This window comes from Camelus bactrianus, chromosome 28 (genome assembly GCF_048773025.1).
Source record: "Camelus bactrianus isolate YW-2024 breed Bactrian camel chromosome 28, ASM4877302v1, whole genome shotgun sequence".
Lineage (NCBI taxonomy): Eukaryota > Metazoa > Chordata > Mammalia > Artiodactyla > Camelidae > Camelus > Camelus bactrianus.
The window spans coordinates 13,024,637-13,160,995 of NC_133566.1; the positions used below are offsets into that span (position 1 = coordinate 13,024,637).

The 136,359-nt window shown below is 46.0% G+C and overlaps 3 protein-coding genes, 3 non-coding genes and 1 pseudogene across 13 annotated transcripts; 5 read left to right on the forward strand and 2 right to left on the reverse strand.

The window, feature by feature from the left end:
- Nucleotides 1-4,112: 4,112 nt before the first annotated feature.
- Nucleotides 4,113-4,185, forward strand: TRNAG-ACC (transfer RNA glycine (anticodon ACC)). The gene has a single exon. It is a non-coding gene; the product is annotated as a tRNA-Gly (tRNA).
- Nucleotides 4,186-21,762: 17,577 nt separating this feature from the next.
- RFX8 (regulatory factor X8) lies at nt 21,763-76,657 on the forward strand. Of its 8 annotated transcripts, XR_012503091.1 has the most exons (16): nt 21,763-22,070; nt 26,529-26,652; nt 35,742-35,803; nt 37,138-37,224; nt 45,188-45,251; nt 50,787-50,897; nt 51,462-51,539; nt 53,344-53,457; nt 54,465-54,615; nt 56,703-56,761; nt 58,684-58,840; nt 61,311-61,405; nt 64,347-64,461; nt 67,171-67,487; nt 69,714-76,237; nt 76,466-76,603. XR_012503091.1 is itself a non-coding variant. In XM_045519656.2 (15 exons), the coding sequence occupies exons 1-15, from the start codon at nt 21,997-21,999 to the stop codon at nt 76,625-76,627; spliced, it is 1,770 nt and encodes a 589-aa protein (XP_045375612.2). In that variant the 5' UTR covers nt 21,763-21,996; the 3' UTR covers nt 76,628-76,657. The 8 variants fall into 8 exon arrangements, 6 of the variants coding, with proteins under 6 accessions (XP_045375612.2, XP_010957379.2, XP_045375613.2 ...); XM_045519656.2 differs by lacking the exon at nt 69,714-76,237 and having other exon boundaries at nt 76,466-76,657; XM_010959077.3 differs by lacking the exon at nt 76,466-76,603 and having other exon boundaries at nt 69,714-76,458.
- On the reverse strand, nt 35,844-35,915 carry TRNAA-GGC (transfer RNA alanine (anticodon GGC)). Its single transcript has one exon. It is a non-coding gene; the product is annotated as a tRNA-Ala (tRNA).
- On the reverse strand, nt 36,523-36,594 carry TRNAT-GGU (transfer RNA threonine (anticodon GGU)). Its single transcript has one exon. It is a non-coding gene; the product is annotated as a tRNA-Thr (tRNA).
- A 179-nt stretch (nt 76,658-76,836) lies between the features above and the next one.
- On the forward strand, nt 76,837-103,720 carry CREG2 (cellular repressor of E1A stimulated genes 2). Its single transcript, XM_010959075.3, has 4 exons — nt 76,837-77,244; nt 79,494-79,663; nt 96,454-96,567; nt 99,258-103,720. Exons 1-4 carry the CDS (start codon nt 76,837-76,839, stop codon nt 99,403-99,405), a joined length of 840 nt encoding a protein of 279 aa, XP_010957377.1. The 3' UTR covers nt 99,406-103,720.
- A 7,075-nt stretch (nt 103,721-110,795) lies between these two features.
- On the forward strand, nt 110,796-112,672 carry LOC105072287 (ankyrin repeat domain-containing protein 53 pseudogene; annotated as a pseudogene).
- A 12,973-nt stretch (nt 112,673-125,645) lies between these two features.
- Nucleotides 125,646-126,260, forward strand: LOC105072213 (protein mago nashi homolog). Its single transcript, XM_045519711.2, has one exon. The coding sequence runs from the start codon at nt 125,680-125,682 to the stop codon at nt 126,118-126,120; it is 441 nt and encodes a 146-aa protein (XP_045375667.1). The 5' UTR covers nt 125,646-125,679; the 3' UTR covers nt 126,121-126,260.
- Nucleotides 126,261-136,359: the final 10,099 nt, after the last annotated feature.

Below are 136,359 nucleotides of genomic sequence, written 5' to 3' on the forward strand. Positions count from 1 at the left end.
AAATCGTGTGTTGTGGGTAGCAGATAGGATTATGGTCCAGTTGCTGTTTCTCTTTTATTTCAGATTTCTGTGACTCTTTTTATAAAGTTTCTTTATAAAGACTTTAGAAAGAGAAATCACTTCTCTGGACTCAAAGGGCATTTCATCAATCACTATGTTGGGGAGATGAGGACATGTTTCTATATTTATCTCATTTTGGCTTTGGTGGCTCGGGGCCATGGGTGGTTCTCAAGGCCTTGGGTCTGTCCAGTTCCAGAACTGAGCTGACCGAGTTTCCTGTCTGTGTGTTTTTGTTTTGCTTAGTTTGGTTTGATGCAGCCAAGTGGGCAGGTCTGAGGTGTCGGTATCCACACAGCAGCAGAGGAACAAGAGCTTCTGGGGCCTTCTCCTTTCTTACAAAAGCATAAGTATTCCTTGACAGCTCTGGGGTGCTGACTTCCGGGGAAAGATGGTGGCATGAACACCTGCCCCCCATCCTGGTCTCTCCTGAAACCCCCCAAACTTTACTAGAGAGAACAGGGGCAGAGACAACTGGGTTTTGGAAGCTGGAAGGCAGAGCAAAGCCAAATCTGGCAGTGCATAAGCCTGAAAGTCCACACAATTCACACTGCAACACCCTCACGAAGCCCAGGAGAAGGCTGTCCAGATGCACCTGGGACTGGGGGAAAGAGAGGAAGGCTGAAAAATACTGGAGAAGTTATATCTGCAGGTGCCCCCACCTCCCACAACTGCCTCTCCCCAGCCTCGTTAGGAGACTGGAGATTCAGTCTGTGGAGAAAGCCGAGCGGACCATCATACACAACCGAGGATGGGGTCCTGCTCCACAGGGCAGGAAAAGCTGGCACCCTGATTGTGGGCTTCCAGCCTCCTTCACTGTGAGGAATACGTTTCTGTTAAGCCGTCCAGTCGATGGTGTTTTGTTATAGCAGCTCTAGCTGACAGATACACTCAGCTAACCTCTATCCTCAGATCTCTGTTTAAACCATATCTACTTAAAAAAACTGTCTCTGATTCCCCTCTCCTGTGCCACACTCCCATTTGGATGGGACCCCTGGTACTGAACGTCATGGCAGTCGTGGTCCCTTTTTCACGACAGCATTAATTAATTGTGTAGCTATGGGTGTTTCTCCGCCAGCCTGTGCTCAGTAGAGGCGGGGACGGCACCTGTGCTGTTCAGTGACGTAACCTGGTATTCAGCACAGGGCCGGAACATGGTGGGTGCTCTGTCAAGATTTTTAATATGTGATCATGAAAGCTGGCCCTGAATGTGAGGAAATCTTTTGGAGCAGTTTCAAAAATTTGGTTTTCAACTCTGCAATCTTACCGGAGAAAGGCTGCCAACCTTGTAGTTTGTGTCACCCTTCTTAACGTGCAGTGCTTGACATCATCAGTGCTCACACATGCCTTCTACCTTGTGGGAGTCTCTGCTGCTTTATAGTCTGCCACTTTCACTGCATGGAAAGGATGCCAGACAAATCCCCCTTGTGGGACCTGAGCATCCAGTAGATGCTGCCTTATCTCTTGGTTTCTTCCCTGTGGTCACCAGACTGTCCCTTAAAGTAGTTCAAGCCTGTGGGCCCTGTGTAGTATCCAGAATGGTGCAGCATGTGACTGTGCGGTAGTGTGAATGAAGGACAAATGCGAGGTCTGAGTGACAAGCCTGTGACTGAGCGTCAGTGAAGCAATCCGAGCAGACGGTGGTTCACCTGTGCATGTGCGGGCTCACCGCTGAGCGCCTGGCCCCTCTCCACCGGAGCTGCGACGACACCCAGCTAATCCCGCAGCTCTTGGGTCTTCCCCTGGCCCGGGCTGTTTTTGTGCCCTGCCTAACACCTGTAGGTGGAACTGTCCTCTCTTGTGAGCTAAATGTTTGTGCCACCTCAAAATTCATATGCTGAAGCCCTCAGCACCAGTGCAGTGGTGTTGGGAGGTGGGGCCTCTGGATGGAGGGCATGAGGATGGGGCCCCCAATGGTGGGATTAGTGCCCTTATAAAAAGCACAGACCAGAGCCCCCTCTTTCTGTTCTCGGAGGACATAGCAAGAAAGTGGCTGTCTGCAGGCCAGGAAGAGGGCCCTGATGAGGAAGTGAACTTGCTGGCACCTTGGTCTTGGACATTCCATCTCTAGAACTGAGAGACATAAATTCCTGCTGTTGTAGCTGCTCAACCTGAGGATTTTGTTATCGCAGCTCAAATGGACTAAGACCTTCCCCAGCACCCTCTCCTCGTAGGTCTGCACGGTATCGTCTCCCACCTGGAGGTGGCCCACATGCTCCGGTGTCTCAGTGGAAGACAGCTTTTGAGTTTACTTTTTTCCTTTTCTTTTTATTATTGAAGTAGAGTCAATTTACAATATTGTGTTAGTCTCTGGTGTACAGCACAGTGATTCAGTTACACACATATATATATTCTTTTCATTATAGGTGACTGCAAGGTATTGAATATAGTTTCCTGTGCTCTACGGTAGGACTTTGTTGTTTATCTATTTTATACATAGTAGTTTGTATCTGCAAATCCCAAACTCTCAATTTATTGCTCCCCCCTTCCCCCACCTCCGCCTGTAACCATGTTTGCTTTCTATGTCTGTGAGTCTATTTCTGTTTTGTTAATAAGTTCGGCCAATTAGAATCAGAATATCGAGTTCACTTTTGTTGAACACCTACCTGGTGACACTTTGCTGTCTGTGTGAGGGCTCATTTTGAGGACAGTAACCTGCTCTTAATCTCACTCTCCAAACTAGAAAATTCGTCTTTATGGAGAGAATACTTCACTTAACAGACTTCCCAGGCACGGATACAGGCAGAGTTCACACCTTCCCACCATTTTTAATGTCCACGTGTTCTGTTGATTCCTCCTGGTTGACGGAGTCATTCCGTATAGTTGATCCAGGTTTTCTGATCTGAACATTTATATACTGGTCGCTTTTTTCTAACTTTGAGATTTTTCCTCAGAGGAAGGTTTCCTGGCGAAAGAGTCTGAGTTTTTTTACGGCACTGACATAAAGCCACATTGCTTCACAAAAGCCGCGACTGTACGCAGGGCTCCAGCCCTGCACGAGGGAGCCCACGCCATCCCCACCACCCCACCAGGTCTTACATCTCTGTTTTAACTAGTTTATTAGGTACCTAATGGGCCCTTCGCTTTATTTTACTGTTCATTCCTTCCTATGCAGAATTCTGCTGCAATGAACAAAATGCTAGCGCTCCTAAAGTCTGTTATCTTTCCGCCAACAAGCAGAACTCTCTGCTTGAGTGTCCATAGGTTTGACTCTGACACCGCACTGTCCGCATTCTGTAATCTACAATCTATTCATTTTTAATATTAGTGCTGCTCCTAGAGATGTACGGGGGGAAACGCGGTGAAAGAGAAAGCAAACAAATGCGCAGACGAGCAAGGACGTTTTTCCTTTGCCAACAAGGGCCTCCCCGCAGTCACAGCGTTCGTCGCAGGCCACCTAGTGGGCCCACGTGGGAAAAATGCTGGGGGAGGGGAGGGGGACCTTTCCCGGGAGCACAGAGAGGGGCGCAGGCCCTTCACGAGGGACGCTGGCTCTGAGTCCTGTTTCCTCCCCGGGAGGGGGGGGGGTGGGGAGAATTGTAGGCACCCCCCCCAACTCCCATCAGCTCCCCTGCACCACCACCATTTCACATTTCCCGGGGGAGGCGATGGGCCGGCCTCTTCCTGGTGTAGGTGTAGGGGAACCAGGAGGGAGCAAAACACAGCTGTTACATCAGCTAAACTGCACCAAGTCGGGGACTCCGTTAGAGGAATGAATTTCTAGCGCACGCACGCGCACACACACACGCACACAAGCCAACCACGATTCCCGGGAACAGAGATGCCAACATTAGGGGGTTTTATTCTCTTACCTAGTGTTACTTGAGTTCCCAGGGCGCGCAATGCCTCGCTCGCTTGCCTTACACCTGGCCCCCGCTGGGACCCGGTGTCTAAAGGAAGGGGACTCAGCGGTGGGCCGGTAGTAACGGAGATGCAGTGAGACTTGAGCCTGAGGTCTCTCTGCAGGAGGGCATCAGAAAAGAAGCTTCCCGGGGAGGTGGGATTTTTTTCCCTCGTGGCTTTAATTTTTGGTTATATTTAAACAAAATCCGTGGGGAGGGTATAGCTCAGGGGTAGAGTGTGTGCTTACCATGCATGAGGTCCTGGGTTCAATCCCCAGTACCTCCATTAAGGAAATAACAAAACAGAAAAAAAAAATTTTTAACGCCCATTTTAAACAAAATCATATACATTTATAAAAACTTGGGGGAAAAAAACAAAAGTGAACGTTCCTCTCCCTCCTCCTGCACGTCCGTTCTCAGCAGGGAGCCGCTATTGGGTTTGCTTTGTGTAATTCCTGGAGACTTTAAACCAGGACTCAAAAGATGAAAAGGTTTGGTCGGGGGAGGGGAGGGGAGAGTGACGAGATGGTGGGACTGTCGGGAACGGGAAGAGTTAACTCTAGGTGGGCACCCAGCCCTGTGACCCTGGTCCTATTTGAATTTTCTGATAGTCTCAGCTCCCTTGGGTTTCTGATAGTACTTATAATTAAAAAGAAAAAAAAAGAAAAGAAAGAAAAGAAAGAGAGGAAAAAAGAACTAGTTAATTCATTCCAGATATCTTGCTTTCTTCAAATTCCCCGGATTTTTTTTTTCCTTCTTTGGTCTGACCACGAAATGAACCCAAGAGTATGAATCATAAGCCTTCACCTCATGAATGTTTTATTCCAAGAACTTTGACTTTCCGAACTTTTTATACTGCATTCAAATCCTCCGGCAACTTGGCATTTTCCTGCTCTCGCTGGCCCTTGGAAGGAGGGCTGGGGGACGTCTGCTCGGCAGCGGCAGGTACCTAACTCCCAATGTAGTTAGTAGCAGCCTCAGTCTTCGCAGGCCTCCGGGCTAGCTAGTCTACGGGCCTTTCCTCTGGGCAACCTGTGCTTACCTCTGTCAGAGGACTTCACAGTCCACAGTAAGCTGCTGTTAATTATGGGGCTGTATGCAGCCGGTGACATCCGTGAAGCCTGTCTGCTCCCTGGGATAGGCGCAGCGCCCAGGACCTCCAATATCTGCAGCATGAATGTAAGAGTCATGACCAGTCATAACCACCATCGAAATTCTCTGTTCAAGAGGTGGTGGCCACAGAGCTCATTGCATCAGCCACAAGCCATGTGTGACAAAAATGCTAGCTCACCCGCAGCCAGGCACAGTCCCCACACCGGAAGTCTGACGGAGCCTCCTTTGTGGATTTCCCAGCACTCTCTCTCATCTTTGAGAGTTAGAACTTTCCAGGCTCCAGCTGCCCAGTGCGTGACACCCACGCTCCCTGACTCAATCCCAGCCACCACTTTTCCAGTCAGTGGTGACCCACGCTCAGCCTGTGCCACAAAATCCTTCTGAGTGGTGTCACCCTACACCCCATGCTCACCTTCCCCATCCAGGACCTTCAGCGGGAGCCAGCCAGCTGCACAGAGCATGTGCCACTCAGCTTCCGTGTCCTCCCAGGCCCCCTTGCCACTTGACCTCTTGGTCCACATTGCCTGTCTCTTTTCCTCAACTCTTCACCTGCCTCCTTTCTGCCTCAGGTTCTGTGTGTTACTCAGGAGAGGCAAGGTGCTGCTCCAGGAACAATCTCCCTAAAAATCTTACAGACCTAATACAATTAGAGCTGATTTCTTGCTCAGGGGCTCACTCTGGGTTGGGGGATGATTTCTGCTCACTACAGTCATTTAGGGACCCAGGTGGATGGAGGTTCCATCTGCAGGTCACGTGGCCACGCCTCATTTCATTGCATGCGGGGGATGGTCCTGCCAGGCACCAGAAGCGGAGATCTGTGCATGGCTTTGGAGACTGACTTCCAGACTCTCCTTTCACTGACAGTGCGGTTGGACTTGTTTGTCAGCCAGACTGACCTTGGCCATCCTGCCTGACTCCCAGCCTCGCTTGCTCCTGCCATTTTAATCCACCCACAGTTGTGAGGAATAAATCTCTCTGGCTGAGGAACCCGGACCACTACTTCCTGCCAGAGGAAGGAAATGATCATCATTCATGGGAGATCAGTCGTGTTATAAAGCAATAGTCCCAGAGAGTTTCCAAACACCTTCTCAGCCAGTAGTTTTCATTCAGTTAGCCAAGGAATTTCCACCAACTGGGTTTCTTAAGCCCTTATTCTGTGCCAGGGACCTGCCAACCACACACGGTCCCTGCTGTGAAAGAACTAACATGTAGGCGAGCAGATTCAAAACTCTCCGAAGCAACTCTTGCCTCGTCTACTGTCCCAGAAGCGCAGAGGCTAGTGATGGGCAGGAAAAGGCATCCGAGGGGAGCAAGTTGGGAAACCCAGCACCAGTGGGGTCAGCTGCGCTGGGGGACAAAGCTGCCAATAGTGGGGAGGGCTCCACCCACTCTGTTGTCTCATGGCATGGAGACAGGACAAACAGAACATCAAATTGTTGCCTCCAGCAAAACCAGGCTTTCCTACAAGCTGTCAGTGTTGTGTCTAACGGTCTTAGCATGGGTTTGAGTCTCAGCTTCTCCAATTCCAGGCGTGCCACCCTCTGGGCTGTTTCATCATCTGTAAAGTGGAGTTTTGGGGAAGATTAAATGAGATGCTATATACAAAGCGGTTAACAGTGCCAGAAAAATCTCAGCCTCTGCTGATGTTTTGGAAGCACATCCAAGCACCTGCAGTGGGCACACAGTGCATGGACTGGGTTTTATCTCCCACTTCCTTTACAACAAAATGTTTTTCAGTAATCATTGTGAAATGGAGTAAATAATAATAATGGCCAGAAACATGCAGTAAATTTTCCCTTTTATTGAACTTTCCATATAACGATGATAGCAAAACAGAAAATATAAACACCCTGTGCAACAAAGGAAACAAATTTCCAGTACAACAAGGAAGCAGTGGATTGGTTTTTTTAATTACATTAATGTATTTTTTTTAATAAAGGAGGAAAAGGTATACCTAAAAACTAGTCCGCCATGGTAATGAACAATACTACATACAATTTAATAGCAATTGACTAAAAAGTAAGATAAACAGAAAAAATAATTTTGAATTTTCAATACTAACATTTTCAAATATTACTCAAGTGTAATCACATCTTTCATGGATGGAAAATTTGCACATAGCAAAAATATCGTACCTTGAAGTTTATATGGCTTCACAGTTTTAAATTTTAAAAATAAAAACTCCAAGCAATCATCTAGAATATGCCAGAATAGAAGAAGCAACTCCGTTTCTTCATCTCTAAACTGTTCTGCTGTCATTGTTTATTTCAGATCTGTGGTCTAAATGCAGGAATATGCAAGTTCCGCAGAGGATTAGATGTGAACTCGAAGTGAACTCACTCAAAAGGAGCACAAGGCCAGTCAGCTCTCAGAGGGATGGGTGTAGCCAAGTCCAGGCTAATCCGGGGCCAACTGCATGACTGGAAGTTCTCTGATGAACTTTCCCGCAGCACACAAAGTTTATCCAGCACTGGGGGGAGAAGGGCAGAATTCTGACATGGCCCCGAGATTTCCAGCCCCTGGGAACAGGCACCATCTCCCATCATTCAGTCAAACACTCATCTAGGCACTGTGGTGAGGGACTTTGCAGATGGAATTCAGGGTTCAAATCAGTTGGCCTCTTGGGGAGATTAAGCAGGTAGGCATGACCTAATCACATGAGCCCTCTCAACCTAGGTGTAGAGTCGGAGACCCAGGAAATCAGAGATTCAAAGCAGGAGAAAGATTTGATGCACTGTTGCTGGCTTGAGGATGAAGGGGGCCTCACAGCAAGGAATGTGGTTAGTGGCCTTAGAAGCCAAGAGCAGCCCCTGGCGGACTGTCAGCAAGGACCCGGGAGCCTCAGTCCTGTCACAAAGAGGAACTGAATTCTGCCACAAGAGTGAGCTTGGAAATGGATTATTTACCACCCCCAACCCAGAGCCTCCAAGTGAGGACTGAGGCTGCCCAACACCTTGACTCCAGTCCTGTGGCCGGAGCAGAGGTCAGGCTGAGTATCCCTGTGCTTGACTCCTGACCTGCACAGCTGTGAGCTAACGAGTGGGTGGGCACTGGGGTTGGCTTGATTGCTTGGTTTTGAGCTTTACTGAGATGTAATTGATGATTGAAAATGGTCTATTGAAGATGTACAACTCGATATTTTGATACATGTGTACTTTTGATGTGACCACCACAATCAAGCTAACTAACCTGTCCATCACCTTGTTGAAGCAAAGCATGTTACAGCTCAGTGTTAGAGCTCAGTTGTGACAGCAACCTGGATCCAGGCAAGAGACCAAGCAGCACTCGGAGGGTTGGAGAACTCAGGTTTATTACGCCAGCAGGCCCAGAGGAGTTGACACTCCAAGCTCTGGACCCTGTCTGTAGGTTTACACAGGCTTTTATAGGCTACAAGTCTAGACTTGGCAACATTTTGCAACATCATATGCAAATAAGGTATAACAAAGGTGACTAATTAGGAACAAGCTTTGTAGAAATGGACCAAGCAGGAGTTAGCTCAGGGAACCAATAGAATCTTAGGGGTAAGTTCTGCTTTCCTAGAAGTAAGCCTTTTCAGAGTTTAAAAAGCGAGATAATGCTGCTGGGCCAGGGAACCAAATGGTGCTGGCAGAAGGGTGGTGACCCTGCCTGGGAGTCCTGCTGTCTTTTTTTTCATGGGGCTTCCCACCACAACCTCACAGATTTCCTTTCTGTGTGTGTTCATAGCAGCACTGTATGTAATAGGCAAGACATGGAAACAGCCTAAAAGTCCACGGACAGATGACTGGGTAAAGAAGCTGTGTATATTTATACAATGGAATACTACTCAGCCGTAAAAAAGAATAAGATAATGCCATTTGCAGCAACATGGATGGACCTAGAGATCATCATTCTAAGTGAAGTAAGCCAGAAAGAGAAAGAAAAACACCATATGATGTCACTTGTATGTGGAACCTTAAAAAAAGAGGACATTAATGAATTCATCTATAAAACAGAAACAGACTCACAAACATAGTAAACAATCTTATGGTTACTAGGGAAGGGGGGTAGGAAGGGATAAATTTGGAAGTTTGAGATTTGCAAATGTTAGCCATTGTATGTAAAAATAGGTTTAAAAAAATTCTTCTGTATAGCACAGGGAACTATATTCAACATCTTATAATAACCTTTGATGAAAAAGAATATGAAAACAAATACATGTATGTATATGCATGACTGGGGCAATTGTGCTATACCCCAGTTACACATTGTAACTGACTCTACTTCAATAAAAATGTACAAAATTTAAAAAAGAGATTTGCCCTGTTAGCAAATTTCAAGTGTGTAATACAGTACTGTTCAATTTAGATTGAGATTGAAAAGTCACAACTAAACTCATGCTCAGTTCATTAAGTGAATCGTGGGTTTAAATTAAACCATTGCACTGTGGAAAAAAATGGATTTGAGAAACTAATATTAATTTTTTCCATAGATTCTTAAATTTACTTTATAAGAGCTATTTTCACATGAATAATTAACGTATCTATTACAAACGATCCTATCGTAAATGACAGTATGTCCAACAGGACTTCCACTCCATAGCACTTTTCTTAGCTGTTAACACCATGCTGGTTTAAATTGACCTTTGCCTTATTTTAATGTTTGACAGACATTCCCAGCACCCCTCACCTCCAGGTTCCCCAAATTACGTCAAGTGAAGGAGGCCTGACTGCTTCTGTCTATGGAATGTGAATAAAGAATATTCTACTCATTTTTGCAAAACTTCAATCACATACTTTATTTCCCCTTCAATAATAACAGTTTTATTGTTGTGATTTAATAGGCAATATTTTTTGTCATTAAACAAACAGGAAATCTCATCCCTTCCCCTCATTTTAAACAGTTGAGCAAAGAATAAAATTCTACAGAGTTCTCTCTGCAAGTGGGTGACTCTTCTCTTAGTATATTTTCCTAGACATGGAATTGTTGGGTTAAGAAGCATGTTTAAATTTTTAACAGATGCCATCAAATTGCTCTTTGGAAAAGTTGTTTCTGCTTTTCCTGCCAAACACAGTGCTTGTGAAAGCTCACCCATTTCTCCACATCCTGGTCAAAGTCTGATGTTTGTGGTTTGTCTTTTAAGCCCATTTTAAAAAAAAATTAGTTCACCTAAGCAGCAATTTTTTTTTCATTTCCATTTTAATTTTTATTTCTTTGATTATTACTGAAGTTGTTTTCCTTTTTCACGGTTCATGCCTTTTGAATTTCTTTTGTGGAAAGAGTAACCATAATCTTTACCACTTTTCTACTAGGATATTTGTTTTTTTCTTATTGATTATTAAAAATCTCTTCCTATAGTAAGGATGTAATTTGGATGTTAATCATTTCAGGTGGATATTTTGCATTTCCTGTGCCTTTGTTTTGTTACATATAATTTATTTATTTATTGTTTGGGTGAATTTTTGCCAGTAACAAGTCATATTTAATACAGTTAATCTTTAAAAATATAACTTGTGATCCTAGATCAAGATAAAATAATATATATACACTTTTACAGCTTAGAAGCTGCAAAACACATTTGTTAGAAATATAATTTCTTAGACAGTTGGGTCTGATGTTACATCCTTATCTATGTTCTGGATATTGCAGAAGTCGGGTAATTACAAAGCATCGACAAATTGAGGTATGCAAGGAAAATTTAATTGCATAGTCATAAACAATGGCACTCTAAGAAGAAGATGGCCTGACTAGAAAAACAACAGACTGAACAATTTCCAAGAATGTATTTAAAGGAGAAGTTAAAAGTTCACATTGATGCAGTGAGTAATGGAGCAACAGTTAGTAATATTCTGGAATTTTTTTCAAATGTAATTGATTGTTAAAAAGTTGAAGCCTCTGAAAAACAGAAATGAAAGGCTCTGGGAAGCATGGCCATTTTGTTTAAAAATGCATGAAGCTCTTTGATAACACAGTGTGGCTGGGGAAATGCCAGGAACAGAGATGGTGCCACAAGAACAAAGCTCAAGTATTTTATGTCATGAAATGAAATAAAAATTTTAAAAGAATCATTTCAGCAATGTTACGGCTATTTTCCAGGAGATCACTTACAACTGCAGATCTGCAGCTGTGACCAGAAATTATCTGGGTTCCCCTGGCCTGGGATGAGAAAACAGAGGAGAGCTCCGAGTCCATGCAAATCTAAGTCTATTGCCAAGAATAATTTAAGAACCTCAGCTCAGCCTGCCTTTAGAAGAGTGTGAAATAGAGTGTATTTGTAGTCTTAAAAAAAGATCAAATAGATTGTCCCTGTTGTTGCCTTAATTCCCCAAGAGCCATGTGGAAATCGTTTGGGCACCTCCAGTGTCAGGTTTTCTGATGCCGTCCCCACTCCCTTCCAAGCCTACCCCCCAGGGCGTGGTTAGTTTGTATCCCCTTTCCCAATATCCAAGCTAAAAGCCTCAAGATATTTTGGGTTCCTCCTTTCTCCTTTCCCTGCCTTATATCCAAACAGTGGACAGAAGACATTTCTTCCCAGGAGTCTTCCCAAACCCCTGGTGAAAATTAGTCACTCCCTCCACTGTCCTTCTAGAAGGAAAGTATCTTTTTTTCAGGGATAGAATGTATCTATGTGCTGCTTTGTTTTTAAGGCCCCTGTACCTCCCTGGCACATCCTAAGTGCTCACGATGTTTCCTGAGTCAAAGTTAAATCCAGGATGGCCAGTCACCTCTATGATGTGTTTCCTGCAGCTGAAATCAGTGTTGCTGGTGTTCCATCATTGCTGCTCCTTAATCCTGGCAGGTTCCACTGCTACAATTTTTATGATGATTCTTCTCTGCCCCAGGATTCATGGGGTTTTTTGCAGCTGTTAGTAACTGCCTACAAAATTCTAGACTGTATCGCCAGGCTTGAATTAGTCTCTGTAAGTTAATAGGCTACGGTGATCACTTTTTATTACCAAATCAAAGACTCGCCTATGATGCAAAGCATTTTGTAATCTTTGGGGAAAATATTTCTGAGTCATTCTTGGGCATTCTGTGAGTGGCAAATGAGAATATATATTGCTTTCTAGAAAAAAAAAGAATTCTTTTGAGTCTATTTGCAGAAGTAGCTTTCACATAATTCTACAAAGGGCACTTTATAAACACTTCTGTGCTACACATATCAAAATCATGCTACTTGAGTAAGTTGAAAAGTTACTCGCTGGCGCTGGGAACCTGAGCTGTCTGCCACCTCTGAAGAAAGCCTGTCTGACTCAGTCATCAGAACTAAACAGTCAGGCAGGTGGGAAGCTGGCCTGACAGTCATAAAGATGGAAAAGCTGGGTAGACTGTGGTCATGAGAGACACGTGGCCCAGCTCCTGAGGGTCCTGAGCACAGGGACTTGAGCCTAGTCCCTATTTTATTCCAGAATATCACCCACAGAAGGCCCTTGAAGCAATTCACTGTTTCTGGGATATGCACAGACTTCAAACACAGACTGTTCTGTGTACGCTTCCTTGGGGATGTACTTGATCGGTCAGCAGGGGACAGAGGGGTTTCCCAGCTTAAAGCACAGATGAAATATTTAGGAGAAGTAGCAGGGATGAGGGCAGGTTCCACTGCCCGGCAGCTGGAGAAGGTGCTCCAGGTCTGAGAGGCACAGAGCTCGGCGGACGCAGCGGGGATGTGAGGTTGACTCCACCAGTCCCCTCCCAGCCCTCTGCAATCTGGTAAGTGTTAACCAGTTTAAAACTACAGTAAATGTATTTAATAACTAAAACATTGAAATCTTTCCCCTTGAGATGGGAATAAGACAAGGATACTTGCTAACACCTCTTTTATTCAACACTGCACAGCAGTTAACAGTGGTGTAAGGCAGGAAATAAATATACAAAGGCAGTAAAGAAAGAAACAAAAACTGTCATTAGCCTTCATATAGATTTTATCATAGAAAATACAAAATAATCTATAGAGGAAATCTTACAATTATAAATCAAGTTTAGCCATGTTGCTGAATAGAAAGTCAGCAGGCAGCATGACCTCTGGGTAAATACCCAAGAGAAATAAAAACATGTCCATACTTGCACATGAATACCCACAGCAGAATCATTCGTAACAGCCCAGAGGTAGAAACAACCCAAATGTCCGTCAAGTAGTGAATGAGTAGATAAGATGTGGTATAGCCATGCAATGGAATATTACTCAGCAACAAAAAGGGATGAGGTACTGATACACGTGACAATATGGATGATCCTTGAAAACACTGAGCTAAGTGAAAGAAGCCAGATGCAAAGAAGAATATACTGTATGATTCCATTCATATATGACATATAAAGTCTGGGTAAATTCGTAGAGACAGACAGTAGGTGAGTGGTTGCCTGGGGTCAGGGAGGATGGGGAAGATGCGAGGGGACTACTAAGGTGTGCAAGTTTTCTTTTGCGGGTGATAAAAACGTTCCAAAGTTAATTGTGGTGATGGGTACACAACTCTGTTTATGTTCTGAGAGCCATTGAGTTTTACACTTTACGCTCTCTGCTGGGTTGAATTTCCTGCCCAAGAGAGGGTAAGGGAAGTGTCTACTCAGCCTACAATCATTTCTTTAACAACATGGAGCAGCAGAAACTCTCCTACTGCTGATGGCAGTGACCATGGCCACAACCCCTTTGAAAATAACAGCATGGTGAATAAAAGTGAAGAAATGCATACCTTGTGACCTAGCTAGACATTCCACGTGGAACAGAAGTGCCTGCACATGTGTGCCTAAAGACACTTCATCATTCAAAATAGTCCCAGGCTGGAAACAACCCAAATATCCATGAATAGTAAAATTGATAGATAAACTGTAAAATTGTTGTACCACCATTTGGAATGCTATACAGCAAAGAAGATGAACTCACTACAGCTAAATGCTGCAACATGGATGAATCCTAAAATAAAGTTAAAAATGTCCTGATGCATGAAAAAGAATATGAAAATGAATATATATGTGTATTCATGTATGACTGAAAAATTGTGCTGTACACCAGAAATTGACACATTGTAAACTGACTATAACTCAATAAAATTAAAAAAATATATATTTGTGCATCAAAATCAAATGTGGCCATTATATGAATATGTTGGAAACACAATTCTTTCTTGTTTTAAATTTATCAGAGAGAAAGCACACTATATGATGACAATCATAAAATGACCAATTCCAATTCCTAAATAATAAGTCATCTGAATTTATAATTGAAAGAAGAAATAAACTAGAAATGTTTTTTAAAAACGTCCTGATGCAACAAAATTAAGTGATTTCGTAGATAATATTCAAAACAGGAGAAACTGTGTTGTTCAAGGATGCATACTTAGATGGTAAAACTCTAAAGAAAAGCAAAGATGAGGTGATCATGAAGGTCATATAGTGGTTTTGTTGGTGGGGAGGAATTAGGATTGAGAAAGGCCAAGAAGGCTGTATTCCATTTCTTCACTTGGTTGATGGTTACAGGAATGTTGACCTAGTAGTGTAAATTACTACAGAGTCAGCAAACCAGGACCTGAGGGCTAAACCCCGCCTGGCACCTGCTCTTGTAGATAAAGTGTTGTTGGAACACAGCCGCACTCGTTTGTTTACATCTTGTAAACAGACGGCTGCTTTTGAACTACAGTGGCCGAGTTGAGGAGTTCTGTCTTAGATCATTTAACCACAAAGCCTAAGATATTTACTATCTTACCTTTTACAGAAAACATTTGCCAACTCCTATTGTAGACTAATTTGTTAGCTGTATTTTACAAATAATGTATTTTTTGTAGGTGAGTTGTATCTCACAGTAAAAAAAAAAAAGAGGGGGGTAGTTAAAAAAGAATGCAGGGTGATCAGTACAATGATGGCTGTGTCCACACGTGGACAGGCTCTGGGCTCATGTGGGCAGGGCTTGGGGGTCTCATGAGAAGGGCTGGCAGCGTAAGGAAATATTTTCGGGAGTTGATGCCTAGATGTGTCTTAATGGATGAATAAGGATCAGTCTTATGAAAATGACATAGGAACTTCTAATTCCTGGGAATGTGGTGGGCTCGGTTACTCAGAACAATACTTCTGCTATTAATCAGTGAAAAATAATGTATGAAATATTTTAAAATTTATTAAAAGTACCCAAAAGCTGACCAGATAATAAGGAGTTACCAAGGCAAACATCTAAGTAGAATCCTAGACAGTCAAGAGAAGCTCCAATGCTCCTTCCATCCTGGGACCACCTGCCCATCTGGTCAAAACTGAGCTTCAGTTTTCTTGGCTTCATAGGACAATGCAGAAAAATCCACACCGAGGGCGTGATGAGGCTGGAGCTGGTCTTACGGGAGACCCTCCCTCCATAAAGGTGGGATCAACAAAAGGCTAAAGGATAATCTTTTAGTAGAAGTAAAGTGACCCTGGAGAGTAAGGTGATAAAAGAAGGATGAAAACAAGCAGCAACCGGAAATGGAGAATGTTTGGGTAAACCAGACAAGCATTGCTTGTGTAAAACAGAATGTTAGCACTGGGGAGTGGCAAAAAAGTAGAATTTAAGTAAATGACAACACTTATATATAAGTAGGTAGAAAGGTAAATGGAGTTAAGCCTTTTTAAAGTTTTTTTTTTAATTGTCCAGGATCAGGCTAAATGTACTGATTGGTTTAGACTGTGAGAAGTTAAATGTTCATGTTGTCATTTCCAGAGTAATTATTAAAAAAAAAATAGACAAAGGATATGACTTCCTAAGTACTAAAGAATAAAAAATGGAATGACAGAAATACTAAATTAATCCAAAAAGAAGGCAAGAAAGAAGAGAATTGATTTTTAAACTCATCACGATGTCAGATGGTGCTCAAGAAATAATGAAACTAGTAACAGACAGGATGGTAGGAGGTCACTAATAAGTGATGAAGGCAGGCAGTCTTTCTTGGCCAGTCATCAGAGGAGGGCACCAGTTGAGAACAGGAACAAAGTCTCTGTTTTGCTGTCTACACAACCACGTGGGAATCAATGGTTCCTAGCTTCCTCTAAGACATTTGATGATTTCATGGTGTGTTTTAAAATGTGTATCGTCCAAAGATGCTCTAGTCCATGGTTGCTGTCCATTCCCTCCTTAAAACTAAGTGAATCCACCCTCCAGGGGGACCCTGACAGCTCCTCTTCCCTTGACCGGTTGCAGTCATTTGACCAGCAACCTGTATTGTGCATGTTCCTCTCATTCCTGGCAAAGCTGCTTTATCCAGGAAGAAGAGTTGCCATTCTTGGATTTGAGGCACTCTCTTCCTTGCATAAGACAAATAGTTTTTTTCAGCTGCATGAGAGCTGAGTTTGGGGGCCATTGTTTCAGGTTTCCTGTGCTGGATTTTGTGATAAATTGAGACTTTTGTTTTGTTTTGTTTTGTTTTTCTTCCTTGCAGAGGAAATCAAATGCAGCAGCCTCTTTAGGGTGGGCTGTATCTGATGTGGTAAAGGCAACAAACTCAGGAAATTCAAGGGATGGGTCCAAACAAAACCACCACCCCCACCTAAAAACACAGAAAAGGTTATACTGGAGCAAAAGATGCAAGAAACGGTCCTTTTAAGAAACACAAAACTCAGGTTTGTATCACCTCTTCTTAGAGGTCATGTCTCATTGCATTAGTCATTCAACAAACATTTATTCAGCATTCAACAGTGTCTGTCCAGCACTGTGCTAGGTAGTTCTTATCTTATCTCCTTATAGAGGAAGGACAGCCAAGGATGCAGATTGTTAGCCCAGTGTGAGCAATGCTGGGCTGCAGTGGAGCCCAGGCGGGAATGGGAGGGCCCTGGGAACCCCCACTTAAACGAGCTGAAGAAGAGGGGTTCTGGGAAGGTTTCCAGGACAAGGGGAGATGAAGCAGAAATAGGCTGGACACCAGTTAGCCAGGAGAAGATGAGAAGTCGAGCGATTCCAGGCAGCCAGAGCAGATTGTGCAAAGGCCCTGAGCCATGCAAATCTGCAGCTCCTCGAGGAACTGCAAGTTCTGCTGCTCCAGGGAGGTGAGATGAGGCTAGAGAAGCCGTTCTTCAAATCTAAATAATTTCTGCATGAATATTTGAAACTACAGGCTTCTATCTGTGGAGAAGAAAAGAACTCGGGTGTGTGGTCATGGACTGTCGTTATTTGGGGTAAACCGAAGATCCAGGGAATGACAAAAATGTGGACAATAATAAGCAGGTAGGCAGGGCACAGGGCTCAGACCATCACAATGTGTCCTTACTGAGGTCTCACCACCCTGACCATGCATATGTCTCATGTAGATGCTTCATAAATATTTGCTGAGTGATGGCTCAGATCTAGCCCTCCATCCGCTCAGCCGCGATGCACCAAGTACACTTCAGAACGGTTGCCTCCATGTTGGTGTGGGAACCTCCTCCCACTTCTCCTCCCAGCATCCTCCCGGAGAAGATACTTGACAAGGATTAGAAAAGCATCCATTTGTTACATGGAAGTTCTGCTCAAATTAGCTCAAGTGAAAAGGTAGTTTGTTGGAGAACACTGTGGGATCCAGGGGAACTGAACTTCGGGACGGACATCAGAGCCACCTGGGGACCAGAAGGTTATCAGGCGTCTGCCCTCTCCAGCTCTCCCCACCTGGGTCCGTGGCCTCTTGCCCCGGCTTCTCTCAGCTCCTCCGCCTCCTGGGTAAGGTTCTAAGAAGTCCTGCTAAGCTAAGCGGTCTGGCCGGGGAACTATCAGAGGCAGGCGGGGGGTGGAGCTCCCTGGACCACTCAGCTGCACGTAGGTGTAGAGTGAGCAGCACTGGATGAGCTTCTAGGTGTCTGGAACAGCGATGGCACATGAAAATTATATTTGCGAATGATAATCTTGACAAACTGCATCTTGGGCGGCCTCTTTGGGGTCTTAATGTTAGCGTCTTTTTTTTTTTTTTTTAAATGGAGGTACTGAGGATTGAACCTAGGACCTTGTGCATGCTAAGCACGCGCTCTACCACTGAGCTATACCCTCCCCCCAATGTTAGCGGTTTTTAGTCCAGGTGAAGACATGCTTTTTTTTTCATAAAACAGACTTTAACCATCTTTAGGCATCTGTTGGGATGGGTTTGCTTTTGTTCAGCAGCAAAGCACACAGCAGATGTTCTCTGTAAAGCATCTTCTCGCCTCTCTCTGCTGGGGAATTCCAATTGTTAATTAGCAGAAGGGGGTCGTGCAGCAAATGGAAAGGCGTCGACTGTCCTTCAGCTGCCTTCAGCTGCCTTCAGAAAGATGTGTCAAACATCTACTTTGTTTGGGGATGCTTTAGTGAAATTCCTTTTATGGTGAGGAGATCAAGAGATAATTCCATGCCGAACAGCAGGGAGCAAGCAGCTGTTGGAGTATGTTTTCACCAAAGAATAATATGAACTGTGAGAAAAGATGCTTTGTCACGCCAGAGTCAGCTAACGCTGCCATTTGAAAACTGCTTTTAAAAAATAATTTCTCCACGCTCGTGAAAACCTATAAAATAGTATTTACTGAAGCCCAAAGTAATTGCTTAGTGTGCCTTTACCCATTCTCTTGGAATATTATTAAATGAATTCGGGGATAATTTATGATTTTGCACACAGACGTGATTTGGACAAATGCCTTTTGAGGTTATATGACAGCTCTAAAAAGATGACTTACTTAATTCCCACCATTCCTTTGCAAACAAGAAAGCCACTTTTCATTTTGTTTTTGCTTGGTTTTCTAGCAGACTTCCAGAAAAAAATCCCACTTTTTAATGTAACCAAAGAGTTCAAATGTGTTACTCTGCAAATTACAAATTATAAGTATTCAGTGATGAACGAAGGCTGCTTCTCATTCCATGCATTTTCTGAGTTCCCTGCCGGTAATTCTGTTGGTTACACCGCATGTGGCACGCCTTTCACGTGACCTCTTCGAAAGAGGAGAAAGGAAAACTGGGAGTCAGTGGAAAACAGTCTGTACAGAAAGGAGATCTCCCCACAATGCTTCAGATCATGGATTTCAGATCAAGAAATGGCAGAGATGTGCTTGATGTGAAGTTGGATTTCCCCCTCACCCACATGCCTGCGAATATGCCATTCCCACCAATTTCAACTAGAGCGTGACCCAGACACTCAGAAGGCAGATCTGGACCAAGGAAAATTGTAACATAGGATCATGATTTGGAGTCTCTCCAGTGAGACTGTTATGCTCCAGGACCGTCTGAAAGTCTCCATGGCTTGTTAGTTTAGAGCCCAGTGATCTTAAAGAGTCTCTCCCAGGCAAAAATGGGACACACAGTTGTCTGTTCTTGATCATGCTGTCCGTGCAGACACTAACTACATTCTGCATCCCCAGCTGAATGCATTATACTCATTAGCTTTATTTAAAAATACATCTGGTGCCTGGGGACACCTGGTACAGCCATAGAAAGTGAATAATTGGGAGAATTGAGTGAAATTAAGCACCCCGGATCAGAGATGGTTTTGTGCGAGGATAAGGCACAGTGGGTGCCCTTGCAGAAGGTGAAATGAGACTGACTGGATAATCTGGAAACCAGTTAGCCTGGAGTAGGCAAACGAAGTCACTGTTCAGCTAAAAAAGACACATTCTCTGGCAGAGGGAGAAAAAGCTTTGTGCGCACAAAATGTAACATAAGGAATTGGAATTCTTTTGAGACAAACTTCAGGATTTCTTTTCCCTTCTAACGATACAGGACATTGAAGGGAAGGTGCCGAGTTGGAGGCTGGGGCTTTCGGGTTCAACAGCGCGCGTGCACGAGTCTGGCTCTCCCATCAGTGAACACCACAGAGTGAAAATTTTTTTTCTGTCAGTTGCAATAAAACATTCTTTGACAAGAAAATAGATTTTATACCTAATTCTACTCAGCAATCTATGTGGCTACATTCCCAACCCAAATGAAAGCCCCAATCACAGTGCTAGTGAGAGAGTCATGGGCAGAGGTAAATGTCCTTTGCACACGTAGCACATTAGGAAGGCATAGCTGTGAATAAATCTGAGTGCTGCTGTGAATGAATCTGAGTGCTACTGTGTTAGCATGAACTTACTCAGAGTCTGCTTTTGTAAGAGGGCTGGTCAGACTAGGGACACCAGCTGTCACCTGCTGTGGATGAAATTAACTGGTCCTTCGCGGGGAGGGTGTGAATTTGACCCCTGGCCTCATGTCTCTGGTCCTCTAACTGCCAGACCTCAACAGCTCTGGAGCAAGGTGAGGTGATATTTGCATTTCATAGCATCTTACATTTGATGCAGTAAACAGCAGGGAGACCACGGATTCACCAGAGGGTTACGATATCTCATTGTATTTTCAGGGTCTGTCCCAGTGCTGGGTGCTGAATGGGGCTCAGGAAATATGCAAATATTATGCAATCAGCAGTGATGTAATAGGACCTCAACTTGGCCTTAAATAACAGTCAGCTCTTCTCTTGGTTATTTCCAATCTCTGTGGAAATAGCTGGGCATCTTGGGGAGTTTCTTGGGTGGCAGGCAGCTGCTGCAGGACCAGCTTGAGGATGGAAGGAGCCATGCTCTCAGCTTCCACAGGTCAGAGAAGGATGCCCAATACTGGGGACCCAGGATATGAATACTTAGTCCAAAGCAAAGCCCATGAAGGGACCTCGCAGGGCTCCCGCCCAAGGCACTGAGGGACCTGCCACTTCTTCTAGAAACAGCCAGAGGAGAAGGGCTGACCTCGAGAGAACTGCCTTGGAGGACCTGCTGTATCACTTGCCTTTGTAGCTTCCTCTCTCCTGCCGGTCCTCCATCAACGTTGCCTTTCCACCTTCCCCGTCAGGAGTCTCCTGGCGCTGTCTGAGGCCCGCTGCTGCCAACCTGTTTCTCACTCACAGAGCTGGCCTCTCATCCTTGTCAGGTCATGAGGGAGTCTCTCCAGACCCAGTTCCCCTCAGTTCCCGGCCTGAGAGGGGCTGATGTGGGGTCAACTCTCCCCTCCTGGATGTCTATTTAAAGCAGCCAATCCTAAACAAGGAAATTCGGATGAGAAGGTAGAGCTAACAGTGGCCCCCATCACTTGTTAAAGGCAAGTCCTTCCCACTTACCTGCCGACCCCATTCCTACATCCTCCTCACCACCAAAAAAAAACAAAACAAAACAAAACAAACAAACAAAAAAAACCCCAAAACTCCCCAAGCTTCAGGACTAGGCTAATCCCAGGCACAGTTCCCCAGAGGAAAGCCAGATGCTATCTGAGGTTGGCTTCAGTGACCTGCTCAAACCTCAGGGCTGAGGCTTGGCAATGAATGTCCTGCGATGTCTCCTCTGGGACTGCCCATTCTTTCCTCTCCCCGAACCCCCATTCTTTCTGTCTCTCTGAGTTTGACAGTCCTGGGTACCACATATAAGTGGAGTCATTCTTTCCTATCTGGCTTGCTTCATTGGGCCTTCTTGGACCTCAGAACCTCTGGGGGTGGCGTTTGGGCGGCGACATTTTTGAAATCTGCCCAAGTAATTCCAAAGTGCAGCCAGGGTTGAGGACCATGGCTGATCAAACACGGTGACCTGACTTGAAATATGTGCGGATATTGGGTTTTGCCGGATGCTTCCTTGTTTGATTGATTGATTGATTGATTGGAAGGTGGGAGGACCCCCACGTGTGCTTCTGTCCTGGGATCTTTTGATCTCAGAAGGGGCGACACCGCCCCCAAACCCTCAAAGCAGGGGCAGGGCTTGGCCTGAGCGCCGTCCTGCGCCCCCAGAGCCCCGCAGGCCCCCGGCCCTAGCTCCCTGTGCCCCCACTTCCCGCGGGCTTCCCGCGAGTCCCCGCCCTCCTCTGCCCCCGCGCGCTTCCCGCGCGCCCCCAGGCCCCGCCCCGTCCCCGGGCTCCCGGCGCCCACCGCGTGCCCCGCGTGCCCCGCGTGCCCCGCGTCCCCCGCAGTTCCCTCGTCCCGCGCTCCTCTTGCTCCCCGCGCCCCCCTGCTCCGCGCGCCCCGCTCTAAAGTAAACACCGAGGAGCGGCGGCGGCCGGACAGTGCGTCGCCGCCGCCCGGACAGTGCGTCGCCGCCGCCCGCTAGCTCGCTGCCTCGGTGCTGCGGACCGGTCTGAGCCATGGCCGAGGTTGTGCCGGCCTCCCCGTCGGGGAGCGCGGGCGGCCGGAGCCTGCACAGCGGCATCATTCAGTGGTGAGCGGCCCGGGGTCGGGCTGGGGCCCATGGGTGGGAGAGGGGGGCCAGGGAGGGGACGCGTCGCTCCCTCCGCTGCGCCCCCCGGGACCTGGGGCCAAGTGCCGGGGGGCGACCGCCTGCGCCCTGGGGCCCTGAGAAAAGGCCTGAGGGACAGCTGTTCTCCCGCAGGACTGGCGCCTTTTCGTGCTGGTTGGGATGGGACTGGACACACACCCTCTCACACGCGATGGGGCAGGGTGGGTTTCCCACCTGGGGGTCGCCTGTGGGCCCCACTTCCCGTGGGAAGCAATCCAGCCTGCCCCGCACCGGGGGGCTTGTTGGGACGGGCGCTTACGACTATGTGTGGAAGCACGCGCGGAGTCCGCCAGGGGAGGAAATGTTTTCTCTGTGCTCCATCCAGAATAGATGTTTCCCCCACTTAAAGCAGAGCCGTTTTTAGCTCCAACAATGCATTCCACATTGTTTGTGAAATTCGCTTCTGGCCATTTAAATAGAGGAAGAAACAACGGGAAAGAAAAATACTCTTAGCCCTTGGGACTGATGAACTCATGGGCTTGTAGCTCTTCGTAAATAGGAAGATAATTGAAACCAGTCCTAAAACCTTTGTTTTGTAAGATGAATAACTAGTAGATACCTGATTACCTTTTTTTTTTTTTAAGTTTTAAGGAATATTTCTCAGGAAAGACTCTCTGACAAAGTTGTATGAGTGAATTAGAAAAATGAAAGGTGTGTTTGTGATTATAACCCAAAAAGTCCTACGTGGTCACGGCTTTCCTCCAAGAGAAAGTAAGAGGGAAAAAAATCAAAAGGATAAACATTGAAGGGCACACATCGCGTGGCGTGTTACACAGCAGGGCCCTCATTCCTTCACACTCACCCGGACCTCTCAGGTATCAGTGCAAGGGCGCACGATGCCGCTGTCAGCTTCTGGGCAACTGTTTAGTAAGTTAGAGCTTCTAGGGCATGAAGAAGTCCAGAGACTTGGAAGAATGATTAGCGATTCAAAAAACCACCTGGACATTCTCCTCGGGTCATTTGTGAACTGACAGGATGCAGGTGCCCTAGGTCTCTTAGGATGGTGTTCAAGTCCTGTGCGTCAAGTTCCTATCCATGCAGTCCTCTGACCCAGGTAGTGGGGGAGTGTCATGCTCTTCAGGTTTGGGGAGGGGAGGGGCAATGACAGAACTAGGGCAGAGTTTCCCCTGGAGGACTCACTCTGTAGGCATCCAGTCTAGGAGGTGCAGTGCTCAACAGATCCTTGTGCTACCTACCCAAAGTTCAATAACAGAAATTGATTAACAGGCCAGATGAGAAATTCAGGCATGGGTTTATCGAGGGGAGTGAAAACAAGTGACAGGTGCCCTTGCTCGCTCCCGGAGGGGGTGAGCTGATTCCTGAAATGGGGTGAGGGTGAGGGCAGATCCATGGGTGGGGATGTGGCTTAGGTGGGCCACCCACTCTCTTGATGGTGCTGTGTGCAGGGGTCATGACCAGTTCCCTGATTTTACTCTGGGCACCTCAGAAGTGGCAGCTGGGTTTTGGCCTTTTTGTATCTTATGGTTCACAATTTGCCCCAACTGTGCATCCGTGCCGTTATTTTTAGTCCCTTATAGTTTCTCTGTGTTCTGTTGGTCAAAGAGACATTTGTCCAGGTGCCAGCACTGAAGTAAAGGGTCCCAGGTCCCAGCCTATCTGAGTTGCAAGGGGGTTTTGACACTGGCATTAAAAATGCAGCCCAGACCACTTGTCACTCACTGGGGTGGCCATTATCAAACAAGCGAGGTGGAAAATAATAAATATTGGTGAGGATGTGAAGCAGTTAGAACCCACGTGCACTGTTGCTGGGAATGTAAACTGGTGCAGCCACCTTGGAAAATAGTATGGCGATTCCTCAACAGATTGAAAACAGAACATTGCTGTATGATCCAGAGGTTCCCCCTTCTGGGCATGCACCCCAAAGAACTGAGAGCAGGGACTTGAGCAGGTACCGCTACCCCCATGTGCAGAGCGGCATGATGCACAGTAGCCAAAGGTGGCGGTACCCGGAGTGTACAGGACGGACAAACGAGAGCCCCTCCACCTGCCACTCTTCCAGTAGATGTGTGCTGGCCCCTCCCACAGGCCGTCCCTGAGATCTGGCTGCAAACTTTAGGGGAAAGACCAAAGGGACGTGGTCAGAACTAGGGTGAATCCCTTGGAACCGCAGTAGAGTCACCAAGTAGCAGTACAGGGCTCAGAACCAGGAGGCAGCCCCTCCCCTGTGTGTGCAGAGAAAAGACTCGGGCCGTGGACCTTTATTGGTACATTATTAATAGTGTTTTTGGCCTTAACCGTCCACCCAGACGGCAATCAGACTCTGCAATGTCATTCTGAAATAGGACAAAAGAGACTCGGAGCAAATGAATTTCAGTGACAAGGAAGAACAACTTGCAAAAGTTTAAACGAGAGTTCTTTTTCAGGAGTGATTGATTACTTTATATGTTTATTTTTTAAGGCGGTGGTTCCGTGACTCTATCAGTCCTAGCTCTGAATAAACCAAAGTGAGTTTGAACTTGATGTCAGTCACACTACCCTGCAGCTCCCCAAGTGAACCAGCATTTTTCTGATTCTTCAGGTATAGGTTTTGCATATATCAGCAAGTGGCATCTTACCAAAAGAAATATAAATGTCACCTAGGTGTGCGAATTTGCCATTCCCCCATGCCACCAGTGACATCACCCCGTATTCAACCTTGAGCCACGTAATTGGCCCCACAGCTGCTATAATTAAGGCATTGTGATGTATCCAGAGTGCCAGGTTCCCACCCTGATGCTGTGGGAGACCTTCAGAAAATCCCCTCCTTGGACCCAGACTGGGTTGAACGGTGCCCGACCCCCCAAAACACATGTCCATCTGGAATCTCAGAATGTGACCTTGTTTGGAAATAGGGTCTTCACAGATGTAACCAGTTAAGAGGAGATCCCCCAGGATTGGGGTGGGCCCTAAATCAAATCATGGGCATCTTTGTAAGAAGAGGCGAGTCCCCTGGGAGAGGAGACGGCAGGTGAAGGCAGAGGCAGACTTGAGTGATGCGTCCAGGAGCCCAGGGTTTCTGACAGTCGCCAGAAGCAAGGAGGAAATCATGGAAGAGATGCTCCCTCAGGACCTCTGGAAGGGATCAACCCAACAGACACCTTGATTTTGGACTTTCAGCCTCCGGAACTGTGACAGAATACATTCCTGTTGTTTTAAGCCACCTGGCCTATGGTCATTTGTTACCTGAGGAAACCAATACAGGGCCCAAGACTTCCCCCGCCCCCCGTATGTTGGCTTTTCCTCCTTCTGGGAAGCAGACGGGGTTAACAGTGTGGCCCTCAACTCTCAAGGAAAGGAACTTTAGGCCTCGGCATGCCTCATCCCAGAAAATACACTCTATGTCCTCAGTAAGAAGGGAGATGTGTTGTTGCTAAATTCCCTGCTAAAAAAATGCTGTGTTTAAAAATTAGGCTGGCTTGCTTTTTTAAAGGATGAGGAGAAACCTGCCAGTCTGTCCCCAGCAAGTTAAGGGAAGGCTGTGATGGGATGCCACTTCAGACACCGGCCACCCTCACTCCTTGCCCCACTCACTCCCATACGTGTTGCTGGAACAGGCACCCGGCTGTGCCCTCCGGGCCCGACTGTGGGCCACAGTAGACCCCCTGTGGCCAGGGGACCCCACCTGCCCTAGGGCCCAGGAGCATTTGGGGCAGTTGAAGCTCCCGCCTTGAGCAGAGGCCTGGTGCTGCGGGTCACATCTGAACGCTACTGGGCTCTGTAAAATCAATCAATCAATCAGTCAATCAAATTACCCACCACCAAAGAAAGTCTAAAAAGTTAAAATAAAAAATAAAATAAACTATATAAAAAAAAAGAATCAAAATGTAGGGGCCCACCCTAAATCACTCGGGTTTAAAACACATGCAGACGACCACTTCAGGGGGTGGGAGGCGCTGTGCACACCTGTCCCGGGTCACAGGTGCTCAGACACTGGGAGCCGCGCTGGCCCCAGCAGCCACCTGCGCGGGGATTGGCCCTATGAGTGTGGGGGAGGTAATGTTTTGTGTCTCAGCAGGTAAATCATTCTCTGCTTCACAGGTACAGAGATCTTGGCTGCAACCTTTATAAAGTTATGTGAAATAGTGTCCACTGAGTTCAGTAATTTGGGCTTCTTTTCAATATGCCCACACACCAAAAATATTTAAAACAACCACCGCAGACCCACCACGGTGATCCTGTGAAGGCCCACAGTCGGTGCACTTAACTGTGGGCTGCGCACAAAAGGGTGCATTTTGGATGCTGAGGGGTGGGCTTTCGCATTTGGTAAATCAAATATAATTCGTTTCGTTGGCTCCCACACTTGTGTCCGGCCGCTGATCCTTATCCAGGCTGTAGAAAACCCGATGCCAGTCTCCTCTTCCTGGTCTTCCTCGCCCGCAGGTTGGTGGACAATTTCTGCGTCTGCGAAGGGTGCAGTGTGCCTCGCTGCCTCATGTACGAGATGTACGTGGAGACCTACGGGCAGGATGCTCAGAACCAAGTCAACCCCGCCATGTTCGGGAAGGTAGGCCTGTGAATCTCAAAATGCAGTGTTCTCTGAGTCAAAAAAAATATGCAAGTGAAATGATGAGGAAATGCTGGGATTTACTGGGGCCTAGTGGGTTCACTGGGTATAATTGGCTTCCCTCTGGGAACCAACCAGATGGCTAGCATCCATTTTCGTCTCCATTGGAAAGCCGTTCCATCCTTCGTCCACACGTCATAGTGAGGGGCCAGGATGGGTATGGAGTGGGGTTGCTTCTGTCTAAGAGAATGCATCCTTGGCAGCCCCAGGTACTCCAGATGCTCAGCCAGGTTGGGCCATTATTCCTTGTGTAGAAATGCCGCAGCTCAGCACCGCGCAAGCTCTGAGAGCAACTTTGCAGTGTCAGCTGGTCCTCCCCACAATCTGGTGGTACCTGCAGAACTCCTGGGCTCTCAGAGGTTTCCTCTGGAGGGTGAGAGCTCCATATGATATACAGCACGCATTAGCACAAGGATGGCCTGAGACCCTCCACATTCAACAGAGATTTATGGAGCAGCTGCTGTGTGCCAGCACTGTTTCAGATGCTGAGGGTACAGCAATGAACGGAACAGAGAAAAGTTCCTCCCTTTACTACACTTATTATATCCACTTACTATATTATAGTTAAGGGAGACAGATATAAGATAACGTATGTAGTATATTAGAGGTATAGAGCAGGAAGAGGAAAGGAGGTGTGTGCATATGTGTGGGTGTGGGTGTGTGTGTGGGTGTGTGTGTGTATTTGGGAAAGACTTGCAATTGGAGGGAAGGCCTTCCTGAGAAGTAACATTTGAGTCTAGACTTCGAACAGGTGAGGCAGTGAGTATGTGAATATGTGAGCAATGAGCAGTGTAGGCAGAGCCAGTGCAAAGGCCCTGAGGCAGGTGAGCACCCAAGCAACAAGGAGGCTGCAATGGCTGGAGTGGGGAGACCAGGGAGAGACAACCAGGGGGTCAACTCAGGGAGGTGGGAGGAGCCCAAGTGTGCAAGGATTAGACGGATTTAGCAGGGGCTGTTGGGAGGAGGGGTCCAATTCTGGGTGAATTTGGAAGCCAGAGCCAATAAGATTTGTTGATGAAAGAATTAATAGAATCAAGGGACCTAATTGTTATTAAATTAACAATAATAACTTTCAACCATATATTGCATCATATTTCTTTTCAGTCGGGTTTTTAGGAATAGACAGGCATCTACTCAAAACAAGTTAAAGGGAGAATTTTTTTTTTTAATTGAAGTACAGTCAGTTACAATGTGTCAATTTCTGGTGTACAGCACCATGTCCCAGTCATGCATATACATACATATATTCATTTTCATAATTTTTTCATTAAAGTTTATTACAAGATATTGAACATCATTCCCTGTGCTATAACAGAAGAAACTTTTTTTTAAAATCTATTTTTATATATAGTGGCTAACATTTGTAAATCTCAAACTCCACCTGACTCCTCGCAGGCCTGGTGCAGCTCACAGCCTGCAAGATCGGACCCCTTGGGGCTGCCAACTGGCTTGGGCTGAAATGGTCCAGGGACAAGGAGCCTGCTCACCAGGCTGCAGAGATGCTAATTCAACTTCCCACACCTTCTTTCCTTCTTCTTTTCCTTCCTGCTCCCTCGTTCTCAGTGGTCCTCAGTGGATAGAAGCAAATTGGTTCCTGACACGCTCTCATCATTCCCTGATTCCCTCTGGTTATCTGTTCTTTTTGTCAATGTGACAAACATCTGTGAATCCGCCGCCGTGTGGGAGCCATGTCACCAGTGCCCCATTCCGTCTCCCTGCCCTCCTCACTGTGGGAGTCATCAACGCCTCATCGTGATCTTGCCTTTTTGAAAAGAGCGTTAGTGCATTTATGTCTTTTTTTTTTTTTAACTTTTGACCACCCTCACCCATCTTGCCTACCCTCACCTGCCGCCACCCCCTGCCTCTGGCAACCACGAATCTGTTCCCTGCGTCGCTGAGTTTGGCGTTTTTGTTTTTGTTTGGTTTTGTTGTTCTTGTTTTTAGATTCCACAAGTGAGATCATAACGTATTTGGCTTTCTCTGACTTTTTTCATATTCGTGTATTTCTTTTAAAAAGCGTATTATTAATTTTTGTGGCTTAACTTTTTGAAAAGGAGTATCATGTTATTTGCCATCTTCGGGGATTTTTTCCATATTGGAAGAATCTTCCAATATGGCAGCTGCTGAAATATTTGAAACAATCATTTACACCTCCCTGTCTCCCCTTCTCCACTGAGTACTACTTCGGGGATTTATTCCACTTGCTATTACATTGAGATTTATTTACATTCATTCGACTGCCGTGAACTGCTTCACGGTTTACTCATGCACTCTCCCACTGGTGAGCATTTGGGGTGTTTCCAGATTTTGCAGTTGTGAACGTCTGTGCGTGTCCCTCCTATTGTGCACGTCGGAGATGTTCTCCTGGACGGGTCTGTCCTGGAGAACTTGCTGGCTGACGGCGGGTGTGACCGTGATGTCTGGGGATAGGCCAGATAGTTCCCCAAAGTGATTGCTCCTCGCTGCCCTGCCGGCAGCCATTCTGTACTTCCAGTGAGGTTTCCAAAACACTGACATTTTTTAGACTCGTTCCCCCAGCCAAAATCCTCGTCCCTGAAACACAGTCATTGGTGAAAATGCTGCACTTCTGATGATCATAAAATATGTAGAAGAATCTTCCAATATGGCAGATGCTGAAATATTTGAAACAATCATTTACACCTCCCTGTCTCCCCTTCTCCACTGAGTACTCCTGGCTCCCCAATTTTTACTTTCCCGCCCACTTGTTTCTTTATGATCTCAATTGATGGGTGTTTCTCTCAGAGGGTAACTGGTTCCCCAGGGAGTACGACCCGCTGTCTCAGGAGTGCTCAGAGGACGGGGCTCTTATTTTTATTTTGTAATTTTGGGGGTTGCTTTCCTCCTTCCATGTCACTCTGCTGATTTCATCTGAAGCTTGCAGTCAACAAAAATAACCCTTACGTTGTGGGGGTAAGGTATAACTCAGTGGTAGAGTATGTGTTTAGTGTGCACAAAGTCCTGGGTTCAATAAATAAATAAATACACATAATTACCCCACCCTACCCAACAAAAATCATTTAAAAATTTAAAAAATAGACAAAAAAATTTTTTAAATAAAAAGTGATGGTTTAAAAAAAACCCTCAAGTGTTTTTTCACACACATTATAGTGAAGCCAGCCCTCCCAAACCTGCTTTGCAAACTGTGACCTGCTCCACGCAAATACCAAATACTGATGTCCTGGTTATCGGATTGTTGTCACCATGCAGGTGACTGCTGGAACCAAGGGTGGCTGTTCCCTGTGGTCAGGCTTCTGCGTATGGACCTGGAGCACCGTCTAGACTCTTCTCAGCCTGCTGACCTCGCACGTTTGATTAGCATGTCTGCTATCCGTCACTCAGTAAATCAAAGGCAGGCTGGACACGTGCGAGGCGTTCGGCACAGGCTGGAGCTGGCTGGGTGTCTCTGGGGAAAGTTTCTGACCAGCCAGGAATTCCCCCGCTGCCTTATCATTCGGCCCATGCTCTGCTGTTGCGTCACCCCGCGTACTGGGACGCTTCCTCAAGGACTTGGCTGGGTCCTGGCTACCCCGGCACCGTGGCGTTTTCCTCATCTGGCCGCCTTATCAGATGGAAGTGGGGTGACTTTGGCTTGGCATGTCTGGGCTCTGTGTGATCCCTATTTCCTTCTTTTAAGAAATCAAAGGCTCTTTTTCAAAGCCTCTTTTTCATTTTCTTACAAGTGGTTTCCCCTCAGGGCAGTCCCATCAAGGGGTATTCCAGAGAGATCAAAAGAGCCTCCAGTGTGTGACAATGGGCACTTGTTTCACATTTTCCGTCTTCAGACTTCCCTTAGAATCCATCCCCGAGACACTGAGGTCCTGACTCTCAGTTCTTATTGGGAATTTGCCCAAAGAATGAGCCCATTGGGTGGCGCTGGTGTTGGGAACGGACCCTGTGCTGCCCACTGTGTGACTAAACGGAGGAGGGAGAGGAAGGGGAAAAGGATGTGACCCCAGAGCATGTTTACAAGAGAAACAACGAAATCCCCAATTCTCATTTCCTCCCCCGTCCCCTGGGAGTGGAGCGGAGTCCAGACTCCACACCGAGTTCCTGTGCAGATGCGGGGTGTTTCTCGCGCTCCCGGGCAGCCCCGGGCACGTGGTGGCTCAGCTCAGTCCCCGCGCACGTGACCTCTTACCTGGATTAGGGGGTTTCCGTAACACTTCCTTTTTAAAAGTCACATTTACTGTTGTTTCTGTGATTGTAAAAGTAACGCACTGCCTTTATAGAAAATGTGGGAGTTGGAGAAAAGGGTGTAAAAGAAGAAAATTAATGCCGGCTACGGCCTCACTGTCCAGGGATGCAACCACACATGCGGCTCGTTTCCAAGCCCGTGCACACAGGCACACAGTGGGGCCAGCAGGGGTGGGGGAGTGACCACCGTGGCCTCTCTGTTCCCCATGTCCCTTGGGGCCTGCTCACTGCGTGGTTCTTCCTTGATTCTGACTGAACATCTGAGCATCTCTCTAGAAATCCCAGGGTGGAACAAAGCCCCGTTTTCATCCCAGTTTATCAGATGCCTAGAGCGTCCAGCCCCATCCAAACTGAGCTGGGTTTAAAGTGGAATCTTTTCCCCAGTCCTCCGCGAGGTTTCTTGCCAGCAGAGAATGAGATGTGGGGCTTCCTCCCTCCCCTTTCCCCTCTCCATCGCTGGGCGTTGGTTGGGCCCCTGTGGGAGGGGGGAGGCGAACGTGGCTGGAAAGTTTCTGCTGCACGGCTTCACGCTTTGGGGAACTAGGCAGATTCTTGTCTCCCGGTCCCTTTGGTGGCTTCTTCAGGGCAGCCTTGGGAAGATTCTAGCATGCACCGCTTGCTTTGGCAAATAACTCTTTCCGGAGCCAGGCCGCCCATCCCAGGGGCCTTGCTGGGCAGAGTCCAGGCTCTCCCCCGTGTCAGCTCTTTATCACGGAAACTACCCTGCCGTATGTGGCCTGGACGGACTGGATGTGCTGGCCACTTTCCTCTGCCTGTCTGCCAAGGACACCGACCAGCCGCCCCTCGTCAGCCTGGAGTCCTGTGCCCTCCCCAGACCTCACTGCAGGGGCCTCATGATAAACCCTTCAAGTGAACCCCTGAGTCCCCTTCCGCTGGGACCGGCGTGACCGGACCACCCGTCCTGCACACCCTTCAAAGGTAACGGGGTGGTCTTGCAACAAGGAATCCCCTTACAGGTCCTCCTCCCTCTACCTCATGGTGGATGATTTGAGTTGAGGGCTTTCTAGGGTTTTAAAGCCAAATTTCAGCTGTATGCCTGAGGGTGTGACTCCCCTGGGGGACGTGGCCCCAGTTCACATTGGTGACAGGTCTCTGTTTTGTCTTCGCCCCATCCTCTTGTGTAAACACTACGTGGATGGATGGGTGGATGGAGAGATGGATGGGCAGCAGGTGGACAGTGTGCAATACGGTAGACGTTTTAACAGCACTAAGCCTGGAATCGGACTGATTAGGTTATGACCCTGGGCAAGCTGTTTAGCCTTTTTGTGCCTCAAGTACGTCATCTGTGAAATGAGAATATTCATAATGTTAATAATAGTACCTCCTCTGTGAGAGGTTTTGAGGGAACTAATGAGAAAACATGTGTGAAGAGAATTGAGCAGTGCTGGCACATAGCATCTGAGAGCCGTTAACTTTTATAATTACATAAATGCCCGTTTTTACTTAGAATATCGTAAATACTTTCACATTAAAATCTTTCTAAATGCATGTTGTACAATGGCTGTAAAATATTTTTTGGGTGTTCCAGGATTCATTTAACCATTTTCCCCATTGGAAATTTAGGACGTTTATAATTTTTCTCGAAGTAACATAGGTGTCCATCTGTATCTGGTAAATTTTTTCTCAGAGACTATTGTTACCTGTCCCGAGAGTTCTTGACATTCTTACCCAAATCCATAATATTCTTAACCTAGGAAATTTGTTGGGTAAGAACTATATTTGACTGTTTCAATTTGCACTTGTTATGTAATTAGGGAAGATGAGTCTTGACATGTGTTTTGGTCATATATGTCATGTGTGTACACGTGTTATCAGCAGATCAGTTTCTATTAGGGCATTAGTGTTTTTCTAATTGATTTTTTTTTAATTTTGTTAAGTCTTTTTTTGGGGGTGGGGGTAATTAGGTTTTTATTGATTTATTTATAATAAAGGCACTGGGACTTGAACCCAGGGCCTGGGGCATGCTAAGCATACGCTCTACCCCTGCGCTCTACCTACCCCCCACCCCCTGTGATTTGTATGCGCTGTGTATGCTAAGTAAGTGTGTATGTTTGTTTTCCTTATTACATCTTTTGGAAAGAATCATCTCAGTTGGTTTTTAAATTTAAACTGTGCGGTTTCCGATCATAAAGTGAAATCACAGGACAGTCTGGGGTTGGAGTGACTCAGTCAAATAAGACGTGCAGATTACTGGGCCGCCAGGCAGCTGGGCAGTTTCTCTCGGCTTCTCCCTCCAAAACGCCAGATGATCTGCCAGGGCGTTGGACCTGAGCCTGCTGCATACTTTGTAATGATTCTTCTAGGTGCCTGTTATTTTACAACTAGACAAAGAGGAAAGGTTTTAAGTGACTTTCTTGAGAGGAGATGAACATGTCAGAAGCTGCTGTTGTGAGTAGGAGCTCCTGGCTCCTCATTCTGCACTTAGACTTCGCTGACTTTTTCTTTCATTTCCTGTCATTTATTTCGTCATCTACATCGATTTTCATTGTAGATTTTGGTTCTCCCTGAAGGAACTTCTTGATTTGGCCTCACAACCTTGATGGCGTTTTTATTTTTAAATGTATGTGTTTCTTCTCCTCCTCCTCCCCCTTCCCTCCCCCTCCTCCCCTCCCTCCTCCTGCTCTCTTCCCCCTCCCCCTCCTCTTCCTCCTTCCCCTCCCCCCCTTCTCCTCCTCCTCCTCCTTCTTTTTTGGTGGGGGGAGGTAATTAAGTTTATTCATTTTAATTTTATTGATTTATTTTTAATGGAGGTACTGGAGATGGAACCCAGGACCTCGTGCATGCTAAGTATGCGCTCTACCACTGAGCTATACACACCCCACATTCGATGTTTAATCGTGCCAGATTGGCACCCCCACCCGCACCCCCTCCCCATCCCTTCCTTGTGCCTCCACACCCCAGCATGACTGGCTTCCCGTGGGAAGAGGTAGGTCCTGGAGCCAGAAGACAGAAATGTCTCAAGACGCTGTCAAATCCTGCTGCTTGGAAGCTAAGAGAAAAAGAGAGAAGGCGGCAGGCGTGGAGGCGGAATGATTACAGAGAGGACTGTAGAAAAATCACAGAAATCAGTGCATGGCTGCTGGGAGCACCCTGCCTTCCTGCTCCATATTTTTGTGACTTTACCATGGTCCAGGATTTCCTCTCTCAACAGACATGCACTTGGATGCCATCCTTGTCATGGACCTTTGCTAATTAGGAAAATGGAACAGACTTCTTTTTTTTTTTTTTTAGGGCTTTTTGTTTTTATTTCATATACTTTTTATGCTTTTTATTTTTTTATGTTTTTAACTTTTTTATTGAGTTATAGTCATTTTACAATGTTGTGTCAAATTCCAGTGTAGAGCACAATTTTTCAGTTATACATGAACATACATATATTCATTGTCACATTTTTTTCGCTGTGAGCTACCACAAGATCTTGTATATATTTCCCTGTGCTATACAGTATAATCTTGTTTATCTATTCTTCATGCACCTCTCAGTGCCTACAAATTTTGAAATCCCAGGCTGTCCCTTCCCACCCCTTGCCCCCTTGGCAACCATAAATTTGTATTCTATATCTATGAGTCTGTTTCTGTTTTGTATTTATGTTCTTTTTTTTTTAATTCCACATATGAGCAATCTCATATGGTATTTTTCTTTCTCTTTCTGGCTTACTTCACTTAGAATGACATTCTCCAGGGACATCCATGTTGCTGCAAATGGTGTTACATTGTCATTTTTATGGCTGAATAGTATTCCATTGTATAAATATACCACAGCTTCTTTATCCAGTCATCTGTTGATGGACATTTAGGCTGTTTCCATGTCTTGGCTATTGTAAATAGTGCTGCTATGAACATTGGGGTGCAGGTGACAGACTTCGTTCTTTTTAATGTAACTGATCATAAACGTAGTCCCTATCAGTGCCCTCTAACAAAACGTACATCAGAAAGATCACTGGCGGATGAGAAGTGGAGTCAGAAGTAGCCCTGTTAATCAGTATTTAATAGCGTTTGCCAACAAAGCCTTTAAACATAGAAAACAAACTATGGTTACCAAGGAGAAAAGGAGTGGGAGGAGGGATAAATTAGGAGTTTGGAATTGGCAGATACACACTGCTATATATAAAATAGATAAACAACGAGGACTTACTGTACAACGCAGGAAACTATATTCATGTAGTTGGAATAAACTATAATGGAAAAGAAACTGAAAAAGAACGTGTATATATGTATGTATATGTATAACTAAATCACGTTGCTGTACACCCGAAACTAATGCAATGTCATAAACGAGCTATACTTCAGTTTTAAAAAAAATTAGGGGAACAAATGCACAGTAAAAAACTGAGGTGACAATCCCACTGGAAAAGGGAAAACAGCAAAATGGTGAGGCACTCACATGATGGGCTTCTACCCAGTATTAGGGGTCCCCTGTTTTCAGAGGATTTTTAATGACGGGGGGTGGGGAATGTTTCCGGTACACGGCGTTGGGAAGAAAGTGGAAATCAGAGCTGCAAACGTGCTAACTGCGAGGCCAGCTGTTTGCTGTGTAGACCCACAGAATCCACACAGCGCGAGGCTTTGGCAAAAAGACGGGAAGGAACTGTGTGGAGGTTTACGTGGCGGATTCCCCCGAGGAGTATGTTTCCTTCTTTATACTTGTCTGATTTTTCCAAATTTCATTTACATACGTTTTCTTAATTGTCAGAAAAGAGGAAACGCAGTCGAAACATTGTAAGGGAGGAAGTTGGAAGTTCTACTTGTAAATTTTCAAACTGCAGCTTTAAATCTGGCTGCTTCTTCTTCTAGCTTGTGCACTTGGTTTTTCCTGAGCTTGGTACCCGAAGGCTGGGCACGAGAGGAAGTGCCAGGTAGGTTTATCATTTTTGTTTTATTTTCATTTTTTTTTAATGGAGGCGCTGGGGATCGAACCCAGGACCTCGTGCATGCCAAGCACACACTCTACCACTGAACTATACCCCCAACCCCTTATTGTTTATTTTCAATCAAGAAAAGTCTGTACCCACCTCCTCCCATTTATTTTCAATGTTAAAAACAAACATTTTGAAAAATAGCAAGATGGGTGACCAAAACCACACAGAACTAAAGAAATGATAAATATCAACTCTTACAAAAGAGTTCCCATACAACAAAGGGAATTCCTAGTGCCTGCTGTGAATCAGGTGATGCCAGAGCCCAATGTTAGCTTCTGTTTTCTTGAGAGATTTTGTTAAAACACAAGAGTCATAATGTGTTTTTCTCTTTCATCACTTCAGTCGTCTAGACATGTCAGTGTCTAATTGTTGAACTAGTTAAGTAATTACACATATAGAAGAATAAAACTGTCTTAATTATTCTTTGAAGTAAAATTTCTAAAGCATTCATCTAATTCGTGTACTGAATTATATTCAGGAGACTAGGTACCTGGCTATATTTTTCATGTAAAGGGGAAGTCCAGTGTTAGCAGGTGCATCCAGTTACTCAATTATTAACTAATTAATATATATAATGTATAATGTGTAATTAACTAAATAATTAACTGCCACTCAATTGTTATTTGTTGCTTATGTCTTAATTTTTCCCCCTTCATGGGGGGCACTGGGGATTGAACCCAGGATCTCGTGCACACCAAGCACACGCTCTATCACTGAGCTATACCCCCACCCCCTTGTTTATTTTCAATCAAGAAAAGTCAGGAGAAATCAGTGAGATTAGGCAATCGGTAAGAGGGATGGAAGCCAAGTTAGGGAAGGAGCCTGCCACCCAGGAAGGAGTTGAAGGCATGGAAGAGTTTGCCAAGCTAAACACGGGGCAAGAGTTAATTGGAAAAAATTTTGCTCTGCTGCTGTGAGTCTATATGAACCACTGCGGTTCCCGGGCTCAGCAGAGGAGGAGCCGCCTTCCTACTGGGGGACCGAGAACCCAAGTCCAGTTCAGCAGCGGGAGCACTGGCATCGTCCCACGTCACTCTGAGAAGGTCAGCGGCAGAAGCAGCAGGAGGCTTCCCTGTGGCCTCTCTGAGATTAGAGGGAAGTTGTAAGTCAGGAAAGCAGAAACATCCAAGTAGACTGATTGGCTTTTCCTAATAAATGGCCACTGATGGAACCCAGAGAACTCCAGGTCTCCATGGGCTGACCTGTCCTGTGTCTTCTCTGAAGCATGGCAGTGGTTGGACATCATCTTTCAGACAACCTGTATTTTCCAGGTATCACTATGATGGAATCTGTATCAAGAAAAGCTCGTTCTTCTACGCCCAGTATTGCTACCTTCTGGGTGAAAAACGGTATCACAGGTTAGTACCTGTCATTATGTATTGGGGTCATAAGTCACAGGTTGGTTAATGTTAGGACCGTTTGTATTTCAGGTGAACCTAACTGGTTTTCTGGCTGGTCTGCCATTTATCCCTTTTAAAGATGGAGACACACACGTCATGTCAACACTCTTGACATGGGCGCTTGGACGTGGGGAGCGTCAGTCTCGGGCAACATCATTGGCCAGAGAAATGCGTATCCCGTTTGTTTCCTTGGATGTTTGTTCATCATCATCTCAGTTGCCAAAGCTGTTTTTCCGTTGAGAAAGTTTATTCTTCTCAACCGCTCTGTAAAATTTGACAGAATTGGCCCCTTCTCTCTTGAGCCCGCAGAACTCTGCCTCATCCGGTTGCTTCCCCAGAAGGCCCCCTTCTGCTTCTCTCTCCCTCCCCATCAGGTGCAGGCATTTCCCTGAGAGCCAGCCTGTTCTAATCAGTGGTGTTCTTCCCACCCTCTGGCCCCAAGACATCGTGTCCTTTTTTATCCTTCACCTCTGGCTCCCTCGGGGGTGACTCTCCTTCTAGATTGTTCTCACTGGTCCTCACATCTCCCACGTCTTCGGCCCTTGTCTCTGGCTTTCTACCAGACATTTCTGTCTAGATGACCCACGGGTGCCTGGCTCCAAGGAGGTGGAAATTTATCATCTCCCTCCAGCTCCTCTATGACCCTCGACTTCCTTGTTTCCATCTATAACCCCAAGAGATAAACTCTGCAGGGTCACCTCAAAGCTACCCCGGACACCCTGGGTCACAAGTCCTGTTAACTCTTCCTTTTCAGGTTCCGCTGGCCCCCTTTTTGGTTACTGATGTTTCCTTTAAGCCCTGGTTATATCAGGACTGTTTCCATGGGTCTCGGGTGGCCTCCCTCTCCTCCACCTCACCTCTCTCTAAACACAGCCACGAGACTCATCTCCCCCAGATTCTGCCTTTTCTTTGTCTCTTTCTTGCTCAGAAACACTCAGGTGCTAACTCTTACCTCCTGCATAAGAACTGCGCACCCCCTTCCCAGACTGGTGTCGGTGCCCCAGTTCCTCCCTTCTCCGCTCTCCGACCGTGTGGCTCACTCCTTCCCAGTATAAACCACCAGTCTCAGCCATATTCACCGTCCTCTGAGTATGTCAAGTATGGCTCTGTCTCTGCTCCCATCATCCTGTCCTTCCGTGAAGTCATTCTGTCTTCTCTCTGTCTAACTGAACCTCCCTGAATCCTGTCCCTTTCCTCGGACATGCCTCAGGGACCACCTGCTTCGTGGACCCACCCCCAGCAGCTCCAGCTCCAGTGAATGCCCCTCCTCCGCTCTCCCACGCCATTCCCTGGCTGTCTACACATCAGTGTTTCCTCTTCATTCGTAAACTCTCCATTGAGCCTTCATTTGGCATAAATAGAGGACCGTGTATCCCAAGGAGCCAAAGCCAATCTTGGCCTCACTTCTGTAATTATGAGGAGCGCGCCTGTCACCCTCAGAGGTGTTCTGGTTTGGACAATAAGTTATAACAAACGGTACGGTCACCTTTTATGTAAGGTTCCCTGGGTTGTAAGGCACCTGCCCAGCGGAGCCATGAGAAGCCACCCACATAGCCAAGACGTGGACCCTTCTCTCCGATAGTGTCATAGGGGAGGTGGATGTACATTATGTTGATGCCAGGTGTACTGGGATGGATGTCAGAAGTGTGGAAAAGGTCCCATGAGGACTTGGAGACAGAGAGCACCATCCTGGGCAGGCGATCATGGGGCACCCGGGAGAGGGGCGTGCCTTGAGCTAAGCGGTGCAGGACAGATTGGAATGTGGACAGACGGAGAGGGTGGCGAGAGGGGACGTCCAGGCTCAGGGAGGACCGTGAGCAAGGACAGAGGCTTGCAGCTGTGAGGAAGCATGGTGATGGAGGGGAGGACAGCCTTGAATTGGATGCTGGGGCGGGGGTGTCCGTGAGCCTTCGGAGACCTCCTCCGGGAAGCAGGGTGGTCCCATCACAGGAACTTCTGCAAGACCAGGAACCGCGGAGCTGGCTTTGTCCCCAGCGCTGCCTGGAGGCACAGTGTCGGTCCTGAAATAGCTGCTCAGGGATGGAAAACTTGGCGTTAGGGCTCAAGGGGACCAGACCGGGAGGAGCGAGTGGCGCCGGGCGGGAGGCGGTCCCGAGGCTGCGCAGTCCGTCCGCTGAGCGCCTGAGCCAGAAAGGAGGCGGGGCGGCAAGCGCGGTGGAAGCAGGGTCTTCAGATGGTTGAGTTGTGTCAACAGGAGCCGCAGAGCCAACGCAGCCTGTCCCGCCGACACCTCTCAGGCGTCACTGTTGTCTGCTGCCAGCCAGCTCTTCCTCTTATGTCTCCTATTCATGCCTTAGTCACGAAGATGGAAAAATCAGAGCAGCAAAAATGGGGAAGTTGGGGAACGGGGAGTAGAAGGGGGAGAGACTGGATTCAGCTGGAGCTGGAACTTTCCGGGTGCACCTGCGTCCTCTAACTTGCTCAAAGTCTGGACCCAGAACATATCTGTTTGCCCAGAGTACCCAGCAGGCGGTGTGGAGAGCCCTGCACACACACACACACACACACACACACACACATACACACATATGTGCGCGCGCGCACACACACACATAAGCTCAGCTTTTCCGACTTAGCATGTCACAGGCCTTTAAAGAACCTCTAAACCCTGGCCTTCCCCAGTCGGCGTCTTTGTTCCTTCTGCCTCTGACCCTGTGCCAGCTGTTAGCTCAGGGGCTGCCTGGGCGGCCTCGGCCCACCACGTCCTGGGCAGTGGGTCCACAGCCCTAAGAGCAAAGCAGAAAAGGCCCGGGTTTGTCTTTCAGACATAGCACCCCTAGGGGGGCGAGTGGGTGGTTGTGGACACCGCAGACCTGAGATGTCAGAGCCCCCGGGGGTCCCTTGGAGCCTCCCTCCTCCAGCCTGAGCTTCTCCTCCCGTCTGTACCCCTGTCCCCCGGAGGCCAGGCCCCCTGCCCACAGGGCTTGCTGAGCCCCCGCCTCAGTTTCAGGTAATCAGGTCTCCAAGCTGCAACCCGCTTTTTGGTCTTGTCCACTCTGCTCTGCAAGGCTGGTCAGAGCTTGTCAGGGTGAAAAAAACAGGCATTGCCTAGTTGTTGATAAACAGCTCAAAAAACAGGCATGGAGGATTCCGCCCTAGGCTGTGCCCTCTCTTGGGAAGGTTTTAAAAGCAAGTGATGCTCCCCACCTCGGGAACGTGGGTGCTTTCTCGTCTGCCCAGAGCATCCCTCACATGCCCGCCTCCAGCTGAGACGCCCATACGATGCCACATGCTGTTCGCTGAGAAAGCCCGGCTCCCAGGGGCTGTCACCTCAGGACGGTGAGTGGGAACCAGCTAGACCCTCGAGGCATCCCGCCAGGTCACTGTGTTGCAATCAAGTCGTTCGTAGGATCTAATGGGTCAGGACAGAGTTAAGGCGTATGAAACCATCAGCCCCCAAGGTGGAAAAGGACGAATCCACGCCGCTCAGCTAAGCTGTTTTAAAAATGGTTGTTCTTTCCCACTATAAGTTTCAAAGCCCCCGCGGCTCCCTGTGTCCTTGTCTGCATCCATTGTTGTCACACGTGTCTCTTACAGGGCGGAGTAGCAGACACGGTGATGGCTTTAGCTCTCTGAACTTTTCTTGTTTCCCACATGTAAAATGGGGGTGATAATGAATTCTCAGCCACTCCCTCACGGATCGCTGTGAGAACTAAGGTGGTACAGGTGAGGCACGTCGCAGCGGGTAAATGCTCGGTACATGTTAGTGATTCGTAGCATTGGGATAATCAAAATTACATTAAAGCTTTTTGCAACCATTATGACACCTGTCCTGATGTGAATACACGTATTTACTATTTAACTTTAGAAGCAAAAATATTCATCAAGTTGAGGGTATGTTCTCATCAAAACCCAAATAATTAATTCATACGCTTTGAAGGTAAAAAAAATTGAAGTCAGATCCTTCCTTGACCGGAAGATGAAGCACCTTCCCGCTGCAGTCGGACCCTAAACAAGTCCGGGACAAGAATTAGATTTTATTGCATTTTTATCCTCTTACCTTTGTAATTGCTTCAAGTCGTTTCACTGCTGTTAGAATCATTTGCGAGGGCAAGTTAGGATGCCAAGATGATGTAAACAAAAGTCTGGATCAATGACAAATGATGTCAGAACCTGAGAGTGTGAACGCAAAGGGGGCTTGGACTGAAAGGAAGTTAAAGGCCAAAAAGCAGATTCAGTGAACACGACGTTTGAAAGACTTTATGGGAAAAAAATAATGGATGTGTTGTGTGCCTTGTAACTGTGTCTCAGTTCTCTTTACTGTGGACCCGCTCTCAGCCAAATTGATCGTAAAAACTAACTGAAGTGAAATGTGGTTTCTGTGCTGTGTCTGCGCTACACTGAGTGAAGGGGGCAGCTTGCAGGGCCCGGAAGAGACCTCCCTCCGTCTCCTGGCGCGAGGCCCAGGGAGAGTCCTCTACCCTTCATGCACGCCCTGGGGGCTTTGCAGCCACTGTTAGGGAAGGTTATAGGCCCTGGGAGCTGGAAAAGGTCTTGGGGGGTTATCAGACCCCATCGTCCTCGTTTGTAGGGTGGAAATGAAGGCTTTCAAGCTCAAGAAGCCCACAGAGCGAGACAAGAATGCCCGTTCTCCTGTGGGGCCCTGCACGGCCTTCTTCCCCAGCTGGCCCTGCCCTTTCCCCCCGGGTTAAATCCTGACCTCCAGGGCCCGGCCTGGCTGGAGCCCCTAGAGCTGGAGCTGAGGGGGCAGCGCACAGGGAACCCAGGTGGCCTCCCCGGGCCAGCTCACCTCAGGGTCCTTCCCGCGCCCGGGGCTCCAGACTTTTTCTGTGTCGTCATGACTGGGCACCTGAGCACCTCAGGCCTCGGAGGACCGAGGAGGGAGGCCCCCTCCACAGCCAGGACGGCCCTGGGTGTTTGATGTGGTTTTCTTGGAGCCCTGTTTGCACAGTGATTGTGCTCTTGGTCACAGTCTGATAAACGTCCCAGAGGACTGACTCAGAACTGCACGTGACACGGGGCAGAGACCCCCAGAACACAAGGCCGTCCTGGCTGGACCCTGAGGGCTGAAACTGTCACCTCCGGTGCTGGCGTGGCCTCCCCACCCTGACTGCCCCTCCCCTCGGCGGGGAGACCCCGTGGGCGAGCCCCAGCCTACCGCAGTCTCCCCTTCCCGCCTGGCCGAGGCCTGCAGAGCTCATCCCGCCCAGCCGGCCTGGTCCTCGGGCGCCGACGCCCTGGACCGGGACCTCCGCGGCCCTCCCCCCGCCGCCGGCCCGTCTCCAGCAGCGATGCTCTGCTGAACTGCCCTGCAGCCCCACTCCGACAGGCCACCCTCTTCTCCCGTCCATATTTTCACACATCTTTGCTTGCAAGGGGCCCTGAGACTAGGTGGTTTTTACAATAAATAATTAGACTCTTCTTCACCCCACATGTTGACCGTGTTGCGAGCCGCTGACTGGAACTCGGGCAGTCCCGAGCTGGGGAGAGCCAGCCTCTCCGGTCCTGGGAGCGAGCCAGCGGTCGTCTAACAGATGACCGAATCTCTGCAAAGTTGACACATTTTCTGTCTCCCGTGATTGTTGTTTCAATGGGTAAAATCCCCCAATCAAAGGCCACAAAATCGCGGTCTCCCCAGTGAGGATGGCGCCTTGTGTCCCCTCGTCTGCCACACACAGGCCTCCGAAGGTCAGGAAGGCCTTTGTCGGTCTTCCTTGTAACAGCGGGGAGGGTGACACCACCTCCTTTCAACGGCTGTTCAACTAAACTCATACCGTGCGTCGGACACATGGCAGAAACTTGGGAGTTTCCCTTACGAATCCCAAATAATCATCACTCTCAGTGGGTTGACCTCCGAAGCTACAGTCAGGGTTAGTGGGGGGAGGGCACGTGATACGTCGAGGGATTCCGTTGTCCTTTAAGTCAGAAGCCAGACCTTCCAGCTTCCAGATTCCTGTTTCTGAGTGTCCAAAGGAATGTCCCCGAAGACTGCCATCCTCATCCAAAGAGTTTAGTAAGTCCTGTCCAAGTACGAGGTTGTGACAAGTGCCACCCAAAGCAGGCTGGCTCTTCAAAGGGCAGCTCTTGTGAGCTGCTCAAGCTGCCAGCGTATAAGGCCTGACAACTGTTGAGCTAACACGAGAGTAGGGTGGGCCCCCGACATAGTTCCCCCAACACCCACACCCCCTCCTTCAGCCAGAGCAATGTCTTTGCAGTTATCTATGTAACAGCTTCTGTCCTCTGTGACAGACAGACGTCGGCTGTCACGATCACAGCTCCATCCACCAGGACCTAGCGCCGTGCCTGACACACGAGTAGACACATGATGAATATTTGACGCATGAATGAGGAATGGGTGGCCGGGAGGATGGATGGATGAAGCAGAAGAGATTCATGGTCTTGCATCCATTTTCCAAAGGAGACGTGTCAGGAGCAACAGGTGAACAGGACACGAGGTCGTAGAGAAACTGGTCTCCCTCCGGTTTAGTTGCAGAAAGCCTCACTGGTGACTTTTCAAACATCTCTTACAGGCTGGGGAGCACATTTTTCTACTTAAGTTCCATTTCTATTAGCCTTTGATTCCAGGAACTTTCGTTTCTGTCATCTTCTTGTCTTCTTTCATTTTTTTTATGATTTGTTATTTTTGTTGATATAATGCCTCGGAATCTTTGTGGCAATGGGCTGTTCATGAATTTCACCTGGAGAAACTCCATCATTGTCCACACCCACCCAAGATGTCACTGAGACGGGACAAGCAGATCTCCTAAGACATTTCAGTTCTGCCTTTAGCTTTCCTTGTATCATCCATCCATCCATCCATCCATCCATCATCTTCTGTCTCCTCCAGGTTGAACAGATCGCACGTCCTGAAACCCTTTTGCCATCAAGCAGCCCAAAGTACCATTCCCGTTGTGAGAACAACTCTTCCTGAAAGATGAAGAGGGTGGCTTTTTTGTGGGTGTGTAGCCAGATCCTGTTTTGAAATAGAATATTATGCAGAAACATTGATCAGATGGGTATCAAGTATTCTGCCCACATTTCCATGACTTGGGTTGGAGAATGGACTGACCCAAACCTTCAGAAGAGAGCTCCTGGGGCTTTCGGGAGGCTGGGAGTAGATGGAGGCTCTTCCTGTGTGAGATGAAAACTGTTTGCCTCCAATCCCACCCCATCCTTGGCCATCCCTGCCTTGCTTCCAGAAGCAGAGCGTTAGTCCGCTACCTTCCTCTCTGTGTGTTTGCATGGGGTTGAAACAGTCAGCTGTGAGGACACGTTTTGGAGTGGATGGAGCTCTGGGGATGGTGGGGAAACTAGGCAGCAGACGGCACCACCTCTGGCATCTGGAAGATGCACGTTTCCTGTGCACGGTGGGGGTCCCTGAGCTCTCAGTGTCCCAAGTGTCCACAGTTAAAGGGGAAATGCACCACACCGCACGGATAGCACTGAATCTGTTCTCCAGAACACAGATGTCTCCAGTACGCTCTGTGAATCCAGGAGGCGTGGTGAGATGAACGTACATCTTAACCGTGGACTCTCAGGCTCCTTGTTCCGCGAAGGTGCCATGCTACCGCCGTCCACTCAGAGGATGTCACCATTTCTGAGTTGATTGTTTTAAAAGCCCCCAAATCGGAAAACATAAGACTTCATTTCCATGATTATTCTTTTCTCACCGGAGCAAGTTCTACCCAGAATGACATCGTATTCTTATTTCTGAAGGGAATAAACCTTAAAAATAAATACATGGTTGTCCCAGTTACAGATTTTTTTAAACTCTAAGCAGGTGATAATCACCAGTTGTGGAGAGAAACTTGGGGAGGGGGGCTCTCAAATAAAAATTGTCCCCCCCACCAATAAACCTCCCTGGAAAAGAAACTCTATTCTTGTGCTCAGAAACAGGTGTCTTACTAAAATTATTTCTCTGTTGTCTGTTATGTCACAGTGGAGACATCGCTGCCTTTGAAAAATCTACTAATTATAACAGCATCCTCCAAGAAGAAGGAGCAGTGAGTGTTGAAAAAAATAGATTTACTATAATAGACCCTGGAATATTCAGTAATTGCTTAGTTAGATGCAACAGTTTTCCTGTGTGTGACATTCTTTTTTTCTTTTAATTACAGTATAGTCAGTTTATAAATGAACTTATTTACAAAGCAGTAATATTTTTGGTGGGGGGAGATCATTAGGTTTACTTATTTATTTTTAGAGGAGATACTGGGCACTGAACCCTCAGATGTTCTTATTAAGTGCAGCGCTTAGCCACTCGCCCTCCCACCAGGACTGTTGCGTGCCCACTGTGCCTACGCACTCTGCTGGGACAGAGGAGGTCCCTGTCCTCGGGAGCCCACTGCTTAGCTGCACATCAGCTGTGAAACTGTGTTTCTTTTGCTCTGATTAAAAAAGGATGCGTAGATTATTAGCAAGAAATCGGAGAAAGTGTCTCTAATGACATTTATAGCTCTTTGATGGGGACAGCAGAGCTGTGAACGGCTAATCTGTGACATCACGGGGTGAACTGTACTTTGGTGGCCAAGACAACATGATAGCACTTGGAAGCAGTCTTGGTGACCAGTGTCACTGAGGGGCCCACCTTTTAAAGGCCCACCTCTTGAGGGCTGAGTGGGATGTGAAAGAAAACAAACAGAAAACATCCCCTCGGTACTTGAAAACAAGACAGGTTCATAGCTGGGAAGCTCAGACAGACATGAAGGCTACCCGCGTGCTGTTGGGCGAGCCATGCCCGCGGGAGGTGGTCTGGGAACTCCGAGGTGGGGGAGAGAGAGAGGTTGTGGGCCAGAGTAATCAGGGAAGACTTCATGGAAGAGGTGGCCTGTGTTTTGTCTCCTGTTGCTGCTGTAACAAACCAACACAAATTTTATGACTTAAAACAACACAGACTCATGATCTGACACTTCTGGAGGCCACAAGTCTGACTAGTTCTCACCAGGCTAAGACCAAAGGGTCAACAGAGCTCTCTTCCTTCTGGAGGACCTGGGGGAGAATCTCCTTGCCTTTCCTGAGGCTGCCGTCATCCTTGGCTGGGGCCCCTTCCTCAGCCAGCAAAGGCAGCCAAGGCAGGCTGGGTCTGTCTCATGCCACCCTCGCTCAGGTTTTCTGCAGCTGGGAAAGGCTCTCTGCTTTTAACAACCCTTGTGATTACCCTGGGGCCAGCGGGAGCATCCAGGATAAAGTCTCCCCGGCTCCAAATCCTTAACCTTCATCACATCTGCAGAGTCACTTTTGCTATGTAAGGTTCCAAGGATTCCAGGATGTGGGCATTTTTTCCTGCACATATATTTTTATTTTAACTTAAAAAATTTTTTTCATTGACGTATAGTTGATTTACAATGTTGTGTGTGTTTCAGGCATACAGAGAAGTGATTCAGGATTTTTTGTTTGTTTGTTTTTACTTGTTTAATAAATATTCATTAGGCATCTATTTGATGCCAGGGACAGGGCTAAGTACTCATGATACCACCGCAATGCACAGGTCACAGATACGGTGCAGACATGTGCAGGCGGAGCAGGCATGAGTCTCCCACAAACTTAAGTAGCATGAAATGTGTTCTCTGTAGGTTTAAGCCTGACTCTGAGCCTCTGTACTGCAAAGGGGGTGGGAAATTCAATTCTTGTCATCACTGTGGCTTAATCTTCAAATGCAAAAATGTCCACTCATTTTTGCATCAGTCTGCACTAGTTACCAATGAGATGGTCCCCTTAGCTCAGGAGACTGCTGGTTCCATCTGCACCTGAAGCTGTGCAGTCTTCTGCAAGACAAGGAATCCTTGTGTCCAAGTCTTTTTTATGATTATAGGACTGTGTAGAAACTCATGCCTTTTCTGAGATAATTTTTTTAGACATTTAAGATAATTGGTAGTTTGACTAGAAATATATATTAATAACAAATACTAAAATATGGCATAATGTGGTCATGTGATTCACTTATTGAAATTACCTTTATCATCTCAGTAAAAGATACCTCTATTTTTTTCAAGTAACAATTCTTTCTTGGTTGGTAAAAAAAATTTGTATTCTATCAGTATATATATATATATATATATATATATATATATATACACACACACACACACATATATGTATATATATACTTTTTCAGATTATTTTTCTTCATAGGTTACTATAAGATATTGAATATAGTTCCCTGTGCTGTACAGTGGGTCCTTGTCATTTATCTATTTAATATATAGTAGTGTGTATCTGTTAATCCCAAACTCCTAATTTATTTCTCCCCCCAGCTTTCCCCTTTGGTAACCATAGTTACCAAAACTATGTGAGTCTATTTCTGGTTTGTAAATAAGTTTATTTGTATCATTTTTTTTTTTAGATTCTACATGTAAGTGATACAATATGATACTTGTCTTTCTTTGACTGACTTAATATGATAATCTCTAGGTCCATCCATGTTGCTGCAAATGGCATTATTTCATTCTCTCTTTTTTTTTTTTTTTTTGGCTGAGTCACATTCCATTGTGTACACACACACACACACACAGCTTCTTAATCCAGGCATCTGTCAGTGGACATTTAGATTGTTTCCATGCCTTGGCTTTTGTAAATTGTGCCACTATGAACATTGGGGTGCATGTATCTTTTCAAATTAGAGTTCTCTCCAGATACATGCCCAAGAGTGGGATTGCTGAATCATATGGTAACTATTTTCAGTCTTTTTGAGGACTCTCCATACTGTTCTCTGTAGTGGCTGCACCAGTTTACATCCCCACCAGTGGTGTAGGAGGGGTTCCCTTTTCAGGATGTGGACATATTTGAGGGGCTGTTATTCTGCCTGTCACACTGCCCTTGAGCTGGTCCTGGAGGGGTCACTGAGATCTTGAAGGTGCAGCATGCATTCATGCTGGGAGGTGTGTGGCCAGTGAGGACCAGAAGTGAGGATGTCGGGGAGCAGTAGGCTATGTGTGAGGTCCAGATGGTGGACAGCTTGTCAGTGCCTGGCTGAAGAATTTGGATGTCACCCAAGAGGCTGTAGGAAACCACTGAGGCATATTCATAAGGAGAATGGCAGGATATGTTTGCTTTGGGGGTGATAATTCTGGGAACAGCGTCTTCAAGAATGCAGGAAGGAGAATTGATGGAGTAACTCAAGGGAGGCAGATGGTGCCTGGAAGGGCAGGTGAAGACAGGAAGGGTCCTCCATCATTTCTCCAGGGGCTGACACTCAGTATGTGCTCACTGAAGGTTGCTGGAATAAATGAATGATAGTAACTCCAGTGATATTTCTTGAATCTGCTGAAAATCCCCAGCTGCATTTAATACACTCCAAAAATCTAAGTAGAATTTCTCACTTTTTTCTTCCTCACTTTGCTGAATTTTCTCTCTAGAATGATGGGAATGCCCCTAATTCTTTCCTAAAGGCCTCCTCCTGCAGGGACGCAAGCTTTAGCAGTTCTGTCCCACGTGCTCGCTTACTTTAGATTTCTGGTGGGTTTTATTATAAAGAAAAGATTTCAGTTTGTGATTTTCTTTTTTTTTTTTTTTAGATGAATCTACCCTTTATTTTGGTGGGGAGGGGTGGGTAATTAGGTTTGTTTGTTTATTTATTTATTTATTTCTAAATTTATTTATTTTTAAATGGAGTACTGGGGACTGAACCCAGGACCTCATGCATGCTAAGCACATCACTGAGCTATACCCTTCCCCAATTCACAATTTTCAGTTTTTTGGGTTTTCTTTTTTTCTGAAAGATTAGTGTTTTTCACAGGAAGGTGTGGACTTCAGGAGCACATGAATTTGCTTATTGTCATTTGTCATAATAGCTTACTTTTACGTTCTTACAATGCTACGTTTTCAGATGACTTCTGAACAGGTGAAACTGTGATGTATCTGAAATCAGAATTCTGAAAGTTGCCAGATTGGAATGGCGGGATTTCGGCAGAGTTAGGCCGGATCAGTCTGCCCGGAGCTGCAGTTTCAACTCGAGGTGGCTAAGCCTCACTTGGGAAGCTGGTTGAAATGATAGATTTCTGGCCTCCTGTGACGTGGGAGGGCCCTGGCGATGTGAACATCGAGTGCCCCCCAGAAACGCTGACGTGGTTGGTTTCAGGACCACACTTGAGAAACACTGGCTGCGGTAACGGCAGCATCCACATCACTAGAACGCTGATGATCGCGGGAGGTCAGGCCGTGCTGCAGGGAGGATGGGCGGAGGTGGACCGGGCTGTGTAAGAGGGCAGCCCAGGGCTGGAAATGGGGATGCCTCGGTTCTGCTCCAGTAGACACCTTGGTGGTGCGGCCAGGGAACTCCATGAAACAGCCCCATCCTTCCTGACCACCAGCCTGAGCATCACTCCCCTCACCCCACTCATGCTGGACGTGTCCCCATCAGACGACCTCAAATGAAGCCAGCGTTCTAAAGTCGTAGGAATGAGGGTGGAAGCCCCCAGTGGAAACCAAACAGCCCCCAGTGGAAGGACCCCCTTTGAGCTGTCACCTTTCTGTGCCACTACTTGTGTGTTTATTTAGACATCTGCACTCTGCTTCCTTCTAAAGATACTAGGTATTATTGACTTGGCATCTTCACAGTATTTGGTGTGTAACGTGCATCTTTCCAGGGAGAGGGCCAGCTGCTTTCCTCAAACGCTCAAAGGGGTTCAGTACCACAAAAGACTTAAGAAGTACAGATTTTAGGTCACTAAGAAGACTTTTGAGTGTGACCCTAAATTCCTCTTACCCTCAGCTGATCAGAGAAGGTGGAAGCCGCCGGGGGCTGTTCTCGAGTGCGTGCAGTGCTCTGAGGATGGCAGCCGAGTGCACCCCTGGCCCAGGGTGGGCGCAGGCGGGTCAGAAGGCAGCGCAGCGTGGCAGCCTGCACAGTTCAACCTCCAACTCTGAGGGGTGGTTTTTACCTACTCTATTAAAATGGAAATTATTCAAAAGAAGTCCAGGGAAATCCTGAAGAAATCATTTAAAATAAAATCGATGGCCATCATTCAAGCCAGGAGTGGCCATGTCTTCCCTTGTCCGGAGGGGACAGCAGCACAGATGACACGTGGCAGGAATGTTGAGTTTACTTTCTGCCACACTGCCTTTTTCTGTCCTTGGTGGACACGTTTTGCCATTCTATTATCTGTTCTTCTAGAGGAAGGTCTGTGCCCCACATCTTCCTTGTTAGTTAGACCCTGAGATTTTTTATATGACAAACCATTTCTACAACACAGGCATGGTGATCCATGTAGGATATGGTTTTAGTTCAAGGAGGGACAACTACACAGACAAGAGCTGTAGAATGTATTTATGGCGTTAAATTTTCTGTAGGTAAGATTTTTATTGTACGGTACTATGCAACAATTTTCATACACGACCCCAAGAGTGTAATGTATGGAATCCTACCTCCTCCCTGCTGACTGCAGTACAGAGACAGAGAGGAAGGTTAGTGTCATTTACAATGAAATAAGAGGGAGAAGTTGCTGGGGTCAGTAATGCGTCCAGAGGCTTAGATAAAAGGTTAACCTAGAGTAGTAACATAATGATTACACGGTTTAAAGAAATAATCCCCGTGTTTTTAGTGTGACAGTCGTTCACCAATAAAGACAGACCCCGCTGGACCACCTCTGTCTGAGTTCAGGAGATGCCCATTCTGGGAGCAGGAGCTGGCCAAGAAGTACTCCTGCACAACGGTGGGTCCGCACGCCCCGGGGAGACGCAGCTGTGGTGCCGTGGGTGGCGGGGGCAGGGAGTGTCCTCTTGCTTTGCCTGTGATCGTGCTTGTAGCAGGTGGAGTGATAATGGCTTCTCCCAGACCCGTGAGGACCAACAGTCCCTCCCGGGCTGGGTGGCGGTCAGGAAATTCAGGTCCTCCCCTCCCTTCCCCGGGACCACGGACCCTTCTAGGGTGAGGGCCTCCCCGTGACGGAGCAGGGGCAGATTCGTGGATTTCCTCAAAACTGAGACTTGGGGGATTTGGAGCAGGGAAATCGGGGTTTGGAGAGAAAGAGGTCAGCGATCGCTGGCCTTTAGAGTGGTCAGTGCAGACCCTGGCCACACATGAGTTATGACACTAAAAATGAAGCTGCATCAGTCTTAGGCCTGTGACTAACGCCACGCGGCCCTGGGAAAGCGCTCGGCCGCTGTCACGTCCGAGTTGCACCACAGACCACGGCACGGGGCTCAGAAAGGCCTTTGAGGAGCAGGTCATTCTGGAAGGGGGCTGCAAACCGAAAGACTCTCCGTGTCCTTCCCAGCTGGCCTTTCTTGCTGACAAATACTGCGGCTACTGCCAAGACGTTTTACAAAATGTGAGGAACCAAGACCTCGAGAAGGTAGGCTTGTGTCTCCAAGCTCCGAGCAGGTATGACTCATTACTAACCTTTCTACTTGAAAAGACCCCTCAGGGGGCGTCTGGTGGGAATTCGCTGCCCCGCAGTGCTCACAATGCAGCTACTTTACAGCCGGTGAACTCTGGAAGGTGGTATTTTTATTCCGTTTAGCCATTTGGAAATTTTCCAAGGTGCTCATGTGGATAACTTTATGCTTTAAATATAAACTCAGCTTTTTTTTAGACCCTAATTCCAGCTGATCGTGAATAAAGGAGTGGTAACACGATTTACCCTGGAATTTTCAGGGGTGCTGTGGACACGTGCTAACTGAAAGGGAAGTAGGACTCGGCAGCCGGGGCCTCTGACGTGGGTATCACAGTGATTGGATTTTATTCTAGAATCAGGTGTGGAAAACAGGAATAAATTTTTTTAGTGTCCTGAATTCTGTCTTCTGCCATATAAAATGAAAATCCACGGAAATAAGCATGCATTTTGGGGTTGTTTTTTTTTCGGTTGTGGGGAGGTAATTAGGTTTATTGATTGATTTGCTCTTAGAGGAGATACTGGAGATTGAGCCCAGGATCTCATGCATGCTAAACACACGCTCTACCACTGGAGCTACACCCTCCCCGCTAAGTGTGCATTTGAACGAAAGGTTTTCTGAGGCTTCAGAGTTCTAAGCACTTCAGCTTTGTGAGATAACTCATCAGCGCGAGAACACCCTGAACCTAGCATCAAGCACTGGCGTGAGGGAGGGACCGTGCTGTCTTCTGGGTGGCCCCTGGCCGATGGATGCAGTGTTATGAATGTCCGCTGTGTCCTTCTCCCTTCATTTCCTCGTCCAGTCCTGACTCCATCCCCCCCTGTGACCAGCTCTGTTTCTGGAACTAGGAAGCTGTTCCCCAGGAGGCTTGAGCAGCATATAGTCTGGGGCTGAAAGGCACAGGATGAGCCAGTGAACATGATACAGTGTGGCACGTCCTCGAGCAGCAGTGTGATTGACTGGACTGTCCTGGGTGCCAGGGGAAGAGTACTGGGGATGGCTGGAGGGCGCTCCCCAGACGAGGCCGTGTCCCCCCGACCCTCACAGAAAAGCAGAAGTTCAGTGGCCTCAAGATGGGGTGGGAAAGGGGTTCCAGGTAGAAACAATGGTGCAGACAGAGGCGGCAGGAAGTTCCCGGGCGTGACATGACAGGCGGGTCGCCAGGACCAGATTTTATTCTCTCCAAAGGAGAGAAGCCAGAGGGGAGGTGGCAAGGTAGGCTGGCACTGGAAAGGGCCTCCCCTGCCCTGGGAAGCACTCTGATTCATTGAGAAGACGTGGGTTTGCCTTGACATGAGGTCACTGGGAGGGTGGTGGGAAGGGGGGAGGAGGTGGGGAGGAGGGAGGGCTGGCTCTGGAGCAGTGACAGTGACTTCAGAGAGAAAGCGGGATAAATTAGAGAAATATTTCTGAAGCAGACGCCTCGGAATAAGATGATGGTGAGGGAGTGAGCAGAGGAAATTCATTCTGAACAGTGGCCTGTGCCCCTGTGGCCCAGTCCTCATCCTGGTACAGACAACAGGAGCCCCTTGTGGTCAGAGATAGCCTTCCTTCCCGAAAACTGCCTCGAAAGACGTTCCATGTCATCCCACCCACCTGGCAGGCGCTCTGTGATGGTTGCAGAACCGCTTCTAAAACACTAGACACAGCTTCACGTGGACTGGAACAGAGTCATCCCGTTGCCACCGGGGGCTGATCAGGTGTGCATGCAGGGCTGCTCTCCGCAGGCACACGCGTTCTCAGAGACACGCTCTTCTCCATCAGGTGGAGGACTCACTCACTTCCTTCTGGAAGTCCCTGCAGCAGGACACGGTCATGCTTCTGTCACTGCCCGACGTGTGCCTGCTCTTCAAGTGCTATGATGTGCAGCTGTACAAGGTGAGAGGACGTTGCTTTGGGTTGCTGGTCTGTATCCTTCCCAGAAATCAGTACCTGAGGCTGGGGTCCCAGCGGCCACCCGCTCTCCCTGCGGTGTCCCTGGACCCAGGCCTTCTGAGGAGTAAAGGATGGGGCCGGTGGACTGTGAGCCTCAGATGTTTCCCTGAAAGTTCACTTTCCTCTGTGAATTCAGTGAGAGCGTGGGTTTCCTCATGCAGAGAAAAAGCCAGGACACATGGTGACCTGTGGCTCCAGTGACCTGTGGACCCTGAGTGGAGCCAGAGTTCTTCCACTGGTATTTCAACAAAAGGGGACTTTTTAAAACGAGTAATTGAAACAGTCGCTTTGGATTATACTTCACTGCCCAGTTTGGTAGGTTTTTTAAGCTCTGTCTCTAAGAGTGACTGTTGCAGTTTAGGGGTCAATTATACATAATTTCTGTGGTGGAAACATGCTCTCCCTTAGCTAGTCATGAACCTTTACCTTTTTTTTTATTGTTTGTTTTGGAGGAAGATAATTAGGTTTATTTATTTATTTTTAACAGAGGGCTTGGGGATTGAACCCAGGACCTCGTGTGTGCTAAACACATGCTCCACCACTGAGTTGTAACCTCCCCGCTACCTTTTTATTTGATTATTTTTTAGGAAAAAAAAAAATCTGGTGCTTCCAGATTTTTAACGTAAAGATTGAAAACCGGAGGCTGGATTCCACCTTTAAATATTTTGATTTTACACCTATTGCCCCCTGACCCCCAGTACTGGCCGTCATTAGCATTTTTTAAACTTTTAAATCAGTTATCAGTATTTTAAAATCTTTGAAAGAAGACCAGTTCCGGCCACTCCAGCCTGTGTCCGGCACAGTGGGCCGTGGCCGGGGCTGCGTGGTGGCCGTGCCCTCAGCGAGTGGGGCCCTTTCTGTCTCCGCTGTGGCTCCTGTGACCTTTAGCCCCTTGTGAGCAGGGCCACCTGCTCTGGCCGCCGTTACGCGTGTGGGCACTTCTGTTGTAGGGGATTGAGGACGTGCTCCTGCGTGACTTTCTGGAAGATGTGTCCCTTCAGTACCTAAAATCTGTCCGGTTATTTAGCAAGAAGTTTAAGCTGTGGCTTCTCACGGCTCTGGAAGGTTTCCCAGCCCTCTTACAGATCTCCAAACTCAAAGGTAGGTTTCCATGAAAAACCTAAAATCTGTGAGAGCAGGTGGCATGAGTGTCCTCTCCCGTCTGCCTTCCCTGACGCCTGGCCTCTTCACGTCTCCCGGCTCTCCCTGTGGTGCCGGCAAGAATGCTGGTCCATCCACACCCCTTACCCTTCCCCGTGCGAGTCACAGCAGGGCCCAGGGGATGGAAGGTGGGGATAGGCGAGGGGAGGCTGGTGGGGATGGGAGGGGCAGTCGGAGTCCTGGGCTCCCCGCCCGCTCATGCAGGGTCGACGGGGCCCCGCCATCCCCCCGCCTCTCCGTGCTCCATGTGGGCTCCCGTGAGGCTCAGAGAGTATCACTCCCTCCGTAGAAATTCCTCCGTAACCTGACTTGCTCACGCCGGGTGTCCACGTCCACGTGGTCCCAGTGTCCCCGCTGACTTTCCAGATCACTTTCCCCCTCCACCTGGATGCCAGGGCGGCGTCCTTGAACACACCTGCTGTAGGCGTCGGCTGTTCGTCTGCTCAAAGCCTGCAGCGGCCTCTTGGTGGGAGCCTGAGCCCTTCTGTGGGCTGTCCCAGTGTCTCCCTGAATCTGACCCCTTCATGTCGCCCCACGTCCGTGGCCCTTGTAAACTCCAGCCCACACCTGTTATGTGGACAGCATGTTCCATGGTCCTGGAAGTGCCCATTTCCTCCCTCCTGCCTTTTTGAGGTTTTCCCTCTTTGCCTGTAGTGCTCCCCACCTGGCCCTCCACTTCTTGGGCAGCTCAGGGCCCCTCCCATCCCCAAGCCCTCCCAGGGACCCCCCTTCACCTCTGCAGGTAAGTCTTCCCTCCTGGACCACTGCCCATCGTCTCCCCAGCATGCCCACAGCCCAAGACCACGTCTGACCCTTGCCCCCCACCCCCGGCACCCCCTGCCATGTTCAGCACTCCCCCCAGGAGCCTCCATCCCTCTGTGACCCACTTGGAAACTTCCACCTGCCCAGGCCAGGCCTGCAGGCCCGTGTGATTGCCAGCCAAGAAGGCAGCAGGGAGGGTCCTGCAGAGAGAAAGTGAGGTCCTGTGCTTGCTGGGCAAGGGGGTCCGTGAAAGGGGGAGAGAAGCCCCGCTCCAGTTTTCCCGTGCTTCTGCTCCTTGACCACCTGCCCTGATCCCAGCCCTCGGCCCTCGGTCACATGCCCAGGCTCCTTCACCGCTTCCTGGTTGATGGTCCTGCCTCCAGCCTCACCCCGCTCAGTCACACTCCCCTCAGTACCCGGCAGTTCTAAGACAGTCATTCGATCAGTTCACAACCATCTCCGGCCCCCGTTGCCTGGATGGTCCACTCTCCTTCACTGCTTGGCCTCTGTCCCCAGCCCTGTCCCCCTGCCCCAAGGGACCCCCGTGACCCACTGGGGATCCTCAACAACACAAGACTGATTGACCCCCCAAAGGTCCTGTCTGTGCCTAGTCTGCCTCCCCCACCCTCAGCCCCCTGCAAACTCCTACCTGTGCGTTAAGACCCAGGCTGAATCTCACCTTCCAAGTGAAGCCATCCTTGATACTTTCTTCCAAACAGGCCTCTCCCCTCCCTGAACCCCTCAGTCTCTTCTCCCTGCACCTCACAAGGCTGGGAGCACTCCTCCTGCTGTTGGAATGCGGTGTGTGTCTCTGAGGTCTCCCTCCCCCATCCAACCACGTAGCAAACACCCAGCAGACACAGCACGAGTGTCCCTGATGCTTGAGTCAGGAGAGCTCCTCCTCTCTTACATTCTCTCATTTCTGATTGTCTTTCTCAGGAGAGCACATAGAAGTGAGAAAGTTAGGGGAGCTCAGCGTTCCTGGGCAAAAATTCTAAACTCCCTTGAGCACGCGTGGCCGAGGCTGGATTGCATCATTTTTCTGGCACATTTGGGTATTGTCGTCAGAGCACCCCTACCGGGGTCTCAGAGCCATTTGGGGAGAAGGGGAGAGTGGGTGAGGGGGGCGAGGGTGCTGGGGCCCGGCCGTGCAGGCGGGTGGGTGTGCAGCAGTGCCCTCCTGCGTGACTGCCTCATCCCTGCTGTCATGCGTGTGGATTTGACGTTTTTGTATCAGTAACGTCCACGTGTATTGTTCTTAACAGATGTTACCGTGTTTGTCAAAAGACTGGGAAGAAAGATCTATCTTTCCAACATGGCTAAGGTAGGTTTCAGGCAACCACGCAGGAGGCAGCAAATCCGTTTCCCCAAGTGCAAAGTGAAGACTGCGAGTGCAAGGGGACTGAGGGCAGAGGGCAAAGGGCAGGCTGTGGGCTGGGAGGGCCTGCTGGGCCCCAGGTGCTCTGCTGGAAGCTGCCCCTCCCTTCCCTCCTTGGAAAGGCCCCCCCACCATTCAGGAGAGGGGGTGGGACCAGCAGGTCAAGGTTCTGAAGTTCCAGAGGGAGGCCCCGCGAGGTGGCAGCCAGGGCCAGCCAGGATCACAGGTGATGGGGCATCATAGCAGAGCCTAGGACAGATGGACGGACAGAACTGTGTGTGGCCCCATGGACTGAAATTTTGTGGCCCCAGATCAGGATGGGGCCTGGGACCATCCCTCTGCTCCAAACCAGTCCTAGACAGGGGTCGGTGCCCAGCCAGGCCTGCCCTCCACCATCTCCATCCTCCCAGCACGGGGGTCTCCCCAGACACTGGCCCTCTGGTTCGTTTCCCCCTCACGCACTTGTGACCTGTCCTGTGCTGCGCCCTGTCACAGCCCTGACCGGGCTGGCTGGCCACGGGCCTCAGCACGGCCTTCATCGTGAGCCACCTGCAGCGGCCAGCCCAGGGAGCCAAAGCCGGCCCAGCCCTCAGGCGGGTTTAGGAACAGCCAGGGGCCGTTCTCTCGGCTGTAGTGCCTGCTGCCAGGGCCGGTGTGAGGAGGCCCATAGCTTGCCTGCAGACTCCAAATGGTCAGGGGCTGGACTGTCCAGTGGTGCAGCTGAGGCTCAGTGCGGCGCCCGAGGCTCCGCAGGGGCGAGGACAGACAGCTCCCAATCCCCCCAGCCACCCTGTAGTGCCACCCACACTGTCACTTCTCCAGAGCCACGTTCCCAGCCGGCCCCTCGTCGCCCACTGTTGCCCTCTCTGGGGAATTCAGGCTGGTTGAGGGGGCGCCGAGACTCAGAAGCAGGGAGAGGAGGAGCCACGGGCCCTGAGCCCCTGCAGCACCTGGCCGTGAGCAGAGCGGTTCCGGATGCTGACTTTCAGAAGGGTGGTTCTAGGATGTGTGAAATCCAGACACTGTCATTATCATTTAGGATTTGGCTTTAGTGGGCCACAGCCAAACCCACTTCTCTTTCTCTTCCACAGCCATGAGAGCTTGGGAATTTGGGGGGCGGAGATGAGGCCGGAGCGACGAGAGTCCACGAAGTGCTGTGCTCCCCTCTTGTCTTTTTTTTTAAATTGAAGTCTAATCAGTTTACAGTGTGTCAATTTCTGGTGCCCAGCATCATGTTTCAGTCATACATACACATACATATATTCGTTTTCATATTCTTTTTCATTATAGATTACTACAGGATATTAAATATAGTTCCCTGTGCTAGACAGAAGAAACATGTTGTTTATCTATTTTAGAAGTAGTATTTGGTATCTTCTAATACCAAACTCCCAATTTATCCCTTCCCACCCCCTACCCCCCCAGTAACCATAAGATTGTTTACTAAGTCTGCTAGTCTGTTTCTGTTTTATAGTTCATTAGTGTCTTTTTTTTCCACATATGAGTGATATCATATGGTATTTTTCTTTCTCTTTCTGTTTTACTTCACTTAGAATGACCATCTCCAGGTTCACCCTTGTTGCTGCAAATGGCATTATTTCGTTCTTTTTTTATGGCTGAGTAGTATTCCATTGTATAAATATACCACAACTTCTTTATCCAGTCATCTGTCAATGGACATTTAGGTTGTTTCTATGTCTTGGCTACTGTAAACAGTGCTGCTGTGTACATTGGGGTGCATGTGTCTTTTCAAATTAGAGTCCCCTCCAGATATGTGCTCAGGAGTGGGATTGCTGGATCATAGGGTAAGTCTATTGTCAGTCTTTTAAGGAATCTCCATACAGTTTTCCCCTCCCCATTGTCTTTAGACCATGAGAATAGTGCTGAAAAGCAGCTGGCGGGCCAGCACCCTGAAGTCGGACCTCCATGCCATCATCTGTCAGGGCACTTGGGATGTTCTCGAGACGGCCCCGCAGGGGAGCTGGAGCAGCGTGGATGATCCGGAGGAGAACACGGAGATGAAATGTAATCCTTCTTCCGCAGCCGCTTGGCTACAGTGTTTGGTGTATTTTCGGGGCTGGTGTGGCCACTGCTAATTTACAAATTTATTGAAAGAACTAGAACTTCCCTCTTTGGTATAATGTATCTGCTCAGTCTTCTTGCGGGCAGTGAGGAGTGCCCCAGGGAACGCTCTTCCAGGGCCTGGCCTGGGGTTCATGGTGCCGGGACGTGGTTGCTGGGAGATCAGACAGATGACTGCGGTTGCTGCTTGACAGGATTTCTTGTCTCCTTTGGGAAGCCCTTCTGCGTCCCTCTTGTCCGCGCACAGGTTGCCTCTTCGGGCCTTGCCTGGATGGGCTTCACGCTCAGCCTTGCCGTCACCACTGGGAGCATCCTCGAGGGCCGTTTGTAACAGCGTGAAGCATAACCCCGGCGCTTTTACCCACGACAGGTGCTGTTAGGCACGTGAACATCTGCGACTGTCGGGGAGGAGGAGGAATTTCCCTCTACTCATCATGAGTGGTCATGCTGGACTTAGAATAAAATTGACATAATTAACAGGAAAAAGAGAAACGAATTTTAAATCATGCACGCAGAGATCTCGTAGGAAATAGGACCTAAGAAGTGGCCAAAGCAGGCAGCTGTTACACTTTTTAGACAAAGAAACAATACACTTGTGACTTAACTGACAGAACAAAGGAACTTCGGTTTGGATGCCCAGTTAGTGAAGAATCTCAGAATCTGCCTTGAGGTAGTAAATTAAAGAAGTAAGAGGTGCGTGTACGCGGACTTCTCCGCCTCAATTCCCGCCTCTGGCAACAAGGGTGTCTCTTTAGGTCCCGGTGCAGGGAGTCGGAGTGTCCCTCCTCTGTCGGCCGTTTCTTAAGTAACTTTAATTCAAATTAACCAGTATGCCATCGAGGCACTTTTTGGGGCCTCCTTCTCTAGGCCTCAACACTATCTGACAATGGTAGTTCCTCTTAAGGGGAAAAGTCTCCCTTCCACAGGCAGCTGGCTGACAGTGCTGTTACATCTCTGGGGAGCATCAGCAGTGAGAGCCGGTGTGTCCCCACGGGGGGAACTGGAGCCCTTCAGGAGGGGCTGCAGCCTCCCTCCCACGCCCTCCCCAGCCCAAGGGCCAGTCTCTAGGCCTTGATCTGAGCTGCTGGGAGGGGTCAGCTGTGCATAAAGCTGCCCTCCAGGGCCTGGAGCTCCCGCAGGTGTGGGCTGGGGGCTTTGTCTTGCCCCCCCCCCCCCAGCGTGGGGCTGGCACCCGGCAGCACCTCAGGACCGGATGGATACGTGGGTTCAGCACAGGAGTATCGCAGATAATCCTGTTTCCTTGACCTTGAAGTGGGACGGACTTGGTAGGATTGTACCAGTTATTAAGGTAGTGAAATCAGTCCTTGTTGATAAACAGCTTCTCCCCTTTTCCCCCTGCTCTCTGTCCTTTGATGGTGTCCCAGGCCCCTACTGCCTGGCTGTTTCAAATCCCAGATGCACCACCCTTACCCCCACCCCCAGGAAACTCCCCTCCAGCCCAACCTGCAACTGGAAGGTGAACACCTAACCCAGCAGGCCTCAGGGCGATGGAAACCCCCTCTCCCAGCTACTGGCTCCCCTAGAAATCCCAGGTGGCCACCCAAGCCTTGTTCTCACCCCCAGCCCGAGCCCACGGAGCCCAGGAGGACATGAGGCCTCTCCTCCCGGGTGCTACCCGCCTGCCCAGGGTCCCTGGGCTCCTGCTGGCATCCTCATGTGTCCTTCTGAGAACGCTCAGAGCTGGCAGGGAGGTTGCATGCCGTCAGCCACCACCGACACCTGGCAGGATGCTTGAGATAGACCTGGACTGTCTTCCAGATGAAGGCTGACCAAACCGCAGCCGGGGCCACGGCCACCCCCTGGGTGTTCTAAACTCTGCCTGGCACGTGGCAGCACCCAGACGGGTGGGGAGGCCAAAGGCTGTCCTTCCGCTGTTGGTGCTGCCTGTGCAGGTGGGGACCCGGCGTCACGCGCGCCCGGGCTCCACCCTCAGGTCTGTACTGACTGAGTGTAACCCCAGGCAAGGCACCAAGCCTCCGTCAGCAGCTTTGATGTCCACCATCAGTCAAAGGATCTTAACAAACTACCCCTTTTATAAAACTGGCAGGGAGGGGTGAGGTCACGTCTGTATCAAGCGATGAGCTCACCTGAAGGCGGGTCCTGTCTAATTACAAAGGTGTAGTTATTATTTCAAAACATTTCTTCCCATTTCAACAAGGGGCAGAGGTGGTTGCTAAAAGGCAAAAGCATATGGCGCTGAACAAGACAGCCTGGGGGTGACGAATCCGGCCTTAGAAGGCAGCCTTTGTGTTGAAAATGAGTGTGAGGCCTCGGAGAATTCATCTGAACTGTTGCTCAGATCTGGTCCCCCAGGTTACCAGGTATACAAATACCTGCAGAGAAATTCCGTTACACTGCTCCCAGTCTTTCTGTTTGTTTTATCTCTTTATAGGTTTGAGCAGTTTAATTTCTTTGCTGGGGACGTCAACAGACCTCAGCGTGTTCCTGAATTGTCTGTCTGCAAATCTCCAAGCACGGGTCTTCCAGGTAGAAAACCATGGTTTTTTTCTAAAGGCAAGAAGTGGCTGTTGGTTATTCTAGCTATGTTTTAGCCCTGAGTGCCCATGACCTGGTAGAAAGGTTTTTTTCTAGAGCTTTGGACAGGAACTGTGTCAAGGCTGGCATGGGGGTTAAGGATGGGGAAATGGTATCTCAGGGACTGAGCCGTCATGTAGGGGGTTGTGTGTGTGTGTGTGTGCAGGTGAGCATTGTGTATGTGTGTGTAGGTGAGCATATGTATATGGTATGTGTGTATGTGTGTGCAGGTGAGCATAAATGTGTGGTGTGTGTGTGTGCAGGTGAGCATTGTGTGTGTGTGTGCAGGTGAGCATGTGTGCGTGGTGTGTGTGTACAGGTGAGCATATGTGTGCCTGGGTGAGCATGTGTTGAGTGTGTCCAGGTGAGCGTGAGTGTACAGGTGAGTATGTGTACAAGGGAGCAGGAGTGAGTGTGTTTGCACCCAGCAGGTGTGTTTACAAGGAAGACGGGTTTGTCTGTCTGAGGAGGACAGTGCTTGTCTGGGTGTTTTTTTTTTTTTCAGAAAGTCCCTGTAAAGCCTCAGGCTTGATTTCACAAAAGCAAAGATGAGTTGGCTTTGGATGTGGGTGGATTGGGTCCTTCTGGGCGACGTGTCACTGGGACTGACCTCAGTAGGCCTGTTGGCTCCGTTGTCATCACCTGCGTCAGCAGTTGCCCTGCAGGAGCTGAGAATGCTGTCCGGGAAGACACAGCATCCTTGCCTTGAACACCAGGCCTCCCGCCCTCGAGGCGTCATCCTCTGAAGGCTGAGGCCGGTGGGAAAGGCCTTGGTGAGGGGGGCGGGCTACACTGGGTGGTGAAGGGTGGACAGGATTCAGGTAAGCTGAAGGGAGACACCGTTCATGAGAGAGGCAGCAGGGGTGGCGGGGACGGCAGGAAAGTGGAGGACCTGTTTAGGAAGAGGAAGGACATCTCTGCGGCAGAGAGCGAGCAAGGAGGCTGGTTCCAGAACGTGACCCTCTTACACCTGGGCCACATTCCTTTCCCGCCCCCTTCCCATCCCCGAAAACTCAGGAAGGAGCTGGAAAGCTGGTTCCAATCCTCAGCAGGTGTCTGTTTCCATTCTCGGCTCCTCGGACATACCATTCCAGGTCCTGTGTGGTTCGGATTCCTCCCCCTGGGTCCTGGGCAGGGCGCGCTCGTCCAGTGGTGACGTGGGCAGCTGTGTGACTGCAGAGGCGCAGAGCCATTCGATAGGAGGAAGCTTCCCATCCTGTTCCTTTCTTTGGACACTCACGCAGCCTCAGCCTGACCCAAGATCAGCCCACTGTGACCATTGGTACCTGTCCTGCCTTGAAGAGCACAGGCGGGCCCTGCATCCGAGACCACGTAACACAGTGTTTCCATCCTCGCCCCTGTAGCCTTCACGAATGAGGCATCTCAGAAAAACGGTGCTTTTGTAACTGCCTGCCTTTTTTTAAAAAAATCCTCATTTTTTATTGAAGTATAGCTGATGTATGACATTAGTTTCAGGGATATAGCACAGAAATTCAGTTATATATTCAGGTTCTTTTCCATTACAACTCATTACAAAACATTAAGTACAGTTCCCTGTGCTATACAGTAGGACCTTGTTGTTTATCTAATTTATATAGGGTAGTGTATGTAGGAGTTTGGGATTAACTGTAACTACCTGCCTTTGAAGGGCTTGTTTTTGTGCAACAGCTTGGCTGATAAAAAGCAGACTGTTGTCAGTGAAATGCTCAGGCTGTTCAAATGTGAAGCCCTGGGCTTGTCCGAGGTGCCTGGTGGCCTCTGTCATTAGCATCCGGCGGCATCAGCAGCGGGAGGCACTCAGCTGTGTCATTTCATTTTCCCTTGGTCCTCGTGCAGTTTGGGCCCAAGAATCATTTCCAAGCATAGGAACTAGTGGTACCACCCTGATGGCAGGCGGAGGAGGGCTTGATAACGTTTATGGTGTAAACGTCTGTGCAGAGACCGCTCACTGCTGCTTCTCTGGATGGTTTTAGGAGGTGTCCGTGTCTGTGTGTGTGTGTGTGTTGACCGCCAGGAGAGTTCCTCCCGGGAGCCCCGCTCCAGGTGGTCTGAAGTCGTGGAGGAGGATGCTTCTACCGAGGGGGGTTCATAGCCACCTGGAGCCCAGGGTGTCCTTTGGGGGCTGAGGAGAAACAAAGAGAGAAAGGACATTTCCTCGTTTCTAGCCAGTCTGCAGCTCTTCCTGGGAGACTTGAGGTTGACCCCGTAGGTGGTCTTCATGCAAGAGACCCCAGAGAGGCCAATGTGTGCTGGGAAATTCGTGTGACTCCGTTGGTTTGTGACGCATGTGACGCGTGGCCCAAGGCTGCTGTCAATCTGCTGGGGAGTTTCTTAGTCTGCACGCGGAGGCATCTCCCTGGTCCCCAGTTTAGTGCCACTCAGGCCGTCCGATGACATTGGCCCCGCTGGACACCCAGGTGGACCTTCCGGGCCTCAGCTAACTCACAGTGGCCAGCTTTGTGCTCTCCCGTGGCTGGGGGTGCTGCACCCCTGTATCGCAGTGTCAGATGTGGCAACAGTAAATTAGCCACTGACACCAACGGCAACCACCACTGGGGCTTCAACGAGGCCGCCCCGCAGGGCTCCTCTGTCTCTCTTCAAAAGTGACCTCTTTTTAAAAATCGTGTGCTATTGAAAAAGGAATTAGGTCGCTTTCCCACCTCCTGCCTTCTCTCCGCCAACTTCAAGGGGTTCTGCCTGGAATCCTGTCCACGAATGACAGGGACCAGAAGCAGGCTCCAGCCTCCTCTCCCACATCTCTCTTCATTCCTCTCCCCACCCGGCCCCTGGAGAGTGTCTGGGCCCCACCCAGGTGTGCACTTGAGAGCCTGCTCTTCTGGGTTTTTATCATAAACCCTGACATTTAAAAAATTTCTTCCAAAAAATGTAATAGCCAAGCAGAAGCAGAGAGGAGTTTATGAGACTGGCTGCCACTTTCCAGCTGAGATGGAATTTCCTCCTCACGGCCGTGAGCAAAGCCATGACCCTCTGCCACAGGGACAGCTTCGGTGAGTCTGGGGATGCACAGCATTTTGGATTCTACCTTTTACAGGTGTTTTCCACCAGAAGTGTTTTCCATGTTGCTGTGGGGAACCCAGTCCTCATCTTTTTGCCTTTTTATTAAAACACAACACAGACAAAACCACGATGATCTTTTCGTAACGGCAGCGTGACAGTCCCTTAAACAGCGGGACCGCGCCCCACTCCCCCTCCCATTGTCCAACTCACAGGAAGCCTCCAGGGCTTACAGTCAATTTACCATGTGGTGTCAGTTTCTGGTGTGCAGCACAATTCTTCCATCATACATGAATATACATATATTCATTTTCTCTGGGGTTTTGAATTGTTTGCTTCAGGACATTTTGAGAAAAGCTCCAAGCGCTTTCTTTTTCTCCATCTCCTGAGTGAGATGGAGGGGAAAAAAATGAGTTCTTTGGGGCACCTGGATTTAACTTCCCCGCGTAACAACGGGTAGAGGCCCCAGGGTGGGCAGATGTTGGAGTCAAGCAGCGGCTGTTTTGCAAACTTTCTGGTCCAGTGGATGGTCTTTCTCTGCAGGGGCTGTTACCGGGGAGTGGGTTCTTCTCTCACACAGGAAAGAATTCAAGAGCAAGCCGTGGTGAAGGGAAAGCCAGCTCAGAGAGACACATTCCATAGACAGAGCTCCGTCTGTCTCGGGAGGGGGAGCGGCCTGAGGTGCGGGGGAGGTTAATTTTTATGGGCTGGGTGATTTCGTAGCCTGAGAGGTGGGAGGATTATTTCAGCTATTCCAACTGTTTTGGGGAAGGGGCGGGGATTTACAGGAATCGGGCCCGCACCTACTTTTTGGCCTTTTATGCTCAGCCTGGGAACTGTCACCGAGCCCGCGGGAGTGTCACTAAGCCCCTAATACAACACAGTGAGCATGCAAAGAGGCTCAGGGTCTGCCTAAAGCCTAATCTGCCATCTTGGGCCTCGTTGGTTCTAGCCAGTGTATGTCGTGTGCCCAGTGGCTGTGTCATTCTTTTCATGGTTGTGCCCTGCCCCCTCCCTCCTGTCTCAGGGCAGGTCACATCTGTCACATCTGTGATGCAGACGTAGGAGAGCTGTGGGAGGGGGAGTTCACCACGGAACCCTCCAGCCCCATGGAAGGGATCCCTCATTTCAGCAGATATTAGCATGACCCTTCAAAGTCCCAGGCACCTTCCTGGGCACTGGGCACCGGGCACTCGGCTGACAGCCTTGGAAAGAGAGACAGAGCCTCCACCCCATGAGCTCACACGCCAGTCAGGGTGCGGAATCCCTGCCAGACACCCTCCCAGTGGGGACGTGGAAGCGGAGGGGAAGACAAGCCCTCCTCTAGACCATTTTGCAAACACTGGAGCTCCTTGGGGTTGCTGCTGTAAGCAGCCTTGCAGCCCACCCCCATTAGTAATGAGGCTCCCCCTTAACTGAAGATCAAAGTGATTGCTTTATGCTCACGCTCTTCCAGAGCAGAGTTCCCGGGCAGCCACAGACCGACACCCAGCCCTGTGGCTGGTGCTTCCCCCTCTTCCTTCTTGGCCCTCCGTGTGAAGTCAGAGTGTTCACACCACGCGTCTTCCCTCTTCATGTGGACCATGGTGTCACAGAGTTAAACAAGCCAGGTGTTGTGTTTTGGTTAGGCTTATTCCAGACCAGGTCATGCCGTCTCCCAGAGACAGCACCTCTCACCGAAGATCTGTCAGTAATGAACGTGGTGTAAATCTTTGAAATGGACAGAAAGGTTCAACACCCTTCGGAGGCTGTTGCCACCTCTCCTTGTCTTTGCCCTGTTGTACGGCTCTGTAAATTGTGCCAAACGGGTAACAGTGCAAATGATTCTCCCCCAGAAACGCAGACTCGTGTGTCAGGTGGGTACAGTTGATGACTGCCCTGGGGGCAGATCTGTTTGGCATCTGCTTGTAAATTAATGTCAGCAGCATGCTTTACTGTACGTTTAGCACTTTGAGTCCTCTTTTGAATCAGTTGCAATGGCTTACTAGTACCCAAGTTGAGTTCCACGAAATCTCTCATACACGTTCATTTCATATCTGTATGAGTCGTGGTTTTACCTTCATTAAATTATCTTTTAACAGTTGTAATATGCCGGAGCCCCTCTCCACTCCCACCCCCGTTTCTCAGCTGAACATTTATTACCCTTTTCTTTCCTGGAACCAAAGTCCTTGGGATTCGGAGCACTCAGCTGAGCCATACACCCTCTTGTACTCCCGCCCCCAAACTCCCTGATGACAGCCCATGCAGGCCTAGGTCAGAGGATGCTTCCCTTCCCCACCTCCCACCAGGAGATGCAGCCATGCCAGCTGCAACACATCCCTCCCGCCTCCTCCCTTCCTCTCCCTCGTGTCAGCTGCAGGAGGCGGAGGGACAGGTCCTCCAGCTCTGGGAAGGGCACCCATTTTTTCTGTCGGGTTGCTCTCCTCCCATCCCACACTAGCTGGGTTTTATGTTCCCTTTCATGGCTCAGGCCATGCAATAGGCTCCCTGTGCTTTCTGTCCAGTAGCCGCCTTGCTGGGGTCCTCTGTGTGTGGGATGCTGGCAGGTGATGGACCCTGTCCAGGACTCTCAGGATCAGCCGTGGGCGTGAAGCTCCAGCACACAGGACTTAAAAGCCCCAGGAAAGATGTTGGTTTCACGGGGGTCTGCTCACCTGCCAATCTATTGAATTATTCATTTCTGGTTGTTTTTTAAAATGTAGGCTCCTGGCACCTGTTTCATTTGCTGCTTTTGGAATACATGATTCACATAATTCAGTCGTGCCTAGAAAAGGAAGAGGAGGACAAGGACATGGGAAATCTGAAGGACATGCTACCGGATGACCAGCCTCCTGTCCCACCAGACCAGGAGCCCTTCCACCGTCCAGATGGCTCACCTGCTCAGGAGCCTGAAGTCCTGGGTGCGGACCTCCCCCGGGTGACGCTGAGACACAGGAGCCAGGACGGATGTGACCCGGCTGGGAACAGTGTGGTGGTCAGGGTCCCGGGCTTCCTGGTGGACACCACCACCAGCAATAAGGTACAGACGCCAGGGCCCCAGCTTGCGCACAGTGTTTGCGGGGAGCTAAGAACTATCAGGTGGTTAAGAAACTCAGGGAGGTCACATCGTCCAAACAAGGATACAGGATTCTAGATCCGCCTTTGCTTTAGCTGGTTTTGCCCGGGGGGTGATGACAACAGCGTATCTGTCGCTCACTGGCAGCTCAGGTCCCTGGGGCACTGGCTCGTTGTAGGTGTGGAATGTGTGGATGGCCTGTGCTTTGCCTTCCCAGGGCCTGCCTGGCACGGTTAGACTCACGGGGCGACAGGTCACCACTCCCGCCAAGCTGAGTGACAAGCACTGAAATTCTTCCAGTCTGATCACTTGGGGAAGCAAGTGGGCAGTTCTGGTACCTAACTTCCTGGGTTCGAGTTCTCCATCTTTCACTTATGAGCTGAGAACCTTGGGCAAGTTGCTTAATTTATCTGTTCCTCGGTTCCTTCATCTACAAAATGGGAATCAATAGATCTAATTCCATAGGGCTCCCATGAGGTCTAAATAAGTTAATTATTATAAAATTCTTAGACCATAGTAAGTAACCTTAACCCTAGTCATCATTACTGTTTCTCCAAAAAAACCTCCTGGTCTGAAAACCTTTCCAGAACACTCTCTACCCCATCCCCCAGCAATTCCGAAGTTCATTACGGTGAGGTTTGACCTATATTTAATTGGCGGAAACAAGAGAGAAGACATTACATATTTAATTAAACTACATAATAAAGCAGTACAAGCAGATGAATGTCAGATAATCCAAGGGAATATGCATCCGAGATTAATTAAACCTGCTTCTGCTCATGTGCGTCTGCTGAATTGGCTATAATGACTTAAACCACCTAACACCAAAAAGTTACGCTCGCCTCATTTTCGTGGCATTCATTATTCAGCGTTTGCACCCATCATCAGCAAAGAAGCCCGTCCTCTGTGTCCTGTCTGCATTCACCTGCCAGGCATCAACGTCCATTCTGCTGCACACCTGGGGCAGCCTCCTCCTCTGAACAGTGTAGCACTGCCCTACACCTACCATGACCACCGGGGTCATCGCATCCAGTTGTCACATCCATCTGTCCCTCTTCTCTGTCTTAGCAAAGCTCAAAATAGTAAGATGCCAAATGTGTTTATGAATAAAGGGGGAAATTTTACTGATATTAAATAAACGGTATTCTTCTTAAAAACCTACTACACAGTTTTCAATTTAGGTCGTGTGCTCAGGGATTAAAGCCTGGCAAAAATGTTTTAAAACAGGTGACTTCAGCTATAGGGTAAAGTTGAAGACAGTGTTGTTTCATTTTGCTATGAGAGGGGAAGAAAAACATCTTTCCATTGGTTGGTGATGGTTATTATTGAATTTAGAGAGATTAGGCGGTAACTGTACTTCCATTATTAACCTTGTGTTCGAAGTTATCTTGGGCACATCTTTGTCAAAATATGTTAGCTTATGGGGAAGGGGTGGGTAATTTAAAAAGTCAGATAGAAAAATACATATCTATCCATTTGAAAGTACTCACGTCCAGTGATCTGCCCCTCTTCCGAGTACCCTCGGAGCTAAGGGCAGGGAGGCATGTTTTCCTGCAAGACTTGCTCAGGCAACTGGGTACCTGAGAGCTTGCTCGTAAGGCAGCATCAGCGAATCTCCCAAGTCTGTTGCTACCCAGTCGAGCATTAATTTAACCAATGACAGGTTTCATTGGCCTTCCCCCTAAGCTATGGGTACATTTGATGGGTGGTGGAGGAAGGGTCTGTGTGGGAATTTGAGCCAACTCTGTCAGCTCAGAGCTGCTGAGAGCACGGGGCTCGGTGTCTGTCTGGAAGACAGCCGAAGTGATGAGCGTTGTAGCCCGAGGACCTGGGGGTGTTTCATGGGTTCCCTCCTGACTTTCAGAACCGACCCTCCTGTGTCTTTAATGGCAGTGCTGTTTAGCTCTGAGCCCTCACAAACAACTACAGGCCCACATTCCTTTTCCTAAAAGAGCCCCCCTGCTCCCACTACCTGGGCCCCCTCTTTCTCCCATCATCCTGGGTCTGAGATTCCTTCCACGAAGTCCTCACCAGCTGCTGGGCATTCCACTGAGAACTCAGAGTCTCCTGGAGTAGGTCCCAGGGTGGGGGCGAGGTGTGGGAGGAGAATTCAATCAGTGGGTCCTGAAATGGGGAATAGTATAACTTCCTCTTTTTGTCTTTTCCTTATAACTATTTCCCCCCCGGCAGCTCATCCAGATATTGTTGGAAGATAAGGCCACGGAAAGCACCATCAAACTCAGCCTTCCTCTGGGACAGGAAACCCTCATCACCCTGAATGATGGACAGAAATTTGTGATCCACATATCAGATGTGTCCTAGTGCATGAAAATATTTATTTTAGGGAAAGTGATGCTAATGTGTAAGATTAGTTATTTCACTAGGACACAAGGAAACAGATTTTCTATTCTTAAAAATGTATTAAGTGCCGAAGCTTTTGTATTGATGAGAAAGAAGATTTTAGGTGCGTAATAGATGTAGCACTATTTTATGCTTATATGTGTTTCAAGGAGTTGGTTTTGGTGAATCATACATAAACTGATTCAGAGAATAATTTTTCCCTCTGTTGTTTTTCTTCGGGTTGTTCCCAGTACTTCTATGAGAAATTTGAGAAATTGTGTTGGTGGTAAACTCATGGATCATTCTCCAGAGAAAGATAAAGTTTGCAGAATGCAGACTGGTACAAGCAAAGGCTGATGGTGACATGTTGCCTTCCTCTTGGCAGTGCCCCAATCAGAATGCAATTTGTAGAAAGATCCACTCAGGCAGTGAGGCAGAGAAAAACAACTCAATCACTTTTTTTGTTTTGTTTTTTACTGAAGTATACTCAGTTACAATGTGTCGATTTCTGGTGTACAGCATAATGTCTCTGTCATATGAATACATAAATATATTCGTTTTCATATTCTTTTCATTATAGGTTACTGCAAGATACTGAATAGAGTTCCCTGTGCTCTACAGGAGAAACTTGTTTATCTATTTTATATATAGTAGTTAGTATTTGCAAATCTCAAACTCCCAATTTATCCCTTCCCCATTCCCACCCCTTTCCGCCTTGGTAACCATATGTTTGTTTACTACATCTGTGAGTCTGTTTCTGTTTTTGTAGATAAGTTCACTAGTGTCTTCTTTTATTCTTTTTTTAGATTACATGTATGAGTGATATCATATGGTATTTTTCTTTCTCTTTCTGGTTTACTTCACTTAGAAAGACGATCTCCAGATCTATCCATGTTGCTGCAAATGGCATTATTTTATTCTTTTTTATAGCTGAGTAGTATTCCATTGTATAAATATACCACAGCTTCTTTTTCCAGACCTCTGTTGATGGGCATTTAGGTTGCTTCCATGTCTTGGCTATTGTGAATAGTGCTGCTATGAACATTGGGGTTCATGTGTCTTTTCGAGTTAGAGTTCCCTCCAGATATATGCCCAGGATTGGGGTTGCTGAATCATGTGGTAAGTCTAATTTTAATTTTTTGAGGAGTGTCCATACTGTTTTCCATAATGGCTGCACCAAACCAAATTCCCACCAGCAGTGTAGGAGGGCTCCTTTTCCCCCACACCCTCTCCAGCATGTATTATTTATAGACTTTTTGATGATGGTCATTCTGACCCATGTGAGGTAATACATCATTGTAGATTGCTTTGGGTAATCTGGCCATTTTAACAATATTAATTCTTCCAATCCAAGAGCATAGGATATCTTTCCATTCTTTAAGTCATCTTTAATTTCCTTAATCAGTGTTTGGTAGTTCTCTGCCTGTAAGTCTTTAACCTCCTCAGTCAGATTTATTCCTAAGTGTTTTATTTTGTTATATGCAATTTTATTTTTATTTATTTATTTATTTATTTATTTATTTATTTATTTATTTAGTGGAGGGAGGTAATTAGGTTTACTTATTTATTTTTAAAGGAGGTATTAGGGATTGAACCCAGGACCTAGCGCATGCTAAGCATGGGCTCTGCCACTGAGCTATACACTCCCCCCGGATGTAATTTTAAAAGAGATTGTTTCTTTGCTTTCTTTTTCTGATATTTCATTGTTAGTGTAAAGAAATACTACTGATTTCTGTGTGTTAATCTTGTAACCTGCTTCCTTGTCAAATTCTTTTATCATACGGAGTTTTCATAGGGAGCTTTTAGGGTTTTCTGTATATAGTATCATGTCATCCACCTATAGTGACAGTTTTCCTCTTCTCTTACGATTTGGAACCCTTTTATTTCTTTTTCTTGCCTCATTGCTGCGGCTAGGACTTCCAATACTATGTTAAATAGAAGTGGTAAGAGTGGGCATCCTTGTCTTGTTCCAGATTTCAGCGGGAAGGCTTTAAGCTTTTCACCATTGAGTACTGTGCTGGCTGTGGGTTTGTCATAAATAGCTTTTATTATATTGAGATATGTTACTTTTATACCCACTTTGGTAAGAATTTTTATCATAAATGGATGTTGAATTATATCAAATGCTTTTTCTGCATCTGTTGAGATGATCATATGGTTTTTGTCCTTTCTTTTGTGGATGTGGTGTATCACATTGACTGATTTGCATGTAGAACCATCCTTCTGTCCTTGGGATGAACCCAACTTGATCATGGTGTATGATCTTTTTTATGTGCTTTTGGATTCTGTTTACTAATACTTTGTTGAGGACTTTTGCATCTGTGTTCATCAGTGATATTGGCCTATAAATTTGGTTTTTTGTAGAGTCTTTGTCTGGTTTTGGTATCAGGGTGATGGTGGCTTCATAGAATGAGTTTGTGAGTACCCCCTCCTCTTCAGTCTTCTGGAAGAGTTTGAGAAAGATTGGTGTATGTTCTTCTTTGTATGTTTGATAGAATTCCCCAGTGAAGCCATCTGGTCCTGGGCTTTTGTATGCAGGGAGGTAAAAAACTCAATAATTTGATAGCACTGTTAGACCTACTCATTGGCCCTTTAAAGCATCCCAACTTCTTTTGGTTATATTACATTTTTCTTTTCTTTTTTTTTTTTTTTTTTTTTGGAGGGGGAGGTAATTAGGTTTACTTATGTATTCATTTTTTTAATGGAGGCACTGGGGATTGAACCCAGAACCTCATGCATGCTAGGGATGCACTCTGCTGCTGAGCTATACCCTCCCCTGCACTTTTCTTAAAGTGGGGTAGAATTATGACTCCAACAATGGCTGCTACAAATGAGGATATCCTGCTGATGCAGTGTTCCCCTCTTTGTAGCAAAATCCTAAAAAATGTTGAAATGAAGCATAGATCATTGGTAAAGCAATCCATTTTTATGTAACTGATTATGGTATTTAAAAGGAATGGAACAATTCACGTTTAACATGATACCAGGTATCAGTGGAAATGAGAAAATATTTTACTGATCTCATGTTACGTAAGAAATGAATTAAATGTGGATTTGTGTAACCGTCACCATAGTCAAGATGAACAGAACTGTTTATCACCACAAAGATCTCCCTCCTGCCGCTGCTTGATAGCCACTCACACCAAAACACACACACATACACCATCACTAACCCTTAGCAACCACTGATCTGTTTTCCATCTTTGTAATTTTGTCACTTTGATAATGTTATACAAATGAAATCATACCATATGTGACCTATGAGACTAGCTGTATTTCACTCAGCATGCTCTGAAGATCCACCCGAATTGCTGCATTTATTAATAGTTTCTTTTTAGTGCTGAGGAGTATTTGATGCTATGGCTGCACCACCATTGATTTAACCATTCACATATTGAGGGACATTTGGGTTGTTTCCAGGTTGAGGCTATTACAGATAAAGCTGCTATGAGCAATGGTGCATATATAGGTTTTTGTGCAGGACATGTGTTTTTATTTCTCTGGGATAAATGCCCAAGAGTGCAGTTGCCGAAAAGTACCGTAAATGTATGTTTAGATTTTTTTTAACTACCATCATTTTTATGCTTTTTGATGCTTAAATTCTATCTTTTCCCAGTGGAAGATCTTTCAAGTTGGCTCTTTTGACATGATCCATTGGTCTTGTCTACTTTTTTTTTTTTTTTTTTTTTGACTCAAGGAGACATCTCAGGCTCCTTTTGGACATTTCCAGGCCCCCAATTTTAAATAGTGCTTTGTTACCTTTGACTATGTGCCTCTCGTTGTCCTTGACGAAGTATTTGTTAATGAGAAGTAATGCTTAAGCAGCGGATCTGAAATCTGTTTTCCCCCGTCCCTAGTCAGATCTGCTTATAAATATATCAGTGATCAATTTCCTGCAGCCAAACCTGATAGTATTTGCTAGTTGGGGTAGGGGAGGGGTCCTTTTCTGGAACTGCATATACATGACAGCTCAGGACTGCTTACAATAAACCAATCTGAAATCTATGGAAAATGTTACTAAGCCAAGTAACTGAGCTCCAATTTGAAATAGCTCGTGTGTAAGAGGAGCCATTTGGAGACCCCTTGTAGTTCTCATATATTGCTAGTAGCACTATAAAGAGGTTAAAAAAATGATTTTGGAAAACAGTTTGACAATGTTTCTGTCGGCTTGAGTTGTCGTAACAAGCTGTCGTAGACTGGGTGGCTGAAACAACATACATGTATACAATCTGAAGGTACAGTCATTTTGGAAATCAGTGTGACATGATGTAACTAAATGAAACATTCTTCCCCCCAGAACCCACAACTCCACTACAAGGTATGTACTCTAGAGAGCCCTTGTGTGTGCACCTGTCCTTGAGCTCAGCTTCTTCCCAGGAACTGAGCCTAAGAGGACTTGCACGTAGGTAGTCCCTTCGGGACATGGTCCTACAGAACAAAGGTAGGGGGACTAGAATGACTGGCTCACGGAGGAAGGTAAGCCACTCTCAGGGAGCGTCACTGAGTTGGTTACCACTGTGAGCAGTGTGGCTCAGTTCTGTTGGGTACCCTCTGAGGAAATGTGTAGCATGGCTTTCAAAAGTATCCACTGGTGATTTGGAAGTGGGAGTATTTATCCCACTGGCTCCTGTACCCATGGGTCAAAAGTTGTCCTGATGGGTGTTAATGTTCCATGTGCCTGGGTGGTCACGTTGCTCAGTGGAACCCTACCAGTGTCCCACACCACAGGTGGCACAGAGGCCCTGAGGCAGAAAGGACATAGGACAGCTGTGGTGAGCTGCTGCGGTTGCACCGCCAGTAGTCACTTATCCCAGCAACAGCTGGAGAAAACAGAGACGCTGAGAGGAAGTGAGACTGAGCGGATGAGAGGCCAACACACCAGAACATAAGACTGTTCATAGCAGTGATGTTCGTAAGGCAATAACCTTGACCCACCTTGTGATGGACAACCCAACCTGATGCCGTGGTGAGCCGTGGCCTCTGCCTCCCTCCTCATCCCGCTCCTCAGGTGGGCTCGGCCCAGGGATGCAGTTTTGAAACACAAGCCAACCTATCCAGCGCCCACACCCTGTCACCTTCTCCATCAGGCTCCCACACTCTGGGCCACCATCCACCTGTCCGAATCACCCCAGGGCCAGGTGTCAGATAGCCAGAGACAACCCCTGTGCCCCAGAGCCCTGCAGTTCGTCAAACCAACCAATCCTAAGCCTGCTTGCCTTGCCTCTCCAGTTCCTTCCCACAGACACCACAATAAATGCTCTTGCTCACAGATCCCCCCTGCCAACCCCCACCTCGTGTTAGAAACAGGTCATCCGGGAAAGGGGAGGGGGTGTCGGAGGGCACTGAGGAGATTCATGGACTTTCTTAAGAAAAATGGCTTTGAACAGAAGAGGACAGGAAAAGGAAAATGGAGTGGGGGACAAGGTTAACAATGGATCGTCTAGTTACACAGTGTAACATTTACCAAAATCATTTTAAAATATTCGAGTGCTAGTCCAAGTTATTTTTAACTTTTTATTGAAGTGTGGTTGCTATGCAATATTATATAAGTTATAGGTATACAATATAGTGGTTCACAATTTTAAAGGTTATACTCCATTTAGAGCTATTATAAAATGTTGGCTATATTTTCCATGCTATACAATGTATCCTTGTAGCTTATTTCAAGTTGTTTTCATTCTTAACAAATTTGAAGCAGGACTATCAGATGCTATATAGAAAACATGTGAGTATGTCTCCTAGTGGGCCAGGTTATGCTACTGTAAGCAGAGGTTTAAATGTGCTGTCATTTAAAATTATCTTGCTGTCCATAAAACTTTATTATTGGGAACAAGCAAGATTTCCATCCTTAAGAGAATGTTTTAAATGATGGTCCATTCATCAGTCCTCTGCTATACCATCCCGGCTACATTCTCTCTGGATGTGGGCACCCCTTGATTTTTTAAAAACAATTTTTCATTCTTTTATTTATTTATTTGTATTGAAGTATAGTCAGTTTACAACGTTGTGTTAATTTCTGGTGTGCAGCATAGTGATTCAGTTATACATAGATATTATTTTTCATAATAGGCTGTTACAAGTTATTGAATACAGTTCCCTGTGCTATCAGTAGGAACCTGCTGTTTGTTTTATATATAGTAGTTAGTATCTGCAAATCCAGAACTCCTAACTTACCCCCCCCCTTTTCCCCCCGGTAACCATAAGTTTGTTTTCTATGTCTGTGACTCTCTCTCTGTTTTGTAAATAAGTTGATTTGTGTCCCCTTTATTTTAGTTTACATGTAGTGAATGACATGATTCTGCTTTTAGGTGAACTGGCGACAATGCCCTGTCTCGGCAAAGTTTAAGACGATCTCGATTCTTGAGGAGCGAGAGGTTGGAGCTTTGGCCCCAGACGAACTTGGTGCTAATTTAACCTTCATTGTTTGCTCAGCTTCCTTGTCTATAAAATGATAACCAGCCCCACCTTGTAGCTATCTAACAGCACATAACGCTTGCTCCACGCCACGCACTGTTCCAAGCCTCTCCAAATATCAACCCGTTTCATCTTCCTATCCCTCACCCCCATGATGTAAATACTGCTTTCTTTGTTTCCTAATGAAGGAACTGGGCACAGAGAGGTTATGTGACTTGGCAGAGCCACCCAGCTGGGGAGTGGAGGAGTGCACTGAGCCGGGATTTGAACGCCCCCCACCCCCAGTCTGGCTGCAGAACCCACGCCATCCTGCAGGAAAGAAGCGCATCCCCGAACCGGGCGCGCGGTGAGGACTGCGCACGGGGCTGCAGTGCGCGCGGCGTTCGAGCGCAGCCTGGTCCTGCGGGAGCCCCACCTCTCCACGCGGGCGCGGCGGGGAGGGCGCCCGGGGGCCAGGCCGCACCCGCGCACCTGCGGCGGGGGAAGCGGCTCCTCTCCGGGTCCGCCGCCGGGGGGCGCTGCCGGGGGTTGGGTCTCCGGGCCGAGCGCGCTCCGCAAGATGTCCGGGCCCGGCGGCCGGCGGCCCGGGCCCCGCCTCTCCTGGCTGCTGTGCTGCGGCGCCCTGCTATCTCCGGCCGCGGGCTACGTGATCGTGAGCTCGGTGTCCTGGGCTGTCACCAACGAGGTGGACGAGGAGCTGGACAGCGCCTCCACCGAGGACGCGCTGCCCGCGCTGCTGGAAGACTCGGGCAGCATCTGGCAACGGAGCTTCCCGGCCTCCGCGCACAAGGAGGACCCGCACCTGCCGCCCCCGGCGGGCGCCGCCCGCGCCAGGCCGCCCCCCGCGCCGCCTGGGATGTTCTCCTACCCGCGCGAGAGCGGAGCGAGGCTGCGCCCAGGCACCGCCCGTTTCCTGGCCCACGCCAGCGCCTGGGGCTGTCTGGCCACCCTGTCCGCCCACGAGAAGGTAAGCCACCCGGCCTGGAACGGCGTGCAGGTGCGTGCCCTGTAGTGGCCTGGCACAGCCAGGGGACAAGGAGTGGCTCGGGCCACTCCAGCACTCGGATCCAGGTCTGGCAGACATGCTCCAGGGGCTGGATCCGCCGTGGACACCCAGTGCATAATGGAACCATATTGTGCTTCGGTTAGCCTGGCAAAGGTGGCGGTCGGGGGTGGGGAGTGGCAACAACCAGGCTTCCTGCCCGGAGGATGGGGACCGAAGTGCAGTCTTGAGAAGCGCAATCTTGAGATGGCCAAAGAGGCGTGCAGATAACCAGCGCCTGACCAGAGACCTGGACTGGAGAAGGCAGAGCCGCCTTTGGCCTCACTAAGCAGCGCGTACAGCCCCTCCCCGCCCACAGACCCGAATTGCCCCGTCACCTACTGACCCTGAACCCCAGCCGGGACTGGGCCAAAGACATTACCGGGGCTTTGGTGGAAATTTACATTTTAAAAAATGGAATTCGAGAATTGTTCTGGAAAGGAGGCCGCGGTGTGTAAATGTTGGAGTGACAGCGCTGTCATCATTGCACCTTTTATCTTTCAGTTCACAGATGTCTCACTCACCCGTTAGACATGATTCCAGCTTAAGCCGAAATGACATGGGTACAGGATGAGGCTGTAACATCCATAAGTGTACACCCTCCAGAAAGCTTTTAGGGCTGTCAAGATAGATGCGAAGTTTCTGTTACAGGGCAGTAATTTGAACTCCTATTTACTTCATGTCAAAAAAGAAATTACTGTTTTATGGAATGTGTAGGTCGTTGGTGCAGCGGTGGGGGGTGGGCTGGGGGTGGGGTCAGTTTCTGGGCCCAGCTCTTGGGTTTCACCAGCTCTGAGACCATGGCCAAGTCACTGAGTTCTCCACTTTGCTTTCTTCATTTATGAAATTAAGTGGTAGACTAGGTAGTTTTGAAGGTCCTTTTTGGCTTTAAAAAAATTATTTAAATGACAACTTTAATCAGATAATGGCAATGATTTTAACCTCTTACACAGCTTCCAAATGGCTTTTCACAGTTGTGCTCCAAAGTCACACCCGTAGAAGGTACGAGCTTAAATATGATGCTGATCTTGGTTTAAAACACAGATCGCGTCAAGCAATTAAGTCTAGTGCCAATTTATCCAAGTCATTTTGGCTTTCAACATCCCTTTTCTTGGCTTTGCTAGTAGTTCCCTTTTCCAATATTGACACTTAATCCAAGTTCAGTAAATCCAGAGGACATTTACCACGTGCCTGGCATGTGTGCAAAGCGTGACTCTCCCCAGTTTACGACCAACTGAAGAACAGGATCCAAGAGTGAACTTCTATTACCATTTTGGAGGACTTCTTAACACCGGGTTTTCTTTAAAGATTAAAGCCATCCCTCGTCACAGTTGTCCACACACAGTTGTCATGCAGCACTTCAAAGGCAAAGGCAGCCCCGTGAGTTCTGAGCTAAGTAATGATGAGGAACACTCCTGTAAAGGGCAACGGTCGTGAAGACAGGATGCTTGACCCAGTAGGGCTTGGAAAAAAACAAAGAAATTTTTGTGTATGTGCTGAGAATTTCACCCACTCTGTTGGATAATCATGAGCAAAAAATTGGTTTAGCATGTTTCTGGGTCTCCCTTGAGTCTAAAAGGGTAAGAAACCAATTTCCCATAAGTTGCTGAATTATATGATGAAGTATTATTGATTATAACTTTTAAAATGTGACTAATAAATAAGAAAATGGTGTGGCCCTAAAGGAAATAATAACAGAAAGTTCCTGGAGTCCAGAGACCAGGTAAGATATTGGGTTAAGACTTAAATTCTATCTCCAAAGATGCCAAAAATTACGGGGAGGTGGTGAAGGCAGTGGGGCTTCCAGGGGCAGCTTGTGGGAAAGGATTTAGTGCCCCTCCACCCCTCTGTAAGTATCACTGGCTCTCCCCCAAGTAACTTTCAATTTAATAAAGTATTATGTACCTGCAGCTTTAAGAATAATCCGCTAACCATCCTTCCTCTACAGAAAGCCACTGCTGAGCTCTTCTGTAGAAGATCTGGAGCATCACTGGGTGAAGTGGGTATATTAGAAATCACTTTGCCTTAATTTATGACCTGTCAAAACCACAGTGATTGCACACTGCCTTTGCATTCCCAATATTCTGTTTCCTGGTCAGAGACACAGACTAATAAGCTCCCAGCTCAAGTCAATCCACAACCCTGCACTGAAAGGCCTTTCTGGTGTTTGTTAGATCCCAGGACTGCCGTTTGGGAGCTGTCTGCCCATCAGTGATGGCCCCTTGGACAACAGCACTGGAATCCCCTTCTTCTATGTGACACCCAAGGACCCCGTGGTGGCCGATCTGATGAAGAACCCCATGGCCTCGCTCCTGCTGCCGGAATCAGAAGGAGAGTTCTGCAGGTAGACGAGGGTTTGGCCTCCCCCATACGGGTCCTCTGCACCAAGCAGAGAGGCGATGGCTTTAACTGAGCCCTGGGGTGCAGTGATGTCTTCACCACGTGGCTGGGGGCAGGTTCTGGGCCCAGCTCTGGGTCTCACCAGCTCTGAGACTGTGGCCAAGTCACTGGGTTCTCCACTTTGCTTTCCTCATCTATGAAATTAAGTGGTGGACTAGGTAGTTCTGAAGGTCCTTTTGGGCTTTAAGAAAAATTATTTAAACGACAGATGTACTCAGATGATGGCATTGATCTCACACAGCTTCCAAACAGGTTTTCACAGTTATACCTTATGCTCCTAAGACACACCTGTAAAAGGTATGTAGCTTAAGTATGAAGCTGATCTCAGTTTAAAACACAGATCGTCTCAAGCAGCTAAAAATCTAGTATAAGTATATTCAAGATGCACTGGCAGTCTGTGCTGTGGAAATGTATCATCAAGTGGAAAGAGTGTAGCCATGGAATCAGACAGATAGAATTCTACCACTGTCCCAGCTGTGTGATTTGGGGCAAGCCATGGAACCTTTGGGAGCCTCAGTTTCCTCTTCTTAAAATGGAAATAGCAATTTCTACCTCATAGAGTTAGGGGAAGGGTTGGACATACTTGCAGAGTGTCTTGCACAGCAGCAGTGGGCAGGTGGAAGCTCTTGTTACAGCAAAGGTGGGACTGGGGGAGGGGAGGTCATTTGTCCCCAAGTCACATTCGGCATTGAGTCTATTTATTATTTTTCAAATTAATTTCTATCCGCTCCAGTGAGGTGTGTGCCATAAAGACCAGGAATCCTTTAATACACTTTCTCAAAAACTCTCTACAAGAAATGACAGTTCAGCAAAAATGGAACACCGACCCATCACCTTTGTCTGAATTCAAAATGTAGAGCTTGAGATCCGGTCCTGCTGGGGTGATGTCTGCATCGAGCTTCTGGGCTGCGATGATCGCTCATGAGGGGCCCCCACCCCCACCCTCGCCCCAGGAGCAGCAAATACAGCGGGTGACCTCGAGTGAGTTCCTTCACCCTCGGGGCCTCAGTTGCCTCACTTGTAATGTAGTGACACTTTAGGAACTCAGATAAGATTCATCCCAGCTCCGAAGTGTTATTATTCTTTATGCAAAGCCCAGAAAACTTATTAAGCAAACAAATGCATAGTTCTTGGAGGCAAGGAGGTGGTAATAATCAAAGCAACAATACGCCATAAAATGCAGCCTGGAGGAGACCCCGTCGCTCTCCCTGGCTTGGGAGCTGACAGTGAGAGAACCATCGGGCTAGAGGCAGAGAAGCTGGGAAAGGAATGCCTCGTTTTTCATGGAATGTTCTCCCTGCTCTTGGCCACTCAAGCTTGCTGTTACTAGAAATATATTCCCAGGGACCTTTCTAAACATCTGAGCTGTTCCTAATTCAGGCATCCTAAAAGCAACCATTGTGCAGAGCAGGATGACCTCAGACCCCAGGGCACACCTGCTCCTGGAGGCAGGCACAGAGTACAAAGCAGAGAACAAAGCCACCAGAGCATGCGGATGTGGAGGGAATTGTCCACTGGAAGGTCCAAGGCAGACGTCAGCAGGTGCGGAAAGCTGAGGGTCCTGAGAATCTGGCTCAAAGAGGTCCTCCCCCGGGGAACCTCAGCTCCGTTAGAGGTAGGCATGCTTGTCTGCACAGCCTGGGAACACGTGTGTGGATCCTCTTCACTGCAGGCTAAGCAGAGAAAGGCCAGACTCTGGAGCACGATGGGGTACCGGGATGAGGCAGCCTGTGGCTGGACGTAGCCACCCAGACCCCGCCCAATCCCCCCCAGGGTCGAGGGCATCAGTATGTCAGACGCTTGTGGCTTGGGCCTGGAGGACGGGGGCAAGCCGCCACCCACTGGTACCCCTAAGTCTAGACCCTCGTGGTAAACTCCACCCTCTCGCACTGTCAGCTTCTGAAACATTAAAATGTAACGTAGGTAAATATCTACAAAATTAATTTAGCCTTAGTAAGCATCACACCTCAAAGCAAAGGTTACCAGGCAGTGAGGCTTGTTATCACCCCACGGTCCACGTCCCAGGACCTGCATCCATCTGGGTGGGGCTCACATTCCAAGTTCAGCCTGACCTTATAGGTTTTGCCTCCAGAATCTTGGGATGGTTGACCCCAGAGACTTAAATCAGAGACGGGCAAACCACTGAGTCCTGCATGAACAATGCTCCTCTGGCCACCGGAGCATAATGAGGCATCAGGTGGAAATGTCCGCGGCAGAGAGCTTCTCGGACAAGCCCCTGCCTGAAGCTCAAGGGGCAGCCTGGCCAGGCAGCAGCAAGCCGTCCCTCCCGCCCGATCCCGGCCCGGAGAGACGGTCCGTGAGCCCAGGGCTCATTGTCACTGTATTGCAAGCGCTCAAGACCTGGCCGGTGCACCCAGATTCGGGCAGACTGAAGGACGAACACTCGCAGAGCCGTGGGGGTCTCTGACACGCCTTTATGGCGGGAAGGACTACACGGGCTTCAGTGGCAGCCGCGGGGGAAAGTCCCCTCCGCCTCATATACCAAGGCTAGCAAAGCCGGCACCTCTCCGGCTCGGACCTCCGGGCTGCCCTCTGCGCTTGCGCAGCGCGCCTCACGCGTATATAACGACACGTGGGGACTGCGCATGCGGGATAACGCAGCTGGGTCCCTGGGCAGCGGAGGTCCGCGAGGGAGGCTGACTCCGCTGTCCCTACGGTCAGGCGCTCCGGAGCATTTCCCCCAGAGCTGGGGGATTGAGGAAGATGCCCATTTCTTCAGAAAGCGTGAGCCTTGCCTCCACTCCGTGAAGCAGGTGTCTGCCTGTTGCACACTGGCCGCCGCGTTTCTACCACGGTTTGCTGCGTTGTGCGCGCTCGCGTCCCCCTGCCGGTCCGGGCAGCTGGGGAGGAGGTGGATTTTCCGTAAGCGGGAAGACAGGGGCAGGAGCAGGCCTTTTTGGGTGTGCGTCCAGGGCCCCTGGGGGACTGGAGGGCCGTGCTGGGGCTGAGGAGCCCGCAGAGCATGAACCATAAACCAGGGTCGGACAGAGAGGAAGCCACATGGCCGCTGACGCTCTGAGAGGAGGAGAGGGGGCCTTCCCCTCCGTTTCCTGTACCGCCCTCCCGCCGGGCGTCTCAGCCGAGGCCTGCCTCTGCATTCATCTGGGTCAGCCCTGGTTCCTGCCGAGTCTAGACCGGAGCAGGCTGGGGAGCTCTGCCTCCATCCACGGGGCACAGCTTGGGAAGGACACCGGCCCACAAACAGGAGCGAGAGAAATGTAAGTCTGATTCCAGTGCGAGGGGAGGCTGGACTGGCCCTCTGCACTTTGGTGGACAACACAATTGGCTATATAATGTGTACGTGTTTAATAAGCAGATGGGTACATTAGATAGGGGGGTGTGTGTGTGTGTGTTTACATATGCAACTGTTATCTATTCTAAGAACGCATGCTACAGTTGCCCCCAACTGGTCTCCCCACTTCAAGCCCTGTCTCCTTGAATTCACCCCCAATCCAACAGCTGAAGTAATCTTTCAAAACCCAGGTAAAATCCTGGGATTGCCCTGCTTAACCACCCTCTTTAGGAAAAGTAACAAAACCCTGAATATGACCTAGGAGGCCCATGTGGAGGGCACCTGCTTCTCCTGCAGAATAGATAACAGCGCCTGATCCTTTCCTGATTGACTTACTATTTTATTTACACCCTAGTTTTATTAAGTTGAGGGCTTTAACCTGAAAGCTTGTTGTGATCAAAGCTGATGTGTGTGTTCAGCTAAAGCTTTTTTTTTTTAGATTGAGGTATGATTGGCGTTCGCATTGTGCCATGTGTTGCTGTGCTGCGTGTGTGTACTGCAGTCTGGTTACCTCTGCCGTCTTAGCTAACACCTCTATCGCATCCCATAATTATCATTTCTTTTTGGTGGTGAGAACATGTAAGGTCTAGTCTCTTAGCAGCTTTGAAGTTTATAACACAGTGTTGTTGACTGTAATCACTATGGGGAGCTTTCGCTCTCCAGGACTTACTCACCTTCTAACTGCAATTCCTCAACCTCCAGGCCCTGGTAACCACTGTGTAATCTCTGTGTCTGTGAGTCAGGCTCTTTTAGATTCCACATGTAAGTGAGATCATACACTGTTTGTCTTTCTCTGTCCATCCATGTTGTCACAAATGGCAGGATTTCCTGCTTTCTCGTGGCTGAATAGTATTCCATTCCATAGATAAGTGCTTTCAGTCACCCCACATGTATGTCTACACATATCATGCCTCCCCAAAAATGATACTAAGGTCCACTAACTGGCCTGTGTAAGAAAGATAAAGTTATATCTAGACTGAAAAGGGTGGAGGACGTTGAGTATCCAAAAGCTCAGGAAGTTTAATGATGGAGAAAATACCCAGCAGATGTCATTGCTTTTAACTGAAGCTGGGAGAGGCCAGTATCTTAAGAGTAATGAAAGGAACAAATATTTCTTCATATTTTATGGGTATGTGGGGAGCTTACAGAGCTTTTTTAATGCATCTATGAAATTCAGCCCGGGATAGTGCATCTCATCTAGTTATGGAATTTTCTCAGAGCATTTCATCACTCTGATCATCTGGTCCCTGAACTTCCCCGAGAATGTCACAATAAAGTTACTACATTTAATTGGGCACATTTTGTTTTGTTTTGTTTTGTTTATTACACTTTTATTTTTTTTAATCGATGTGGTCGATTTACAATAATGTGTCAGGTGTACAGCAAAGTGATTCAGTTATACATATTTTTTTCAGATTCTTTTCCATTCTAGGTTATTGTAAGATACTGAATATAGTTCCCTGTGTTGTATAGTCAATCCTCGTTGTTTATCTGTTTTATATATAGTAGCGTGTATCTGTTAATCCCAAACTCCTAATTTATCCTTCCCCACCCCCTTTCCCCTTTGGTAACCCTAAGTTTTCTATGTCTGTGGGTCTGTTTCTGTTTTATAAATAAATCCATTTGTATAACTTTTTAGATTTCACATAAAAGTGATATCATATCATATTTGTCTGACTTACTTCACTTAGTATGATCATCTCTAGGTCCATCCATGTTGCTGCAAACAGCAATATGTCATTCTCTTTTACGGCTGAGTAATATTCTGTTGTGTATACACCACCTCTTCTGTATCCAGTCGTCTGTTGATGGACACTTAGGTTGCTTCCACGTTTTGACTATTGTAAATAGTGCTGCTAGAACTTGGGGTAGATGTGTCTTTTCGAATTAGAGTTCTCATTTTTCCGAATATAGGCCTAGGAGTGGGATTGCTAGATCACATGGTAACTATTTTTAGTTTTGTAAGGAGCATCCATACTGTTTTCCATGATGGTTGCACCAACTTACAGCCCCCTCAACAGTGTAGGAGGGCTCCTTTTTCCTCACACCCTTTCCAGCATTTATTATTTATAGACTTTTTGATGATGCCATTCTAACCCGTGTGAGGTGATACCTCATCGTAATTTTGATTTGCATCTCTCTAGTAGTTAGCAGTGTTAAGAATCTTTTCATGTGCCTATTGGCCATCTGTATGTTATCTTTGGAAAAATGACTATTCAGGTCTTTTGCCCATTTTTTGATTGAGTTGTTTGTTTTTTTGATACTGAGTTGTATGAGCTGTTTGTATATTTTGGATATCAACCCCTTGTAAGCTGCATCATCATTCACACATATTTTCTCCTCATCCATAGGTTGTCTTTTTGTTTTGTTAATGGTTTCCTTTGCTGTGAAAAAGCTTTTAAGTTTGATTAGGTCCCATTTGTTTATTTTTGCTTTTATTTCTTTTGCCTTGGGAGAGACTGATCTAAGAAAATACTGCTGTGATTTATGTCCAGGAATGTTTTGCCTGTGTTCTCTTCTAGGAGTTTTAAGGTGTCATGTCTTATATTTAGGTCTTTAAACCCTTTTGAGTTTATTTTTGTGTGTGGTGTGAGGGAGTGTTCCAGCTTCACTGATCTACATGCAGCTGTCCAGCTTTCCTAACACCACTTGCTGAAGAGACTGTCTTTTCTCCATTGTATATTCTTGCCTTCTTTGTCACAGATTAATTGATCATAGGTCTGTGGGTTTATTTCTGGGCTCTCTCTTCCATTTCCATTGATCTGTGTCTGTTTTGGGGGCACAATTGTCTTGACTCCCAACTCCGGGCATACTGAATCGCTTGCTGTTACCCTGCCCTTCTTCCCGGAGGAGAAAATTTGGAAAATGAATCAGACAGGATAGTAAGTAGAAAGTGACTTTCAGGACTGAAAAAAAGGACTAGATTGGAGGTTTCCATGGGACAAAGTAACCAAGAAGAGTTTCTGGAATAGGAGGAAGTGTCTTCCCTAGTCAGCATCTGGCTTTGTGCTGGAGAGGGAAGGGGAAGACACCTGAGGGCCTTTGTCTCCATGGCTTGTTGGAGGCAGGATGCTCCGAGAGTGATGAAGACAGAACAGGTGGGAACAGCGTCTTGATTGCTACAGAAATGTGACGTCCAAAATCCCGCAAGTTAAGGGTTGTAGAGTGACTTCCGGTTGCACGGAGACAGGGTGAGGGGGACGTAATCATAATGGCCCGGACAGCCTTGCCCCTCCTCCAGCACTTAGGGGACATAGGTTCACAGTTCAAAGGAGTTCCAGGGTGGTTCTGACCCTGCTTTAGGATAACAAGATACGCAGTGGGTCTGAGGTGCGTTTCCTGGGTTTCCAGGGAAGACCTGCCGAGAACTGTGGTTTAGCCCCTAGGAGGACTCATGGCCTTTGTGAAATGAAGTCAGGATTACAGTCTGAGAAACCTAGGAAGGGAAGTGGCTTTTCCACCTCATCAAACATTGCATCCATCCAAACCAGAACGTACCAACTTGTCTTGCCTAAAGATTGTAAGCTTGTTTAAAGTTTGTTTTATTCAATTATTCTGTTTAGTCCTTGGCGCGGTGATCTCTTCATTTAATTAATTACATGGGTTAGGGCTGTGAATCTGTTTCCTAGCTCAGGTTAAGACGACAAGTTGAGAATAAGACTCCAGTCTGCAAGATTCACCCGCAATCGGCAGCCCCTCCTTTCTTCATTCCTCTCCCTTGGACACATCCCCTGGTACAGTTGCTTCTGGGACTCAGCGAATTTCTGCTCAGACCAGAGACCCAGTTGGATGAAAAGTCAATACAAATTGTTTGGCAAAGAAAGCCCACCTGAGACATTTCTCTTCCATTAAAACATCTTTCCTTACAGAGCACGCAGGCCCGAAGGCTGTGGGGCTAGGTTTTGCATCTTCTTAGCAAGCCAAGACAGAGCAAGCCCTTGGGACCAGAGCAAACCACATTCTGCTAGTAAAGGATCATCTTTCATTTTGAAGATCCGGAAATAAATGGAACCCAGAAGTTTCTCCTGAAATGAAGAAAAACATTTCAGGGGGAGGGTATAGCTCAGTGGTAGAGCATATGCTTAGCATGCATGAGGTCCTGGGTTCAATCCCCAGAACCTCCATTTAAATAAATAAATAAATAAATAAATAAACAAACCTAATTACCTCCTCCCCCCCAAAAAAAACCCCCAAAAATTAAAAAAAAATTTTCATTTGATAGTTTGGACAAATGCTAGGTTTCTAGATAAAGCTGATTATCAAGGAAGTGTCTGAAACACTTTTTTCCTTCTCCCCAAAAGGCTTTTAATGAAAGGTGGTTGTGGACGTGGCCATGGGACCCAGCCCCTTTCATTGTCCCAGGCCAAAGGCGTCCCTGCCCACACAATGGATAGCGCTCTGGTTCAGAGCTGTAATTGACCAGGCCGTGGCGGTTTGGCACCAGAGGAGATGCTAAGATTCTAGTTTGCAAAGGTATCTAGTTTCTGAAGGAGGGGTGGTGCCAGACCATGGATGAATTGAAGCCCCGTGGGGCATGTAAGATAGATGATGGAAGCCTTGCAGAATGATGACCTATCAGGGGTGCCTATTACAAAGGCAATTCAGCGCTGGAAAACCACACATCAAAAGGTGTTGCTCACGTAGAGTTTGGGGCAATGTGCTTGAACTTAGATTCCTGCCCTGTCCTATGGGCAGCCCCCCACATTTTACAGGCAGGTTGACAGGAGGAGAAATTGCTTTGGGGAAACAGGATAAGTAAGAGGAGGGTGTTGGTGGTGGGGGTTGGTTTGCCTTTATGTACCGTGAGTACCGGCTAAACACTTAGCACAAACAAGCAAATTAGTATTCACTGAGTTAAAACATTTCTTCTGTGTGGAAAATAAAAAGAGATTCCAGAAATCTAAAGGCCCCTTATCCATTCGCCTCCCCATCTCCATCTCTTTAACTGTTCTTGTCAGAAGAAAAGATGCTGTTGAATGGTAGATAAAAACCTCAGCCAGCGTTACTCTGGAATTTGCTCCCCTAGGACTGCGTACAGAGGACACTCTTGTCATCGTTCCCTAGATGGACTCCATCAAGTGCACACCAGAATAAGCCTGTGCTTGCAGCAGCTTGCTTGCTAATAGCCAAGATGTATCTCTGTCTGCAGTCTGCCCACCAGGGATGTGACGTGCATTGCAAAGTACAGGGTCCAGCCCTAATCAGATAAAGAAGCTGAATTCAATTTCTCTTCACTGAATTTTGTTCATTCCCCTTGAAGGCAACATATAAATCTTCTAAATGAATTGCCCTTTGTCCAGACTCATGTTACCTCTTCTCCTTTGCCCACACATTCCTGTAATCCGAAAGCTAACATTAACCCAAGTAGCTTTTAAAAGAGCTGTCTGGGAAGAGTCAGAGAACTCTGCAGAGAGAAAGCTTAGCGAGCAGGTGTTCGAGTACTCACTCACATCTTCTACTCATTTTTCTGGCCAGCTCGCCAAGTAACCTGCAGCCCCTTCTCTCGCCCTCATTTTGTTTTCTGCTCCGTGAAGTTTTGTCCTTGTGATTCCCAGGGGATCCATGTCATGACTCCACTGATTATTCCAGCTCCTCTTTCTGCATCTCCTGTCTGCTTCTCCCCAGCCAGTTCACAAATGTTCTACTCATCTGTTAGACACGATTCTAGTCTGAACTGAAATGACATGAATTAATGATGATTTTGTAACTTCCATAAACATATACCCACCAGAAAGCTTTTAGAGTTGTTAAGAGAGAGGTAAGGGTTGTGTTACAACACCCCTAGCCCTTGGCAATCTCCAGTTTATCTTCTGTCTCTATGGATTTGCCTGTTCTGGACATTTCGTATAAATGGAATCGTACAACATATGCCTTTTGTGACTGGTTTCTTTTACTTAGCACAATGTTTCTTAGGGTCCATCATGTTGTAACATGTTTTAATACTTTATTCCTTTTTCTATAGTGAAATACTATCCTGTTGTATGAATATACTGTGTTTTATTTATCCACTCATCAGTTGATGGAAATTTCTTTCTGTGTTTTGGCTATTATAATGCTGCTGTGAATATTTGTGTGTAAGTTTTTCCTTGGATTCGTGCTTTCAGTTCTCTTTGGTATATACATAGGAATGGAATTGCTGGATCATATGGCAATTATATGTTTAACTTTTTGAGGAACTGTTTTCTTCAGTGGCTGCACCATTTTATATTCCCATTAGTAATGCAGGAGGGGTCCAGTTCCTCCAGATCCTCACCAACACTTGCTATTGTCTGCCTTTTTTGTGATAGCCATCCTAACGGGTGCGAAGTGGTGTCTCATCCTGGTTTTGATATGCATTTCCCTGATGATGAATGATGTTGAGCCTCCTTTCAGGTGTTCATCTGCTATTTGTGTATCTTCTTTTGAGAGCTGTCTATTCAAAGCCTTTACCTATTTTTAAATTGGGTTATTTGTCTCTTTATATTAAGTTGTAAGAGTTCTTTATATATTCTGGATAGGAATCTTTATGTGTTCTCGATATGAACCCTGGCATATAATTTGCAAATATTTTCCTAATGCATTTTAATCTAATTTTCTCTTCTCTTGTCGCTGGGAGAGACAGAAAAACTAAGAATTCAGTATGGCATTCCTATTGCTCATATACTTGGTTAATGTTCTTTTGCTTCTGTAAGCTGGGCCTTCCCCATGAGTAAAACACCCAATTGGAGTAACTTCCCTGAGATAATACAGAAGTGTACCTAAATTACCTAGTGTATAGAAATGGTAAGAAAATGTCTGACCAAGGACAAAGATTTTAATTAATTGGCTTACAAAGGGATTCGAGAGGGAAATCTGATACTTTAATAGTGTAAAGTCAAGGTGGGAGCTGAATAAATTCGATTTAACATTGATTGAATTAAGCACACTGTGAACAAAGGGACACACTAAATGTTGCGTTAAGGATAAGAAATTTTTTTCTTTCAAGTGTTATTTATTGAGCACTTACTAATGCCAGGTAAGATTTAAAGACACAGGCTCCTCCCTGCTTACTGTCTCCAGCCATTCGGATCTAGACAGTGAGATCTAACATATGACCATGTGTATAACGACCCCCCACTCTTTGTTAAAACCATGTCCCTCCATAACAGGGGGGAGGAGTCAAATTCCACATTATAGCTGTGATTTCCACCTCTCAGCATCTTTACTTCCCATCTGTCTATCCATCCACCTTTCCATCATGTCAGTCTCCTCCAACGCAACCTGACTTGGCCTTAAAATGTAAGATAGTAACCTCCTGAAAGTTCCTTCCTTTCTCTACCACTCTCTTCCCACCTGAAGGCTGTGTTCAAATCTTCCACTGCCAGTCATTACCTGTTTGCTTCCCAGGATGCGTCTCATTTTCTGTCTGACTTTCTTTCTTTCTTTTTTAACTTTTTTTTTTTTGAAGTACAGTCAGTTACAATGTGTCAATTTCTGGTGTATAGCACAATGTCCCAGTCATGCATATACATACATATATTCATTTTCACAATTCTTTCTTTCTTTTTACTCATGAAGAGTGGCTGGCTCTCAGCCGCTGGGACCGTCCAGTCCCAGACCCCTCCCTCTGAGGAGCCCGCTCGGCCCCCCAGGCTGCCAGGACAGCGGGCGTTTGCTCGCAAGGGGGGTCTTGCTGATCCTGGTTCACTCACTTCCTTTCTGCCTTTTTCCCCTTGAGGCCAACTGGGCTGCAGGCAGATGTGATTTGTGAAGCAGCAAAGCTTGCCCTGTAAAATGGGACAAGACCCCAGTGTGCTTAGAAGAACTTATGGCCTCGCAGGGCCCTTACCATCACTCTCACCTTCCATTTTCCAGATTAGGAAACCGAGGGCCTGAGAACTATAAGGCAGAAAAATGGCTAATACCGTATTGAGTCTCATAACATCCACTCCCTCCACCGCGTGGTCCCTGCAGGCGACTCTTCCCGGGCGCAGCCCCACCCCTCTGGCTTCTGTGGGCCTTGCGTGCCTCTGCCGGGAGTTGCTGTCCTGTTTCTGACACACACCATCCAGGTGGAGGCGGGTAGTGGCAGGCCGGAGGGCATGGCGGATCTAAGATGCTCAGGTGGCTGGAGCTTGTACCCTGCTGCCCAGGTCAGGGTCTCGGGCAGCCGGCAGATGGCAGAGGGAGCTTGGAGGGGATGTGGAAGTGGTTTCAGGGCAGCATCTGGTCAAGAGGCCAGCACTGCTGGGGGAGGTGGGGTAGGGGAGCTGCCAGGGCACCCCAGCCCCTGCCCCAGAAGATCATCAGATGGTGGGATGAGGAGCCCAGGGGCCCCCAGAGCAACCCTGTGGTCCCACAGCATCAGTGTACCTACTAAGTCTGGGCCAGGGAACACAGCCAGGTTCAAGTCTGGAGCCCTCTGGTCCAGGAACACAACTGGGGTTTGATTCTGGAACCTCTGATCTGGGCACATGGTCAGGTTTGATTCGGCAATGCTCTGGTGGGCCACTGTGTAAACAAGCCATGCTTGGGGAGCAGCTTGAGACCAGGAGAGACACCAGGTTTGCTTGTACGATGCAGACCCCTGGGCCCTCTGAAGATGGGGGCTCAGAACCTGCATTTCAAGGAACAACCCTGGAATTCTTAACGCACTTTAAACTTGGAAACTGCGACATTAGAGGAAAGACCTTCTGACCTGATGTTCATCAGTTTGACTCCTACGCCCACCGGTTCATATCCGCCTGGCCCGAGCGGCTTGTTTGTCTAAGCCTCAGTTTTCTTGACCCACGAATGGGAGTACCAGTCCTCCCCCGTGCTGCGGGGGTGAGACGTCTCGGTGTGTGAAGCTCCCGGCCACGGTCTGTGCTGGTGAATGGTGGCCGTTGTCGCTAACAGCCGTCTCCCCTGTGCAGGAGGCGGGGAAAGGAGGCGGAAACTGACAGTGGCCAGTCCGCACTGCCGCCCTCAGAAGCATCGTAGTAATCGTATTTTAATGGGTTCTCATTTTTTTAACTTTTTTTTTGAAGTGTAGTTGATTTACAGTGTTGTGTTATTTTCTGGTGTATAGCATAGCGATTCAGTTATACATATAGTCCTTTTCATATTCTTTCTCTTTATAAGTTACTACAAGTTATTGAATATCGTTCCCTGTGCTACACAGTAGAACCTTGTTGTTTATTTCTTTTATATATGGTAGTAGTCTGTGTCTGTTCATCCCAATCTAATTTATCCCTCCCCCTCCTTTCCCCTTTGCTCACCGTAAGTTTGTCTCAATGCATTTGCAAGTATAGATAGAAATATCATAATTTATTCTAATGTATGCTAAGGCTCTCTATGGTATTTTAGGAGAGTCATGATTGTACTTATTTATAATATATATTTTTAAAAAATTTTAATGGAGGTGCTGGGGATTGAACCCAGGACCTCGTGCATGCTAAGCATGCACTCTACCTCTGAGCTATACCCACCCCTCCATGTTTTTTAAAGTAGATACTAGATGAGGGGAAATCCATTCTCTGTCCTTTTCTACCTTCTAGAGGCTGTCTGCACCCCTGGGCTCAGACCCCCCTCCCATACTCAAAGCCACATAGGTCCTGGTGAGCCTTTCTCCCATCACATTGGTCCAACACTCTCTTTTACCTCCCTTTTCCACCTTTAAGGACCCTTGCGATTGAACTGGGCCCAGCTGGATAATCCAGGACAGCTGATCAGCAACCTTAATTCCCCTTGGCCATGAAAGGTACCATAGTCACAGATTCCAGAGATTAGCACGTGGACATCTTTGGAGGGGGCCGTTGTCCTGCCTACCACCGGTGGGAGGGAAGTTACGCTGTGTTTGGCTGGGTTGCCCACTGTGTAAATGGAAAGTTTTCTATTTACCTATTTAAATATGTAATCCCCTTTCTAGTCTATGTAGTCATCACCAGTGGAGAAGCAAAATGCTCCCTACTTAAATGCAATGTGTTCTTCTATCATGACTTACTTATGAATCCTAATTTGATTGCTTTCATGATGGAGCAATTTTGTGGGAAAAAAAGTTTTATCGTGAACAAGTAAATTGGGTACAGCTAATGACAGTCTCATCCAGTAGATATAAATTTAGTTCCTATTTAATATTTTTACTTATTTTCTCCTATCCATCTCAGGTTTTTTAAAAATAAAATTCAATGTAGATTTAGTTTTAATAGTTACTACGGAGATTGCTTCCCGTCATTCTTTCATCTTAGAAAAATTCACAATTCAGCAGCTACATTTTTGCAGTGTCAAAACCACGGCAGATTATAACACTTTCAAGTGGTACACGGTGTTCTCACATGAGACAGTTTGCCTGAATATGTGGGCATGTCCACTCTTTCTCTTGTTATGACTCAACAGGATGTGTAAGAAAGAAAATTCTAAGCAGGTGAAAACAAGTTCCTTAACAAACATACCTTTCTCAAGAGTTTAATGTTATGATGGGTGAGAAAGAGTTCCAGTGAGTCATGCCTCAGAGCAGCAATTTGCGATACACAGCATCTGTGAAAAGAGCATTCTCAGAGTCTGCTTGGCCAGCTGTGCCAGGGGTCCCAAGACCACCCTCAGGCTCAGTGATTCTCTGGAAGGACTCCCTGGACTCAAGAACTTGTGGTTTATTCCAGTGAGAGGACAGATACGGAGGCCATCGAGGGCAAAAGGCACGTGGGGCGAAGTCCGAGAAAAACCAGACCCAAGCTTCCAGGAGTTCCCTCCTCCCAGTGGACTCAAAGTGGGGCACACTTAATTCTCCCAGCAACAACGTGTGATGATGACAGGTGCAAAGTACTGGCAAGCAGAGAAGCTCACCCGAGCCTTGGTATCCAGGTTTCTACTGGAGTCGCATGGAACTGCAATGTCCGCATGACCGATCTTAGCTACTCAGGCTCAGGTCCGAAGAGAGCAAACTGATCCAGCGTGGCCCAGGGCCTCAGGCATACAAAAACACTCTAATAAAGCAGGAAGTTTCCATGGCTTAGAGATAAATTCCAGGGGCCAGTCACGGGCCAGTCCTCCTGAAGACACACCTTTCTTTGAAACATGTGGGGTTTGGACAACTCAGGTCTGCAGAGTTACCCCCTTCACCGCCCAATAGGAGGTAGTGGCATGTGACCTACATCACATGGGTGTTATGAGAATTAAATAGTCAAGTGCCTTAAAACATGAGAAGATATGTAAATGTTCCACAATGACACCTGATTTCAAAAAGAAAAAAGAAATTACATCATTCTCTCAAGCAGTAACCAAATTATGAAACTAAACAATTGAATAGGTAGCTGGGTAGGTAGATGGGTGGCGATTTGCACAGCCCACCCAGAAGCCGTCAAGGTCTGCTGACAACGGGGCCAGCTTTGCCGTGATGCTGGTGGGCATCATATTATTAGGACAGTAAAACTGACACTTCCAGGAACCAGATGGAGCATGTCTTTCCCATATTCTTCTGGGCTCCTTAGATGCTGGGGCTCCTGATACAGGCAGAGAATTTGCCGCAAGCATGGCCAGTCTCCATTTAAGCCTGAAAAAGGATATTTTCAAGATGTTGTAAGTTAACCCCCACCCAGGTTATACATTACACACTACCCTCCTGATCTGATCCCTTCCACCCAGCTCTGCAACAAGTTCAGCAAGAGAGGAAGAGGAAGAGGCTTTTGATGCTGACCATCTGATGCTCAAAGAATCACCGTTCAGTCCTTACCATCTTTGTGTTAGCTCAGGCGCTGTAAAATACCCCAGACTGGGTGGCCAAAACAACAGAATTTGTTTTCTCACAGCTTTGGAGGCTGGACATCCAAGACTGAGGTGTTGGCACAGCTGGTTTCTCAGGAGGCCTCCCTCCTTGGTCCCAGATGGATGCTTTCTCGCTGGGTCCTCACATGGCCTTCCTGTGTGCCCCTCTCTGGTGTCTCTCTCCTCCTGAGGACCCCAGTCCTACTGGACTAGGATACCACTCTTATGACCTCATTAACCTTAATTAATAAATGAACGTTAATCACTTCTTTAAGGTCCTTATCTCCAAATACACTCACATTGGGGGTAAGTGCTTCAGTGTTTCAATTTGAGGGGCACACACTTCCGTGCAGAACAGTCTTCTTGATATTTCATGATCAACACCACCACCAGTTAAACCACAGAATCCCAGAACTCTCCAATCACTCCACCCTTTCAGGCCCCTGATGACAACTCAGTAGCAAAAGCATCACTGTGTGGGCGAGGGCTTACTGCATGCCAGGCGCTACCCTAATCACGTTATGTTACTTCATGCATTTAACCCTCACAGAAGGATGCCAGAGGGCCAGAGGAACCGCACCCCTCTTCCAGCCCCATGGTCTAAACCAGAAGTTGGCATATTTTTACTGTAAAGGACAGATAGTAAAATTTCAGCATGTTACAGGCCATCTAGTTTCTCTTTTTTTAATTGGGATATAATTGACATGTGTAACGTCATATTCGTTTCAGGTGCACAACATACTGATTCAATATTTGTGTACATTGTGAATGATCACTGCAGTAAGTCTGATTAACATCCAGCACCACACGTAGTTGCAGAACTTTTTTTTCTTGTGATGAGAACTTTCAAGGTCTACTCTCTTAGCAACTTTCAAATATGCAACACAGTATTATTAACTGTAGTCACCATGGTGTTCATGACATGCCCAGGACTTGTTTGTTTTATAACTGGAAGTTAGTTCCTTTTGACCCCCTTCACACATTTCGCCCACTCCACCCTCACCTCTGGCAACCTGATCTGTTCTCTGTATCCGTGAGTTCATTTTTTGTTGTTGTTGCTTTGGGGTTTTCTAGATTATCACAGATAAGTGAGATCGTGCAGTATTTGTCTTTCTCCATCTGGCTTATTTCACTTAGCATGATGCCCTACAAATCCATCCACATTGCCACAAATGGCAAATTTTCATTAATTTTTATGGCTGAGTAATATTCCATTGTGTATATATGTATATCGTATCTTCTTTACCCGTTCATCTGTTGATGGGCACTTAGCTCACCTTGTTCTGATGGTGATGTCTGAACGCCTTTACCTTGGCCACCTCTGGATCTAGGCAGATGCACTGCATTACTCCAGGGGCAGCATTCATCATATCTTAAGTGAGTGACGCCCCTTGGAGTTGTGCAGAGTAGCAACACGACTGTGGACAGTGGCTCCTGGTGGCAGTCTTGCAGAGCCTAGCCCTGGCCTGGGCATTCTTCACTGGGGTACCTCCGATGTTATCTACCACCCCAGGGATGCAGACTGGACGTCCAGCCTACACAGACACACCTGTCACACTGCCTGTGCCAAGGCATTTTAAAGTAATGACAGAAAATGTAGAAGTCTGAAGGATAGAACCAGCAATGTGAACTCTATTTTCTATTTTTAATAAAATCCTTAGTATTTCCAGCCAATGTCCTACCATTGTTTTAATATCTAAAAAAATGTTCTTCAAATGTAGAAAAAATATCGTCGACCCGGAAGACCCCCGCTGTGCCCGGTTGACGCTCACTGGCCAGATGATCGCAGTGTCTCCAGAAGAAGTAGAGTTTGCCAAGCAAGCCATGTTTTCAAGGTTGGTGTGTGCTTTAAGATTGGTTATGGTTACCAGAGGGTAAACGGGGTGGGAAGGGATACACTGAGAATTCAAAACCAGCACATCTGGGGGAGTGATGGAAATGTTAGCTGTCCTGACTGTGGTGGTGGTGGTTTCCCGGGTGTCTACATCTATCAAAATTCATCACATTGTACATCTGAAGTATGTGTCGTTTACTGTACAGGAACCAGGCCACAATAAAGGTGTTTTTTAAAAAAAAAGATTGTTTTGCCCATAAACATGCAATAATAAAAAGCAGGGGTCAGAGCTGTGCCACTGACACGTCAAAGGTGATGACAGTAGTGGCCTGAGCTGTAGGTCCTGGTTGCCCAAGGTGGCAGTAGATGCCAGGCAAGTGGCCTTGCGGTGGCTGTCCCCGTCTTCGGAGAGTGCCCCGCACTGAGGGGTTCCAGACACGATTCCCTGCATACTTCCAGCATTTTACAATGTCCCACCTAGAAATGAAAGTAACAGGTTTTGGAGTCTGGTCATCACACCAGATCTTTCCAAATGTCCACCCTAAGCAAAACTCGCTGCCAGAAGTGACAACAGTGTTTCTCTGTGCGGGCCCCTCGCCCCTTACATCCAAGTCACTTAGGGTGCAGCTTTCCACCCCAACCCACTTCCCGAATCAGGTTCTCTAGGGGTTAGACACATCGCAGGAAATAGCATGCAGGCTAAAGTTTAAGGAGCACTGCTGTTGGGGTCAAAACGAGTGCGGGGGCAGCCTAGTGTGGGTGAGCGGGAGGAGAGCAGAGTTTGCAAAAGGTGAGAAGGGTGGCCCCTCAGGGGTGCTGGCGTCTGTCTCCGTGGGTGAAGAGGGGGCCCGTGCAGGGGGAGACCTGGGGGGAAGGTCAGAGCTGGGGCAGGGTGTGGCGGGCATGCACACAGGGGTGCGGGCAACGGAAACGGTAGATGAGCCCTTATTCAAGTTGGTGGAAGCGCAACAGGAAAGCAGGTGGTGACTCAGACAGGCCATCAGCAGCCCCACGGAGAGGGGCGTTGTACCCACGGGGGACCATCAAACAAGTAAGCAGTGCTAAATCCACATAGGGAGAGGAAGCCTGGTGTCTCACCGCTGTGGAAGAGAGTTTCCAACGCACACGGGAGGACTCAGTGACTCTGGAGTTGGACTGAGGCTGGATTCATCAGCAGAGATGCGTGGTTTCCAGTAACAGAGAGAGAGACAGACACAGACGGCTGTGTCTGTGCACGTGTGGGCTGCGTTTTCCATCTCAGCTTCACTCTCTAGTTCCGGTCTCTCCTCTCACATGTTAGGATGGGTAGTGAGACGAGGCCAAAATCTCAGGAGGCGCTTGGGTTCCTTAAATTCATTGCCTATTTCCCAAGTCACTGCAGGCAACAGTGTTGCCAAAGTTTCCACCACTAGGTAGCCTGGGGTCGCCTTACCACCTACATCCACCCACCTTATCTTGACCTTTTATTTATTTATTTTACTTTTTCGTGGGGAGTGATTAGATTGATTTATTATTTTTGGTGGAGGTACCGGGGTTTGAAGCCAGGACCTTGTGCATGCTAAGCACGCGCTCTACCACTGAGCTGAACCTTCCTCCCCACCGTCTTGACCTTCTTTTAAACCCTCATGGTCAGTCTTCTCAAGGTCCTTCCAGCTTCCACTCACCACCCTGGACCCCAAGGCAGGGCCTCAGAGATTAAGGTTTGCTGCACCTCCCACCCCTTTTGCAGGTGCCAAAAATTTGTTGCAGTTATAAATACAAAACTTACCTTCTTACAGTAACCACAGTCAGGTTACTCTCTCGGCTGCATGAGTATTTGGACTGCTGAGGCCTCCGATCAGCAACTTACTTTCAGATGGTTTAGGAAAAAAATAATCATTCTTTACCCTGTACTTTCAACTTCTCTGTAAATTTACAATTAAACCAAAAAAATTTTTTTGAAGGTCATCAACCTGTCATTGCATCTGCATTGTTGCACATGTCTTTCCCAGATTGCACTTGGCCTTTCAATTTTGTTAGATGTAAATCAAATTTTTATTTTTTTGAGGTTTAAAAAAAAGTCAGCCACAGCCCCTGCCCTCAAGGATAACGCACGTGTTTAAGGCCAAGTCCGAAACAGAAGGTGGAATGTTCGTGACGTGCCCTGTCCACTCGGGCTGGCTCTCAGCTTGGCCCAGCCGTTCTCAGCCTCTGCAAGGATGGAAATCGTCCCGTGAACACGCGTGTTTCCTGGGCTCACACTTCTTTCAACATTCCCTACAGAGATGCTGAAAGCCCTTTTGTTTTTGGCTTCGTGGTAACAATGACCTGCTTTCTGTGCCTAATGTTTGCTCCCCACGCAGCCCTAGGATCTGAGCCGCAGCCCTCTCATCCCACACAACCTGTAAGGAGACCAGGCTCGGGGAGCAATCAGCCCAACTAGGGCTCAAACCAAGTTGCCGGGTTCAAGACTTGAACTGTTTGCCACTCTGTGGAGGCGACAGTTTCCCGCCCTCCTGAGGCTGTCCCAGATCCCGACCCTGGCTCCCAGGCTTCTGCCTCTGGCTGGTCTGAGCAGGTCTCAGCCCAGCCAAGGCCTGGAGTCTGGAGGGCGCTCTGACCCGGCCAAGGATACACAGAGTCTGGCCCTGTGCTCTGGAGGGTGCACCCTCTGATAAGAACAGCTTTACTGTGATCTCTTTATTTCTGCAGACACCCAGTTATGAGGAAGTGGCCTCGTCAGTACGAATGGTTCTTTATGAAGATGAAGATAGAACACATCTGGCTTCAGAAATGGTACGGAGGAGCAACCGACATTTCCAGGGAGGAATATTTCAAAGCGGTTCCAAGAAAGGCCTGATGGAGCACGAAGGCAGTCCTTGATGCTTGCATCAAACGAGAGCCTTTTAAGTGATGCTGCCAGACAGGAATTGACTGCTGTCTCTTTGTCAAAGGGTTCACAGCAGAGCGAGAGCAAGTCACCAGTGTCCCCTGTGCTAGACTGGAGATCGAAGTGGTCATTTGCAAATGCCCAGTTCACATGGGTATTTCACATAGTCTGTCTACAGGTGTTCAGTCCAGACTCACCTGGAATCATTGTCAAAGTGACCCACTGAGACAGTTGCTGTTCCATTCTTTAAAAAAAAACAAAACAGTATGCCTGTACGTACGATGTGACTGCTTTGTATTGTGAGAGTATCTTTGTTGCTTCTTGTGCCAAATGCCGCGTCCTGGTTCTAAGCTCATTGCAACCACTGAGGAACCGAGGATTGGCCACTGCTGTTTACAAAAAAAAAAAAAATTCTCTGAAATTTCATTCTTACTACAGATTTTAAATTCTCTACAAATTATACGCAGGAGCTCCAGGTGTTTGCAAGAAACTACATTGTACCATGTACGCATCTGAGGCCTACAAGGACCTACGTGTACACATCCCAGACCTCTTATGTTGAAACAAAGGATCTAGCATTACTCAGTTTTCTGCCTCTTTACAATGGCTCTAAACCCTCTTCAGTGGGTCAGGTATGTTGCATAACATAAAAACACAACACTATATATAGGAAATGTACATTTAAAAAATAACTAATCATGTTATTAATGATTATACTTTTGTTTAAAAAATTAAGATATGAAGAGACTTTGAGTTGTCAAAATATTTTTAAGGGTCTGGTCCTAAAAGCATAGTAAGATGCACAGAATTCTTTATTTATCAAAAGTCAAATCTCAGAAGAGTTCCTAACACTAGCAATTTCTAATATGTGAGAACAAGGTAACTTTGAAGATCTTTCATATTTTCAGAGTTTAAAATGATTGCTACCCCCATTTAGAGGTAAGAGGGGAAAACTGGAAGGAAGCCACATGCTCCATTAGCCAACCTCAGATCTTGATTCTTTGAGCGTCTCTGTCTTCAGGTCCCATCTGAAGGATAATGTCCCTAATGCTAGCTTTGCTTTTGCAATCAGGTTCCACTTAGCTCATTAGAGCTCACTCTGCTGCTTCAAGGAGTTTTGCAGTGTGGGTGCCATTTGTAACCCCAGATGAATGTTATCAATAATTTCTCCAAATTACAGGGAATGCAATCTGAACAGGTTGGATGATATGATTGATACAGAGTATTGAAAAGGCATCTGTTTGAGAATGATGGGTCCCACTCAGGCCAGTTAGTTTCAGCAAATCTCTAGAAATTTACATTGATTAAAATGTAAAAGGCTGTACTGGAAATCCTGGACAAGGCAATAAGGCAAGAAAAAAAATAAAATGCATATGATTGGAAAGAAAGTAATAAAAGTATCCTTGGTAACAGGTGACGTGATTGCCTACATAGAAAATTCCAAATAATCTATTAAAAAAAAAAACTCCTAGAACTAGTGAGTTCAGCAAGGTCTGAGGATACAAGATCAGCACACACAGTTTAATCACATTTCTATATATTAACAATGAACAAAATGGAAACCAAAATTAAAAACAAAAACAATACCATTTATAATCACTGCAAAGGAAAAAAATACTTAGGTATAATTTTAACAAAATATGTAAAGTATATATATGCTGAAAATTAAAAGATGTTAATGAAAGAGATCAAAGCCCTAAATAAATGGAGAGACATACCATGTTCATGAATGAGAGGACGCAAAATAGTAAAAATGGCAGTTCTTCCCAGATTGAGCTATAGGTTTAATGCAGTTTCTATCAGAAATCCCAGCAAGTTTTTTGTAGACATAGTCAAGCTTATTCTAAAAGTTCCAAGGCACAAGCCTTGAAATAGCTAAAACAATCTTGTAAAAGAAGACTAAGTAAGAGAAATCACTCTACTCAGTATAAAGATTTATTATGTGGCTACAGTAATCTAGACAGCGTGATGTCGGTGGAGGCACAGACACATAGACCAATGGAACAGAATGGAAAATCTAGAAACAGACCCATATAAATTTGCTCAATTGATTTTTTTAAAGGGACAAAAGTCCCTTTAAAAATTCAGTGGAGGGAGGATAGTCTTTTCAATGAAAATGCTGGAGCAATCAGGTATCAAATAAAAAGAGCCTCAACTTAAATCTCATGTCTTATACAAAAATTAACTCAAAGCAGATCGAACCCTAAACATAAACTGTCAAACCACAAGACTTCAAAAAAAGAAAAGAAAGAAAATCTTTGGGACCAAGGGCTAAGCAAAGAGTTCTTAGACTTGATGGCAAAAGCATAAAATCCGTAAAAGGAAAGTTTGATAAATCGGACTTGATCAAAATTGTAAACTTTTGTTCTGCAAAAGACCATGTGAAGAGAATGAAAAGACAGGGTATATAGTGTGAGAAGTACCTGCAAACAGCATGTTCAACAAAGCACTTCTGTCTATACTACTATATACGGAGAACTCTTAAAACAAAACAGTTAAAAAAAATCCAATTAGAATGTGGAGAACGTGAGCAAAAGTTTCTCAGAAGAGTCTGCACCAATGGCAGATTAGCACACGAACAGACCCTCAACATCATTAGTCACTAGGGAGCCGCAAATTAAAACCCCGATGAGGCACCGACTAAAATTGCTAAAATATAGTAACAACACCAAGTGTCATCAAGGAGGCAGAGCAGCAGGACCCACTGTCGCTGGTGAGAAAGTAAAATGGTGCAACCACTCTGGAGACCCATCTGGCAGTTTCTCATAAAACTAGACAAGCAGCTGCCAGGCCGCTCAGCACTTGTTCTCCTGGGCACTTATCCCAGAGAGAGAAAAACTCATGTTCCCACAAAAACTAATGCCTGAATGTTCACAGCAGCTTTATTCATGATATTCAAAATCTGTCCACAACCAGATGTCCTCTGACAGGTGGCTGGTGAGACAGATTGTGAAACAGCCACGCCGTGGAATACTACTCAGCAAGAAAAACAGTTTCTGATACAAGCAACAACTTGGATGAATCTTCAGATAATTAAGCTGAGTGGAAAAGCCCACCCCCGAAGGTTCCGTACTGTACAATTCCATTTATATAACACCTTGAAATGCAAAATTCTAGAAATGGAGGGACAGATGAGGGGTCTCCAGAGAGGAGGGGAGAGAAGGGGAGAGGTGGGTGTGTCTATAAAAGGGATGGTTACTGGGATGGAAATGTTCCCTGTCTTGGCCGGATAAGTGTCAAAATCCTGGCTATGACATTACATAGTTTTGTAAGATGTCCCCACTGGAGAAAAATGGGTAAATGATCTCTGTATTATTTCTTACAACTGCATGTGAATCTACAATTACCAGTAGCGATCTCAGAATCTACAATTCTCTCAGAGTAAAAAGTTTACTATCAACAAAATTGAAGGCTTAGTTTAAATAAGGCACTTATGCTCTCTCTTGTGGGTTCCTAATGAAATGAAAACTGATCTGTGTGCTGAAACCGAGCAGAAAAGACCACATTTGTTTTCTTTAACCAGTAATGTGTGCATTGGTAGAAGAGAAAGAAGATTTCTTTAAAAGACTTCAAAATATATTCAATTTAATCTTGAATACAAATTAAGAAGAATTCGACAAACCTGCTGTAGAGGTGTTATGTGGGACCCTTAGGGGAGGGTAGCTCCCAGTTTCTGACATAAACAGTTCGAGTAAGCTAGCGGTGTACACGGCTATCCATATCTGTATGTAGTGATTCTCCACTGATGTTTATAACAGAAAACAAAACAAAACAAAACAAAACAAAAAAAAAACCCTTTATTTCTAGTAATCTTTCTCTAAATATTCTGGGAGAGAATTCTTTTGTTTCTGTGAATAAGCTGTCTCCTGACCCCCACTTTTTTATTTACCGTGATTGCACGTGTCTGTGATGTTGACAGAGTGTAATTTGGCGTCACCTGTTGCAGTTTGCCTTGTATATATATTGACTTGTTATAAAAGAGTTGTTTTTCGGTTGAAATGTATTTCTACAATCTTTCCAAAAAGTCTGTATTTCACTGTTAATCATTTAACCAGCAAACACCGTTCTGAAAATAAAACTTCTCTAGAATAATTATTGATGCTTATTTGATTGCTTGTAACAAGTCAGTTGTTATAAAATTTGAATTGTAATGAAGCCGTGGTTTGCGCTTTGTAATGCATGCAGAGTGTAAAATCTATTTTCAAAACTAGGTGTGTCTGTTCAACCAAAGACTGTTTCACTCCTGATATGATTTCCATGCTCGATTAAAGAAATTTATAAGATTTCTACATAGTCCTTTCATGTAATATTACAAGTTGACATTATTAGATTTGTAAAAAAAAAAAAAAAGAGAGAGATGCTATTACAGTAAATCAGCAGTTAAATTTCCAATAGAAAGAAAACTCTCTGGGTGACTTTTGTGGATATGATTTGTTAAGGCCCTGAGTGCAAGGCACTTAATTTGCAGTCTTTGAAAATGCTGATTGTGGCCACACTTTGGTGCTCCCACTCCTGGGAGTGTTTGCCATTATTAGCATAGTTGTGATTCGTGGAGTTCAGGGCTACACAAGAAGTTTTCTCTTGCTGATGTGGAGATGTGCCAAGGGGGCCACACAGAGACTGTGACAAAAAATGGCAGATGCCCACCACCCACGGGAGTGACCAGTCCTGCCACTTCCACAGACCACCCACCAACACTTCAGCTTCTCAGAGATCTTGTCTTAGGAACAAGCCAGACAGTGACAGTCAGCCCAAATTACTCAGGACTGAGGGTTCCTGGGACACAGGATTTTCAGTGGTAAAATCAGAAAGTCCAGGGCAAGCGGAGATGGGTTGGTCACCCGACCTCCACTCCACCCTGGCCCCAGGTCCTGAGCGGGTTCTCTTCAGAACTGGCCGCCTTGGAAACTGGGCGTTCAGACGTTCCAGCCCCTCCTCCAACCTCACCCACCCTCCTCTCTGCCCTGCCTCCTGCTCCAGAGCGCCCAACTTCTCCTCTATCATCATCTGACTCACTCCCCCAAGAAGGTGACTGACAACGTGGTGGGACTCCAGTGGAGAATAAGGCCCAGCCCTTAGGAAGCTTATGTCTTGTAAATAAGTAAACGAGCAGATTTGGAAGCCAGGTGAGCTAGCGATGCCTGTAGATTCTGCTCCATCTTGTCAGCCAGTATCCGCAGCATCCCCACTGTTTTCTATCAGAACCACAGGGCCAGCCCCGCCCTGGAGAAATTCAGTGATCATCTCTGCAGCTGAATGTTTACAGAGAAGAGCCACGACCACAAGGATTGGTCCCACCTTAAATCAGGGGTCCTCATCCTCAACTGGGCCCTCCAGCTGCGCGGGGACCCCAGCGTGGTTCTCCCTCTAACTCTCTTGTAAGCGGCTGTTTCCAGACTCTCCAGCCCCTGGAGCTCACACCTTCCATCCTCTCACTCTCAGCCAAAAAACAAAAAACAAAAAACAGCTTCCTTGAGAACCTTAAAGACTTCAAATGAGCACTCCCTCAATTACAGAATTTTCTATGCCTCTGTTCCTCCTGCTCTCCTAACACTCTCCTGTTGGGTGGCTTTCTGGCACTGCTGCCCAGTTGCAGATGTGAGCAAGACTAGGCTTATAGGAGGTAGAAGCCAGTGCTGTGGGGGAGGGGAAGGCAAGGGTGAGTTTAGGGTGTTTTTAAGAGTTGCTAATGTTCACTATTTAAAACAGCCAAGACAAGGAAGCAACCTAAATATCCATTGACAGATGACTGGATGAAGGAGATGTGGAATATTTACACAATGGAATACTACTCAGCCATAAAAAGAATAAAATAATGTCATCTGCAGCAACATGGATTGACCTGGAGATCATCATTCTAAGTGAAGTAAACCAGAAAGAGAAAGAAAAATACTGTATGATATCACTCATATGTGGTATCTTAAGAAAAAAGACACAGATGAACTTATTTACAAAACAGAAACAGATTCACAGACATAGAAAACAAACTTCCGGTTACCAAGAGGGAAAGGTGGAGGGAGGGATAAATTAGGAGTTTGGGATTAGCAGCACATTACTATATATAAAACAAATAAACAACAAGGTCCTACTGTATAGCATGGAACTATAGTTAATAGCTTGTAATGACCTATAATGGAAAAGAATCTGAAAAAGAATATATATGCATGTATATATGTATAAAACTGAGTCACTATGCTGTACACCAGAGACTAACACAATAGTGTAAGTCAACTATACTTCAATTAAAAAAAGTGTGTGTGTGTGTGTGTGTATGTGTATATATATATATATACAGTGAAAAATTTAAAACCTTCCCAGCTTCCAAAACTGGGTATTTGTCACAACCACTGCGGCAAAGACCCGCTGCGCCACCTGTTGGCTACACCTGGGAACTTCACCTTGTTCAGACCTGAATCCCGGGGAGAAAGAACCCCGGGGTCCAGAAGGTGGACTCCAGGCCAGGATGTAACTGCCGGCCAGAGCCATGGTCAGCGAAGTATCCGTGGTGGACACACATGCACACCTAGCGCTGTCCTTTGAAAACACAGCGTTTTCCCACCCATGATGATTGTTTCTAAGCCAAACATAAATCCTTTATGACATTTTGCTAGTGATATTTTCATTGCATATTTACTTATTTCCATTATCTTAAATTATTTATTTATTTTCATTATTTATCCTTTAGTTATGTATAAGTAATTGTTTAATTACAGTAGGCACTGGAGTAGAACTCGTCCTATGAGCTAGGTATTTTACATACTTAAAAAAAGAATCTCATGCTGTTTTTACATCCACTCTGCAAGGAAGAAAAAGCTTCCATTCTCAACGTGGGAGCCCTGCAGCCCAGCACACTCTGAGACCAGTGTTCCAGGGCCCAGGATCAGGTAGAAGCCCAAGTGGTTCTAAGCCCAGGACTGACTCCAGCCTCCTCGCCCTCTTCTCAATGCCTGGGGGGATTGGAGGCGGACCTCTGTGGTGTTTCTTCTCTGCCTTCTGTCCTTGGCCCTGGGTGAGTGGCTGTCCCTGGCGTGGCCTCAGGCTGGGGCAGGAGCAGCTGGGACCGTGTATCAGTGGAGAATTCACTGAGTGCCCTGGGTTAGCGCTTCACAAACTGTACCTTATTAGCCCTCACACCACCCGTGGGAGGTGGAGAATTCGCTCTAATTGTCAAGTGAGAACACCTGACCAGAGTCCCCTCCCCAACCCCAGCTAGTAAACAGGTGGTGTAAAACTTACCAAGCAGAAACCTCCACTACATGGAGTCAGGAGACCAGAAGGGGGCGCTCTCACGCTGCACGAGGAATGCAGGGCCCAACGGGAGGACGATTCTTCCGTTGTGGCCACAATCCAGCCAATGAAAAGCCATGGGCCCTTTGCTTCCGACTGCCCTCCCAAATTCCTCTCCCCCTGTAGGAAAGAGTTCTCCTTCCTTTGACCGGGGCACTTGCACTTGGCTTACCTGGCTGCAGACCAAGTTGCAGTTCTCTGCTGATTCCTAATAAACCCGGGTTTTTTGGGGTGGGGGGGTTGTTAGGTTTTTGTTCTGTTTTGTTTTGCGGGAGAAGTAACTGGCAGTCCCTTTGATTTAGGTCAGCAGTGGCACCCATGCTCTGACCCACCACCCCACAGACCTACCAGGTTTCTTTGTGTCTTTTTCACTATCAAGTTGTGACTCAAATTTTGATTTTGATTCAGTCATACCTCCAAGAACAGTTAAGTCAAGCGCGGGCTCACAGCCTCCAGCCGGGCAGTAGGAGCTTTTGCCACCCTCCCCGCCCCCAGCCCTCCTCTTGGGTCCCCCTCCACGGCCCCCCACCTCCTCTTGGGTCTTTGGCTCTTGCAGCCCTCCCAGCGTCTTCGTAGCTAAGTCCCTGCAGTAAACCCTTCTTTACCGGGACTGTTTGGAGTGATTCTGCTTTCCCAACTGAACGCTGACCGATGTGCCTTTCAACACAAATCTCTTAGTTCCTCGTGGAAGGAAAAGGCATTTGTTCTCTCTTTTTCCAAGTGTCGACCAAAAAAACAAACAAACAAACAAACAAAACCACAGCATAAAAGTTGAGAACTATGTTTTATTCGGTGGATTTTCTGAGCACTTCAAGCCCAGGAGACAGTTCCTCCAACAGCTCTACGCACCTGCTCTGATGAGGTAAGGGGAGGAGCCAGGATATACAGGAGTTTTGGCAACAAAGACCAGGTAGTCAGAACATCAAAAGGTCACTACTGTTAATTAAGGAAAACCAGACATCTCAGGTTAAGGAATTTAGCGCTTTTCTGTGTGTGGGAAGATGCAAGAATCTGGGCTCATGGAAATCATTCCTTTGATGTGCACCTTAGCTCTCTAGGGCTGCTGTCCTGTGTCCAGCCTGAGTCCCCTGAGGGTACACCATCCCGGGTGGCTGCAGTGGCCGAGGACTGCAGCATTCTTGTTCACTAATATGGCAGGCAACATTTTTCATTCACACAAGTCATCGTGCAGTATTTTAATAAGACCATGCTCTGGATCTATCTTATAAAAATGCCATTTTTTTATAGATAGTTTTGAAAGGATTGTGTGGTTGACCTAAAATTGTCTGTAAACAGTAAAACAAGGGTTTTTATTTGCTTTTTAACATGTATTTGTGTTATATTCATCCATGGTGTGCTACATTCTACAAAGTAGCTAGTGATTTTTTTAAAATAATGACTCAAGTAATTCTCTCTCCAGATACTGATACAGGAAAAAATGGGCCCAAGACAATGGCCGAGTCCCAGATCTCAGTCGAGTCCCTGGGATGCACCCCCATCAAGTCAGGGTCCTTGGCTTTGTGCAGGGAAGAATTCAAGAGTGAGCCATGGTAGAGTGAAGGTAGATGTATTCAGAGAGATACGTACTCTGTAGACAGAGCGCAGGCCATCTCAGAGGACAGAGAGGCCATGAGGCGCGGGGGTGGTCAACGCAAAAGTAGATTTACACACTCAGTAGACAGCGCGGGCCATCTCAAAAGGCAAGAGAAAGGCCTCGAGGTGCAGGGTTGTTAGTTTTATGGGCTCGACAACTTCTTATGATGACTAGTGGGATTATTCCAACTACTTTGGAGAAGGGGCTGGGATTCCCAGGAACTGGGCCATCACCCGCTTTTTGACCTTCTGTGGTCAGCCTTGAAACTGTCCTGGCACCTGTGGGAGTGCCATTTAGCAGTTACTATATTTCAATGAGTGTATCTTGAAGTTCAAGGTCTACTGGGGGATGAATCCTCCACCGTCTTGGTGCTAATTGCCGTCTCCTCCTTTTAATGGTTGTGCCCTGCCCCCTGCCCTCCTATCTCAATACTGTATTGAGGAAGGAAAACTCTGCCCTGCCACGAATCTGGCTGGCACAGTACTCACAGACAGAGCCAGCTGCAAGGTTAACTGGAAACAGCATTTCTCCCAAGGTCATGCTACAGCTGTAAAATGTCCTAACAGCCCTCACCGGCCCCCACCCCCGCCTTTGAGTGACTTCTGCTTCCTTAATGAGAAACCATGTTCTGAAACCCGCAGCTGTCAAAAACGTGGCTATTTGAAATCTAATCAGTGATGTTACCCCAGAACTGGGTTTTCCTCTTGGTGGGTGTTGAGCCAAAAGGCGCAACCAAGCCAGAGACCCAGAGAAGGAAGGGTTTATTACTTGCAGGAAGTAAGGGAAACACTGGGATCTTTCCCAAAGCAGTGTCTCCCCGAACAGCAAAATTGAGAAAAGTTTTAAATGAAGGGTCTACGTGTGTTCATGAAGGGGCTTGGACAGAGGAGAATTCAGCACAAAACTGGGACAAAAGAGCCCTCGCTTTAGCTGACTGAAGTCACAAGGATCAGAGAAGGCCACCGTCATCCGCCCTTAGGTTCCAGTTGATCTGGTGGTTGAGCAGCTCAAATGGGGCTCAAATTCTGTACAACAGCTCAGGAAAGAGCTTCAGGCTTCTTTACCATTGAGACAGAACTGGGAGTGTTTACAATTGATTTATTTTTTTTAAACTTTTTTTTAATTGAGTTATAGTCATTTTACAATGTTGTGTCAAATTCCAGTGTAGAGCACAATTTTTCAGTTACACATAAACATACATACTACAATTGATTTCTTACCTTTCCTATTGTTGCCTCATTGCCTGATAACTATTCTTTGTTCTTCTGTTTCCTTAATATTATTGTTACTGAGCCTTTTAACTTGTTGCATCCGAGAAAGCGAGGGGGGTCACTGACAGCTCTACTGGAGAAATCTGAGAAAATTCAGCCAAGGTTTCCCGTATCAAAGGTTCTCGCTTCTGATACAGGAAAAAATGGGGGGCGCGAGAGGATGGCTGCGTCCCAGGGATTCCCTTGGGACACGCCCCGCCAACTGAGGGTCTTTGTCTTCATGCAGGAAAGAATTCAAGAGCGAGCCACAGCTGAGCAAAAGTGCATTTATTTAGAGAGAGGCACACGCCATAGGCAGGGTGCAGGCCATCTCAGAAGTTTCCACAAAGAACGTTGGCTTCATTAATTTGGACTTAGTGAACTTCCTTGACCGGGTCATCGAGGACATCTGCCCTATGTAGAAACAATGCTAGCTCTCTGTATATAAAACTAAAATTTAAAAACTTCCATAAACTCGACAATGGTTTAAGCAACATTTATTGCTCGGCTACTTGACCAAAGTCACATGGCTGATCTGCAGCGCACCTGCTGCACTGCAGGTACGGTCTTCCTGCAGGGCAGCTTGGAAACATACCAACAGCTAAAAGATGTTCATCCTCTTTCACCTAGTAATTCTACATGTAGGAATCCATCCTGAGAAAACCACCAGAGTTGAGACGTTTTGTTTTCTGCAGCACTCGTGACATGCCAGCACATCCGTTATGACGTTGGCTACGGTGGCGTCATACGTTTAGTACATGGACTGACCGTGGACACTAGCTTATAACGCTAAGAGGCACAAAAATGTGTACGCCGTGTATACACACATCCTAATAGACCGTGATTTCCGTGGGTGGCCGCATTGTGATTTTTAATATCATCATTGTCCTTTCTTCTGTTGTTGACGGTCAGCACTTACTAATTTTATAATCAGAAACAAAAGCTAAGTCTCTTTCAGTGTTGGGTGTGTGCGATGCTGAGTTCCCAGTATGAGTAGGCCTGGGGGTGGGGGGGGTGGGCACCGAGGCACGTGGGCTCCGCTCCCCCAGGGAGGCCAACTGCCGGCCCCCTCGCCTGGGAGCGACCGTTGGGCCCCAAGGCCAGGTCCGCGGCGCCAGCAGGAACTCCATGTGGGCCGTGAAGAAAGTCCCCCGGAAGGCCACCCACAGCGACTTGTTGGCCCAGGGGCCCAGATGCACAGGAAGCAGCTCGCTGAGTCAAGTGGATGAATGCGACTGGAGGATGATCGGGAGCTCCTCCGGGCTGTTCGCGCCTCCCTGGGCAACCTGGAATGGCTGCGGACGTGTCTAAATCAGGACCGCGGAGAAATCCGGGCGGATGACAAGGGTTTCACTGCCATCCACTTTGCAGCCCAGAGCGGCAGGCTTGCATGCCTGCAGGTCTTGGTAGAGGAGTACAAGTTTCCCGTGGACCTGCCCACCAACAGTGGCCAGACACCCCTGCACCCTGTCATCCACCGTAACAACGAGGCCATGGCCCTCCCCTGCATTCACTATCTGATCACGCAAGGGGCGGCCCTCAATACTCAGACATGTGACGGCTCCACACCCCTACGCCTGGCAGCCCACCAGGGCCTGCTGAGCTGTGTGAAGCAGCTGGTACAGGATGGCACCAGTGTCCACGCCCCAGACGCCATGGGCTGCAAGCCCATTGACTACTGCAAAATATGGAACCACCGCACCTGTATCCGGTTCTTGAAGGATGCCATGTGGAAAAAGGACAAGAAAGACTGCCCGTGAGATGGGGAAACTGAAGAGGCTCAAGGACCAGCTGACCCTCACGAAGCAGGACTTCCTGGCTGAGAATCAAAAAAAGAAGCAAATTTTGAGAGAAGCTAATTTCGAGAAGTGGCTCTATCGCAAGCAGCAGCCCCAAGGCCAACCCCTGGTCCACAACACTCAGCAAGAGCCCCATACCCCACCCCGGGCCACCGCCCTCTCCAAGACCCCCACGCGCGGGGACCCCCAAGGGCTTCCACCTCTCCCCGAAGGAACGCCTTATACAGATGGGGCCCAAGCAGCCCTCAGTGACGCCTGCTGCCATCAGCAAGCAGCTCACCGGCAGGCGGCCTAAGATGTGGAATCCCAGCAACAAACTTACAAGGCCCCCCACCACCCAGATCGGCTACCCACAGGGCGTCCGCCTGGGCGTGCATCCAGACCCCAGCCCTGAGCATGACTTCAGCAACTTCCTAAAGGTGAGGGCCGATGGACCCGGACCAGGCGGCGCCCGTGCCTCGGCTGCCTTCAGAGGTGATCATCCGTGAGCTGTTCCCTTCCGTGCAGCCACACAGGATGAAGGTGCCCCAGGACTTTTCCTCTGTCACCTTGAGAGACATCCCCCAGAAGCGGCGCTCGGGTCCAGAAGGTGGCAATGGCACCTTCTGGACCGACACTGTGACCATGTGCCTGGGAGAGACGTGAGGAAGCCTTCCTGGCAGCTGTGCGAGCCCATCAAGGGCTCCCCACTCTGCCCTCCCCCAGACCACCTCCCACTTACACTTATTTCGGTACCCTCTGGACCCCAGTGAAAAAAAATAAATATAAAAACTCCCCCCCCCCCAAAAGATGATGATGATTGCTGAGACCTGTTCACGGGCAAGTGTTGTGGCCAGGCTTAGTGCACAAAATGGCTTAGGCCAAGATGGCTTCTCTTGTGCCAGAAAGCTACGCCTGGTTGTTTTCCTCTGGGACCCCTACCCTGTCCGCTTATGGTAAGAATGAAGCATTGCACTTTGCCTGGAGGATCTATGTCTTTGACATAGAGAAGCAGCCTTGATTTCCAACCCAGATGCAGGCTCCAAAGGGCTTTCTAGAAAAGACACTGTATTTTAAACTTGAACTTGTCAGGGCCCTGAGTCCGCTTTGCAGTTTAGACCCAAAGCTGACCCTTGTCTGCCTTGAGGCTATCCAAACATTGCTTCATTTATATCTTACTTAAGCTCCCTTCCCCCAAATCCTGTAATAGCCTTATCTCTTTCTTTGGTGAAATGCCCACAGCTCTGCTGGAATGCAGCCTCCCTTTCCTGGAGCCAGTAAACCTGACTTTGTTGGACTTGGGGTTTGTGCTCATGGCCTTTGGCTGAGTGAGCTAGGACGGTATCCGAAGCCCCAAATGTTTCCACTGCACGACCAGGGGGCTCCCCAGCCTCCCCCCAGCCACCGGGGAAGCCGAATTATTATTCAGAGTTGTTTCATGGGCATTCAGATAGACCAAAAGAGTAGAATGGATTGGAAGGAGTTACCTGAATTCAGAGACAGGCAAACAAGATCAAATTTATTCTCCAGCAGAGAATGCAGCTAACTTTCCCTACACCCAGATTTAGCGGCTCCCTCCCTAGGGGGCAGTGATGAGTAAATGCTTCATATCACTGACGAAGCTGTATTTCAAGGCACTGTTCTATAAGCCATGAGACCTTCTGTCTCTGGCCATTTATTATCTGTTGACTTAATCAGAACTACTTGGTAAGTTTCGGGCTGCCCTGGCTTGGCGATCAACCATTTCCATACAGTCTGCTTAGTTGATTAAGATTGTATCTGTGATTAAGATTGTGACTGTGTAACAAATTTCCCCCAAACTTGGCAGCTTAGCATAATGCTTATTATCCCACACAGTTGCTAAGGCCTGACATTCTCATTATATGCATTGCTAGAATTTTTAGGGAATTAAATCCAGATAAAAATAAAGTCGATACTATTCCTATGTGAATGGAGATATTACCTATTTAAATTAATATGATTACAAGCTTGTCAACGCTCGTTGCTGTGTATGTTTTAGCATCAGCTTATTCATAACCCTCAGGTCTAGGATACAAATGCGATTTATCCTGGGAGCCATCACCCATGAAAATTGTACGGTTCAGAAGTAGAGCCAGTTTATAACAACATCAAATTGTTTTAGGGAAACATATCAACTACCTGCTCATTATGTGCCCAAAGAAAAACTAGATGGGAGATATACAGAGAGAGAAATATAGATATGTACATATAAAGTAGTGGTCTCATTAGTTTAGGGTCCTAAAGTAACTGTTTGCTTTATATAATAACCTCTGTTGCAATGGTTGGTTAATGTAAATCAGCCTCTTTCTTCTGATAGGTTGTCTTTAGTAACAATAGAAAAGGTAAAGAGGAAAGACCTTTTGAAGTCTTTTCTAAGGTGAATGGTATTTTATTTGTTCCAATTGGTATATTTCTGTATTTGACATAAAACTTAATGTGCATTCTGTCAGTATTTTTCAGACACCTCATCAGGACCTAATAAAAAAATAAGGCAGCGTGGAGTATGTACTGGCTGAGTCCAGGGCAATGGACTCAGACAGACTTGAGCTTAAAGACTGGCTACACCACTTACTAGCGTGTGACCTTGGATGACCTAGGCTCTCCAACCCTTCATTTTATCAAGAGTAAAGTGGGAATAATAATACATATGTGCCATAGGGTTGTTTTGAAGACTAAATGAGATGTGTAAGTAAAACCCTCTTAGCACTGTGCCTGGCATATCAGAACCATTCTTTGAGTAGTAGCTCTAATTATTATACTCAGTCAACCCATGAAAAAGGCAGTGTGGCCATACACAAATCTAAAGCAGCTTTATACGCCCATTGGTTGACTTGAAAAGCTCAAAATACCGTTAATACAAAATAAGTAACTGTAAGAATAGCACTCAGTCTTGATCCTTTGCACATCTTTTTTTCTTTTATTTTTCCATTCGTGTGATACACCTTTGTCTATCTTTCATTTTTAGAAAAACTTAAAATATGTATGAGTAGGTTTCTTGTTTGTATGAGGGAAGCTGAATTATTACTTTGGGTCTAGTTTTGTTACCCAAAGTCAAAGTCTTGTTCTTTTAGCTAGTGAGTTAAGCTCATTCGTGTTTATTGATGTAGCTGATATGTATAATCTTAACTCATTATAATGTTTTATAATGATGTGTATTTTATTTGCTGTGCTTTTTTTTTTTTCTACAAGATGTGCATTCTTTACTCTTGTTTAAATATTTTGGGGATTTAGAAAGGTTCATATTTTTGTGCCAGTGGTCACCTTTGTACTTAACGCCTTTTTTCTTCTGCAATGCCTAATCTGCTGTTAATTCCACCCAGTGTACTGTTCATCTCTAGAATTCCCACTTGTGTCTTTTTTATATCTCCCTTGTCTCTGTGTAACAGATTCAATCTTTTCCTTCTCGGACATTTTAAACAGTTATATGAACTGTTTGCTTCATCAACTAATTCTATCATCTTGTCATTTCTGGGTCTGTTTCTGTTGATTGATTTATATCCTCACTACACGTTGTGTTTTCATCCTCCTTGGCATGCTTGGCAGTTTTTGGTTGAATAAGAGAATACCAGCATTTTGAATTGAATGTTGGATTGAATATTGTATCTTGTTGGATGCTAGATGTTTTTGTATTCCTGTAAATATCTGTGAGCTTTGTTTGGGGATGAAGTTCAGTTATTTAGAAACAGTTTGATTCTTCCATATCTTTTTTTTTTTTGAGATTGGTTAGATGGAACCAGGGCAGCCTTTAGTCTAAAGTTAATATTGCCCCATGACTGAGGCAATAACCTCCTGAGTACTCTGTTCAATGTGCCATGAATTATGAAGCTCTGCCCTCTGGCTAGTGCACACAGGGACAGTTACTAGCCCTGTGTGAGTTCCCAGGTTGAGTCCCTTTAATTCTTTCAAGTGATTCTTTTCACAGCCTTGAGCAGTTTCTTCATATAGACACATTCATCAATACTTGGCTGAAAATTGCAAACACACCCTTTGCAGATCTCCAGAGCTGTGTGTGTGTATGCACGCATGCACATGCATGTGTGTCTGCACAGCTCTCTCCTCTCTGGTACTTTGCCCTGCAAACTCTAGCCATCTTGGCCTCTCAGTACTTCCAGTCCCATCTCTTCAATTCAGGAAGATCACTGGGCTCCACCTGGGTTCCCCTTCCTTGCACCATGACCTGGAAACTCTCTCCAGACAATAAGCTGTGTTTTCACTCTGTCAGGAATCATTTCATTATCTGATGGGCAACATCTGAAAACCATTGTTTCACATATTTCATCTTTTAGTCATTTCAAGCTGGAGAATAAACCCAGTCTTTGCCACTCAGTCACGCTAGTCACCATTGGATCCCTATTTTCTTACTTATATTTTATTATCTGGTTTATTTTTAAAAATTGGTCTTTAAAGCCCACCTATTGTCTACACCAATCAATGAGCTTATTCTGTTTTCCTCTTTTTCATTCCCTTCTCCAGTATTTTAGTTGCCTAACTTCTATTTTGTCACAGCGTGTGACATTTGTACATTTGTCTTCCACTTTTGTTCCCATTTTTGTTTTAATTTTAATGTACATTTTATGTTTCAAAATACTCACCATCAGTCTGTTTGCTGACGTTTTTCCCATCCATCATTCAGTTAGATAATACTCATTTTCCAGTAGATCCTCAAGAAAGGTTGATGGACACAGATTTCCCTGCATTATTATATGCTGAAAACTATATACATATATTTAGCCTTGATATTTGAAGGACAGTTTGGCTGGGTATAAAATTTTTGGATCATGTTCTCTTTCATTAGTTGTTTTTGTTTTTGTTTTTGAAATGATGTCCATTATTGCTTTCTCAGTATATAGGCTTTGAAAATGTTGATGCCACATTAATTCTTTTGTTTTTGTAATTTGACATTTTTGCCTGAGGATGCAAGTGTTCTTTGTCGGTCCAAGTCCTCCAAGAAGACAATTCTAGGATGAGATGAATGGTGCAAGGATTTTATTATGCCTGTGAGGTAACAAGGAGGGAGCTGGTAAATGCTGGGAGCAACATTAGACCCCATGCAAGTTTCACCCTGAGTAAAGGAGACAGGGAAGAAAGACCGGCTGGAGATTTTCTAGGCTTCCATATGGTGTAAGGTTCCTTGAGCCAAGCCATCCATTAGAAGAGGTCCGTGTCTTCTGGGAATTGCCTTAGCATCCCTCACCAAAACACCCAGTCTTGGCTGTGAACAGGCCAACAGTGGTGGCCAATTATACCCCCATAGTCTGAGATCTCTGAGAGGCATTCTATGGCCACAGCAAGTCCACAGTCATCTCTACCTAAAGGAGTGTACTGCCCAGAAATAAGAAATTCTGAGAATTTAGGTCTGTACACTACAAAGTTCATACAATGTCTAAATGATTATTTATTTTGTCTAGTACCTTCCTTTTGGGAGTCCTGATTCTTTTAATTGAAAAAAACCCCACATCCTTAGCTAAAATATTAGACACTTTTAATCAAAGAGAGCTCTAAATTCTATATTTCTCTTTTTCCCCCCCTGTGCTGTACATTGCATCTTGGTAACTCATCTATTTTCTAATTGAAGTCTAGTTGCTGTACAATATTATAAAAGTTACAGGCATACAATATAGTGATTCACAATTTTTAAGTATTATACTCCACTTATAGTTATTATAAAATATTGGCTATTTTCAATGTATTGTACAATATATCCTTGTAGGTTGTTTTACACCTGTTAGTTTGTACCTCTTAATCCCTACCCCTACCCCTTAAGACCCTCCCCACTTCCCTCTCCCCACAGGAAACCACTAGTTTGTTCTCTCTATCTGTAAGTCTGCTTCTTTTTTGTTGTAATCAATGGTTTGTTGTATCTTGTAAATTCCACGTATAGGTGATTTCATAGTGTTTGTCTTTCTCTGCCTGACTTATTTCACTTAACATAATGCCCTCCAAGTCCATCCATGTTGCTGCAAAATGGCAAAATTTCATTCTTTTTTATGGCTGAGTAATATTCTGTTGTATACGTATACCACATCTTCTTTATCCAGTCATCTGTTGATGGACATTTAGGTTGTTTCCATGTCTTGGCTATTGTAAATGCTGCTGCTGTGAACATGGGGGTGCAGGTGTCTTTTTGAATTACAGTTTTCTCTGGATATATACCCAGGAGTGGGATTGCTGGCTCATAGGGTAAGTCTATTTTTAGTTTTTAATGAACCTCTATACTGACCTCCATAGTGGCTGCACCATTTTACGTCCCCACCAACAGTGTAGGAGGGTTCCTTTTTCTCCACACCCTCTCCAGCACAAAAAAATGCCCTTGGTATTTTGATAGGGACTACACTGAATCTATGGATTGCCTTGGTTAGTACGGTCATTTTAACAATACTGATTCTTCCAAACCAAGAACACAATATTTCTTTCCATCTATTTGTGTCATCTTCAATTTCTTTCATCAATATTTAATAGTTTTCTGAGTACAGATCTTTTGCTTCCTTGGGTATTTTATTCTTTTTGATGTGATGGTAAATGGGATTGTTTCCTTAATTCTTCTTTCTGATATTTTTGTTTTTAGTGTATAGAAATGCAACAGATCTCTGTATATTAATTCTGTATCCTGCAACTTGACTGAATTCATTAATGAGGGTCCAGTCTCTTTCATCAGTGGTTGTTCTGCAGATAGTTCTGGTTTTGTTGTGCTTGTGAGAGAAGGTGAGTTCAGGGTCTTTCTACTCCACCATCCTGGCCAATCTTCACTTAAATTCTACATTTCTTGACTTCAGCCTCAGCAGTGTAAAATGTTGTTTCTAGAAGTATAATTACAGTAAATTGCCTCTGGTACGGATACTGATGCCCAGCTTTGCAGCTTTAGAACTTGTTTTATTAACTCATTCATGAATTAACATGTTCCCCATCACTTGAACTCTCACAAGTCTGGTTTATTAGCCATCATGCCAATTTATTAATATTAAAAGAAGATAAAATATGTGTAGTAAACTATGATTGTGGCTGTGTTATTAGAACTGTTAGATCTGAGGAAGCCAAATTCTAGAGCCACACTGCAAGGCAAGCCTGATAACAAAGGAAAGGAGGGCGGGGACTCTTTTGGATCCCTGCCATGCCGCAGGCAGACATGAGGAGCTTCTGCAGGGGAGAGGGAGCCGAGCTTCTGTCATCAGATAGGGCAACTGCTGACAGAGCACTGACTCAGCCTTCGTCACAACACTGCTTCTCTCCTGAAAATGGTAGCCAGTTAATGAGAATTTTGATCTTGTCACGCACTTCATTTATTTGTTCAATAAACATTTATTAGCTATGAGCGTGGTAATTGTCCTGGGTATTGTGATTACAGTGCTGAGTAGGGGATGAACCTGCTCTTCACTCGCAGTGAGAATGTAAAATACATAGAGAACTGGCCAGGTTACATCTCTTCTGCTTTCTTCACTTTGCCCTGCAGGGGCCCCTCACGGATGGTCATGCTAACTGGTTCTACCACACATTCTTGGACTTAGATGCAGTTGGGCTCCCAGTGGTCCTCAGAAATCTACTTGCCCATCTACTCTGTGTCTCATTCCGCAGCAACTGCTTCAGTCTTGTCCCTTATTGTCAAAACCCACTACCTGTCCCATTCCAGTCTCTTGGGACCTCACTTTCTATTCTCTTGAGAAATGTGATGGCCCGCTGAGAATGCTTTCCTGGCTCTCTGCATCAAAATGTCTCTGTATCCACACTTGCCATTTCATCCTTCTTCCCTGTGTCAAAGAAAGGCATACACCTCCTTCCTTCTAACGTGGCCTCCTCTACGTAAATCCAACCCTTTTAGCGACTTTTTGCAGACATGATCCATCAACCACTCCCTCTAACCTCCATCCACAATCTCTCCTTATCCCTGGTTCCTTCTCCTCAACCTACAAACATTCGCGTCTCCCTCACCCCAAGGAAGAAAGCACGTCCCTCAACCCTATGCCTTGGAATTATCAAACTTCCTTCTCCTCCGATGACTTAAAGTGCTGTGTACGTAGAGCCCCCAGTATTACAGTCAGTATAATCCTGGGAGTCTTCTTCCTTCAGAAAATTTACCTGCCATTTGCAATGTCTCTTCTTCATTCTCCTGCCGTTCCCGACCGCTACTCTTCTTCTCCCAAGGGTCTCGACCTTCTCATTCAAATAGTTTCCCTTGCTGAGCATCTCAGTCCTCATGACTCCCTAATCATCTTTGTGCTGTCACGTCTCAGATTAGGATCGCTAGACCTCACCTCTCTCTCTAGCTGCTGACCTGCGTTGTCAGTGCACCTTTCTACTTGGCTGGCTTGCCAAGCACCTCGAACTCTATCCAAGCCAATTCATCAACTTCTCACCAAACCAGTTTCTCCGGCTGCCTTCTCTCCCTTGATTTGGCACTGTCACCCTTCTAAGCACTCTTTCTTTCCCTTGCAATTTACAACTGAGCAGTTTTTAAGACTTGTAAATGCTGCCTCAATCATAGCCCTTTATACACTATCATTCCTCTCAGATCCCACCGCCACCGCCCTGGCTCAGTCCCTCATTATTCGTCTCTTCCTATTTAAATAGCATCCTAATTAGTCTCCCTCACTCCTGTCTCTTCCTCTGTAGATGCCTGCTCCTCAAAGACACGAGGTTAATTTTTTAAATCAAAGAACCATGTCATTTCCTGGTCCAAGAAATGTCAAGGGGTCCCTATTGTCCACCAAGTGAAAGATAAACTCCATGGTATGAAATCCAACTATTCCTCTCTACTATGGCCTCACATACTTTGTGACCTTACTTCACTCTAACTTCAATACCCTATTTTCCATTCAAATTGACTACTTAGTGGTCCTACCTCAGATGCATTATCTTTTCACCCTACCTCCCCATCAAAATCTTAGCCATTATTCACAACCCAATTAAAGGGTAGAGAACCCAAAAAGGCATTTTTTCCAAAAAGACATACAAGTGATCAGCAAGTATAGGAAAAGGTTAATCAGCAGGGAAATGTAAATCAAAAACACAGTGAGACATCACCTCACACGTGTTAGAATGACTGTTTTCAAAAAGACGAGATAACAAGTGTTGGTGAAGGTATGAAAAAAGAGAGCACCGAAAGACAAACACTGTATAGCATCACTTAGATGTGAAATCTAAAAAAGTTGAACTCATACAAACAGAGTAGAATGGTGGTTGCCAGGGGCTCAGGGATGGCGGATGTAGAGAGATGCTGGTTAAGAGTACGAGCTCTCAGTTATAAGATGAATACGTTCTGGGCATCTAATGTATTACACGGTGAAAATAGCTAACAATACTGTATGGTATACTTGAAATTTGCTTTTAAGACCGTAATTACGTTAGGTGTTGATGTGTGAAACTGATTGTGGTAATCATTTTACAGGGTATATCACATCATTGTATGTCGATTTTGATTTGTCAATTATGCCTCCAAAATGCTAGAAAAATTATTTTTCTTCCTGAAAAAAAGCTTCACATCATTCAAATTTTAGTTTATAGTCACTGCTTCCTTGAAGCATTGCCAGATTTTTCGACTTGGAAGCTCTCTTCATATTGTCTGGATCTTCTCAGGGTACCTACTACAATTTAACTAGTAAGGAGACATTCTCTTTGCATCCAGCTCATACAGGCACCTTATGCAAAATATGGTCCACATCACTAAGCACACTGCTCAGTTCAGCTGAATTGTTTTCTTTTTATATCAAGACAATTTTCTTTGATAAAAGAAACAGATTGATTTACCCTCTGGCACAAACTCCTTGTCCCAGGGCAGACCATTAACAAACAGTTCACTGACTGGCACCAGACCACAGACCACACTTTGGTAGCACTGCCCTAGGACACAGTAACTTCCAGTACATAATTTTAAGAATAAGTCCTCTGGTCATTGGGCAGGCTTACTCTTCTCTATTAAAGGTTATTACCAATAATCTTATTGACCAGCTAATTTTCACTTAGTGTCACCTGCTAGTCCCTATCAGTAATTCCCTACCTGTCTGTGTTAGTTTCCTGTAATTTTTTTCATTGCTTCTTGATATAGACTTTTCATCTTGGCAAGTTAACATGAAGATAAGTATATCAAACATACTACACAGAGAAAAAAACACTTCTAGAATAGCAGATTAAGGACCTCTGAAAACCTACATCTCCACAAAAGCAACAAAAACACCACCAGAGAATGGTCAAAATCAATTTTTTACATCCCTAGAAGTTAGCCAAATGCTTACAACAATCCAAGGAGCATTAATTCAAGAAAAATGGCTGACTCTCGGTGAGAACAGCAAGTTTTGTGGTACTTTAACATGCCCTACCTCCATCCATCTCTCCCCAGCCCCACAGTCGCCTTTAAAACCCACAGCCTTGCAGCTATGATAGCCATGAAAAACAGTAGTCTAGCAGCCAACCCAGCCTAGCATAATGGGCTCAGAGCTCCCAGTAATACCCCATTCCCAGAGAACTGCATTATTTGACCTGCCTGGAAGTTCCCTGGAAACACTCACAATAGAGTTTATCTTTATTTGACCTCATTCAGAGCTTGTTCAGTGGGAACAGCCTTTTCCCAGGAGCGTTTATTGAAAATAACTGGCAGCAAGGTTTTAATTTCTCAGCTGCCTGGAGTGGTGCTAACAGTTGAGGCAAATGAAAAGCCGACCAAAAAACTTGAAGAGCTGAGGAATGAAATGTCCACAGAGACTTTGAAAACCTCCAACAAATCCTTAGGATTCTAAAGACACATGCTTGTGCAGAATTTTGCGCATGCTCAGGAAAGAGGAGGCCCTAATCTCTCACCTTCACATGACCTTGAGGCTCTGCATAATCCAGAAGGGAACACTAAGGCAGAATTGTAAATGTTTCTGGAACATTGAAAACATGCCCCCACATGCACACAGAGCCCTTAAGCAAAGACAAGGAAACTTAATGGCTCAAGGCACTTAAGAAAATCTCAGATCAGTCATTAATAGATCATGAAGCTAACGGAACAAAGAATGCAATGGACACAAATAGCAAATACAGACTTTACAGAATCAGTTCAGTAAAGTTGCTAAAGAAACACATGTCAATAATAGCAGACTCTGGGGAGGGAGGATCTGATTTCCAGAGTTGTCACATTATATTATTTTTAAGTCCAGTTTTTGACCAAAAATATATGAGACAAAGAAACAGGAGAGTATGGCCCATATACAGGAGAAAAAAAGCAGTCACTAGAAACTGTCCCCAAGGAAACCCACACATTGGGCTTACTAGACAAGGTTTAAAATAAGCTATGATAAATATGTTCGAAGAGCTCAAGGAAACTATGTCTAAAGAACTAAAGAAAAGTGTGAGAATGATGTCTCACCGAATAGACAATACCAATTCAGAGATATAAGTTATTTTTGAAGGGAAGAAAAGGAAAAAAGGAACCAAATAGAAATTCTGAAGTTGAAACTACAAGAACTGAAATGAAAAATTCAGTAGAGGGCCTCACCAACAGATATGAGCTGGTGGAAGAAATAATGACAACACTTGAAGGCAGTTTATCTTAGATCACCCAGTCTGAGAAACAGAAAAAAAGACTCAAGCAAAATGCAGAAGGCCTCAAACACCTGTGGGGCACCACAGGTTTCAGTATATGCATTATGGGAGTCCCAGAGGAGATGAGAAAGGGAAAGAAAGAATGCTTGAAGAAGTAATGGCTGAAAACTTCCCACATTTGAAGAAAAACATTTCTGTACACATCCAAGAAGCTCAATAAATTCCAACTAGGGTAAACTCAAAGAGATTAACGTCTAGATACATCACAATCAGACTGCTGAAAGACAGAATCTTGCAAGCAGCAAGAAAGCAATGACTCATCATATATGAACAATCCTCAGTAAGATTAACATCTGATTTCTCGTCAGAAGCCATAGAGGCCAGAAGGCAGTGGGATGACATATTCAAAATGCTGAAATTAAAAGACTGTCAACCAAGGATTCTATATTCAGAAAAACTATACTTCAAAAAATGTAGGAGCAATTAAGACAGTCTGAGATAAACAAACAAACAAAAAATTAGGAGTATGCCTTTGCCAGCAAATCTGCCCTGCAAGAAATTTCAAAAGGATCCTTTAGACTGAAATGAAAGAACACTGGACAGTAACTTGAATCCACACAAATAAATAATGAAACTAGTAAAGGTAATTACATGAGTAAATATAGACAGTTTAATTGTGGAGTTTTTTTTTTTGTAACTCTTTTATTTTCCTATCTGATTTAAAACACAACTTCATAAAGCAGTGATTATTAAACTGGGTTGATAGCTTATAATGTATGAAGATATAATTTGTATGAGAATAATTACAAAAAGGGAGGAAGAGAGAACAAGGCCATATAGAAGCAAAGTTTATCTATATTTTTGAAATTTAGTTGATATTCATCACAACTAGATTATTATAAGTTAAGAGGTTATTTATCATCCCTAGGGCCGCCAGTAAGAAAATAACTTTTAAAAATTAAAAAATAAGTCACAAATTAATTAAAGTGATAAACTAGAAAATATCTACTTAACACGAAGGCAGAACCAAAGAAAATGAAAAACAAAAAAGACAAAATATATAAAGAAAAATAGCAATTTGGCAAATGTAAATCCTATTTCATCAGAAATTACAATACTATAAATGGAATAAATAGTCCAGTAAGAAGGCAGAGATTGACAGGATTAAAAAAACAGCCAGGATCCAACCATGTACTTCTACAAGAGATACATTTCTGAATCAAAGACACAAATAAAGTGAAATTAAAAGAATGGCAAGAGGTAGCTCACAGAGAAAAAGATGTGACAATGAATATATGTATGTCCATGTATAACTGAAAAATTGTGCTCTACGCTGGAATTTGACACAACATTTTAAAATGATTATAAATCAATAAAAAATGTTAAAAAAAAAAAAAGAATGGCAAAAGATATCATATGCAAACTGAAAAAAGTAACCAAAAGAAAGCTGCAGTGGCTATATTCATATCAGACATAGTATACTTTAATACAAAAATTATTACAAGAAAAAGACATTTTATAATGATAAAAGGATCAATCCATCAGAAAGATATGAGTTATAAACATCTGTGCACCTCAAACAGAGCCCCGGAATACGTGGAGCAAAATCTGACAGAGCTAATGAGAGAAACAAACAGCTCAAGTATAATAATTGCAGACCTCAGTACCCTACATTAAATAACACAAAGAAAACCTAAACAGAAGATTAATGAGAAAATAGAAAACTTGAATAACACTATAAACCAGCTAGCCCTAAGGGCCATCTGTAGAAGACTCTAACCAGTGATAGCAGAACACACATTCCTCTGAAGAGCACCTGTAACATCCCCTAAAATAGACCATATCTTAGCCTACAAAACAATTCTCAATGAATTTAAAATAATTGAAATCATATAAAGTATATTCTCTAACTACAATGGAATTAAATTAGGAATTGTAACAGAAGGAAATTTGGGAAATTGACAAAATATGTGGAAATTAGACAACTCACTCCTGAATAACCTATGGGTCAAAGAATTTAAAAGGGCAAAAATTAGGAAATACTTTGAAATGAATCAAAATGAAAAACAAAACACACCAAAACTTATGGTATGCAGCTAAAGCAGTGCCTACAGGGAAGTTTATAGCTGTAAATGCCTTTAGTTCAAAAAGAAGAAAGATCTCAAATTAATAACCTAAACTTTCACCTTAAGATAGTAGAAAAAATGAGCAAGCTAAACCCGAAGCAAGCAGAAAGAAGTATGTAATAGAGCCTAGAGCAGAAATAAATGAGATAGAGAAGAGAAAAAGCAATAGAGAAAATCAGTGCAACCAAAAATTGGCTCTTTGAAAAGACAAACCAAATTGACAAACCTTTAGTTAGACTGACAAAGAAAAAGAGCTCAAATTACTAGCTTGGGAATGAAAGAGGGGACATTATGCTGACCTTGCAGAAACAATTATAAGAGACTGTTGTGAACACCTATATGCCAACATAGATAGCTAGACAAAACAGAAAAAATTCTTAGAAAGATAAATACAATGCAGTTATCCACAAAAGGGAGCTGTATTTATTTGCCTGTCCATAAACACATATTTCCAAAGACTAATTGAAAAAAAAATTTTAAATGGAGAAAAAAATAAAGACTAACTGAAAATTAAAGAAGGAGAGAGACCATTTTGAGTATTGGCAGATGAGTCTGTCATATACCTTCTTTTATTTCTTTATTCTGTTCTTAGGTCCCCCTTTAAAGGTACAGCTGATTATCTAAATAGGATCAATGAGGGTGGTGCGGTTTGCTGTTGAAGTTGCCTTTCGCGAGCCATGGAGAGTGACTTCTATCTACGTTACTACGTGGGTCACAAGGGCAAGTTCGGCCACGAATTCCCGGAGTTTGAGTTCCGACCCGACGGGAAATTGAGATATGCCAAAAACAGCAATTATAAAAATGATGTCATGATCAGAAAAGAGGCTTATGTACATAAAAGCGTGATGGAGGAACTGAAGAGAATAATTGATGACAGTGAAATTACCAAAGAGGATGATGCTCTGTGGCCTCCTCCTGACCGAGTGGGCCGGCAGGAGCTTGAAATCGTCATTGGAGATGAACACATTTCTTTCACAACATCAAAAATTGGTTCCCTTATTGATGTCAATCAATCCAAGGATCCAGAAGGCTTACGAGTATTTTATTATCTTGTCCAGGACCTGAAGTGTTTGGTCTTCAGTCTTATTGGATTACACTTCAAGATTAAGCCAATCTAAATTGAATATTGGTGTGTGGACACAAGGAGGGGTGGGAGTAGCTGCTTTTAATTACCATTATGAGGACATTTTTGTGTATATCAGGGCAATTTTTTAATGAACTATAAGTGAATATCTTTAATAAAAACATAATAAAAGCAGTTTTTATTGTATTTAAAGACCTGAACATGTAAACTCTTCTCAATTACTTTTTAACACTAACATCCTATGTGAGGTATTGCCAAAAATTGAATCAATTCCATACACATAACCAGTTTATAGGAAATAAGAAAATAGAGAAACATGCTAAAAAATACAGTGAAAATTCAATCAGTATCCAGAGGAAACTCCAGAACAACAAATCTGATTTCTTCAATAAATAAGCTGCAAACATAAAATAAATGGAGGTGGAGTGGGAACCTGTACATTAGAGGAGATTTGAGAGACATAATCAGTACAATGTTTGGACCCTATTTGGATCATGATTTAGGAAATGTAAAATGACATCATTAAGGAAATTTGAACACTGGATGTTTGGTATTAATGAAGTATTGTTAATTTTTTAGATGTGAAATGGTATTGTGGTTAGTCTTTCTTTTTCATCCAGTTTTATAGAGATATAATTGAGGTTGGGTTTTTTAATCACCTTTATAGCTACATCTGTAGCTACTTCTGTATGGGGGAAAATACTTTGGTTTATTACACTGTAAGCAATAAAACGCCTGGTCTCAGAAAAATAAATAAATAAATAAATAAATAAATAGGATCAATGAAGCACAGTTGAAGAACCTGGCCTCTTCTTTTAAATGTCCTCAGAAGAGTCCCTGGCTACATGAGTATAAGTGAATCAATGTATTACTTGTTTCCCAAAGAGCAGTGCAATCCTCAAGCTTGAGGAAATGGAAGACTCTCTCCCCTTGGTGAACTGTGACATTGTTTAACAGGCTTTGCTAACACAAGCTGTAATCTCTGGATGACCCAGTGCTAGGAATGCACTTAAGAACTAAAAAATTACAGCCTGGTACACACCCCTGTTTATGGGCCTTTAGCAATCATTTACACATGTGTGTGTTTATGGGGTTTGTAGGATGTCATAGCCTGCTTATTTCACCAAGATAAAGAAGCTTTTATACAGTTGTTTTGGTAAATATCTGACTTCATAATTTTTCATCATCTGTTAAGTTAATTGTTTCATATACTGGAGCTCAATTTTCAGATGACAGTAAGGCAGTTTCCATGGATCCATTTAGCAATATTTATTAGAGAATCATATTTTGAAAACAGGAGCTACTAGGTACATAAAAATCCTGAGAACTAAGGTCTTTGGTACTTGAGAAATAGCTTGATTGAGCAAATGTCAGGAAAGCTCCTTTAAGACCCTGTGAGAATACTACTAAGTGATAAAAAAGAATAAAATAATGCCATTTGCAGCAACATGGATGGACCTGGAGATAATCATTCTAAGTGAAGTAAGCCAGAGGAGAAAGAAAAACACCATATGATACCACTCATCTGTGGAATCTAAAACAAAAAAAGAAAAAAGAGGACACTGATGAACTCATCTACAAAACGCAACAGACTCACAGACATAGTAAACAATCTTATGGTTACCGGTGGGAAAGTGGGTGGGAAGGGATAAATTTTGGAGTTTGAGATTTGCAAATGTTTACCACTATATATAAAAATAGATTTAAAAAACAGATTTCTTCTGTATAGCACAGGGAACTATATTCAGTATCTTGTAATAACCTTTAATGAAAAAGAATATGAAAGCGATTATATGTGTATATATATATATATATATATATATATATGCATGACTGGGACATTGTGCTATACACCAGAAATTGACACATTGGAACTGATTATACTTCAATTAAAAAAAAAAAAAAACAGACCCTGTGGGTGACGTTAAGACAGTTGTATTTGAAATCCATTACCAAATACCAGGTTCTTGCTAGACAAACAGCAGTGTCAGGAGACCTACTTCTGTTCACCTGGTCCTACACTGACCAATAAAATAGCCACTAGCCACATTTGGCTACTGAGCACTTGAAATGTGGCTAGTCCTAATTAAGATGTGATGGAAGTATACAACACCCACTGTATTCCAAAATAAATGTAAACAATCTGAGTTATTTTAATATTGATTGTATGTTGAAATATTTGGAGTGTATTCGGCTGAGTAAAATGTATTATTAAAATTAATTTCACCTGTTTCCTTTTTACTTTGCTAATGTGGCTACAGACAAAAATTTAAATTTGAACGTGTGGTTCACATGACGTTTCTCTTGGACAGCGGCGACCTAGCGTATTACAGACAGCTTGACGCAGGGCATCACAGGCAGGGGAGCACCGGGAATGCCTGCAGGAATCTTCTTCCTGAAAATTCATCCCGGAAAAGTTTTGGAGAGTGGAGTCAGGTTTTATCCACCTTGTGGATAAATACTGGCAGTGTTCAGAAAATTGAAGAGGGAGTTAATTAGTTAAAAAATAAACACACAGCAAACAGACCAACCAGGCTACTGTGTAAAGGATGCTGAGGGCTGGATCTAATTATAGTTTGAGTCACCCCCCTCTCTCTGGAAGGGATGTTTGATAATGTTCCAACTTACAGCCTAATGACCAGCTTTGCCAAATGACCCCCCTCAATGCTCTGGTGCCATATTTATAGGCTCCTTCATTAACATTTATTTCAAATAGTGATTGAAAAGTAGAGAAAGGCCCCAAGGCACCTCTGAGCTATATAAGGTCTGTTCCAGAGCAACTGTGGCCTAGATTCAGACTCAGACGAGGCAGGAGAGATTTCTTCTCAGGAGCCGCCATGGATTTTCTGTTTTGAATCAAGTCCAGCCGAAGTTCACCCTGAGGCAGGCCAGTCAAGCACCTGTGAGGCCGGTCAGGCAAAGCCTTTGACACCCGCCCCAGGGAGCCTACAGTTGTCCTGTGCCCTGTGCTCCTCATTGTGTTCCTACACACCCTAGACTGAAGCCGGAGGACTCTGTAGACCTGGCAAACCCAGGTTTTATTTAAGCTTATAATATTTATTTCACTGTCAATAAAGTCATACAAGTGCATTCAAGAAAATGTCTAAAATAGGGGATGGAGTTCTTTGAATTCATGGGGAAATAAAGCTAAATTCAGAAAATGCTTATTCAGAGTATACCAACAACAAAAACAACCACTGTCAGCAAGTCCGTGATTTCCATTCAAGTCCTTTTTTAGACAGCCTTGCGTTGCGTGTAGGTGAATATGTATTTTGAAATAATTCTTCTTCTTCTCCCCCTCCCCTCCTCCTCCCCTCTTCCTCCTCCCCCTCCCGCCCCTCCTCCTCCCCCTCCCCCTCCTCCTCCTGCCCCTCCTCCTTCCCCTCCTGCTCCCCTCCCCCCTCCTCCTCCCTCCCCTCTTCCTCCTCCCCCTCCTGCCCCTCCTCCTCCCCCTCCCCCCTCCTCCTCCTGCCCCTCCTCCTTCCCCTCCTGCTCCCCTCCCCCTCTTCCTCCTCCCCTCCCCCTCCCCTCCCTCCCCTCTTCCTCTTCCCCCTCCTGCCCCTCCTCCTCCCCCTCCCCCCTCCTCCTCCTGCCCCTCCTCCTTCCCCTCCTGCTCCCCTCCTTCTCTTTCCCCTCCCCCTCCTCCGCCCCCTCCCTCTCTCCGTCCTCCTCCTCCTCCTCCTACTTCTCCTCCTTCTTCTTCTTCTTTTCTGATATATTATTCATTCATTCATTCATTCATTCATCATCGTGCTTCTCTGGGTACACAAATCTGAAAGCCACAGCACCTGCCATCAGGAAGGTCCTTTGTCTAGGAAAAGGGGTTTTTAGCTTCTTTAGAAACTTTTTTTTTCCAGTCTCAACAGAATCCCAATATCCATGTAGTCCACATATAAATCAGATAAAGTGATGTTTTAGTAGCAGATCTAATTTCATAACTTCAAATTGGTAATATTTATTGATTTATTTTTAATGGCCTTTTTAAATTTGAAGTACAGTTGAATTACAATGTTGTGTCAGTTTCTGGTGTACAGCAAAGTGATTCATTTATATATATGTATATATAAAAAAATATATATTTCTTTTCATATTCTTTTTCATTATAGGCCATTACAAGGTATTGAATATAGTTCCCTGTGTTATGCTGTAGGACCTTGTTTATTTTATAAATAGTTAGTATCTGCAAATCTCAAACTCCCAACTTATCCGTCCCCACACCCTTCCCGCTCTAGTAACCATAAATTTGTCTTCTGTGTCTGTGAGTCTGTCTATGCTTTGTAAATAAGTTCATTTGTGTCTTTTTTTTTTTTTTAGATTCCACATGTAAGTGATATCATATGGTATTTTTCTTTCTCTTTCTGGCTTACTTAGTATGACAATCTCCAGGTCCATCCATATTGCTGCAAGTGGCGTTATTTTATTTATTTCTTATTTTATTTTATTATTTTTTATGGCTGAGTAGTAGTCCAGTGTGTGTGTGTGTGTGTGAGTGAGTGAGTACCACAATTTCATTATCCAGTCATCTGTCAGTGGACATTTAGGTTGTTTCTATGTCTTGGCTATTGTAAACAGTGCTGCCCTGAACACTGGGGTGCGTGTCTCTTTTTGAATTAGAGTTTCCTCCAGATGTATGCCCAGGAGTGGGATTACCGGATCACATGGTAAGTCTGCTTTCAGTTTTGTAAGAACTCTCCATACTGTTTTCCATAACGGCTGCCCCAAGTTACACAAGTTGGTAATATTTATTTTGAAATCCTAATTTGCTTTTTCTCCTCTCTACACCCCCGTCATCCCACACCCCTCCCCAACTCCAGCGGGTCCAGGGCTTGGTTTCCCTTTGCGTCAGGAAGCTTTGCAGAGTGGACAACAGCAGCTGTTCTAAGGCTCTTCCCCCAATGACGGGGTCCTAGCCAGTGTTACAGAAAAAGTGGGCCCTAGGTTGGGGGCTGCAAAAGAAAAAAAGAGAAACACTGGTCCTCTGAGGAGCAGTGGGCTTTTTAAAAATGTGAATTCACGGGTCCCACCAGATCTCTGGAGACAGAATCTCTGAGAGTGAGGCTCAGGAAACTCTTTCCTCAGGCTCTTCAGGTGATGAGCACACACATTGAGGTGAGAGAACCACGCGGTTAGAGGCAGGGGTGGGGGGCCGAGGGGAGCCAGGCTCCAGGGAAGTGCTGAGGCCTCCGGCTTCTGTTTCTTTTAAATTGGTATCAGATTTCAACAGTTCACCAAGACTCATATAAAGGAGTTACCGCTTATGTTTTCTTCTAGGAGTTCTATAGTTTCAGGTCTCATATTCAAGTCTTCAAACCATTTTGAATTAATTTTTGTGTGTGGTATAAGACAGTGGTCCAGTTTCACTTTATTGTATGTGTCTGTCCAGTTTTCCCAGCACCACTTATATTGAAGAGACTGTCCTTTCTCCATCGTATATTCTTGCCTTCTTTGTTGTAGATTAATTGACCATAAGTGTGTAGGTTTATTCCTGGACACTCTGTTCTGTTCCATTGATCTGTGTGTTTCCAACCCAGTGCCTTACCATTACTGCAGCTTTGTAATACAGGCTGAAGTCAGGGAGCGTGGTACTTCCAGCTTTGTTCTTCCTTCTCAAGGTCTCTTTGGCTGTGTGAGGTCTTTTGTGGTTCCATGCAAATTTTAGAATTATTTGTTCTATTTCTATGAAAAATGCCATTGGTATTTTGATAGAGATTGCGTTGAGCCTGTAGATTGCTTTGGATATTTTAGCAATATTAATTTTTCCAGGTCATGAGCATGGAATATTTTTTCCATTTATTTATATCCTCTTCAATTTCTTTCCTTAATGTCTTATAGTTTTCAGTATACAAGTGTTTCATCTCCTTGGTTAAATTTATTCCTAGGTACGTTATTCTTTTTGATGCAATTGTAAATGAAATTACTTTCTTAATTCCTCTTTCTGATAGTTTCTTATTAATGTATAGAAATGCACTGATTTTTGTGCATTGATTTTTGTATCCCATATTACTGAATTTATTTATTAGTTGTAACAGTTTTTTGATGGCGTCTTTAGGGTTTTCTATGAAAGAAAAAGTATTACAGCTGCTACCACAGAAATACAAAGGGTCATAAAGACCACTGTAAACAGTTAAACACCCACAAATTGGACAGCCTAGAATAAATGGATACATTCCTAAAAACATACAACCTACCAAGACTGAATCATGAAGAAATAAAAAATCTGAACAGATCAATTATTACTAATGTTACCAAACAAAAGTTATTGTGCCCAGTGCACAGTGAGGCCAAACAAACCCAAAGGTTGGAGTTTGGAGTAGAGAAAGGTTTACTGCAGGGCTGAACAAGGAGGCTGGGGGGGGGGGGCTCACACTCAAAAACCCGGAATTCCTCAATGGTTTGGGTGGAAAAGTTTTTATAGGCAAAATTTGGGGTGAGGGCAGCAGGACGTGTGACCTTCTTCTGATTGGTTGGTGATGAGGTAACAGGGTGGTGCTCAGGAACCCCGTGCTTGGCCTGAAGTCACCATCCTCCACCTGGGTGGGGCCTTAGTTCCTGCAGAAGGACTCAAAGGTATTGTTATTTATATTCCTCAAGGAGGAACCAGGACCCTGCAGCAAGGCTTAACGGCTCCTCCTTGTCTCTGCACTCCCTCCCTTCCCTGATAAGCAAATGTTTGAGTCTGCCCTTTGGAATTCAGGGAAGGTCAAGGAGGCTGAATGAAGCCTATTTCTTACAAACAAGAAACGGGGGACACAGAAAGGATTTGTACCAGGGAGGACCCCACAGGTTCCTGGTCTATTTCACTAAGGAGATTGAATCAGTAATCAAAACTCTCCCAGCAAATGAAAGTCCAGGACCAGACAGCTTCACTGGTGAATTCATCCCAACACTTAAAGAAGAATTAATACCAACACTTCTCAACCTCTTCCAAGAAACAGAAGAGGAGGGAAGTCTTCCAAACTCATTTTACAAGGCCAGCATTACCCTGAAATCCCTGGGGCCTTCTCAGGACAGACTCCTCCCCCCATTCTCTGCTGTAGCTCCTCTCTGAAGTACCCAGATAATAGTATCTGATGCACATCCTGAGTTGTTTAATAGATGCTAAAACCACCACCAAATGGAAGAAATTAACTACTTGATGATCATGAGCATGTAGCCCCCAGATCTACTGATGCCTAAGGGTTGATAACATTAACTCTGGTGACACCACCTTGTTACCTCACCATCAACCAATTAGAATTGTGCATGAGCTGATCATGTACTCTGGGACTCCCCTCCCTCAGTTTGCCTTTAAAAAGGCTTTCCTGAAACCCCTCAAGGAGTTTGGGCTTTTTGAGCACTAGCTGTCCCAGACTCCTTGCTTGGTCCCCTACAATAAAGCCAACACTTTGTTTCAGCACAACTCCATGTCCATAGATTGGCTTTACTAGGTGTAGGCAAGCAGACCCAAGTTTGGTTTGGTAACAAACCCACACAAGGACTCCACAAGAGAAGAAAACTACAAGCCAATATCCCTGATGAACATAGATGTAAAACTCCTCAACAACTATTATCAAACCAAAGCAACACAGTAAAAGGATCGTACACCATGACCAAGTGGGATTTATTCCAGGAATGCAAGCCTGGTTCAACATCCACAAATCCGTCAGCGTGACGCACCACATTAACAAGATGAAGTGTAACAACCAGGTAATCGTCTTAATAGATGAAGAGAAAGTGCGTGACAGAATCCAACATTCATTGATGATAACAGCTCTCAACAAAGCAAGACAGAGACAGAAAATACTCAACATATTAAAGGCCATATATGACAAGCCCACGGCTAACATCACACTCAAAATGAAAAGCTGAAAGCTCTTCCTCTGATATCAGGAACAAGATAAGGATGCCCACTCTTGTCACTTCTATTCCACTTTTTATTTCACGTATTTAAAGTCCTTGCTAGAGCAATTAGGCAAGCAATGACGTGGTCTAATTGTTTAAAGAACAAAGAACTGAAGAATTCTTGCATACCTGAGATTGTAAACTTGTAAACTGAGATTCCTCACTGCTACATATATTATAAAGTCAAGAAATGAGACAAAGAACCATTTCAATGAATACAATGTTCTTTAATGGGTGTAAATGAATGACACTTTGTATTATCAACCTCACCCTCTAAGGTATTTCTTTATTAGAGACTTTTTAATGAAGAAGAAAGCCTTCAATCACACGGGTAGGTTGTGCTTCGTTCATTTATGCAGTGTTCTTTGAGTGAGCCTTTGCAGAATTACAATTTTCCTGATTAATACCATTTTGAAAAAGTTAAAGTATCTGTAGAAGTGAAAAAATCTTTATCCAGACATGGGGAAAAGAGAGATAGAAAAAAAAATGCTGTCTTGGAGGCACAACGAAAATCTCTGTTATGAATAAAATTAAGTTTGGTATATTACACATTTAAGTAAGTGTTTCCTAATTACAGCTTTGAAGTTGGAACTCTATTAAGAACAATAATATATTACAGCTAACATGGGGACTCTTGCAAAGGAAGTCCTATAGTACAAGCATAATGCTACGGTTTATCGTGTCTCAAGGGGCAAGGTACAAATCCAGATACCAGAAAGAACTGTTTTATGAGTTTAGAGCAGGGGTTCTCCAGTGTGGGTGTGGATCAAAGTCACCTGGAGGGCTTGTGAAGACACAGACAGCTGGCCCCTCCCCAGTTTAGGATTCAGTAGGTGGGGCTCAAGAATGCATTTCTAACAGACTCTCAGGTGATGCCAGCAATACTGGTGCAGGGACCACCTTTGAGAACCATGAGAACCAACTGTGGCTGTCCTCCTTTGCTTGCCTTGACCGGATGTATTTGCAAGGAGGAAGCACAGGCCCGGCTCAAAGGTCTTCTGGGCTCAGACCAGGGTTGAACCATTGTCCACCTGCTTTCAGACTAGGACTGACTGCACATTACAAATCACACAGGACCTCTGTGTAAACCGAGGATGCCTCGGTCCCATTTCTGGAGAATCTGATTTAACTGTCTGGGCTGGGACCCGGATAAAAGCCTATTGGAGATTCAATTACCATTTTAAGGCAGTGGCTCAGTGCTGGGAACACATTTGCAACACCTGAGCTTTTTTTTGAACGATTACCTAGGCCTGGCTCCACTCCAGACCAATGATTAGCATCTCTAAGGGAGGTGCGCCTGGGGTTGTTTTGGTTTTGGTTTTAATTAGTAGCACTTTTATGTTTACAGAAAAATTGAACAGAAAGTACAAAGAGTTTCCATATACTCCCCCCTCCATCCCCCAGCTTTCCCCTAAAGTATTAATATATTGCATTGGTGTGGTGTGTTTGTTACAACTGATAAACTCTGATGAATTGATAAATATGGCATGTCATTTTTTAAAAAGTTTTTAATAGACTTTATTCTTTTAGAGCAGTTTCAGGTTCACAACAGAATTGAGCAGAAAATACAGAGTTCCCACATAGCCCTCTCTATCCACACATATATACTCCCCGACCCTCAACATCCCTCATCAGTGAGGCATATTTGGTACAATTGATGAACCAACATGGGCACATTATTATCAACCAAAGTCCATAGTTTACATTAGGGTTCACTCTTGATGTTGTACATTCTATAGGTTTTGACAAATGCATAATAACATGTAGCCACTATAGTATGCAGAATAATTTCATTGCCCTAAAAATCCTGTGGCACGTCATTATTAACTAAAGCCATAGTGTACATGGGTTCACTCTTCATGTTGTACATTCTATGGTTTTGCCCATTGTATCATGTCACGTCCCTGCCATCACACACAATGGTTTCAGCCTTGGCATTTTTTAAAAAGACCCCAGGAGATTCTTAGGTATAATTAAGTTGAGAACCACTGATTTAACAGCTATCATGAATCAGGAACAAAATAACTGAGAAGTTTCCCATGATTGTATTTTCTTTAATTCCTCATCTGTTTCCCAGTAATGATCCACAGCAAAATAAAAAAGGACCAGGGGGTTAATTTGAATAAAAAGCAGTAAAAAGACCCATACCCAAATACAACCATTCTGTCATTATTTACCAGTCATACTGGCAAAGTTCAAAATGTGTGCTAACACACTACATCCGAAGGATGCTCTTGGACACTGCTGGTGGAATGGAGTTTGGTACAACTTCTGTGGGGAAGCATATACCAAAATCGCAAATGTATTAACCTCTGCACCCACTGATTCTACTTCTAGAAATTGATCCTACAGATAAATGTGTAAACAGGCATATGTGCAAGATTGTTTGTAA

Coding starts and splice junctions, on each gene's coding strand:
- RFX8 (XM_045519656.2), top strand. CDS start 21,997: ATGGCCGAGGTTGTGCCGGCCTCCCCGTCGGGGAGCGCGGGCGGCCGG. Junction 35,804..37,137: donor GGCACGAGAGGAAGTGCCAG/GTAGGTTTATCA, acceptor TGTATTTTCCAG/GTATCACTATGATGGAATCT. Junction 58,841..61,310: donor GGAGAACACGGAGATGAAAT/GTAATCCTTCTT, acceptor ATCTCTTTATAG/GTTTGAGCAGTTTAATTTCT.
- CREG2 (XM_010959075.3), top strand. CDS start 76,837: ATGTCCGGGCCCGGCGGCCGGCGGCCCGGGCCCCGCCTCTCCTGGCTG. Junction 79,664..96,453: donor TCAGAAGGAGAGTTCTGCAG/GTAGACGAGGGT, acceptor CTTCAAATGTAG/AAAAAATATCGTCGACCCGG. Junction 96,568..99,257: donor AAGCAAGCCATGTTTTCAAG/GTTGGTGTGTGC, acceptor TTATTTCTGCAG/ACACCCAGTTATGAGGAAGT.
- LOC105072213 (XM_045519711.2), top strand. CDS start 125,680: ATGGAGAGTGACTTCTATCTACGTTACTACGTGGGTCACAAGGGCAAG.